Here is a 143,342-nt window from a genome sequence, read left to right as displayed (position 1 = left end):
CTGGGAGGAGCCAGGCTGAGTGCCTAGGGACCAGAGGAGAGCTGGCAACCGATGTGGTTCCAGCAGGTGAACACACTGCTGCTCGCCTGCTGTGCTGAGCCTGCCACTGAGTTTGCAGCCTTCCACAAAACTGAGTTTGAAATCACAGCTCTGACTTAAGAACTTGTGCTGTAAGCTTTCTGAACAAGTGGCTTTCCTCCCCCAAGGCTCAGCCTTCCCTAGTAAGTAAAACAAGCACTAATTTTACCTGCACAGAAGCACCTAAGAATGGACCCTTAGCTATTAGCCAGCCGACTATAGATAAATGGGTTCCCTATTTGTAATATGTGTCCATTTCTATGATTGTAACTATTCCCACCATGGCTGACTTGAAGTTGTCAGCTAAATTTTCAACAATTAATCAGCTCGCAAAAACTTCTGGATGGTTTTACTATTGGCTTTCAACTTGATTGGTTCTAACTAGGAGAATGGTAGGGTAAAATTCCAAGTCCCTCATTAAATAGCAGACTTTACTCAGAAGTTTGAATCCCTTCTGTGACTTAGCTTCAGATTCTGTAAACTTGCTACAATAACCATGGGATGTACCTCAGTGGTTGTGCTGAAGATTGCACGAGATTAAGTACACACTGTATAGACAAGAGCCCTGTTCTTACTGAAGGAACCATTTAGTGTTGCTTGCCACTACTACGTAGCTTAGCTGGGTAGGTGGGAGGCACCACAAGAAGAAGTAGCACCATCAGCATGGGCAGGTGGACAGGGAGGAGCTGTCTGGCTACCTGGATTTACTCAAGTTCATTATGATAGGCAATTATAGCACACCAAGTCAAGTGGCAGGACACAGAGCAAAGAAGTACACATCTGCTGTAATCTGGTGACTTACTTTGTTTCCTTTTTGTTTCTTCATCTCCTCTAAGTCCAAGGGAGAACATGATCATCCAAAACCAGAAACCAAGCTGGAAACTGAAGCGAGAAGAGCCATGAAGAAGGTGCACACAGTGCCTTCCTCCATCTCCCTAAAGCTGAAGAAGAGCCCAGACACGAGGGTAACCTTTCCTCTAACATGTGCATTTGGCAGCCCTTCGTAGATGTCCTTCCTCTATTTTTTTAAAAAAAGATATTTTTGTTTGTTTGTTTTCAGTTGAAAAGCAGAATTACAGAGAGAAGGGGAAAGACAATGAGAGAGAGGTCTTCCATCTGCTGGTTCACTTCCCAGATGGCCGCAATGGCTGCAGCTGAACAGGTCTGAAACTAGGAGCCTGGGGTCCTTTTTGATCCCCCACATGGGTGTAGGGACCCAAGCAACTTAGTTTCTTTGCCAAGCACAGCAGCAGGGAATCGAAAGGGAAGCAGTGCAGCCTGGACTTGAACCAGAGCCTGTATGGGAGGCTGACGTAACAGCTTACCTGCTATTCAACAGTGTTAGCCCCATTTCCTCCATTTTTAAATCAAATTTTCCACATGTCTTATTTATGATCCAACAAAATTCTTACAAATTCAGGGAGAAAAGGTGTCAGAAGAAAAAAACCAAAACAAAACAAAAACCGAGAATCACATTCTATCAGACACCAACAGGAACTAAAAATAATTGAATTATTATATAAATAAATAAAAACAGAAAAACCAAGTAGAGAAATGAGACAGAGATCCTGATAGCTATACTAAGTAAAATACAAATTTTTGCAGCTCTGGTTTGACTTTTTAAAGTAGCTTCATGTAAGCTTCTCAAAAAGGCTGTCAGGGTGGCCGATTTGTGTTGGCGCTTTGACCTGTCAAGCACCCTGCCATCCCCCTCGGCTGGGCCTGCTCAGCAGCTTCCTGCGGAGATGGAGGAAGCCTTTGCTTCCTTGTGTCTTGGGTGGTTGTGGTAAAACTGCTCTAAGTGCGCTTCAAGTACGTGGGGAGTGAGGAATGTCTGACAAGTGTGTGCTAGCACAGAGTAGCTCGCACTGTCTGTGCTAGCTGTGGGCACTGGCTTACTGACATGTAACTTACTGACATGTGCTTTCCATTTTTCTCTCCAGCCTCTTCCATGTGAAACTCAAAGTCAGGCAGGTTTGCCTATAACTTGGTCTTTCCAAGAGGGTGTCCAGTTGCCTGGCACGTACAGTGGACATTTAATAGCTAACACTGCCCAACATACCTCTCTGAATGATTGCTTCCCCTTCATGAGTTATGGTCCAGGGGAACCTACCAACCTGGCAGACCCGGCTTCTATGCTGGACCCCACCATGTTCTATGAAAAATGCAAATTTCCCACCAGTAGGATCTACAACAACGGAGATCTGCTCCAGCCTTCTGTCTCAGGAGTCTACCCGAATTACGACGATCTGCAAACCTGGAGCAAAAATGCAGCTCTAGGGAGAAAGCCTCTTAATGACAACTGCTTTTCCAACTACCCCTTTTCTCTGACCGGCTGGCCTTGTGACTTCTTTCCTTCCCAAACCTCTTCTGAAACCATTTCCCAACAGATTCCACTGGAGCCACCTGTAGCCAAAACTGGCTGCCACCCTTTGTGGCCAAATGCAGGAGGAGATCTGTATGAAGAGAAAGTGTCTATGGAGTTTAACGGCTATGTCCCTCCCTTCATGTACCACTCACCCCAGGAGGATCCTTTTCTCCTCACCTATACTTCTCATCCTCACCAGCAATATTCACTGCCAGGCAAGAGCAACAAGTGGGATTTTGATGAAGATATGATGTGCATGGATTTGGATCACTATAACAGTGAAATGTTTCTAAACCTCTGTTCTCAATTAATACACCCACACACTCACATGTAGGAACATACGCACATCCAAATGTCTGGGGAAATGGTTGGAAGAATTGGCTTAGGAAAAAAGTTTAAAACCTAGCTACAAATCAGTAGAAATCATGGCATGCCGTGGTCCAGGCTTGTTTCCTCTCACAAGCAATCTTGGTGATTCCTCCTCTATGCTAGCATTTCCTTTCTTAAGTAGACTGGAAATTTGTTCAGTCTTGGGGTTGCCTTGGTTCCCTGCCTCCCGCCCCTCACCTAATGAAGATGCCTCTCAGTGCCTCAGTTATCCCTTGAGTTTTCCTTGTCACCGATGCATCTCCATCAGAGTGGAGATGTGAGAAGCTCACCTGCCTTGCATCTTCTCTATGCCTTCTGGGAGACTGATAAGGAAAGAAAAGGAACTGGGTGGAATAGCTGAAGGTTCTGCCCCCGAAGATTCTATACTTTGTCTGATCCTGGGGTTCATTTCTAAGAGAGATGCTTTCCACTTGACTTCTAAGACCGGCCACACAAGAACATAAACTAATGTTATTTCCGAAAGACAAAGAACAGCAACATCAAGTGGTCACATGAAGAGCAAGTCCAGGAGTAGTCGGTGGCTTCATCGTGTCTTCTCTCCTTCTCCGTCCTCGGTGATTCCTTCCACCAGGACTTTGATTTTGTGCTCTTTATCTTTCCTCTCAATGGCACCAAACTCAGTGCCAGGTTTTTAATAGGGGGAAAAGGTGTTTGTTTAGAAAAACATTTGTGTAGTTAGTACGGCCATGTGTATTTAGGTTGGCCAGCATGCATTTGAATACAAGTTCCTGTTCTTTGTTGAAGTACTTTATTATTATAATAAAGATGACTCTAGATATGAAACCTGGAAAGAACCTTACAAATAAAAAAGCTATTTTCAAAAGTAAATTATCTTCTGTTGGATTATTTAGTCTAAAGCCAAATTTATTTATTTATTTATTTATTTATTTATTATTCATTATTTGAAAAGGCAGAGAGAGGGGGAGAATCTTCCATATTCTGATTCCCTCCCAAATGCCCTCAGTACTCAGAACTAAGCCAATTTGAAGCCAGGAGTAGCAGAGACCCAAACACTTAAGCCATCACCTGCTGCTGCCTGGGGTACACACTAGCAGGAAGGCAGAATAAAAAGCAGAACTGGGACACAAACTTAAATTCTACTGAGAGGTGGGTATCCCAAGCACAGTCTTAAGTGCTATGCTAAATGCTTGCCTGGTCTTTTGTTTTGCTTAGATGCTAACAAGTGCACTTAGTACAAAATTCAGAAGGGATGAGCTTCTTGTTTCCTTTTTCAAAGATCGGAGGCATTCTCTGTATAGACAGAGGGCCTTCTGAATTGTCATTGAAACTGCATGATTAAACTGCATATTATGAATGGATTTCAAAAATTTTTGCACTAGAATAAATTTACCTTTTAATTCCATTTCTCATAAGCTTTTTGATGTGCCATTGTATGTTCATAATGGACATAAGATGTATTATATGTAAGATGTATAAAAGTCATAAATATACATATATTTTACATAGACCATTTGCACACACATAAGCCATTGTGCAGATTAATTTCTAGCACAGCTTCTGTCATTGTAGGGTACAATTTGAATGCTTAGTTCTTAAGAGCTTAGAAGACTGCAGCTGCCTCATTTTTTTTGTTTTTGCTTATTTATTATTTTTTTAATTTTGATGATCTTTTACATAGTTGATTAGGGCTCAGAGGGTCAAAGGCTACAGGAAAATGGGTAAGACCACTGTTTCCACATTCTCTTTTTTTCCTTCCTGTATCAGAGGAAAGAAGAGAGACAAAGGGAGAAGTCACACCCACCCTCTCAACCATCCCAAGGTCCCCTACGTGGGGTATGTTCCGAGGGCACTGCTCAAATTCTGAGGTGATCCCAGATCAGATTCTTGTGTGTTTGCCAGTATAGGGTCTGGCTCAGACTGTCACGCCAGTCAGCCTATGCATGTGCTGGTGGTTGCAATTGCTGGGTCAGTTCTGTTTCCAGGCCTGTCTTCCACACAAATCAATGAATGTTGGAGCACAGCCTGATCCTGCCAACCAAATAATCGGCCCTCATGCAAACCATTAGGAGATGCAGCCTAGTCAGAGCGACCCACAATAACCCCCACCAGGCCCTGCCTGTGCCCTAGTTCCTGTGCTTACATGTATGTACAGCAGACTGGTTCAGTCTGTCCCACAACCCATTCAGCTCTCATACATGTCAATGAGCATTGAAGCCTAGTTCAACCCAATCAGCCCCACTATCCAGCCCATACATGTGCCAGTGGGTGCCACTCTCTGTCCAGCCATGCCTACCCCCATCCTGGTTCTCATGCTCACCAGACTGAGTGGCAACCCAAGAGAGAGGTGCCCACTGTTTCCCTACTGGGCCCACTCTCACACCCGGGTCATGCACTCTCCAGGGGGTTCTGCAGTTTGGCTTGACAGAATTAGCTCCCAGTGCCAGCATCTGCCAGCTGATGCTGCTGCAGAGCCTGATCAACCCATACCCACTATGACTTATGCATGCACCAGAAGTAATAGTAAATACATCCTGGCTTTTCCCTGATCCACCTCACATGACTGCCTCATTAAAAGGCAGCGAGGCTATATCCTTGGCTTGGTCAATGAGAGAATGGGAGCAGTACGTCAGGTTAGGGTACTGCCAACCTCGATTCCAGATCACATCTTCCCAGCCACTGCCTGATTCTGTCAACCAGACCATGTGCAGTAGTCTACCAGAAAGGGTCCTAGCCAGACTGGACCTGGCATGGGGGCACGGCTGGAAGGAGGAGAGGCTGTCTTGGAAGTTACTTGTGTTCTCCAAGTTCAAGGTGGAGATGAGAGAAGGAGACTACAAAAAGGGACTATTGGGATGTTTGAGAGAGATAGGATGGAAAATAAAAACTAGCCATTGTAATTGGCAAGAAAAAGATGGGATGAGCATTTGGCCTAAAGATATGATGCCATTTGAGGTATCCACATCCAGTAGTAGAGTGTCTGGGTCAGAGTTCTGGCTCTACTTCTGATTCTGGCTTCCTAATTTAAATAATTTGGCTTGTTTCAATGAACTTCCAAAATGATGGGATACCATTTTCAAGCAGAGCTATCTCACAGGGATTCATTCTGGTGTTCAGAATACCAAGAAGAGCCTCAGCCTCTGCCAAGAATCCCTCGCTTGAGAGTCAGTGTTGTCTGTGAGAAAAGCTAAACTCTCAAGCTCTCAGGTCCTGTAGCGGGTTTTTAATTCACCACGACAAGAGCTCCACAGAGGCCACCCACCCTGTCTCCACCAGGAGGGAAGCACACACACCCCAGGAAGTTTGTTTTCTAGCTCAACTGGGCTGTGCTGACCAGTGGGGGCGGCAGGGGGGAGAGCTATTTTGGAAATCTAAGCATCTAGGGTTAAGTCTGGAGCTGTTTTTGATGTGTCACAGAGAAGCTGTGTTTCCTTTTGGCAGGAAATAAGACACAATAATTGGAGACAACTAGCTCTTTCAGGTGGCAGCAGGGTGAGTTTCAAAGGCCCAGCAGTCCCTGCTCCCTCATGCTCCTTTTGTGTGATGGCAGGTCAACAATTCTCTTCTCATGAGTACAACATAACAGAAGCAGGTCTTGTCCTCAGAGGAGAGGGCAGAGCTCGCATCTTGTTTCCTGGCAATGGGGGCTCTTCATCTGTCTTCAGCAGGTTGTCTACAGACCATGCTTCCCAGCTATCCTGGGGACACGTGGGCACCTGATTTCGTTGTCCGGGTGCTGGAGGAGCTGATGGCCATGAGCTGTGGAAGCTCCTTCTGAGAGGCGGGAGAAGAGATGGACTACTCTGATGTTTTTTCCTGGAAGTATAAACTGCACCAATGATGTGTTAAATGCTTTATGTGCCTTATCTTTCTCAGTCCTGAAAACATTGACATAGAAAGTGTTGCTTTCCTCATTTCACAAACAAGGAAACTGAGCTGTGTGTTATTAAGTGACAAAGACCCAGAGGAGAATGTGGACTGAATGTGGACTGAGTTGAGTCACCCAGGCTTGGACAAGTGCCATTTCTAGGAGGAGTCTTCAAATGTCTTTCTTTTCAATCTTGGTAAAAAATTATCAAGGCAACCTGAGCTCCAAGGGTAACTACAGGGTGTCTGCTGTTACAGGTATGGCTCCTGAGGAAAAGAATGAAGAAACTCCAAATATTCTCACAAAAAGAACCCTGAAACTTTCATTATGAGAATTATCAACTGAGGGGAGAAAAGGGGGAATGTGTGAAAAGTCACATGTGTTGTATGCTACTTATGCAGTTGGTAAAAAGAAATGGGAGTTTATGTCAGATTCTTACAGGCCAGGAGTCTTGCTGAAAGTGTTATTTACCACCATAAGGCTTAGAACAAGGTCTTCCCAAATCATTATCCCTGTTCCGAAACAGGATGTGTGTTCTGATTTGTCTGACACCCTCATGCACTTCTTCGGCCTGTGGGTATATATGCTACCACATGGAAAAGAGTCACCTTAATTCTATGGAAAGTTTATTTTTATTGCATTCTAATGTTTCAAAATGAAGGAGCCATATCTCTTTATTTGTGGATCTGTTTAGTGCAGTAATGCTCATTCCTTTGGTAAGCCAGGCCTCCCTAAAGTCAGCTGTTAAAGCAGTCACTTGTTACACAATGCAGAGCACACAGGGATTCAGAAATCAGGACAATGTCAGTTGGCCAGGGTTTTCAAGGGCTCTCAGGCCTGTGGGTTGCTGCTGGAAGTTCAGTTCCAAATGACGTTGCCTCCCTGAGTATTTCCGGGAGTCCCAAGCACTATGTGACAGGTTGAAGTCAGATATCTCTCAGGGTCAATCACTTAGCTGTTGGGTCAGTTTGTCCTGGGTCTTCTTCCACTGCCATGTCACACTCCAACTGCCTTCTGCTTGCTGGACCCTGGAGCCCTTGAGGCCTTAGAGGGTGTGGCTCACAGGCAATCAGAGCCACTGTTTGCAGCTCCTGGCTTTGTCCTCTGGCTGCAGGGGCTGAGCTTCCTTGTGCCTACTCTGCTCACTTCCACTGATGGTGCCTCCCACCCGTCTGCCTTGACCCGCCAGGGCCCTTGTTCACTCCTCTTCCATCCACTGCTGACTGATGAGTGCTCACAGCAGCATGGGAATGCTAGCCTGGCCCATTTTCTGACTCTGTCAGGGTGTGGAGGGTGGATTAGTACATGGCTATCCCCTGCTCTTATCTGTTGACACTCAGCTGTCTCCACTAGAGTAAACGCAGGCTCTCTCCTTCTCACACATGGCCCTTCCTAAGGCAATCCTACTGCAGAGATGCTCGGTGGCAGCCACTCAGAGCTGGAGGGCCAGACAGGAGGCATGGGTGGTTTTCCTGCCTTCAGTTTTTTTGAGGACCCAGGTCTCAGTGCTAAGCCTGGCTGGTCTTTCGCCTTCTGAGTGGTCATGGGAGCCCATTCTTCTTTCTCACAAAGAAGGATGGATTGCCATGTAGCAGGACAGTCTGGCAAAGTGGCCAAATATACCTGTATTCCAAGCAGATGAGCTGGTTTGTATTTGCCATATGGGGCTTGGAATCCAAGGGCTATGGTCGAGTTCCTACAACATCCAATGACATTTATGAAAGTTCTACCATTATGCTACCAAAGCTGCCTCTGGAATGCATTGAACAATGATTCATTTTTTTCTCAAAGATTTATTTATTTGAAAGAGTGACAGAGAAAGAGAGAGAGAAACCTAGCACCTTTCTGACCAAAGCAAGACCATCCACCAGAGGCCCCCACACAGACCTGTTCTTTCTCTTTCTTTTCCTCCTCCTCTCCCTCCTCCTCCTTCTCCTCTTTTTCTGCCTCCTCCTTCTCATGCTGCTTCTTTGATTGCTAAAGGTGGGCTCCAATCTAAGTGTGGATTGAGTATTTATTGGTTGGATCAGGGCCTGTGACTTCTTGCCTAGCTCTCAGCACAGAGGTTTTGTTAACTACAGGGATAATTCAACCCTTTGTGACTTAGGGTCTCCTCTTTGGCTTTACCCTTTGCCACCCCCTTAACTTAAAACGTGAATCTTCACGGAAGAACTGGGCTAAGGAAGAGATCCTGGAGTCTAATAGGCTACATCAAAAGCTTTGGGGGGACTTGACTTCAGTTGTGGTTTCTCCTGCTGGATTCTATGGTCTTGGTGTTAGCAAGAGCAGCCAGGGCTTAGGGTGGAGATGCAGAAAGAATTCCAGGTTTGGATGTGGAAACATACTTTGGATGCAATAAGTTCCTTAGAAACCATCAAAGCCCAGGATGTTGCTTGCATCACTGTTATTGTTTTGTAAGCACAAAATTCTTGGAATTTCACTCTCTCCATCTCTCTCTCTTCTTCCCTCTGGTTTCTGACTGCCATTGTCTATATTACACCATCACTTTGTGGATGAGCTCTACGCCTGGTAGCTTGTTTTGGACTACCAAGTCTGAAATATACAGCAGAAGCAGCAGTGAAATGCTGGCCACTAAGGTTGAGATCTCTACCCTCGCCTCCCAGCACAAGGCAGCCAGGGGTGCAAGGCAGGTTGGAGCAGAAAAGTTAAGGATTGAGCAACCACTTAGGTGAGGTCACTTGGCGCTGCCTCCAGAGTGTGCTATTAGCAGAGTAAAGCAGCACAACAGGCCTGCGTTAGATGCCACCAGACTTTGTAGAAGAGGAAAGGCTTTTATAGGAGGCAAAAGGGCTATTTCATATGCATTCAGGGTCTTCACAGGTATGACAGGAAAACTCCAAACAGATGGTCAGGCCTGCCCTTCAGGAAGGGCAACAAGTCTCTAGAGAAGTGACAAAGGGGAAGGTTTCTGAGCTTCAAAGGGCAGTAGAGCATGGGCAGGTACCTGCATGGGGAAGCTGATGGAAGAGGAGGATCATATTGGTAAGGTTTGCTATATAGATTTCTCTTTGGGCTGTGTCTCTACTGAAGACTACACAGTCACGTCTGGTAACTAAAAGTCTTCCTGCATTTCCTGGTACAAAGAGAGGAAAAGGACAAAGAGAAATTGATACCCTGTTTTTAAACAAATATGAGAAGGGTAGAATTTCTTTAATATAATATTTACTTTATTTTTAATGCTGTTTTCTTAGTTGAGAAAGATGTACGCCCACGTTGGCCACTGATTAGGGTGGGGAAGGCTGAGCTATGGAGGAAAGAGGGAGGGAAGAATGCTTCCAATTTTTTCCTTTTTCTTCTGTGTCTGCAGGAGGGTCAGAGGGCAAGGCGAAGGGTCTGCTCTTTGCTGCCAAACTACATCAACCCCAGCAATGGCGGCGGGGGGAGGAGGGTGATGGTGCTCATTTGATGATGCCTTAGAGACTCTGATGTGGGGACGAATGTCCCAAGGGTGTTGCTTGAGTGATTTTTCTAGTTCTGAGATGTTTGTATTGGTTTTGTTGCTCCAGAGTTGAGAAAATTTTTCCAAGGTCTATTGGTTAATGAAGTCCTCCTTAGTGCATTCACATGCCCAAATATTTGCTTCCAAAGTTGGGCCTGGATAGTTGTCCATCCTGTTCTGGCTTCCATCCTCTGACAAGGCACTTGACATCCCCTGCTGGCCTAGATGAGCTGGCTGTCATGTCCCCCATGTGCATTTGGATATGCTGTCCACTGCACAGGCATCAGCAACTGAGGAGGCTCAGTCCAAGGTTGGACCACATGTCTGGTGATTTTCCCTGTGGCCAGGATTTGAGTCCAATAGTTCTATTTGGGGAGTCTCCTCAAGAAACCTCTCTTGGGCTCGGCGGTGTGGCCTAGCGGCTAAAGTCCTTACCTTGAATGCGGTGGGATCCCATGTGAGCGCCGGTTCTGGTCCCAGCAGCTCCGCTTCCCGTCCAGCTGCCTGCTTGTGGCCTGGGAAGGCAGTTGAGGACGGCCCAAAGCTTTGGGACCTTGCACCCGTGTGGAAGACCTGGAGGAAGTTCCTGGATCCTGGCTTTGGATCAGCATAGTATCGGCCGTTGCGCTCACTTGGGGAGTGGGTCATCGGATGGAGGATCTTCCCCTTTGTCTCTCCTCCTCGCTGTATATCTGACTTTGTAATAAAAATAAATAAATCTTAAAAAAAAAAAAAAAAAGAAAAAAGAAACCTTTCTTGTAGTGACCCCAGACCTGACCCATGTGCGCCAGCTAGTGTCGGGTCTGGTTCCATTCATCACTTATATCAGCCTATAAACATACTAATGAATGCAGTTGCCTAGTCAGGTCCACCCCCAGCCTCATCTCCCATGCAAATCAACAGGTGTTGTAGCCTGGCCCAGCCTAACCCACCACAAACACAGCCCTAGTACACACCAATGGGAAGTAGAGCCTAGTTGTGGCTACTCCCAGTAACTCCTACCTGGTCCACCCCCAGTCTCAGTTCCTGCATGTGCCAGCATGCGCAGCAGTGTTCTCTGGTCCATCCTGCATCCCATCTGGCATCTGTACATGAATGTCGCAGCTTAGCTCAGCCCAAATCACCTCTAGACCCAGTTCACCCATATGCCAATAGGTGCTGCTGCCACCTTGACCAGGCCAGTCAGCCTCCAGTCCTGGCTCTCATGCTCACCAGCTGGAGCTACAGTCCAGGAGGGGAGTGTTTACACTCCTCCTACTAGACTCATTCTCAACCCCAGTTCTTGTGTTTGTACAGGGTTGCTCCAGTACAGCCTGACATGATTTGCACCCAGTTCTGGCAATTGCCAGTGGATGCTTTGGCAAAACCCACCTGGCTTACACTTATTCTGGCTCAGCCTAGCCCAAATATCCCCCACACCCAGCTCATATATAAGCCAATGGGTATTGCAGTCCTGCCCAGTGTGGTCTGTCCCCAGTCCCAGCTCTCATGCACACCAGTGGGAACAGTGGCCCAGCAGAAGAATCCCTGAAGTTAACCTACAAGGCTCTCCCTCAGCTCTGGGTCTTGCATGTGCCAGTGGGTGCTGTGGCCCAATCTGGCATGGCCTACCTCAATGTTGGAATTTGCCTGTGGGTGTCACAGCCTGGCTCTGCCCAGTCTGCCCCTAGTCCTAGCATATGTTGGTGGGAGCTGTGACCTCGTAGGGGAGTTCCCCAAGTTCCCTCACCAGGGTCACTCTCAAACTTGGATCTCATTCAAGCCTGAGGGTGCTAGGTCCCTGCCTGTCATAGTCTTTCCTCAAGCCCAAGTCTTGGCTTGTGCTGGTGGATGCTGCAGTTAGATCCATCCCTGGACCTGATTCTCCAGTCTACCCATGGCTGCTGCTGTTGTCAACCCTGTCTGCTCCCAACCCCAGTTCACATGAGTATCAGTGAGTTCCATGGTCATGGAACCAGTGGCTACTGTAGACCCACAGGGTGAGTACAAATATCCCTTACAAAGTCTGTCCCCAGACCCAGTTCTCTCATACTGGTTAGTGTTATGGCCCAGCCTTGCACAACCTCTCTCTTGCCCTGACACTCATTGGTGGGTACTGTGGCTTAGCCATGCCAGGCTCCAGCCCATGGTTTGTGTGTGCTGGTGGGTAGCAGGCGATGCCACCAAACCCAGTCCAGGTCTCCTATGTAGGGGGTGCATTGCTCTGATCCAAAGATCCAATTTCCACTCTAAACCACCCAGCCTCGGCTCCCATGTTTACTGAGAGTGCAGAGGCCCAGTCCTTGGAAGTTCGCAGAAATCGTTCTATACTTGTAAAGTACTCCTTTAATGGCTGCCATTCCCATGCATCTCCCAAGTTCTTTCCCTGTAGAATCCACAGCCTCCTGCCACCACAGGTCTTGGGATCATCTTCTGGTGGGGTCCCAAAGCCTCTGGCAATGGTAGTGCCAACTTCCCCACATATCTTATTTTTGTTGTTTGTTTTTTCATGATCTTTACATAGTTGAGAAGGATGTATGCCTTGGTGGGTCACTGATGAGGGAGGGAAGGGTCGAGAAATAGGGGAAAATGGATGAGACAATTGTTTCCAATTCTCTTGTTCTTCTTCCTGTATCTGGGGAATGGAGGAGAAAAGGGGAGAAGCTCCTCCCAACATCCTAATTGCTTCAGAACCGAGGGGTGGGGGACCAGATGTCATCCCAGGGTCCCTTATGTGAAGCATGTTCCAAGGGTACTACTAAGATGGTTTCAGTGCTCCAAGGATGAAGAACTTCTTCCAAGGTCCGTTGATTGACATAATCCACCTTAGAGTCCCCATTCATCCAGATACTTGCTGTCAACGCTTGGCTGGGAGAGTTGTCCAATTTGTTCTGTCCTACCAGGTACTAGACATCCTCTGCAGGCCTCAATGAGCTGGTTGTCATGGTTGTAATGTGCATCTGGGCATGCTGTCCACTGCATCATCTTCAGCAACTAAGGAGGTCCACATTCAGACCATAAATCCTGATTCACCCCGTGGTTGGAATTGTGTCCAACAGTCCAATTAGGGTGTCCACAGAGAAACCCCATCTGAGGTGACGTCAGACATGACTCCTGTGTGTGCCAGCCAGTATGGGATCTGGCTTAATTTGTCACTCACATCAGTCTATACACACACACACTGCTGGTTCTAGTTGCTGGGTCAGTTCTGTTTCCAGCCCCATGTCTTACACAAAGCAGTAGATGCTGGAACCCAGAACAACCATGCTCACCACGCACTCACCCCTCATGTACACCAGTGGGAACTGCAGCCCAGTTAGCCTTAATACCCCACACTAGGCCTGCCCCCAGCCTCAATTTCTGCACATGATGGTGTGTGCAACAGACTGGTCCAGTTTGTCCCATATCCTCTTCAGCCTTTGTCCATACCAATGTATGTTGCAGCCTCACTCAGCCCAACCAAACTCACTATCTCAGCCCATACTTATGCTGATGGGTACTACAACCTGTCCAGCCAGGTCCACACCCAGTCCTGGTTCTCATGCTCACCAGCGGGAGCGATAGCCATTCAGATATGTGTTCAGTTTCCCCACTGGATCCACTCCCTTTCCTGAATTTTGCACTTTCCAGGTGGTTCTGCAGTCTAGCTTGACAGGACTTGCCTGCATTCCCAGCACTTGACAGCTGATACTGCGGCAAAGCCCAACCAGCCTGCACATACTCTGGTTCATGCTTGCATCGGTGAATGCAGTCAGTTAGCCCAGCCTGGCTTTCCCCAAACCCAGTTCACATGAAGGATAATGGGTGTTATACCCCTTCTCAGCCTGGTCTGCCCCCAGTCCCAGCTCTCATGCTAACCAGCTGGAATCCTCACTGGCCCCCTACCAGGCTTGCCATCCCACATCCTTCCCAAACCGGGAGTCTTAAGTATGCCAGTAGATGCTGTAGCCCAATCTGGCATGGCCAGCTTCTCTTTGGCATTTGCTAAAGATTGCTACAGCCTGGCCTGGGCTGGCCTGCCCAAGTTCCAGCTCATGATGCTGGGTGCTACAGCCTAGCTCAGCCCAGCCAGGCCCCAGTCCTGACCCTAATGTAAACTGGCTGGTGTTGCAGTCCAACCCAACCTGTTCTGCACCCTGTCCTGGTTCTCACATCTGCCAGTGGGTGTTATGAACTGGCTCAGCCTGGCCTGCCCCCACACCTGACTCATATGTATGCCGGCAGATACATGGCCTGGTTTGGGTTGCTCTCAGCCTTGGTTTTTGCACTCACCTGCTGCATACCCCAATCTCTTCTATCAGGTCTCCTCCTGGTGGCAGATCTCATATACACTGGTAAGTCTTTGGTCCAGACTGACTCACTCCACCTCCTATCTTGGCAGGAACAGGGACCTTGCCTGACCAGCCCAAGCCCATCCCGGCTCTTATTCTTGGGTGCTACAGCCCTGCCATGCTTGGTCCACCCCCAGACCCAGCTTTCACATGGAATAGTGGGTGCTAAGACCTAGCCCACCCTGTCCTACAACCACACTGGCTCTTGTGAGCATCAGTGAATTCTGGTATCCAGCCCAGTCTGGCACACCCCAAACTCAGTCCACACCCTTGCCAAGGTGTACTGCAGTCATGCCCACACCCTATTCTTAGTGAGCCTACAGTTATTACATCCTGGGCCGCCCAGCCTGCTTCCAACCCCAGTACCTATGAGTATCTTAGCGTTCCATATCATACCTAGCTCAGCCTGTCACCACCCCAGCTCTTGAGGGTGAACCCTGTGGAACTGCAATATACCCCCACAGAATCTGCCCCCTAGACCTGGTTCCTCTCACATGCTAGTTAGTGTCATGGCCAGGCCTAAGATTACCCGTCCCCTGTTCCAGCACACACTGGCAGATACTGTGATCTAGCCCTGCCAAGTAGGCCACGATCCCTAGCTTCAGTGTGCACTAGTGGGTGGTGGTCAGCAGTGGTTGATGCTAACTAGCTCAGCTCTGGTCTTTCACCTGGGCTGGTGCATTGGTCTGACCCAGAAAAGTTCTCCAGCTTCCTTCCTCCAAACTGCCTAGTCCCAGCCCTCTTACTTACCTGCAAATACAGTGGCCTTGTCGATGGAAACCCCCCAAAATCATTCCTCACCTGCAACATAGTCCCTTTGTGGTCCTCTCTCCCACACATTTCCATAGTCCCTTCTCTGAGCTGAGCACTCCACAGTCCCTCTACCTGGGAGTGCATGAGTTCCCCAGTGCAGTCTTTCTAAGCCCAGTCTTCTAGTACAGTGGTGTGATGGCCTGGAGCGCTGCCTGCCCACCAGAGAACCAAGCTCCAAGAACAATGCTGGCCTGAGACTCTACCCTTTCACCCACTCTGGCATGTTCACAGATACCCAAACCACTGTCCACTGTGCCAACATGCTAACCTGGGGCTCTCCCCTCCCTCCTGTCAGCCTGGGCTCAAGCGTGTGCAGAAACCCGCATGATTGCTCCACCTGCCTGAGTGTGACTCCCCAGGTCCCACATCCCTCCTCAACCAGTGCCATCCCCAAGGCCTCCTGCAGGCCCTCATGCCCAACCCCTCATGAGAAGCCAGGTGACCGCCACAAGTCTTAAAAAAAAAAAAAAGTGGAACAGGCAATGATGCTGGCACACTGGTATAATTAACACAAATTCAGCATTAATCAGGTCCAGATTGCCCACCAGCTATTGGCTGCTTTTCTCCCAGCAGTGTAACATTTGCCTAGGTACAAGGCAACATAGACCCTTGCCTACAACTTGGGGAATTTTTTTTTCTGTCTGCTCTTTTACATTTGCCTTCAGCTCAAAACAATACTTATGCCCAAGTGCCATATTTCAAGCCCCTTTATTGTTTGTGTGATCATCCACAGTCTCTAGGCCAGAAGCAATGCGAGGACAGTGTCTGGCCATGTGTGTCCCTTGTTCCCCACTGTGTCTCTGATTGCTAGCACAGCGCCTGGCCCAGGTATTTGATGGTAAATTTCAATGATGCTGAGCAGTGGGCTTCAGTTTGTTCACCTGTGTAGTGAGGATAATGATCTTAACATCTTAATAGAACATTTCTTTCATTGACTTACTCTTCATGAGATGTTCCCATGGTAATCATGAGAGTGAGATTGGGTAGTTCTTTATTTTGGAAAAATGAATAGCGTCAGTGTGCAAGTGTCTTTTGCACAGCATCTTTTTTTTCATTCCCAAAGAACTGTGACTGGCCTATGGCAGAGAGCAGATCACAGCACACCAAGTGCGTTGCCAGGGAGCATTTTCTCATTGTGTCTACTCCTATGGCAAATATTTTCCCAACATTCATCTTCTCCCAAAGAAATTACACTGGGGGCAGGTGAGATGCAGCCACACAGGCTGGAGGAAAAGACAAATCAGGAGCCTGCTTTTGCAAAGCTGCAGAATGATTTAACAACAACGATGACAAAGTATGACCCCCCAAGACATATCCCCGTGTGTTGTAGTTTAGAGATGTATTCTATCTATCTGAAAAACAAGTTACAGAGAGATCATGGGGAAGAAATACAGATAGAGATCTTTCATTCACTGGTTCACTTCCTGATGGCCGCAACAGCCTGGTGTAGGCCAGGCCCAAAAGTACCGTTTGGGTCTCCCACATGACTGCAGGAGCCCAACAACTTGGGCCATCCTCCACTGCTTTCCCAGGAGCATTAGCAGACAGCTGGATCAAAAGCAGAGCAGCCAGGACCTGAATTGGCACCCACATGTACTGCCAGTGTTGCCTAACTTGCTATGCCACAATGCCGGCCCCTCTTCTGTGGTTTTATTGGAACTTCTTAGATGATAGTGGCAAACCTATGACACGCAAGCAACAAGTCCCTGGAATGGGAATTAAATGTCCAGGATCTTATCTAGAGCTTCCCTTGGCCTTGGCATTGGTCAAGCCAGGCATCTCTGGGTCTCAGTTTCCTCCTGCAGTTTAAATCGACTCCTCTTTAGTCTATGTTTGCAGGTGATAACAGCAGCACTGATAATGACAATGGGGACATCACATCCCATAAGGCTGATGCTGCTGTCCACCATTAGCAGAGCAGCTGGATCCCCCTTCCCTGGCAGGCAAGAGCGTGCTTTGTTCATGCAGCTCTCTTGGCCAGAGAACTTGAAACAGCAAAAATACGGCAAGCTGAGCCTGCCATGCGCACACACGGAAGAACAGAGTTTTGAGAGTAGTCTGAAGAAAAGAGAAAAGCTTTGTTCTGCTTGCAGCTGGCCTAAGAACAGCTTCAACCAGACAATTTAATCTGCTGCCACCTTTCAGGTCAGTTCCTTTAAAATGGCTTAACATTCATGTGGCACTGAGGAGGCTCTACCCGGTGGCTCTGCTGGTGGGGAGCAATGGGGACGGCTCCACAGACAAGTGGCTTAGAATTTGGCAGGAGAGGTGAAACCCAAGGCAGCTAGTCATCAGCTTTCCTTTGCAGCCTTCTGACTTGCAGTGCCTGCCAGGAGAAGGCAGAAAGTACGCACAGGTCAACCAACCACTCTGCGTGCCGGGAGGGAGGCACGGGGGAGGAGATTGTAGGCAATCAAACTTTCCATTGGATAAATCCAGGAACATCTTCAGGCAGAAGAGGAAATCTCTCCTGGCAAAGCTGGAAGTTTGGGGAGGTGGGCAGGACCGTGTTCCCAATCCCAGTAGCATGAAGGACAGTGCCCACTGTATAAGGTGTCCTGCACTTGGCTAGCACTTGAACCTGAGGGGAAACAGTGCTGAGATGACAGAGGTAGGTCAGGATCAAGGCTTAGGCTTTGGGTTTGAGCCTGTGAATTGTGGTTCCCAAACACACAGAGCCCTGGAGGTGGTTTGGATTCAGCCTGTTAAGCAATGGGAATTTTGTTTTTCCTTTTTATTTTTAATCAACCTAATATAATATACATATGCATTTCACATGCAACCAAGACAGATGCACCATTTCTCTTTAAGAAACAGGAAGGGGGCCCAGCGTGATGGCCCAGTGGCTAAATCCTCACCTTGCATCCACGAGGATCCTGTATGGGCACCGGTTCATATCCTGGCTGCTCCATTTTCCATACAGATCCCTGGTTTGGCCTGAGAAAGCAGTAGAGGATAACCCAAAGCCTTGGGACCTTGCACCTGTGTGGGAGACCCAGAAGAAGCTGGCTTCAGATCAGATCAGTAACCCTCATTGCAACCACTTGGAGAGTGAATCAGTAGATGGAAGATCTTTCTGTCTCTCCTTCTCTCTGTAATTCTGACTTTCCAATACAAATACATAAATAAAAGGAAAGAAATAGGGAGATTTGGCATCGAGGAACAGGAGCTAAGCAGCAGGCTGGCTCAACTCAACTCAAGAGTCCCAGGCACAACTCAAGAGTCCATGTTACTGTTCATGACCTGGATGCTTGACTCTCAGTGGTCTCCTGCCGTAACTGAATGCAGGACTCCTGCCAGAGGGAGCAGACCCCTAAGAGGTCTTGAGCGAGTCACAGTGTGGGAACAACAGCAAAGAGGAGCCTCAATCAGACTGGCCTGGGGCCGTGTCTGGGCTGTGCAAGGGGACAGCAGAGGCAGGGTGCCTGATAGGAGACTGTCCTAGTGGTCTGAGCAAGAACTGGCAGGCCCTGACCTCAGGCAGTGCAATGGGTGAAGCAGAGGTGGCCTTCTATGGGGAAGGCCTCGGTGTTGTCTAGCTGTGTGGTTTGCAGGACTACCAGGTCTCTGTTGCAAGCTCCTTCTCAACAAGCATGAAACCCATGCTCAAACAGTTACTCCCTAGCTGTGGGGAGTGATGAGCACTGAAGCAGGTCATGTCACACTCCCAATCTCGTCCCAATCCATGACCTGGTTACTGTCAGCCCCATTCTGCTAATGAAAAAAACGGAGCCTCGGGAAACAGTCATTTGCCTACAACCATTCCACGAGTAAAGAACAGAACCGGAAGAAACCCTTACCTTTGCTTTCTTGATCTGAATTTACACCAGTAGATGACACAGTGGATGTCACAGGGCAAATGGATCTAAGTAGGAGAAAGCAACCTTGAGTCCCAGTGATCGTGTGAGCATGAGCATTTGCACAGTGCTGAGTTTAATGTGAGGAGATGACTTGGAGTTGCTCACTTCTACCTTAGCCCAGCATGCAAAGCCCAGGTACCGAGCCAGGCTGCCCAGGTCTGAGTCCCTGTACAATCACCCCCGGGTGAGCTGCTTATCATTTCTGTGCCTCCGTTTCCTCACCTGTATGAAAAGGGTGGCGCTGCTTCTCAGGGTACTTGTGGGAACGGCATGACTGAATGTGGCACAGACTTGGCACACAGGAGGTGCTATTGTGCTTATTGTGACTCACATTTCTCTAAGCCAGTCTGGTGAGTGGAGATGAAGAGGACTGGCATGCACCTGCAAGGAGAGTTGGCACAAGCCACTCCGCACTGTAGCTGCCCCTTGTCCTGTGTTGCCTGGGTTGTTACAGGTGGTGGAAAGAGAAGCGATAAGACACAAATGGACACTGCTGCAGATTTTCCTTCCAAGGGAAACAATTAGGAGCTGGGGGAAATGGCAAAACCCAAAGCTCCGTAGGTGTCTGAAGGAAGACCAGGTGTGTAATGTTAACCAGAATAGTCATAGCCGGTGTTGGCCCAAGGCTGATAAGTATTTGTGATGCTGCCTTCTAGGTGCTAACTCCTATTCCACATTCGGTGCTCTAGGAGTGGGGCCGCAAAGCTCCCCTGTGCTGACACAGCCCAGGCAGGCAGGCAGGCAGGCAGCAGCTGTCACCTGTCCCTTGAACCTGCAGCAAGAGGAATTTCCTGGATAGGATTAAGGACTAAGAATACATGAGGTCAACACTGTGGCATAGTGTGTTTAGTCACTGCCTGAGATGCCAGCATCCAGATGGATGTTGATTCAAGTCCCCGATGTTCTACTTCCAATCCAGCTCCCTGCTAATATGCCTGAGAGAGCGGCAGAGGACAGTCCCAGTGCCGGGACCACTGAAATCAACTGGGAAAGCCAGAAGACGCTCCTGGCTCAGCGCTGGCCATTGCGACCATCTGGGGAATGATCCAGAAGATGATTCTCTCTCTCTCTCTCCCCCCCTCTGTCTCTAATTGTTTCAAATAAGTAGATACATCTTTAAAACAATAACAACTAAGTTCCCAATCAATAGTGCCCAATCTAATCACGCTGTTCTGTTCGTTACTGTTCCTGTTCCCGGTGAGTGATGAGCAGCTCTTTTCTGGTTCTTTATTGTAAAGCAGCCATCCATCAGTTAGTCTTTTGAGTTCTGTGACCCTTGTAGTCAATGCCCAGTACATACGTAGGTCCAACCTCAACTCTAGCATTTGTGAAAAGCAGTAACGAGGTTAAGTAAAAGGAGGTAACTTAAAAAAAAAAACTAACAAATTTTAAAATATTTATTTTAGTTATTTAGTTATTTTAAAAATAGGGTGACTTTGGGAGAGAGAGAGAAAGAGATGAGAATGCATGGTTCAACCCTCAAATAGCCACAAATTGTTACACTGGCCGGTTTAAAGCTAGCATCCAGAAATTCCATCCAAGTCTCCCAAGCAGGTGCCAGGGCACCGAATGCTTCTCCTTCCCTCCCAAGTACGTTAGCAGAAGTGGAGTGACTGGGACCAATGCTCATATGGGATGTTGGTGTCACAAAGGGAGACTTAACCGACTATACTACAACACTGGCCCAAATTTAAAGTGGTTTTTAATTAACATGTACTACTTGTACATTTTTCTGGAGTTCAGTGCACTATTCCAACCATGCATACAGAATAAGCTGATCAAATGAGTCAGTTCTTCCCCCTCTTCCTCCTCTTCCTCTTTAATTAATTCTTTCTCTTTCTTTCTTCCTTCCTTCCTTTCTTTCTTTCTTTCTTTCTTTCTTTCTTTCTTTCTTTCTTTCTTTCTTTCTTTCTTTCTTTCTTTCTTTCTTTCCTTCTTCTTCTTCTTTCTCTCTCTCTCTTTGTCTAACTTGGGGCCTACCAGCCCACCCAGTTCTTTACTGTGCTGTATAACACATTACTGTGATGTGGAGCCTATTGTATCTAATTGTGTTGAGATACAGTTATCCAACCCCACTTTTCCCAACCTATATAATTACAGTTTTAAATGGATTCTTTTTGCTGCAAATATAAGGGCTTTATTCCTTTTTTGCAGTTGAATAATAGTCCATTATGATACATGGTAATCTTTCCTATCTGTTCATTCATCTACAGAGATATAGACTGATATCCTATTTGGGCTGGTATGAATATTGCTGCAATGAACATGGCAGGGTCAGTGCCTTTTTGATAGGCTGACTTCATTGCCTTCTGAGCTATGTTCTTAGAGTCATATGGCAGATCTATTTGCAGTTTTTCAGGAAACTCCATACAGTTCTCCACAATGGTAGCACGAGTTTTCATTCCCACAAACGGCGCACAGGGCTTCCTTTCCTGTGTCCTCTCTAGCATTTGTTACCTTTGATTTTTGTTTGTTCTGATAGCAGCCGTTCTAACTGCAGTGATACGTTTGGTGTGGTTTTCATCTGAATTTCCCAGGTGGCTAGTGATACTCAACATTTCTTTTTGTGTGCGTAGGCCACTTTTGTTTCTTCTTCTGAGAAATACCTATTCAGATGCACTGATTGTTAACTGGCATGTTGGTTTTTTTTTTTTTTTGGTGGTTATCTATATATTCTGAATATTAATCCTTTGTCAGATGCATAAGTTTGTAAATATTTTGGTGTGTGTGTGCATATAAAAATAATTATTCTATCATTTTTAATCGATTGCACGATTTAAGTTTTAAAGTGACTTTGACTTGAAATCTATTTTGTTTGCATCTGTACTGTGCATGACAGCTACTCCTCACGTTGGGTTTCCCTTTTTCTAAAAAAAAAAAATATTTATTTTTTATTGGAAAGGCAGATTTATAGAGAAGAAAAGAGGAGAGGAAGAGAGAAAGATCTTCCATCCACTCTCTAAGTGGCTGCTATAGGGGAACTGAGCTGATCCCAAGCCAGGAGCCAGGAACTTCCTCCAAGTCTCCCACACAGGTGCAGGACCCCAAGGCTTCGGGCTGTCCTCGACTGCTTTCCCAGGTTACAAGCAGAGAGCTGGATGGGAAGTGGAGCAGCCAGGACACGAACTGACACACATATGGTATGCCAGTGCTTGTAGGGATGATTAGCCACTTGAGCCATTGCGCCAGCCCCTTGATTCCTGTGTCTATACCATCATGGCCTGAGAAGACATATGATAGGATCTCTATTTCCTTGAGTTTGTTAAGACCTGTTTTGTGACCTAGCATGTGATCCATTCTGAGAATGCTCCACTTGTACTAGAGGAGAATGTGTGTCCTGTGCCTGTGGAATGGAATGTTGATGCTATTTTTGATGCTATGAAGTTCTTTTCAGCTAAAGTTAAATTCAAAGCTGATATTTTCCTTGTTAACTTCTAGGTAACCTGTGCATTGCTGGAACCTATCATCAGAATAGCTCTATTTTCATTGTTACTGGCTCTCCCTTTAGAGTTGGTATTTGCTCTATGTGGGCACCCATCACCGTGTGTGCTTTCTAAGCTTTTGCTTCTTCATGACACGATGGTCTTCCTTGTCTCTTGACACTATCTGACCGCAAGTCTACTTTATGTTACATATGCTTAGCCACTCCTGTTCTCATTTGCTCTCTGCTTATTTATAATGTCATTTTCTGTCTCTGTTTTCTGCTTTTGTGTGTTCCTCTAGCTGTAGATGTCATATAAACAGCACATATTTGGGTCTTGCTGTTTTTTAAAAATCTATTCCGTCATTTTCTTTTGATTAGACAGTTTAATACACTGTTCTTCAAGGTTTTATGGACAGGTAAGAGCTTCTGCCAATTTGTTAGTTTTCCAGATTGTCCTTTCTTCTTCCTTAGTGACTTGCCTTTGTGTGTGTGTGTGTGCGTGTGTGTGTTTCCTTTAGTGCTAATCTTCATTCCCTTCTTTTATGTCTGCTCTAAGTTTTTCTTTGTATTCACTATGGCCGGTACTCTAACTCAACAGGTTAACCCTGTACCTTCAAGCACTAGTATTCCATATGGACACCAGATTGTGTCCCAGCTGCTCTACTTCACATCCACCTCCCTGCTTATGGCCTGGGAAAGCAGTAGAGGATTGGTCCAAAGCCTTGGGACCCTACACATCCATATGGGAGACCTGCGAGAGGCTCTTGGCTCCTGGCTTTGGCTCAGCTCACCTCTGGCTATTGTGACCATCTGGGAAGTGAACCAACAATTGGAAAATCTTTCTCTTAGTCTTTCCTGTCTGTAAATTTGCCTTTCCAATAAAAAGAAATAATTCTTTAAGAAATAAATAATCTTAAAGTCATAATAGATGCTTTTGCTCTGATACTACTGAACTTTGATTGTATATAAATATTAAAGTCTTTTACACCTCATACAGAATTAATTCTTTTGTTGCTGATTCACATATTCTAATATTGTATGTTTTTTAATAGACACTTGTACCATTTTGGCTGTTTTTGCCTCTAACTTTCATATTAGAGATTGAAATAATCACATGCCACCATTGCAGTAATGGAATATTCTAGATCTAATATGAATTTCCCTGTATCAGTGAGTTGATGCACCTACAGTGTATGTAGCACCTACTGGCCTAGATCATACTGCCATCTGCCACTGGAGGGTGAGTGGGGGATCCTCAGGCCAAGAACTCCTCTTCTAACACACTGTTGATAGAGAAAATCACAGGAGCCTTCCCTCCACCTTAAGGTCAAATATGGAGGTCTGGATGGGAATCAGCTTATCTTTATTGAGCAAATATCAAACAAACAGCATCGTACTCTCTGCTGGAGAGAGGGGCTGGGGTTTTTCCAACATTGACACAAACCAGGTCATTTGCTTATTGCATGGGAACATGGTGATTTTCTCTCTTCTTGTTTTCTTCCAGCTCCCCAGGATCTTTTTCCTGTGTATTCTATTAGATTTCCTCAAATAGCTAAAAGAGGACAGATAAAACTGACCAAGAAGTGACTAGTTGGAAAGTTCACTGTGGCAGGAATTAGAGCACCTCAAGGTGTCATTTCCTTTTGGATATACATTTTAATTTCTCTTTTATCTGGCAGTGTATTCACAGGGTATGCCTGAATGTAAAAACCACTCTCCCCAAAACCGAGAAGCAAAAAGTCAAGTCTGAGATAAGAGTGCCACCTAGTGGCCAAAATGGCTATCGCCTTGAGTAAAAAGCATTGAGAGCTGATGGAACCAGGTCCTAGTCTCTCAAGAAATTCTTTAGTGTTCACAAAATCTCAGTGCTTTGGATTTGAGGGCCCAAAAGAAAACGCACACCTTATTCAGTACATGATGTGTAAAAACAAATTGGAATGTCGATTGCTCAGATGGAAATGATGTGGAGACACTGAAATGTGTACACATACTAGCGACGCCTAATGAAGTCAAAGTGTAGTAGGAGGGGCTGAGCCTTAAAACCACAGGGGAGAAGCTCTGTGCATGGCTTACCCATCATGGTGCCAATTACACAGAGAAAATCATGAGAGTCGGGCAGGTGTCGGGCAGGCATCGGGATGATACTTGGCATGCCCAGTTTGCGTCCCAGCTGCTGCTCTCACAACCCACCATCCTGCACCCTGGAAAGTGGCAGGTGAAGGCACCAGTGCCACACTTACAGGAGACCTGGACTGAGTACTTGGCTCCTGGATTTGTCCCAGGCCAGCTCTAGCTGTTCTAAGCATTTGGGGGGATGAACCAGTAAATCAAAGAGCTCTGCTCTCCTTCTCTTCACATCTGCCTTTCAAATAACACAAATGTAACAAGAACACAACCATGAAGGCTGAACTTGGCACATGTCATCCACTTAACTCTTTCTTGTGATGTACCCCATGGATGAAGACTGCTTGGTATCCACAAGCTAGTGAACACTTAAAGCTAATCTAAATTGAGGTGTACTGGAAATGTAAATTACACTCCAGATTCCAAAGCATTAGCATTTATATATAATTAGAAATTCAGATTTGCAGAGAGGAGCCAGGAGCTTCTTCTGGGTCTCCCACATGGATGCAGGGTCACAAGGACTTGGGCTATCCTTTGCTGCTTTCCCAGGCAACAAGCAGGGAGCTGGAATGGAAGTGGAGCAGCTGGGATATGAACCGCTTTCCATATGGGATCCTGGTGCGTGCAAGGCGAGGACTTTAGTCACTAGGATTCTGTGCCGGGCCACTGTATTTATTTTCTAATTGGCAAATACTTGTATGCTTGTATATGTTTATGGTATGCAACGTTATGTTTGATGTACACAGTACATGATGGAATGATGGATTTATGATGCTTTTAGTTCTTTAAAGCTGTGTGTTTACTTGGAAGGTGGATTTAGAGAGGAGAGAAAATAGGGACCTTACCTTCTGTAGTTTAATCTCCAAATGGCCACAATGGCTGGAGCTGGGCCAATATGAAGCCGGGAGCCTTTTCTGGGTCTCCCACAGGGGTGCAGGGCCCCAAGGTTTTGGATCATCTTCTACTGCTTTTCCAGGCCACAAGCAAGGTGCCAGATGGGAAGTGGAGCAGCTGGGACATGAACTGGAACCCATGAGATTTTAGTACCAAAGGCAGTATAGCCTGTTAAGTCCTCTGGCAGGACCTTTTTAAAATTTTTTTTAAAGACTTGTTTTAATCTAAAGGCATATATACAGAGAAGAGAGTATCTTCCACTTGTTGGTTCTCTCCCCAAATGACCACAACTGCTGGAGCTGGGTGCGTCTGAAGGCAGGAGTTTCTTCCCGTTACCATATACGGACACAGGCACCCAACAACTTATGCCATCCTCCAGTGATATCCCAGGCCATTAGCTGGGAACTGGATCAGAAGTGGAGCAGTCATGACTGACTGGTGCCAATATGTGATGCTGGCACCACAGGCAGAGGCTTAACATACTGTGTCATGACGCCATTTCCTCCCACCTGCCTTTGTTTTTCTCCTAGACAGTTTTCACCTCCACAAGGGACAGTGGGTCAGTAAGTAAAGGTAAGTTCCAGATGAACATGCTAGGCCTCATTTGAAATAAAATGACATTTAAAATACCCAAAGGATCTAATTATGTTTTCTTCTTTATTCTACCCTCTCATTTCATGGATGCATGGCATCTTTCATCTCTGAAGGTGTAGAATTTTTTTTTTTTTGACATTTATTTTATTGGGGAGGCAGATTTAAACTTTTTTTTTTTAAATTGGAAAGGCAGACGTACAGAAAGGAGACACAGACAGATCTTCTGTCTGCTGGTTCACTCCCCAAGTGGCCACCATGGCTGGAGCTGAGCCAATCCAAAGCCAGGAGCCAGGAGCCTCTTCTGTATCTCCCATGTGTGTGCAGGGTCCAAAGTCTTGGGCCATCCCTGGCTAATTTCCCAGGCCACAGGAAGGGAGCTGGATGGGAAGTAGAGCAGCCAGGATATGAACCATTGCTCATATGGAATCCAGTCCTTACGATGTGAGGATTAACCAACTGAGCCATTGCACCAGGCCCACAGATGTGCAAATTCTACTCACTGTATGTCACTAGAGATTGTATTAGGTGTCTGCACGACACAGGTCCCAATGAATGATCCATGGTCACCATGTGGCTGGCACCCCAATGTACTGCTGTTTATGTTGTTTAGCTTGATTCCAATTAGATTGTCTGTATTCAAACTCCAGCCCCTGGTCATGGTTGTCAAGTTACCTAAAGCTGCTGTTGATGCTTAGGGACCATCTCTGGATATATGACTGACTGGCCACGTTTTAAGAGCGAGGAGAGTGAAACCATCAGCAACAGAACCAAGTGCTTCACTGAGTGAGTGAGAAATCTCACGGAGGCCTGCAAGAGCAGGGCAGTTCCCACCAGCCGTGGTGCCGGGCGAGATGAATATTTCTGCCACCTACTTTCAATTTTTCCACTGTGTTTGTTATTTACCAACCAGTTTCATTTAAAAAGAAATCCACCTTTGAATTTGGCACTTTGACTTCGTGGGTACATCCTAAGGAAACAAAGAACTGTAGCAGAATCTAACCCAGGAATGTTCACCCCAAACATGTCAGTGTACTTGGAAGTGCCCGGGTGCCAATGCTGTGGATTCTCCCAGTGTTAACTTTAGGATACGTGCAGACGCTGTCCAGCTGAGCAGCCACCATGTGAAATGCTCCAAGACTGGGAACTTTTCATCACCAGTATTCAAAAGCATTTCTTTTAAGATTTGGGATGTTCAAACCAAACTAGCATTAAACAGAAAAAGCAAAATATCTGAAGAGCTGCAGTTCAGCTATGAAGTCATTAAAAATATTTAATTCATATATGCAGCAATATTGTGTGACGGGAAAGAAAGCCTACAAAGCATTACGTGCCAAACAACTTCACTTTTCACAGAGTCAGAAAGCAGACTTTTGGTTTACTGCAGAGCCAGGAGGAACGGTTTAAGGCTCACGCTCACGTCCTGGATGTGGGATTAGTTCACATCCCGGTACTTCATCTAGAAAGGGGACTGGATAGAAAATTCGAGAGGAGGGATGAGCTGATGCTTGGGACAGCTTTGCTAGGAGGATATCTGAACATGGGCAGTGCAAAAAAAAAGGCATAGTATGCGATTTCTGGAATATCTTATGTTCTTTGACGATCTGTGTACTGCTGTAGCTTCCCATGGTATTGGCCTTTATGTCCAAACAGGGTGAAAGGAGGCTCTAATAGAAGTCAGAAAGCATCAATGGCAGGCTTTGCCTGGAACACGGCCCAACGGGCCACTCAGCAAGAACTCCTGGCTGCTTATCTCTGGGTGCCACTACTTTTTATTCTCTGTGAATTCTAATCTTCTCACAACATACACTACTTTTGTATTTTTTAAAACAACAATTTAAATACACAGAAAATACAGTCTGGACAAAAAATCACTTTCTAGCTGCAAGTTTTATGAAAACTACTTTAGTGACTGCAAAGGGAATTCTCAAATTTGAACTTAGTTTCCACTTACTGGTTATAGCAGATAATTTAGTCCAGTGATAGTAGAAAACTTCAAGATGTCCTCAAATTTCTCTTACTTTGGAATATACAGGTACTGTTCCACTTGTCCTATGTCCTAGTGATGTACTTAATCAAATTACCAGAGCCTTTACCACTGCCTCACAGGTCCTGGCTCCAGTGGGAATAATAATCAGTAATAATTGTTGATTAACACTATTATTAATACCATTACTTCCATAAGTATTTAAAAACATTTGAGAGAACAAGTGCACTCATCTGCTGGTTTATTCCTCAAACACCCACTATGGCTGAGGCTAGCCCAGAGATGTGGATACTCTGTCTGGGTCTCCAGACGGGAGGTAGATAGATACCAAGACTGGAGGCAACACCTGCCTCCTAAGAGAGTCATTAGCCGGTAGCCAGAATGGAAATTTAGACAAGAGACAGGATGAGGGGAGGGGTGAGAGATACAGAGAGGATGACAGACACAGAGGATGAGACGGAGGAAGAGAAAAAGAATGACAGAGAGGATGAGAGACAAAGACTGACACAGAGAGGATGGGACCTAGGACAGCGAGAGAGTGAGGGGGAGAGACAGAGGGTGAGAATTAGAACGAGAGTGAGACAGCCAGAGAAAGAGGCAGTGAGAGACAGTGGACGCATGAGAGGTGAAGAAAGCAGCAAGAAGGCGAGAGGGAGCATCAGCAGGGAGAGCAGAGGAAGAAAGCAGATGAAAGAAGAGGGAAGGAGAGGAGAAGAAGTGAGAGTGACAAGATGAGAGAGGAAGAGAGGAAGGAGAGAAGGAGATGAACAGGGAGTGAGGGACCAAGAGGGAGTGATAGGGTTAGGATGAGGCAGGGAGAGGATGGGCGGCGAGGGGAGTGGATAAGAGACAGAGATGATGAGAGTGAGGGAAGATGATGATGAAAGGCAGGATGTAGAGGATGGCAGGGAGGGAGAAGGAGGATGTGAGAAAGGGAGAGGATGAGAAGGAATGAGAGAGAGGAGAGCTGGAGGGGAAGGGAGGACAGAGGCAGAGGATGGGAAACACAGGGAGGGCGAGGATAGGACCACACGGAGACAACCCGCTTAGGTTTTTTTATGGAAGCAGCAGCCGATGGGCTGAACTTGTTGAGGGATTCTCTTCCCGCCTTACACCTCTGTAAAGGGCTTGGCTAAGGCCAAGCTATCGATGGGCTGTGCCCAAGCATGAAGATCAATGAGGAAACATGGAAATGATTGGTAAGCCTCTTGACTTTTATTAAATATTCTGAAATTTTTAACAGGCCATCCAAATTTATTTTTCTTGAAAGAAACTTTTTTTTTTAAATGATCTTTATTGGTCAAACAGTTTCAAACAAATCCAGAACAGGTTTTCACATTTTGGGCCTTTAGTTGTTTAGACACTATGTCATGCAGGAAGTAAAATAATGACTCATGGGCGCTCTCCCTGCCACCTTTTAACACTAGGATGACCAGGCAGAAGACGACGACTTATGGGACAGGAATCTGCTTGGAGAAGGACATGATTCAAACTGCATTAAGGTTTTTCTTACAACATAAATGAGCTTTGAAAAACTTAAGATTTCAACTTCTTAATTCCAAAACAACCCAAGAATCAGCTATCCCCTTAAATAAAAATAATAACAATAATAATCAATTTATACTCTTCTTCAAAGAACAGTTTAAAATAAGTTCCAATCCCATATATATATATATGTGGGATAAATATATGTATATATATATACATTTATAACTTAGGTGCTTCTGCGCTATGGACGCTCACTCATGTGACAGGGAGCGAGGCCTGGGCCCGGGGCCCTACAGGGGCCTTTCTGAGAAGGCGGTGTAGCTCCTCACCCTGGCGAAGAACAAGGGCGTGTACATTTTGTCAATCTCGAAAGCGCTGACCGCAGTCTCCCCGGTGGACCTGCAGAGCAAGCACACGGTCACCGGGAGGAATGGCTCCTTCCAAATGCTGCCAAGCTTGTAGGCGGAAGCTTAGGTTGGCCTTGATTTATGACTTACCTCAGTAAATCCTAAATGACACAAGCACATTGCAGAAAACTTGAGTTTTAGAAGATATAAAGATCTTCAATCCACTCATCAGACCCACTACCAGACTCATCAATCCACTACCAGACCCAGTCCTAGAAATATTTTTTCTAGTGTTTCTTGCCCACGCCTCAGGCTCTTTGGAGCTTTCTGATTGACCAGAGTGCAGCAGGACTTCCTCCTGCAGCTTAAATGATGGGATGTGTGCATTTCCCTTTGCAAAGCTTAGGCTCTTGGTGGTGCTTCTCAGCTCAAAGTTATGTTGTGGCATTTTTAACTGATTCTTGAAAGCAGAATTTCTAATGAAAGGCAAGAGACACTTTAAGGCTCTTAAGATATTTTAGGAAGAATTATTTTCCTGGATTAGAATTTGATATTTGCATGATCAGCAGTGACACTATAGGCAGAAAATCAGGGAACCAAGTTTTGCTCCCCCAATCATTTATATCCTTGCCTACCATGACAGAAAACAAATGAAAGCAGAAATCCAAGTGACTTTTTATAAATATTGCAAGGAAGTTGTGTCTTATAATAAGATGCTAACTCTGTGGAGTTCAAAACATCTATTTTTCCCTGCATTCACCTACTTGTAAGTAATGTGACAAGAATGATGTATCCAGATGAGCTTGTTGAACCTCTGGTGGCCGCTGGAGCACAGCTGTAGCCCCACATGGAAAGTCTGTTCTGCTTCTTGTACAGGGACACGACGGAAATATCTGTATTTGTAGTCAAGTGGCTTCTGTTTAAAAAAAAATGACATTTAGCTTACAAATTTGTAGTAAGCATTACATGCTACGCAAGTTATATGCTATGCAAGAATGACACTAAAGTAATATATTGAATCATCAGAGTGCCTTAAAAACTGTTACATACTTTAAAAATAAATGATTTTCTTGTTCAGTTAAATTCACATATAAAATGAGGGAGCTTCAAAATATTCAAGGAAAAGGGATTTAAAAAGATACTTTGATACAGAAAATTTTGAGATTGATAGTTTGAATATTCCATGAACTTTTTCTTTTAAAGATTTAGCCATATTTTGTTCAAAAGGCAGACAGAAGGAGAGAGGGAATCTGGCAAACTCCCCAGGTGGCTGCAATGGCTGGGCTGAACTGAACCAAAGCCAGGAAGTTAAGGACTTGGGCCATCTTCCATAGCTTTCCTAGGCCACAAACACATAGCTGGACGGGAAGCAGAGCAGCCAGGACACAAGCTGGCAACTGCATGAGATGCCAGGGATTGAAGGGAGAAGATTGCTTGTTGAGCCATGGTGCTGGCCCCAAACTTTTTTTTAAAGAGATTCCATACTTCCCCTAGTTACTAATATTTACAACTAATGACATATTTGTGTTAAGATTTAATTTATTTGAAAGGCTGAGTTAGTGGGGGAGAGAGAGATCTTCCAACCACTGACTCACTCCCTAACTTGCCTCAATAGCCAGAACCTGGAGCTTCTTTCCAGTCTCCCACGTGGGTTCAGGGACTCAAGCACCTGCACCATCTCCTGCTGCATTCCCAGGCCACAAGGAGGGAGCCACATTGGACTGGAACAGCTGTGACTTGAACCTGTACCCTTCAAGGTGCTGATGTTGCAGATGGTGGCTTAACCCAGTACAACACCATTTTCCAAAGCTCACTGGTATGCATGGATTTGAAAAAAAGTCTATACCCACAGTAAATCCTAAATTTCATGTCCATGAATTTTTTGACATACTCATATACTTTCATTATTTCTATTTAATCAAGAACCAATTTCAGATACTGGAAATCCAGCTTTTATCTTATACCCTAAATCAACTATTTTTTCTTTATTTATTTTAAAGATTTATTCATTTTCTTGGAAAGGCAGATTCACTGAGAGCCAGAGAAAAAGATCCTGCATCCTCTGGTTCACTCTCCAAGTGGCCTCAATGGCCAGAACTGAACTGATTTAAAGCCAAGAGCCAGGGGTCTCATTCAGGTCCCCCACAGGGGAACAGAGTTCCAAGGCTTTGGGCCATCCTCTGCTGTCTTTCCAGGCTGCAAGCAGAGAGCTGGAATGGGAAGTGGAGCAGCCAGGACACAAAACTTATTCTAAAAATTCTAAGGACAACAAATGCTTATCCCAATTATCTCCCAAAGATAAACCATCCTGGGTCTATATTCTGTCTCTTAAAAAGAACCAGAAAAGTGCAAATGGACAAAGGCTATGAAAAAACAACAACAACAAAAAAACAGATCCCCAATTTGAGAACTTGAAGCATTCTAGCATAACATCAGTAATTAAATTTGTATGGCACACTGTTCCTTTAAAAGAACGGAAAGCAGAAAATTTGCTATAGTGTATTTCCAGTAGGAATTACGTTAGCTGGATGGAAGTGGAGCAGCGGGAGCATGAACCAGGGCTCATATGGGATCCTGGCATTTGCAAGGTGAAGATTGAACCATTTAGCCATTGTGCCAGACCTATCCCTACATTTGCATGTGTAACAACATTGAACCAGAAAGAAATCCATGCTGAGAAAAGGAAGCTGATTCAATTAAAGATAACCACCTGTTAGAAAACTCTCTGGTTCTCTTCAGAGAAGTGTTACACAGTCTTTGTGAAAAGACACAGTAGTTTTTATTCTAATTGAGAATGCTTGAATGAAGAGATGACTGAACTACAAAAGCAAAATAAAGCAAAAAGACAAAACGCAATTCCACCTCACATACTCACTTCTTCTTTTTTCTTAGTTATTACAGCAAACACTTTTGTCTGATTGTCTATGTCTTGTGCTACACGATAATGACCCAGTAGAATTGCATCGGTTCTAAAAAACAAAACAAAATCTTATGATATATATAATAACAGATTTAAGACATAGAGAAAGTAATGAATAATAAGAGTGTTTCCTCAACCTGCCTGAAAAGAATGAGCTGGAATGTAAGATTTCATTTCATAGAACTGGAAGATGTGCAGAAGTAGACCTTCTAGGGCAAGGCCCAAGAGCCCCACCCTTCCACCCTTCCACCCCCTGCAAGGACTAGATATAAATAAAATATGGACTAGATAGGTCTAGAAAAATATTACCTGGTATTTCGAGTTCTTAAGCGGGGAACAATGGACTGAGGTTCCTCAGGGGTCGTCAGCATCATCACATGGCCGTCAGGAAAGAATCTTAAATACCTGTGTAAAAGGAAAACACACCAGAGCAGTGGTCATGGCACCAACCTATTCACAGGTGTGAAACCACAGCTGAAATGGCATGTGCCAAAGACCTGATAAAACATAAAAGTGAACATGGCTGACAATGTGTTAGTTCAGTAACATGGAACTAAAGACATTTCATTATCTTCCTTGGTTGCAACTGTCCATGTTTTAGTTTTATTAAATAAAAATTGGGTTAAATACTGCTCTAGTTGAAGTTGCACACTAGAGCCAGTGCCATGGTGTAGTATATTAAACCTCAGCCTACAGTGCAATCACCTCATATGGGTGCTGTTTTGAGTCCTGAATGCTCCACATCCATACAGCTCCCTGCTAACACTACTCTTGGAAAAACAGCGGAAGATGATGCAACTTGCACCCATGTGGGAGACCTGAAAGAAGCTCCAGGAACCTGGCTTTGGACTGGCTCCTCTCTGGCCATTTGGGGAGTGCACCAGCAGATCAAAGATCTCTCTCTGTAAATATGCATTTCAAATAAAAATAATTTTTTTCAAAAATGTTATGTGTGGGACCCAGCACAATGGCTCAACGGGGCTAATCCTCTCCTTGTGAACACTGGAATCCCATTTGGAAGCTGGTTTGTGTTCCAGCTGCCCCTCTTCCCATCCAGTTCCCTGCTTGTGACCAGGGAAAGCAGTCGAGGATGGTCCAAGGCTTTCGGACCCTACACTCACGTGCAGAAGTTGCGAGCTTCAGATCAGCTCTGCTTGGCCACTGTGGCCCCCTGGGGAGTGAACCAGTGGATGTAGGATCTTTCTCACCTTCTCTTTACTGATGTGCCTGTCCGATAAAAATAAACAAATCTTACAAGTTATACCTTTCTTGAAAGAGTGAGAGCCAGCAATACTCAATAGTTAATACACTTATTTCTCAAGTACAGTAATGTTTAGTAAACTAGAAGGCAAAAGACAAGGAGCATGCTGAAGGAACTGTGTGAGTCTAACCAGTTGGTTTTTTGGACAGCAGTTTATGTTAAATACTAGGTGAAGAGACTGCAGGCCACTGTGTCAATGAGTCAAAATCAATAGACAGCAGATGTCTGAATAACTAATAAACCAGTACTTGGAGAGAATTTTCCACTCACTCATTTTAGTACAGTTGTACCTGTAATATTCCACTTGGTGCCAGGCTCTATAGAAACCATCAAGAGACTGTTCCCCCTGACGAATGTATGTGGTCTTACTGATATACACACCTACAAAGAGAAATTTTTTTTATAAAAAGCATAATAATTTTTAAAAATTAGCATCATATTTTTATTGCAGTTGCTATTAAATATAGTACTTAGGTCCAACAGAGAAAATCAAAGCTAAGAGTTTGTTTAAATCAGTTTGAAAGATGATTTCTCCTGAATTCTACTGAGTCCAGCTTACCATCAAATCGAACACGAGGCCGCTCTAAAAACATCTCCCTCCAGGATGTGTACGGAACAAGTTTAATACTGCTTCTGCCCCAAACTCTCAAGCAAGCCAGACGCCAAATTTCAGGGTCTCTAAATAATATAAACACAAAATCAATACATTTAAGAGGCAAATCCTTAACATATGCAGACATATAGTTCTGCTATCACTCAAATTTATTCACTAAGTGTTTGATGAGCACCTATGACATACTCTTCCAAGGGCTGAGAGACAGAATTATTGCACCTCAGCACAAAAATCAATCAGCACCCCAGGGGTGGGGGTCCTTGACCATTCTGTGTGGTGGTTGCTGGGTCTGTGGGCCCTGCCCCCAGCTGACGCAGGCCCCATTGGACCTACACCCACAGGGTTCACAGGCCCAGCACCCACAGTGCAGTGGGCCCAAGGACCCAGGCCAGGCTTGGTACCATAGCAGAGGAAGAACAGAACAAATGGGACAACTACCCTAGCCAAATGATGATGGCAAATATCTAGGTCCATAGAGACTCTAAGGTTGACCATGTCAGCTAATGGACATTAAAAGAGTTCCCTCAACCTTGGATCAGTGAGATCAACAACATTTCAAAACTACTGAAACCACCTGGGCAGAACCTTCAGTGTATGCATCACATCGGGACCTTGGCTTGATTATCGGGTGGCCATTCCCCATCCCTGGGTACTGGGACAGTTGGGAGGCTGGGTGTGGCTTCTCCCCTTGGCCCCCCTACTTTCCCCTAACCCTTGATCTCACCCTGATCATCTATGTAAGCATCATCTAAAACTTTTAAAAAGTTAAAAAAAATACTGCAATTAATTTTAAATGTATCTACCCTCACTAAATAGGATCTATCCCAGAGAAGTAATGATGGCTCAACATATACAAACCAATCAATTATATTTCACAGAATGTAACAGAAAAATCAAATGATCATTTCAATAAATGTAGAAAAAGCATTCAATAAAATTCAACACCCCTTCATGATTTAAGAACACAAAGTACACCAAGTCATGAATGTAGGCAATGTTTTTTAACGCAACTAGGCCATATAGCATAAAGCAACAACTAACATCAGACTGAACTAGAACAAGCTAGAAGCTTTTCTTCTAAGATTTGCAACAAGACAAAGACAACCGCTCTCAACAATTCTATTCAACTAGTACTTAAGTCCTAGTCAAGGCCACTGGTCAGCACAAAGAAACAAAAAGCATTAAATTAACAAGGAAGAAGTTGAACTATCCTCATTTAAAGATTTCATTTATAGGAAATCCTAAATAAGAGGGCCCAACATAGCACTGGACTATCTCTTAGAACTTCCTTCCCAAGATGACAAAAAAGGAACAGCAATGAAGCAGTAATAAAAAACGGGGGCACAGCCACGTACAGTCTGTGTCCATGTATGCCCAAGAATAAGGCCATTAAGAAGTTCATCATTAGAAACATAGTGGAGGCCTGGCACTAGAAGCATCTTCCACGCTACATGTGAAACTGCATTACTATCTGAATTGTGCCATTTACATTAGAAATGAAAGCAAAGAAAGCCAGGAAGGACTGAACACTACTCCAATTTAGACCTGCCAGAGCCGTCCCATTGCCTCCACCAAAGCCCAGGTAAAGAGCTTCACCTGTAAAGGCTGAAGAAAAACTCTCAAAAGTTATGTGGAAGGCCAGAACTGTGGTGGACCGGGTAAAGCTACTTACTGCCTGTGACCTGGCATCCCACACAGGCTCTAGTTCATGTCCCAGCTGTTCTGCTTTCAGTTTGGCTTCCCTGCTAATGGCCTGGGAAAAGCAGTGAAATATGGCCCAAGTGTGTGGGACCCTGCCACCTATTTGAAAGACCCAGATGAGGTTCCTGATTTCTGGTTTCAGCCTGGCCCACTGGTAGCCATTGCAGCCATGTGGGAAGTGAATCAGTGGTTGGAAGATTTGACTTTCAAAATGAGTAAACAAATCTTTTTTAAAAAAAAAAAGTGTATCCAAAATATATAAAGAATTCAACTGCAGGAAAACAGTGATGAAAAATGGGCAAAAGGCATGAGCAAACATTACTCAAAAGACAAATGATGTATGAAAACTCAGCATAACTAGTCATCATGAAAATGCAAATTAAAAACACAATGAGATATTACTCCTTTCCTGTTTAAAATGGCTATTACCAGACAAAAAACATCAAGCTTTGGCATTGATGTAGAAAAAGGGAATCCTTATATATGGTTGATGGGAATGTAAATTAATAGTCATCGTGGAAAATAGTATTGCATTTCCACAAAAGGAAACAAAGGACTATCATATTGCATATTTAAACAGTGACTGTAGAGGCCTCAGTCTATCTAGATGTTCTCTGTGTTCTGTGCAGATGCCCTTGCAGCTAGCCACTAGATAAAATAACCTTTCAAGGTACCCTAAGAAGAGTGAAGTTTAAGCCTGAGGGCCACTGCACGAAGACTGATTCATGACCTACCTCATCACTAGCTTTTCCCAGTATACACATCATGAAACACAGCTCCCTTAGGTTATATGTCTTGGAATCAATAAGCAAGTCTGTTTACAGTTACCAGGAGTCCCTCACGTGGTTTTTATGATTTATTTGTAAGGCAAAGAGAAAAAGAGAGAGAGAGAGAGAAAATCTTCCATCACTAGTTTACTCCCCAAATAGCTACAACAGCTAGGCCAGACAAGGCCAGGAGACAAACTCCATCCAGGTCTCCATCCAGGGGCCCAAGTCTTGGGTTGTCGTCTGCTGCCTTGCCCAGGTGCATCAGTAAGGAGCTGGATGGGAAGTGGAGCAGGACTCAAAGCAGCACTCCTATGCGAGATGCCAGTATCTCAGGCAGTGGCTGCGGCCCCATGTTCTTCAATTTTTCATTCATATATGATTGATAACCCATAAACCTGTATTGTCTTAAACCTGATTCAATGCATGCACTTAGCCTTTTGCAAAAGTACAAAGTCTTTAACTGAATTTAGTCTTGCCAAACAGTCACTTCAGGCAACAGGACTGATTGTTCCCAAATTTTAGTAATTGATTTGACTAGCAGAATAAACTTTGATTTTTCAATGAGACTCTGATTATTTCAGAAAACAATATGATGTAGCCATCGCACTGCTGCGTATCTATCCAAAGGAAAGGAAATCAGCATAATGAAGAGTAATTTGTACTCCCATGTTTAGTATCATAAAAAACAATATACGAAATCAACATATGTGTCTTTTAGTGGGTGAAAGGAGTAAACAAAATGTGGTATACAATCTTATACACAATTAAACACTGTTTAGTCTTAAAAAGTAACAAAATTCTGGGGCCAATGTTGTGGCATAGCAACTTAAGCCTCTATCTGTGACACAAGCATCTGGTTCACGTCCCAACTGCTCCACTTTCCATCCAGATCCCTGTTAATGAGCCTGGGAAAGCAGTGAAAGATACTCCAAGTGCCTAAGCACCCACATAGGAAACCCAAAGTCAGCTCCAGGCTCTTGGCTTCAGCTTGGTCCAGGCCCTGCCATTGCAGTCATTTGAGCAGTGAACCAACGGATGAAAGAGTTCTCCCTATCTCTCTTCTTCCTCCTTCTCATAACTCTGCCTTTTATAAAGCTGAAACGCAAACTGTATGGAAGCAGTACATATGACATTCTACTATTACTCTATACCCTGGAAACCAAGCATGTAACCTTTAAATCACATTAAGTACAGCTTAGCAAAATATCTCTTCATTTTAAGCTTTTACCTAGAACACCAATCACATACTTTTGTGAAAATTTGCAAAAGACCCAAAAAAAAAGGAACAAAAAAAGAACATCTGTCCCACCTACCTTCCTCTATAACTCGACCCTCCCCACCTTGATCAGAGGTCCACATGGACATGCACCTCTCTCAACCATGTAAACAACATTAAAAATAAAATTCTTTAAAATTTGCAAAAGACCATACTCTTTTTTCCCCATTGCTTCAGTTGTTTTCAAAGCAAGCAAGTACCTGGCACAGATATAGAATCCTCTGCATACCAGGGACAACTGCTCCAACGATCGGAGGTCCAAGTCGCTAGAAACCACCCATCGGAAGATGTACATCAGGACCTCCATCGGCAGCACTGCAGAAGAAAACCACCCTTCTTGAGTCTTCCTTAGTCATCCCATCGTCACAGCCACTCTCCCAGTGCACTGTGCATCCCCAGGATTTTAGAAGCTAATACCTCATACCTTCAGAATTGCTCAGTGCCAACAGGAATTAACAGTTCCTAACCTAAGACTCAGATCCTCACCTTTTTCAGTATAGATCCGAAGCTTCTTTTCTAAAGCACCTTTTCCTTTGCAACACTTTTTTTTCACTGAGACATGTTAAAATATGTAAGAAAAATATTTCACTGTATACTTGTGAAATTCACATCATTAATACTTGAAAGCTATTATTAGTCTCCTTAAAATTTTTAAGTTCCCTTTCTCTGAGAAATTCCAATTAGACAATATTCAACACATAAAACAACACGTTCATGTCTGAAGACTCAGGCTGATTCGGGACTACTGCTTAACTGAAATGCTTCACCATAATAGTATCCCTCCAACCTTAGGGTTACCCCAACAATTCATGCTCCCTGCAAGGCCTTTTTTGAAATACGACATGCTTGAAGCACAGAAGTACTAATTCCACAAGGCTTCAGATTTCCCAAAGCTTTTCAGTTCAATCAGCAATTATAACTTCTTCGTCCACCCATGTTTTGAATGAAGACATCAGCTACTTACCCACATAAGCCTAGAAAAATTCAATCTAATGTCAAGTATCCTGAGATGTGGACTGCACATGCATACCTGATATGTGAGTCTGACTGCTCTCCAACTCCGGCTGACACAGTTTGAGCACCGACTCCTGAAACGTGAGTTGCTGCTGGAAGTAGGACAAGAGATCCTCCATCTTGCCATCATCATCATTATCTTCTATGCTGAAATGTGGAGAGCAGTGAAAACACGAAGTGCTTTTTCCATTCAGAAACTCATTTTTCATAACATTGTCAAATCTGCTTTAGAAAACTCACTTAAAAACAGTCTTGTTATTTAACAACAACAAAAAAGTGATAACTGTTTATCCTGCCTTGAAAAGGAGTACTGTATCACGTTTTTCAAACAAAAATCTTTACTAATTAACACGCAGAAAGACTTAGGATCTTGGGATACAAGTGTTGAGATTTAAATGCTCAGCTTTTGTGCAGAGATTTCATCAGCTATCACAAAAATGTCAAATTATGTCAAAAGCTTTTGCCAGTAAGTGATCTTAAGCCACTCCAAAATTTTTTTGAATAAAAATCAAATACGGACATGTCATCTTAAGTACTTACCAAGATTTTTCTAATAGATGTGCCTTCTTAACTAAATATCTAATTTGAAAAACTTCTTAGGGTTCACAAGTCATCTACTAACACATTTAAGTGTGTAGTTAATAGTTCTTAACAACAACAACAAAAAAGAGCTAACTTCCCATTTTTTGCTTACACTAACCAGTAAAGATGATCAGACTTAGCAAAAGGCTTCGGTTTGGATAAAATTAGAAACTAGGAAGTAAAACACATTTTACTGGCACAGGAAAACCCAAAAAACAAAACAAAACAGAAAAATTCTAAGTTAATCATGAGATTTGGTAAGGAAAAAAATGTTTACATCTTACAGGTTATGAATTTGTTTAAATGGCTGGGAGAGAAAGAAATGCTTTCTTGAGTGCTTTAATGCAATCTTCCTTAACAGCACTCGAGACTATTTATAAAACTGGGTAAAAGCTAGATGTAACAAATTTAAAGAACATTTAGAAAAAGTTCAATTTTAACTACAAACTGCTTTATATTACTAACTCTAATTTGGTGAATACCATCATTAACCAAAAAAGTTCAGATAATTAAAACTGACTTTATTGGGATGACTTTGATATGGCTAATCCAAAAGGTTAAGTATTAATACCAAATGCAGTTACACACACTTCCAAATAAGCATATTAGGCACAAAGGCAACAACTTGCAAAATTTTGAAAGGTAACAGCTTTTTGCCAAAATTATTTTTCTTATATTATGGTTATTAAATCCGGAATTTTTTTAGAGATACAAACTCCCTTCCCTGCTAACATCAACACATAACACTTTTCAGGAACAAGGGATTAATGTAAATTTTCTAGTTCTCTTACAAACCGTTTCTTTTTTTTTTTTTTTAAGATTTATTTATTTATTAGAAAGTCAGATATACAGAGAGGAGGAGAGACAGAGAGGAAGATCTTCTGTTTGATGATTCACTCCCCAAGTGAGCTCTACGGCTTTAGCTGCTAGGCCACGCCGCTGGGCGTGTAGTTTTAAAAATACTTCTCGCACATGGCACGATAGCGTAATGGTTAAAGTCCTCGTCTTGAACATGCCGGGATCCCATATGGGCTACGGTTCTAATCCCGGCAGCCCCGCTTCCCATCTAGCTCCCTGCTTGTGGCCTGGGAAAGGAGTCAAGGACAGCCCAAAGCCTTGGGACCAGGAAATAAGTTCCTGGCTCCTGGCTTAGAATCAGCTCAGCACCGGCCGTTGCGCTCACTTGGGGAGTGAATCATTGGACAGAAAATCTTCCTCTCTGTCTCTCCTCCTCGCTGTACATCTGCCTTTCCAATAAAATTAGCCAGGCAATGAAATATGATTCCTTTTAAGAACGCTTAAAGCCTATACTGGTACATTCAAAATATTATTTTAGAACTTTAATGTTTTGCCCACACATATTAAGAGAACAAAGTCTTGCTATAGTTAAGCATCAATCTAATAAAATTAAAAACAATTTTAAAATATAAACCTTAAAAATATATGAAAAGGGCCCGCCCGGCGCAGTGGCGCAGTGGTTAAAGGTCCTCGCCTTGCACGCCCGGGATCCCATATGGGCGCCGGTTCTAATCCCGGCGGCCCCACTTCCCATCCTGCTCCCTGCCTGTGGCCCGGGGAGGCAGTCGAAGACGGCCCAAAGCTTTGGGACCCTGCACCCACGTGGGAGACCCGGAAGAGGCTCCTGGCTTCAGATCAGCATAGCATCGGCCCGTTGTGCTCACTTGGGGAGTGAATCATTGGACGGAAGATCTTCCTCTCTGTCTCTCCTCTCTGTATATCTGCCTTTCCAATAAAAATAAAATAAATCTTTAAAAAAAAAATATGAAAAGACTAGTCTAATGAAATTCCACATACTCATCATACAAGTTCAACTATTAACATTTTTTTTTAAATTTAACCTAATTACATGTGAATATTTTTTATATTAGCTGGGTCTCAGAAAGTTTAAACATGGCTAATTTATTTCCAATAGTGACTCTTGTATTAAAAATAACATTTTATCTCAATTTTGCTATTTCTATTTTAAAATGTGCATTAATATTTTAGTCTTCAAATTTCCCCATTTACAATTTTTCTACAGCTTTTATGAACAAGGATATACTACAGACTATGCAGGTTAACAGAATTAGCACCATCTTCTATCACATTAAGGGTCAACAGGGCAAAGATTCTTAATGTTAACAAACTCTATGCATTACTGTCTATCAAATTATATACGCACTAGCTGTTTCCAACGCCATCACCATCTGGAGACCGGGAATAAGTAATCTTGAACTCTATATCAGGAACAAGTTGCATAGCCCTACGATAAAACTTGATGGCTAAAAGAAGAAATAAAACTAAATTAGTTATGACCACACACTTCAGCAATTTACCTTTAACTGTGGTTTAATTTGGTAACTTTTTAACAACCAAATTATCTTTTTATACATGCAACTCAGTAATTCAATGAATCAACTTGCTTCCACATTTTTTACTACTCAGAAAGAAAAAATTTTAAAGGGTAACGTGGTATTAAAACTGATGATGCTATATTTTACTCTTTTATTATAGCCCTTCCCCCCTCATTTTCCTTACCCACTCACACACAAACAGAATTGATTTTACATGGTTGCTTTTCTTCAGTGTCTGAAAATGCAATGGCAATCACCCCAACAGAAATACTTGTACACAAACCACAAACTTCAAGGACAGAGTTGGACATAAATACTTCCCTGAGGGAGAGTTTTCTGGAATTTACCCTACAAATCTAACTTTCTTTAGCCAGACTGTCGCTCATTCAGTTAAGCTATAATATTCAGTAATAAGCTCTCCTCATGAAGATATCTCTCTACAACCTACAGCTGTCATACCTAACTCCTTTTCAATACAGTCTACTCAGTTCCATATACAAGCATTCTATCTATATTCTATTATTCTGGGTGAGTTACTGTATGCCAAGTGCAGATGGGAATCTGCACAGACACTCAACCACCCGGACACTTTTAAAATCTTCCAAGAAATATCCGTACAACAATCTTGCAAATAAATGCGGTAATTCAGGGAGTATTTTCAAACGATTCAAACACAGGTGTTTCTCCCAAGCCTCGATGTGTTTGCTATCGTAAAATAAAAGTGTAATTCCAAACCTACCACTATAAATAGGTCTATAGTTTTGATTACTAACACATTTCTATTGGATTATTAAAACAGACAAAAAGCCAAAGCATATTGCTTTAGTAAAATACAAACTAATCAGAAAACAAATATATGCTCATCTGATCAATTAGATTCCCCTGTATGAAGTAATTTTCACCTATAAATGGAAGCTATCCTATTTTAAAATGAATACAATTCATTCATGAGAAATACTAAAAGTACAGAAAACATTATTTTTTATCTGTCAACATATTCCCCAATAATATATTTTAAAGATAGGTTATGCAAATACACAATTTTTTATTCAAAAAAATTTCAAAATTATGACACTATGACAAATATGTTCTAGTGAAAAAAGAAAAAATATAGTAAAGCTGTTACTCATAAATCCCACTACAACCAGACCCTCAGCAATGGGGTTTTACCTTCGTAAAGAGCTCCATTCCGTTCTTCCTCTACTGCTTTTAGAAAGAGTTCTCGAGCCTATAAAAATTGAAAAACAATTTTTGAAAATGTGTATTAACAAGGAGTATGGGGACCCATACTGAGGTTCAGGCGGTTAAGCAGCTATCTGCGATGCCAGCATCCCTTCCCCTCCAGCACCTGCTAACACCTATGGGAAAACACTGAAAGATGGTCTGAACACTTGAGTGCCTGCCACCCATGTGGCATTCCAAGCACTTAGAAAGGCCTGGCCCAGCTGGTCATAGGAGAAGTGGTCAGCATAAAAGCTAAGTAAATCAATATTTTTGTTTTACTTTAAGGTGTGTCAGTGGCATAAGCAGCCTTTCTAACAAACGATACTTAGAGCAAGTAAATATCAGTAGGCAAAATAATTCACCCCGGAGGTTGGCTGTTTGGCACAATTCTTAATATGCTGCTTGGGATTCCTCATTTCACATTACAGTGTCAAAGTTCAAGGTGTGGCTGTGATTCCAAGTTCAGTTTCCTGCTAACATGCACCCTCGTAGGAAGTGGCTGATATCTTGGGTAGTTGGCTCCATGTCACTTACATGAGAGGCAAGGGTTGAATTCTGAATCCCTGGTGTCTACCTGTTTCAGCCCCAGTAATTGCAAGTGTTTGATTGGTAGTTAACTCATGCATGGGAGCTCTCTCTCTCCCTGCTCTTCAAAAAAACACCCCCATACCAACAAAAGAAAATAGTCATTTTGACCCTCATATAAAAATGGAAATGGATCATGAACTTAAATGCTAAATCTGCCTACAAAACTTAAAAAAAAAAAAAAAACAAAGAAAATCTTATAAGACACAGGATTAGGCAAAATTCTGACACGTGACACCAAAATCACGATTCACAAAAGGAAATGTAGATAAACTGAACCTCATCAATACTGAAAATGTGAAATTCCCCATTAAGAGGATAAAACAAGCCACACACTGGGAGAAAATATTGACAAGTCACATATTCAACACAAGACTTGCATTTAGAATACATGAATTCTCAAACCTCAACAGCAAAAACATAATTAGAATAGCACAGATATTTCAGAGAAAATATGCATAGGGGAAATAAGTATAGGAGGAAGATATTTAAGTTCATTCGACAGTAAGGAAGTACAAATTAAAATCACAATGATCTATCATTACACAGAGATCAAGTCACTAAAATTAAAATCAAGTCACCAAATGCTGATGAGACGCTGGCACACACTGATGGTGGGAAAATGGCACATCTGGAAAACAGTTTGGCAATTTCCTTCAAAACAAATGTGCACTTGCCATAGAGCCCAGCAACTACACACTTGGGTATTTATCCCAGAAAAAATGAGAGTTTATTTTTGCCCAAAAGACAGCACCAAAGATTTATAATAACTTTAATCATAATAGTCCCAAATTGGAAGCAACTCAAATGTCCTCTAAGCAAGTAATGTGGTTTCAACAAGCAAGGTGCATCTTTATTACAGAGTATACCACCTGCTACATACAGATACATACATAACCTAGATGGGTCTCAACAGCTTTAGGTCAAGTGGAGAAGGTTTATCTCTAAAGGTTGCATACTGTACGACTCTAGTGATAAAATACTCTTGGACTGTTGCAACTATAAAATGGAGAACATATCAGTGGCTACCAATAGGAAACAGGGAAAAGGAGAGTAAAACAGTCCTTGAAAGATGTCTTAATCAAAATGGAGTCACAGGGTCAGTACTGTGACATAGCGGGTTAAGTGCCATCTGCAATGCCAGAATCCCATACGGGCTGGGCATGAGCTTGCGTCCTAGTTGCTCCACTTCCGATCCAGTTCCCTGCTAATGGCATAGGAAAAGCAGGGGAAGGTGGCCTGTGTTTGGGCTGCTACCACCCACACTGGAGGTCTGGAAGAAGCTTCTGGCTCTGGCCTGGCTGTTGGATGTTGCCATCATCTAAAGAGTAAACCAGTAGATGGAAAATCTCTTTCAAATAAATACATTTTTTTAAAAAGTAGAAACAAAACTGAGTCACCTCTGGAAAATCAAGCTGGAAATTAATGAAGGGATGAATTCACGCATGGTTTATTTGTCAGATGAGAAGATCTACCATAAGAGACTGCCAGAGCTACAACCTTGCAGAGACCATCCAAATATGACACAAGGGATACTTCTGTAAGGGCAGCTGCCCAGCAGTCCTTGGTCAACACTGAGCTGATGCTACCCTCCCCTTCCTTTAATAAAGATTTCTTTTATTTTTATTGGAAAGGCAGCTCAGATTTATGGATAGGAGGAGAAACAGAGAGAAAGATCTTTTGTCTGCTGATTTAACTCCCCAACTGGCTATAGCTGAGCCAATCTGAAGCCAAGAGCCAGGAGCCAGGAGCTTCTTTCTGGTCTCCCTCATGGGTGCAGGGTCCCAAGGCTTTGGGCCATCCTTTACTGCTTCCCCAGGCCACAAGCAGGGAGCTAGATGGGAAGTGGAACATTCGGAACATGCACCAGACCAGTATAAGATCATGGCTCTTGCAGGGAGAGGATTTACCCAACTGAGGCATTGCACCTGTTTCAAAATAACTTATGTAATCTTTTTCAGTTTACCTTTGACAACCTTTGCCTTCGTCTCTGAACGGACTTAAAATTTATCATGACATGAATATTACAGCTTGCAATCTTCTGCTTATTTCTGAATATTACCACTGCAGAAGATTGGGTGAAGAGTGCAAGGGACTAATCTGTACCTGTGAATCTGCTAATATGTTGAAATAAAAATTAAAATTGAAAAGCCTGAAAAATTTTAGTCATTATAGTAATGTCAATTCTTTGGTGACTAACTGCAAATGAATATTGGATTTGATGATGTAAAGATGACAGCTTCCATCAGAAAACAATGAAATGTGAAAAGGCGTGCTATGACTACAAGAACCAGGAAAGGGATGAACTGGCAGGCAGCATTCAAGCACATTTTCAGAATGCACACTTGCAAGATTTTTCCAAAATAAAGAATATCATTGTAATATGTTCAATAAAAGGCATAAAATTAAACCGCTTGGAAAGGTTTCTGTTGATTCAGAGACATCAATCAAGTAAATCTCAGAGGTATGTAAATGAACAAAAGACATATCCATGAAGAACGCACAGAAGCAACACTATCCAAATATGTAGAAAAAGTAGCAAAGCACGTACAAACATGATATCAACATTCTTCCATATGAAGAAAAACTACATGTCATGTACACGTCACTACACGATGACAATATGATGATGTCTTTAATACTTAACTCTTCTTCTTTTGCCAGTTCCTGTTTTCCTTTGGTATCTGCTGCTGCTTTCAGTTGAGAACCTCTTGCTGTTCTGCAAGGTCGTGTTTCTAAGCTGCTAGTGCCCACACCTGGGGCAAGTTCAAACATCCACTGAGCTCGGAACATTTGGAGTTGCGCCTAAAAGGAGACATGTGTTTCAGGCTTCACTGGAGCAGGGTGGCATAGCTCTGGAACTTACCAATGTGCCCAACATCTACTCTCAGGCACAGAGTTATCATTTCAAGATCAGAAAACAGTCTCTTAAATTACCCTTAGCCACTAAACTTCTGTTATCTCTCAAACTAACCCTCTGCTTAAGACATTCAAGACCCATGAAAATTGGTTTGAAGTTAGTCTTTCTATACAGCAAAAGTCTAATGGTATTGGGAGAATTAAACTTCAGTTAGAAATGCATGTGAGTCATCACTTAAACCTGTATTTGCTAGCTTCAAATAATTAAGGAAAGCATCATTGGGAAGACATTAACAGTACTGCCAAAAACAAAAGATTCTACAGGTGAGTCCAAAGTCTTTCCTTTCATAATCATGGTTTCAGAAAGGGAGTTATTTTTTCCCCCCAACTAGTTATTTAAAAAATGTTACAAGAGAAAGGGAAGGGCCTCTGGGTGGCAGGCTGGTTTGCTGGTCAGATTCCCCCATGAGCAACAAAGAACCTGTGGCCCACCTTCCTGGAGTTCTGCCTACAAACATCCTGGACTGGTCAGCCCTGCTGAGAACTGCCTCTGCAGGACCACAGTCTTCCCAGGCCCCACCTTTTATCATTGATGGCAGATAAAGGCCTGGCACACTCTGCTCTCACTCTCTCACTGCAATTCCGGCCAGCTCTAAAAGGCTTCAGAACTCCCACGGGGCAGGCACAGGCAGCCCTGAAGGCTGCTTTGCAGCTAGCTGGCCTTCTCCCCCTGACCACCGCTGCCCTCCTCTCTCCTCGCACAGCTTTGATTCCAAGAGTGCTCCCTTCTCAGTCTTCCACACAGCAATCGACTTGGTCAACCAAGCTGAGGCACGTCTCCTCTCAGACAGGGCTGTAGCCAACAGGATCAGGTTTATTACTCTCAGCTTTATGCTTTTTTAGAGGCACATATCGATGTTTTAAAAATATTCTGCTCTCCATTCTGTGCACTGCTTTGGTTCCCAATCCTCTTCCAAACAAGTTTCACAAGCACAGAGACTCAGGTTGTCTAACATGATAAACATTTTTGCACATGCATCCTTACTTTCCCCATTTCCTCAGAATTAATCCGGAAGCACAACTGCTGTGTTTTTCACTGCAATCCACATTGCCAGCCTGCCCTTTGGAAAGCTGTGGTAATTTACCCTCATGTACAATGTATGAGTGTTTTCATCATCAGACATTATCCATCAAACTGATTACATTATTGATGAGACTATCTCTCCAAATGCTTAAAGGCCACTCACATGACTTCATCCATTAACTGTCATTCAGTTTTCTGTGTTGCTCTTATTAATTTATAAGAGTACTCTACACGGGCAGAATGTCAATCTAGAAATCCCTATGTTGTAAGTAGCTTCTTCCAGGACCATTCTTCAACTGGATTAACGTCTTTTGTTACATATAGCTTTTAAATGTTTACATAGCCAAACCTATCAAACTTTTCTTTAAGGTTTTGAGTTGTGCTTAAGCCTCAATCTGAATACTTTAAACCCATACATTAAATTACATGGTAGCAATTATTTATATTCCCTTTTCTAGAAAACAATGCAAATTAAGAACTTACATAATTATTCCGTAATTACAACCAATTACTGCAAATGGATGAGAACTGATAGAATGAGAAATAAATATGTAATTGAAGAAACATGCCTGCAGGTCTGTTTCAGCAGGACTCTCATTTTCGTCAGCGTTGCCTGCTCTGTCGGTATCAGAATGACAATCTTCCTCAGCTTCTGCCTGCCAGGGAAGAACCCACATGGTATCAGCAGCAGGTACACAGCAGTCTCCTTTCTCTCGGGGGCTTGCTGCTGGGGCAATGGCTTGCAGAACTCGGTACAGCAGGGATATAGGATGCATTTGGGAAAATAAGCATACAATACATATTTTCTGCTCCAAACCATTTTTAACATCACCACCAACCTTAACATTTGCTCCCAAACAGAAAATTTCAGATTTCTCTTCATCCAAAAAATTACATGTAAAACAATTCAGATTCATTACTATTCTTAAGTGATGCAACTCAGTATAAAATAAATTCCATTATTAACATATCAATGAGTGTTAAGTATCATAATCTATACTAATAATTTTCATTTCAAAAGTTCAGTAACAAAACAAGTGGCTTGTTAAAGACTTTTTTAGAAGAAAAATATTTAAATAAATTAACCCCATGGTCCAATTACAATAATTATTGATGATGCATTTCACGATTTGTGAGATCAAGACCTTAATAAGGTCTACATAATGCAATTGGTTGTTAGGATTTCAAGGATTAGGTTATAATTCTTTGTTTCATATTATTTATTTGTTTACTTATTTATTCATATTGGAAAGATGGATTTACAGAGAGAAGGAGATACAGAAAGATCTTCCACCTCCTGGTTACTCCCCAGGTGGCCACAATGCCCAGAGCTGAGCCAATCTGAAGCCAGCAGCCAGGAGCCTCTTCCAGGTCTCCCACACAGAGGTAGGGTCCCAAGTCTTTGGGTCCTCTTCTACTGCTTTCCCAGGCCAAAAACAGGGAGCAGGATGGAAGTGGAGCAGTGGGGACACAAACCCACCACCCAGTGGAGGAAAGGCGAGGATTTAATCACTAGGCTATTGCACCAGGCCCTGTTTCATACCATTATTTGTGATAAAACCAGGTGATTTTTCTGCAAGGTTGAGATTTTGCTGAGTAATAAGTAAATATTTTCCTTTGTCATCTTACTCTCCATAAACTGTGGCTGGATCTGTAGATAGGTGATGTTGTTTCTTATCAGGAAGTGTTCTGAAATGTGGTAGAGGTTGAGCAAGTACCTTGGCAGATGTCCCAAACACAACTGGGTCCCCTTGAGGACAAATAAACCCTAGCAATTTTCATGTCCATAAAGGGTCAGCAGTTCCAAAACTGAATATGCTATGTTTCCTGTTAAGCAGATACAAAGTTGCTTCTCTCCAGCTAAAGTGAATTACACCAAGCAGATAAATTCATACTGCTTTTTTTTTTAATCCCCGTAAAATTAAACAATTTGGGTGGGCTCTAATTTAAATGCTTTGCCAGGTGGTTAAAAATAAAACCTTTGCTTCAGAAAATAGTTAACAGTTCAGCATACAGCTTTGTTATAGGAAATATTATTAAACATTTCTATACATGACTGTTACCTGTTCATTAACATATTCAAATGTACTAGGAAGATTTGGCACTAAGAGGATTACAACAGTGAATGCTTTCACAAGAAATTTTTTTTTTAATCCAAAAAATACAATTTTTGGATATGGGATAGACCTAAGGTGGAATAAAGCTGGACTGGAATTTGTGCGGCCTGGGGCTTCACAGAGATCCCACACCAGATTCTCTGGTCCTTTTTATTCTTAGTGTTTAATAAACCGAATCCCACCTTGCAATGACAATGAGATGTTGCTTCAGTGCAGTCTGTTGGATAATAGCCTTACTGGCACACGGAACTTGTGCAATCCTAAATGTGCTCAGGACTATACAGGAATGTGATAATCAGAAAAAAAAAAAAAAAAAAAAACTTGCAAGCCAGCTAGAAATAAGAACAGGAAAACCTGCTCAGTTTTACTAGTTCCCAAGATGTTAAGCTTTCCAGTGATAAATTTTAGCTGTAAGTTGTTGTTGGGAAAAACATGTCTGTCTGAACACAGATCACCAAACTTGGCAGCCAGACATGCTCACATCACAGAGCAGCATAAGTAAGCTTTGCTCTCTGTTTTATCTCACGCAACCAGATTCAAAGCCGAGCTGCCTTGAGAACATCATAAAAGATAAATCAGTAAAGAAACCCCTGAGAGACCAAGAACTTGTGTGAATTTCCAGAAAACTGCAAAGTGTAAGTATTAATGTACTGCCAATACATTTCCCCCAACCCCCAAAAAAGCTCTTAACGAGCTTTCCCTACCAAGACCTCCACAGGCAGAAAAATACATAATGAAGGAAGCCATATGTGTACAGCACATGACCGCTTGGCAAGCAGGTATCTGTTCTGTCAGGTAAACACCAAGCTACTGAGCCTTGCAGGGGCTGCCCTCAGCCTTCTAACTCCGGCCTGGCAGTCCTAGGGAATGGCCTTCTAGAACTTTCCCTTCTCTCCTCAGTCTGTCCTCTGACATATGCTGCTCACACTCCTCCCTCTGTAATGCCCCCTCTCTCTCCTTCGCTCATCCCTCAAGACAGCCCAGGGGTCACCTTAGATGAGTTTTCAGTTGCCTACAAACTGCCCCTTTGTCTTCTGACATCTGCATCCATGTTGTATCTACATATGCCTACTTCCTTCAGAGTTTCATGCAGTGAAGGCACACATCACATCTTAGTCATCTCTGTAACCTTATGGTCAACACATTTTTGCTTGATTCACAGTAGCAGCCTGGCCAAGCCTCACGTGTCTCATTTGCAAAGAGAGATATCTGTGAAAAGGTTTTATGATTCCCAAGGTTCCTTTCTGCAGGTGACATTTCACATTTGAAAGTTTCTAGGCGCAGGCGTTTAGCCAATGGTTAAGATGTCTGTGTTCCATCCTGGGGCACCTGGGTCCCCACCCTGTTCCAGTTCCTGATCCGACTTCCGGTTAGTGCAGTCACTAGCAGGCAGTGGTGATAGCCCAAGTAACCGGGTGGGCTGTTACTATCCAATCCAGGGATACCTGGATTGAGCCCCAGCTCCCACCATTTGGGAAGTGAACCAATGGCTGGAAGTTCTCATTCTCTCTTAAATAAGTAAAAATTGAGGGGGGGAGGGTGGAGGCAAAGTTTATCCTAAATCATTTTACAGGTTTGGCTATACTGAAGGTCTAATAGGTACTAGAGTCTACAGTATGCCATAAGAAGACAAGTAATCAGAAAAAAATTGGCTGAATGAGGAAAATGCCATACAGGTATTTAATGCACACCCAAGGACGATAAAACAGGAAACCTGTAACACAAACAGCATCTTTTCTTCTCCCTTGAACTCCCATTTAACACTTTGCTTTTTGGCAGTAGGACCACAAGAACATCACATTTGTGATAAACAGGTCTTTGGCTACCACTCAGGTCTTTTCATCTTTCACATTTGAGTTTGACCTAAATATCACCTTTCAATAGCTCAAGTCGTCAGCATTTCACAGGGTGGGATTAAAGAGACATAAAGGTTCAGGGTTTTACTCTGGTGAGAGAAGGCCTCCTGAGAGCTTAGGATCAGAATCAATGGGTGTTTCTCCTATACGCCAGATTAAAACCAGAAGCAAAGTTCAGCCATTTATTTGATGACTATTTGAGCAAATAAGTTTGCAATCATTTCGTACTTGATTCATTCGGCGTTCAGTTTCTCAAACGCACAAGGTACCCCTAGCCCAAGAAAGAGAGGGCCGAGACTGCATATTCCAGTATTACTTGCACTGTCCCAACTGGCGGTTGCCTAGCTCAGCCTCTCCATTTGCACTGCACAGACGCTCCTCAGGCGCTCTGCGTCTTGCAGCAAGATCCTCGCCAACTCATCGGGCCAGGACAGCCTGCCTGCCAATATCCTAGCTAGGGCACTGCCGCCTCACAGGCAGCAGGTGCGACTCACACCCAGGACTCCTGGGGTGGGTTCCTGGAATGGACATTGTGGAGACCCGGCTATGCAGAAAAGGAGCAATCAACAAGTGTCTCTCGCTTGCCGGGGCTCCCTCCCCAGTTCAGGTGCTGTTTTTGATGTAAAAGTGAGACAGCTTTAACATCCCCGGGGAGCAAAAGGGGCCCTTTGCTCCGCCGTCCCGTAAACCCTTGCTTCCACAGCGAGAGCTCGGCTGGGAGGGTGTCCAGCAGGACGAATCGGAGGAGCGGTCAGGGCCGGCACCCCCCTCCGAGGCCAGGGCCCTTTTAGGGGGTGCTGGACGCGCGGCTCCCTCTCCTCCCTCTGACCACCTCCCGGGACCCAGGCCCTGCCCCTCCGGTCCCCTGACCCTCCCCGGGTTACCATGCTGGCGGGGCCGCAGTCCAGGGGCCCTCCGCACCGTCCCCTCGGAGGTGGGTGCTGGGTGTCCGGGTGTCTACTCCTGCCTGCCTGCTTGCAGCGGGGCTTAGCAGAGTTCTCGGTCGGAGAAGCGCACCAGGCAGCGGCAGTAACTACGGGCCCGGCGTACGGCAGCCATCTTCGCGGGGCAGGGGGCCAGATCGGGGCGCGCTGGAGCCGCCGGGGCCTCGGGGAGCGGAAGAGCGCCCGCGGACAGCCGAGAAGGACGACTGCGAGGAGCAGCGGCGCCGACCCTGCTGCAGACCCCGAACGCCGCGGCGGAGCAGCCCTCTCCTCTGCCAAGAGCTGCGCGCCGCACGGAGCATGCGCGAGGCGGTGTCCGTCCGTGCGCCCCGCCAGGCTCCTCGGCCGGCCCGCGGCCCCGCGGTGCACGAGGCGTGTGGGGTCGGGGTGAGGCTGCTACGCCCCCAAACTGCGGAGTCGACGGCTGCGGCTCGGGGACTGTTGAGGCCAGCCTGAACACGAGGTAGCTCGAGAGGGTTGAGCCCTTAAGGCGCGGCGGACTGGACGCTTGGGATGGTGGCTGCACGGCCCTTGGCAGGCGCCTTGCGGCAGTAATGTGGAAAACTGTGGAACTCCGCAACAGTCCCGGGAAGTCATAAAGGTGAAGCTTTCCAAAAGCACCAGTCTTTAGGAATTGAGGCCAGAATGCGTTCAGGTGCGTAACAGGCGGGAGAGCAAAACTACAGCCAAAACGGGGCAAGTAACACTACAGATCCCATAGAGCAATGCGGGGAGGACGTGTGGCTCCAAGACTCTGAAACCCAAGAGGGGGCGGAGACTGCTTCCGCAATGCATTCTAGGGTTTGTAGTTCGCTGTTGCGGGTTGAGTGCCGGAACTTACACAGGGGCCTATTTCCACCTCTTAAAGCTGAAACACCTGATTGCACTTCAAGTGAAGATCCCGTCTATCAGGCTGTGTTTTATTTCCCCGAACTTTGAATCCTTTTCACTAGGCAAGTTTGCATATTCAATGAATACCTACCTTTATTCACTTTCACTTGCAAACATTGAATTTCTGAAGTTTAATACCCACTGTTAAGGATGCCAAGATCTTAGCTTCAACAAACTCATGCTATCTAAGTTTAGGTTTTCTTATTTTGTTCTGGAAACCTTGGAAAGCCTACACACTCTTTGGCTGTGAAATAAGGAGATAAAGAAAAAAAGGAGCGAGAATAGTGAAGTAGAAACATCTAAGTGCCATATCAGCTCCCCATAAAAAGTAGCTACATAATTAATAAAGGCCAAAAAAAATGTATTAGGTTTTAAGTTTTAAAGGAGGCTCTGAGGGCTTGGGTCTTGTATAATTAGGTTTTGAAATTTAATTTGAGAGAGTTAAGTCTAAGGATTTGTAATAGAAAAAAATAAATGAGGCTTTTGAATGCTAAAGATGAGTTTTGCGAATGAAGGTTGAGGGTACTGGAATTGTTTCAGAACTAGTTTTGTTTCATTAAGTTTCTGGAATGCTAGCTTAAGATGTTCTAGTCAATTGGCATAAATGTTTATTACTCATGCAAGTGATCAATAACATTTGATCATTAATATTTGTAAAGAGAAAGGTCTGAATCTATCTAATTAAAATATTATTATGCTTCACAATGTTAGCAAAATAAAATTAGGCCGGGGTTGTTCAACACTGGACTGTCCTGTGTCAAACCAGGAAGAGTGTTCATCGGAGAGGCTGCCAGGGGCCTGTGGTCCCAGCATGTCTCCCCACTGTCCCCCACCCCACACGTTACCCACAGGGCCTGTTTTAAAGGGAAGGTGGTTAAACAGGTTACTGAGGACAGCAGAGACTTCGTGGGTCTGAAGTCTGGCAGAGTGCTGGTATCTGTTGTCCATCATCTCCCCCCTTTTACCCAGCCCCTCCAGCTCAGCTTTTAATTAGGAACTGAGGAGTATTTTTTTTTAACAATTGCAAATGTGCAGTGCCTCTCAAGCTTAGAATGTAAAACGGAAAGCAAAGTGTGGTGGAGTTATGACTGCTAATAGTTTTTGATTTTAGGTCTGTCTTACTATGTCCACTAGACCTTTCAAGGTTAATTATTTCATCGCATTATTTTTACAAGACTGTATGTTTTCTGGGGCCAGAACTACTGAGTAGCTAACTAACTACTGAGTAGCTAACTACTACTTCACTGCTGAGTAGCCCAGGAGATTCCTGTTGGAGACTGAAGTGTTACGTGGTGCACTTGCTTGGACAGTTGGAGGTGCCTGAAACTGATGATTTTGGTTAATTTCAAAATTACTTTTCGGGGTGTTTGGCACAAGGATTAAGATGTCATTTGGGACACCCACACTCCCTATAGAGTGTCTGGGTTTGTGTCCTGGCTCCGCTGCTAAATCTAGTTTCTTGCTAATGTACAGGTGTTTGTCCCCCACTGTGGGAGAATTGAATTAAATTCTGGATGACTGGCTTTGGCCTGACCCTGGCTACTACAGCCATCTGGGAAAGTGAATTCACAGAAGAGCATTCTCTGCCACTCTTTCAGTTAATAGTAAAAAATGAATTTTAAAAAATTTGAATTTAAAATACTGCTTTTCATGATAATTTCTGATTTACTACTGTCTGATCTTCCCTGACCTGCATTTTCAATATTCATTTGCCAGGTGGCTTCGTTGCATTATATGAAAATATAAAAGTAGAGCTCTGTAATAAATGTTACTTCCCAAGTGGCCAAATGGGCTTTTCCCACTTAGGAGCGGACTGTTCTGCCTGTGGCGGGTTTCTTCAGAGGAAGGAGAGAGGGATGCAGGCTTGTCCTGTGGGTTCCTTCCAGGAGGCAGGTAGGGGTGGGCAGATGGGTAGGGGTGTGTGGGGAGGAGCACTCTTCTTAGGTCTCAGAGTTCCAAATAAATGGAGTGAGAGAAAACAGAAAAGGTGGGTAGAGAGGAAGTTCAGAAAAGGTGCCACAGTGTGTTAAGGGATTACTTATTACCTAAAATCATGTTACTCCCCTGACCCAAGGCATCAGTACCAGAAATTGGGGGTGTAATCCAGGTGAGTGATGCCTCCCACTAGCCTTCAAGCCCCAATGGCTTAGGAAAAATAAGTATGTTGATTTAAATCTGGGGGTTCTTTATTAAGTGCTTCACAATCAGTATTTAATGGATGCTTTACAGTGATGCAATGGAATGTGTTGGGTTTCTTTTTTTTTTATTTATTTAAGATTTATTTATTTTCATTGCAAAGTCAGATATACAGAGAGGAGGAGAGACAGTGAGGAAGATCTTTCATCCAATGATTCTCTCCCCAAGTGAGCACAGCAGCCGTGCTACCAAAGCCAGAAGCCAGGAGCCAGGAACCTCCTCTAGGTCTCCCACACAGGTGCAGGGTCCCAAGTCTCTGGGCCGTCCTCCACTGCTTTCCCAGGCCACAAGGAGGAAGCTGGATGGGAAGAGGAGCTGCCAGGACCAGAACCGGCATCCATATGGGATCCCAGCATGTTCAAGGGGAAGACTTTAGCTGCTAGGCCACCGCACCAGATCCAGGGAATGTGTTTATAGTATGCATGACATGTTAAATTTTATGTAAGTAGTGCCTTAGGGCAATTAGCTGTCTACTTGGTTAAGAACCCCTGCTTTGAAACTTAGCAATTCAGTAAAAACGTAAAAAGTTCAAATGAATGCTAACAGGCCATTCATTGCTTTTGTGTCTTAAACTTATTTTCCAACCTTAATAAAAAGGTAGCAGGAAATTTGCTGCTTCAACCATTTTGCGTGTCCTCCTTGGGGACAGCGGATTCCCCTTACAATATTGTCAACCTTGGCCACTGTTTTTTAATGAGCTAAGTGGTTTTTCATCATGATTACAGTTAATTAAGTGGACTCAGAATGTGCACCGACAGCTGCCATCTGTAAATCGTGACAGTTGAAGGGCTGAGCCGTAAATCCAACGTGCTTTGGGAGAAAAGGGGTCGCAGTCGGGGTCAGTGGGTTGCTGGGAGCTCCCCTACCCCCACCCCAAACCCTTCCAGTTACTCCCACTTTGGGGCGACCCTGGCCCACGGGGCGCCCGCGGTGCAGGGCCGCGCGAGGCCAGCGAGGGGAGCTGCAGGGTAACTTTTCCCAGGGAAAGCGGCCGGTCGTCCCCACTAGCAGCCACCCTGCCTTTTGTTTGTTTTCCTGCCGGAGGCTGGAAAGCGTCCGGGTTCCTGCTGCTGTAGCATGCGCCGCGCGGCCCGGGCCACTCGCCGGTGCTCCCCGGCGTCCCCGCACCGAGCCCTCGGCCTGTCCTAGCAGGGCTCGCCGGTGCCAGGTCCCGCGCGGGCGGCTGCGCCCCTCTCGCCGCCGAGCTGCGCTCACCGCACGGACGGGCCCCCGCCTGTGTTCGCGGCGCCAGTAAGTGGGGTTCAGGGGAGTTGGGGGGCTGCTGCCGGGTACCTGTCACTGGGGTCGGGGGCGGCCCCGGGCCGTGGGACGGTCTGAGGGCCAGGAAGAGGCTGCTGGGCTGTAGTTTCTCGCCTGCTGGCGTGAAAACTCGGCGCTGGTCGGAGTCTGGAGGATTCTGACGGTGTTAACCTCTTCGTTTTCAGGAGGGGCGAGAGCCTAGGCTGTGCGAAGCCCCTTTTAGGGGGCGTTCTGGGAACTTGCTTATGGAATTTCCTGACTAGGCCCGGGATGTCCCGAAAAGAAAAGGGGTCTGAGCTAGAATCTTCACATACTTCTTTGGAACCATTTTCCACTGATTTTTTTTTTTTTTCTGTTGTGTGCTTTTTTTTTCTCCTTCTCCTTCCTGGTCTGAGTAGATGTTATGAGAAAGATGTGGAAGGGATTTCCGGAACAGTCATTTCTTTTGTCAGGTCAACCTTTGGAAGTTTGTCTTTGGCACTCAGCATTAGGGCTGGTAGGTCAGGTAGCTGGACCGCATCCTCCTGCGGCGAGGAGGGTTCCTTTTCCCTTCCAACTCAATCAAGACTTCTTTTTTGCTACAGCCCAGCTAAGCCAGTGGGTTGCCACGCGGAACTCGGCTCGTGGAGCCGGATTTCACTAAGGTGTTGGCACCTGGAGCACTCTTGTTAGTACTGGAAGTTTGATAGAGTTTCAACATTCTAGTATTTCCCAGTGATTGGGGTTACAGAGAGCGCCCCACCGGTGAATGGTACCATTGCCCATTGTAAAATGTGAATGAGCTTTAAATGTGTGTAGTCAGTGTATAAATTATTAAGAAGAATTTGTGTCCTAGCCATATGCTCGACTGTGCTGGCAGCTAATATATGCGTAAATATGCACATTTGAAATAGTTTCTGAACAAAGCGCTACAATTTAGTGAATCTTTAAGGCCTTCATGTCTGAGAACCAGGAATTGTTAAAACATGAGGAGGCAGTGGGTGTAGAAAGGACAGCAGTTTGGAAATTTTTTTATACCATAATCCACACCCTGTCCACTTTGGTTTTCCTTTTCTATGTAGCTCTGTCCCTTTCCCCAAAGTCAAAACTGGTAGCTGGGCAGGAAGGGGGGCAGCCAGGTTTCTTGGTGAGGGGATTTAGTTTTCAGGGGATACAAGTGTGTATTGGAGAATTGATAGAACTCATGTAGGCAGAACTCTGTCACCCTTGCCAGAGGAGTCAGGATTTGCTGTAGCCTGGACTTTATCCATAATTTCCGGTTACTGTGGCTTCAGTTACTTGCCATCAACTGTGGGTTGAAAATAGTAACTGAAAAATTCTAGGAGTATGCAATTCACTATACTATACGATTACAATTGGTCTATTTTGTTGTTGTTACTCTCTGAATTATGCCTGATTTAGAAGTCAGTCTTCATCACGAGTGTGTATGTGTCGGGAAACACATAGCATAGGTATGGTTTGGTAATGCCAGCGGTCAGGCCAACGTGTGCCCTGGATAAGGCTGGGACAACTGTCGTCACAAGGAAATGATGTTTCTCACTGAAGCTTCTTCCCTGCTATGTATAAACCAGCTACCAGGATAGCGAACAGGCCATTTGGGGTTTTATTTATTGAAAGCTCAGCGTCATCACATCCCTTTTTATACTCTGTGTTGTATTATCATTTCTTTGTGAAGTTTCTAGTGAAGGTGGAAGTTATGTCAATCTTGAAACTCTGGAATGATCTTTAGCCATCTGTTCCTTCATTTCCTTCATCCTTTAAATCAATGAGTCATAAAGACCTTTGATATGTGTTTTTTTCTTTCTTTTCTATATAAAGCTTTCCCTCTGTACTCTAACCCAGGACTCAAACCCTTCCTCTGTTGGAATACCAGAACAGCCTTTGTAAGCCGGGTTCTTGGAAGGTTCTCACTGACGGTTTGTCCAGCGAATGAATGAATCAATAATTGAGAAATTTGCCTCTCTTTTTAAAATAATTGCTTCCTTTTATCTCTCAACTGGTCTTGCAACCTGCAGTTCCTTTCCATGACCTGTTATCTCAAATCTAAACTAGTGTGCATGGTTTTCTAAAGCCCTTCTTAATAAGCCTCACCCTCCCTATCTGAAATTCTATTTTTCGATCTTCCTATCTCTTTGCTGCCCAGTGCATTTTGCTCTTCCTGAAGGGGCCAGCCTAGTGCCCCTGGAACATCACTGTTCCCTAGTGCTGTCCCAAGAAGCCCTCCCAATCTCCTGGTGCAACTTGTACCCATCCTGGGAGGAGGAACTGAAGCCCTAGTTCTTTCATAGCGCCTTTCCCAATCACGTGTTCTCACCTCTTTCTTTAAAGGCTTGAGATACTTGTTTGTTTTTGGTTGGTTTCTAGTTGGCTTATGTTATTTTTATTTAAAGATTTATTTTATTCTTATTGGAAAGGCAGATTTACAGAGAGGAAAGATAGGGATAAAGATCTTCCAAAGACTGGTTCACTTTGCTGATGGCCAAAATCAGGAGTCAGGAGTCCCCTTGGGGTCTCCCACATTGATACAGGGTCCCAAAGACTTGAATCATGCTCTACGGCTTTCCCGGGCACAAGCAAGGAGCTGGATGAGAAGTAAAGCAGCCAGGACATTAGCCACCACCCATAGTGGATGCCAGCTTTTACAGTTGGAGGATTGGCCAATTGAGCCATTGCATCATTCCCCTTCCCTGACCCAGCTTGCCCTATTTTAAGCCTTTTTAGAACAGAATGCTTGGACCTGGCACAATGGCTTAATCAGCTAATCCTCAGCCTGCAAGCACCAGGATCCCATACAGTACCAGTTTGTGTCTGGGCTGCTCTACTTCCTATCCAGCTTCCAACTTATGGCCTGGGAAAACAGTGGAGAACGGGCCAAAGCCTTAGGATCCTGCTTGATAGAACTGGAAGAAGCTCTTGGCTCCAGTTGCTGTGGCCACTTGGGGAGTGAACCAGCAGATGAAGATATTCTCTCAGTCTCTCTTTTTCTCTGTAAATCCACCTTTTCAATAAAGATAAACAAATGTTTAAGAGGAAAAGAAGAGGCCATAGTTTATGCATGGTAATTTGGTATTGGAGTTTTGGAGTCAGGCAAATTTGTGCACAGAGCCTGTTCCTCATCAGTCACATGGTAGTGTAATCTCCTGTGTAAGACGGGGAAATGCTTGCCCAGCTGGATGTGGGGAGGAGATGGGCTGAGGAACCAAGTCAGGACTCGGGAGCTGTTGTGCTTGACCACGTCCTGCTCTCCCACCGACTGTGACTAGGGCAGTCCTGAGCAGTTGTTGCCTGGCCTTTTGTAAGTAGGCCACTAGTCATGGTTCAGCCTGGCAGCCCAGAGGCCTGGGGGTAACCAGGCACTAGAGCCTTCCGAAGTATTATCCTGGCTGTACTCAAAATGGCTTGAGCTTAGGTTATTCCTGGCTACAGCTCTGCTTCTGGGATCTGTTGCTGTTTTTCCATCCGAACCTTGCCAGGAACATAACTACCTTAAATTTTTTTTTTCTTTTTTTTTTTAACTGAGGCTCTTGTGGCAAGCTCCTTCATTTCATTCTGTAGGATCTGGCTGATACTCAGCCCATCTGTTTGTCCTGTCCCTTGTAAGAAGCTTTTCTCTGATTGTGGGGTATGTGTGAGTGCATGTTCTTGTGGAGCACTACTTACCTCTTCACTTCCTGGGGCATAATTCTGTGTAGAATGGCCTTTTTGTGTGTGTGCACACAGCAGAAAGCCTGTCATGAGCATGTCACTTCACTGTCGGCCCCTTCAGCAGTCCTCAGTGGTCACAGCGTTCTGAGAAAGGTCTGTGACTGAAGTATCAGCAAACTGTCCATCTGTGGGCCTTAGTGTCTGTGGTTAATTGAGAGACTGTGTCCCGCACAACCTAAACACATACTGTTCCAAGGTCATAACGTAATTGTGTCCTGGTATGTGGTTCTGTTGGCCTTTGAAATACAGCTCTAGCTTTCTTATCAAAACATATGCATTCCAAAAAATTCCCTCCTAAAAAGGATTTCGAGAAACCAATCATTTCTGGGGCAAACTACATAAAAATGCCAAGGAAGGAGTGTGGCTGGAAGAAAATCAGAGGTGACTTGACTAGCAGCCGGGGAAGGAGTAAAAGAAGCAGTTCACCTTGGGGTGGTAACTGAGGTTGAGGTGGGCATTCACACTCAGTCTGTCCGATGTCAGGAAATTGCTCCTCAGGAGAGAACTGTTGTGCTTAAGCAGAAAGCTTCCATTTTTGCCTTGATTCCAGGGAAGCTGCACGTGGCTCCCAGGGTTTGGAAAGTTGATATCTTCATAGGAAATGTTCTGTTGACACCTCTCACCAGGGCAGGCTGCAGCCGTACCCTGTGCATGTTGATTTGCGAAACTGTGGCCAAGACTGAAGAAAGCTCATCTTCATAGACCTACATTTTTATGTTTTTAACATATATGGAGTCAGGATTAGTAAAATATTGATGTCTCTTGCAAAGGAGGAAATAAGAAGCACTTGATACAATTTTTGCAGATCATAAAACATGTAATACTCATGCATTAAAAAACATACACTCCTCTGTAGATAGCAGATATTCTGTTCTGATTGGTCCGGAGTTCTTCTGTGAAGTGAAGCTGTTGAATAATCATTAAATTCCCTTATAGAGGAAAAAGTGTTCTAATTCTATAAAATTAAGTAAAACTCCCTCAATGAGTCCTAATGAATTAACTTTCACTTAACTATTATTTTTAATGTTTACCCTATATATTTTTAAAGATACATTTTTCTTTGAGCAACAGATTTCATAGAAAGGGAAAGAGAAAGAGAGAGAGAGGTCTTCTGTCTGCTGTTTCACTCCCCAAATGGTCATAATGGCCAGGGTGGAAACAATCCAAAGCCGGGAGCCAGGAGCTTCTTTCCAGGTTCCCACATGGTATAGGGGCCCAAGGACTTGAGCTATCCTTCACTGCATGCAGTATGCAAATGCTGCAGGCAGAGCATTAGCCAATTGTGCCACTGTGCCGGCCCCTCCCAGAGATTTTAATAACTTTTGTGGTTACTATGAAAGGTAAAGCCCAAGAATCAGAAACTGAGGCATTATGGTATAATATTCAGCTACATTTTTGACAATGCCATGAAAGTTATTTTTCCAGGTTCCCAAAAGTAATCATCCTAACCCAGTTTTTTAAAATGGAAGACCCAAGGTGGTGCACTCATTCACACTTCATTTGATACATTTTCCACTACATTGAAGTGCCTTGGTAGCCCTTGTAAATGTGCAGTGATGGCCCAGAGAATTGCACATGTTTCAGGAAATACCAGTGTGAGTCATTTTTTGCCTTTGTATGTATGCTGTGACCTGTGTCTAGGTGCTGATAACATGTGACTGCCCTCTTGGCCATTCTGGAAGATGACACGTCAGCCAGGATGACCAAGTATCATGGTGAATGTTCAACTGTGTGCAGCCATCTTAGTACTGGGGACAGAGGATTGGCTCCAGGGCTCCCCATGTGGATGCCCAAGGCCCTTGTATAATACTTTTGTATACCTTGTATAGCCCTCTCCTGCTTCCCTACCCAAGTATCTTTGGTTGTTAGTTGGTTTAAGCCCATTGATTTTTTTTTTTCATTTTTTTTTAAATTTTGACAATCTTTACATAGTTAATTAGGGTAAAAAGGTTCAAGGGCTATAGGGAAATGGGTAAGACTATTATTTCCATATTGTTTATTTCATGCATCTGAGGTAAAGGGGGATATTGAGGAAGAAGCCCCACCCATTTTCCCACCTACCCCAAGTCCTGCATGTGGAACATGCTCTGAGATACTTGCAAGTGGTTTTGATAGTTCACCAGTTATGAATCGCTGCTAATCTCGCCACTCCAAGCACTATGAGGTTGTTGAGGAATCCAGTGATTGAAACAGTCCATCATAGAGTCTCCATTTGCCCAGTATTTCGCTGCCGACAAATAGCTGAGGTGGTTGATTGACTTGCTCTGTCTTCTGTCTTTTCTTGGTTAGGGTTCTGAATCTAGCAGTTCGATTGGGGAGATCCCCAAAGAAACTCTGTCTGAGGTGTTCCCAGACCAGATTCTTGTGTGTTCTAGGAAGCACAGGGCCCAGCACAGTCCATCACCCTGATCAGCTGGTGGTTGCGATCACTGTTTTCAGCCCCGACTTCCACTGGAACCAATGGGTGTTGCAGTCCAGCCTGGTTCTGCCCAGCACATACTCGGCTCTCAAATAAACCAGTGGGAGCTGCAGCCTAGTCAGAGCGACCCGCAATAACCCCCACCAGGCCCGCCCCCTACCCTGGTTTGCCAGTATGTGTAGCAGACAAGTCCAGTCTGTCCCACATCCCCTTTGGCTCTTATACATGTCGATGGGTATTGTCCATCTAACCAGCTCAACTAAGCAGCTCAACTATCCAGCCCTCACAGATGTTGTTGAGTGCCTCTCTGTCTAGGCATCCCAGCCCTTGTCCTAGTTTTCGTGCCCTCCCATGGGAGTGGTAACCCAAGAGGGAGGAGCCCACTATTTCCCTCCCAGGTTTCTCTCACTCCAGGATTATGCATTCTTCATATGGTTCTGTGGTTTGACTTGACAGAATTAGTCCCCAGTGCCAGCTTCTGCCAGCTGATGCTGCGGATAAGCCCAGACAACCCTCACCCACTCTAATTTATGCTTGCACCAGTAAGACTAATCAGCTCAGCCTGGCTTTTCCCTGATCTAGTCCACATGAGGCGCACAGGTGTTGTAGCCCTGTTCAGTCTGGTCTGCCCCCATCCCAGCCCACGCTCTCCAGTGGTAGTAGCTGTCCAGCAACGGGACCCCCTTTTATTACCCCTGCTGGCTCTGCCCCCTCCCTGGTTCTCACGCGTGCTGGTTGGGTGCTGCGGTCACATGCAATACAGGCAACCTCGCCTTGACATTCCGTATTGTGCACTGGTTTTTGTTGCGACTGAACCTGGCTCGACCCACACTCTGTTCTGGTGTTCGGATTTGCCAGTGGGTGACGTGAACTTATTCAGCCTGGTCTTCCCCCTACCCATGCCAAATGTATGCCAGTGGGAAACTTTCCATGGGCTGTTCTGGGCTGTTTCCTATCATGCTTCTTGCGCTTATCTGCAGGGACTGTGTGCTGCCAGAGGAGTTGCCCAGGCTCCTCCATCAGAACCCTTCCCAATGCCAGATTTTGCGCATACCAGGGGGTCCATGAGCCAACCCTACTCAGTTCACCTCCTGTCCTAGCAGGAACAGTAAGCCCATTGACTTGTAACCCACAGATGGGGCAGCCACCCATATTTGACCGCATCATAGAAGTGAGTATCTGCACAAACTTGTCTTTCCCAGAAAATACTTACTAATAATTTTGTTCTGTTATATATATATATACCACCTTTGCCTTCAAAGTGAATTTATTAGAAAATAGTTTATGATGAAGATGAAAAAGAGATAAAAGCTTTCATGTTGTCTCAGCTGTTGAAAAACAAATATCTTACTTAATTAGTATAAAACGTTTTAGAAGGACACATGCTTTTTGAACCATAATCCAGAAATTGTTGTTCGGTTTTGCAAAGAAGGGGAGGGATGGAATGGCAATGGAGGTAGACTTGGTTGTGTAGGAAAGCCACCTCTAGTCAAAATTACACACAAATCCATAAGCTGCTCATTTACTTCATTGCCTCCTTGTTTTGAGTGCCTGTTTATGCCAGTTGAATGCCAGGCATTCTTCTAGTTACTGGGAAAGCAGTTGTGACAAAACAAACTTTTCATCCTCACCGTGTTTGTATTCTAGAAGTGAATAGTTTTGGGTATATATTCCTGTAATGGGGATAAATGAGAGTGGCAAGAAGATTGCTGACATATTTCTGCCTAACTTTGGGGTTTCCTCTGCTCTCAGGGGATGAAACTGTGGTCCAGGGGTCAATTCCTGCTTGCTGCCTGCTTTTGTAAATGAATTGTGTTGGAATTCAACTGTAGCCACTTGTGCAACAACGCTAGACTTGAGAGATGTTACCAAGGCTGCACAGCCCTCAAGGCCCTTCCCAGTGTGCTGCCCATGGCTTTGTTTTATTTGTATATGAAGCTTTTTTTTTTCTTTAATGCACTGTGTTGATTTAGGTCAGCTCCTTAGGTAAATGTGCTATAAAATTTGCATGGATCCTGACTATAAGAGTGTTTGTCAGAAAGTTGTGGATAAGAGGGAATTGAACATTGGTATACAACATTTTAGAAATCCATGCATAGGTTGTTAGTAATATACATTTCTCATGAAATTTTTCAACACTCTGTTCTAGATGCAATTTTAAAATTGTTTTGTACCTGAAGGAACAGCCAAAACCAGGAACCAAGAACTCTCACATAGGTTGGCAGGGGCCATGCCTTTGGGTCGTCCTCCACTGCCTTCTCAGGTGCATTAGAGGGCAGTTGGATTGGAAGCAACTAGCCTTAATTCTACCAGCACTCTGTTAGGGGTACCAGTGTTACAAGACAGAAACTTAACCCATTGTGCCACATTGCTGGCCCTCGAAGTGGGTACCTTAACTGGTGTGTATAACTGCTGGGCCAAGTGGTTGCCCCTGAAGACTTTCTCAAGTTTAAAGCACCAGCACCTTTGGTATTGCAGCCAGCCTTGTGCATTCTTCTTATGGGATTCAGGAGCTAGCTAGTACATGAGGTGTTCTTGTCTCAGAGCCTAGACTGAAGGAGGAGAGAGAGGGGAAGGCATGAAGCCAGTTTGGGCACGTGGATGCCTGATTGTCTCGTCCTGCTCTCATCAAGTTGATGCAATAGCTGAAAATTTTACTAATGCACTCATCTGTCAAGGTCAGCACAGAGCCAAGGTCTGAATGAAGATTTCTTGTTGTTGTTGTTGTTGTTGTTTGGCCTAATAGCTGCTATTCCCAATGCAGAAAAAAGCAGTAGTCCAAGATTTATTTCATTGTGTAAGGACTTCAGAACTAGAGTCTATAAAACCAAGATATACTATTTTTACTACTTATTTAAGAGAAATAGCAGTATTCACGTTGGGAAAGTGATGACACATTCAAACCTTGATAGGAAGTGTAATTATGAGCCTGAAAAAGGAAAATGGAACTCAGAGGTACCATAGGAAGGGACATTTAATAATTTGACACAGAATCCAGTTTTCCTATGAGGATGGTTTGAGGTAATAGAACCTTTTCTGTGTAAAGCAGTTAAGACCAAGAAAGACAGGCTCTTCCTGAGGGTCTGGAGGGTGCCAGAAGCCCTTGTAAATATCAGTTACCAAGAATTAAGTTTGTATATCATTTTGTCTCCAATTGTAAGATATGGGCACTTGTGGCATTTACCCAGTTGGTCACCTAGGTTTCGAACTAAAGAACAAGTGGGCTGCAGTTGTTCCTGGCGCAAGCCTTTGTGGTCTGTAAAAGAGCAGGATGTACCAGGAGTGATGCGCAGTGCATGCTACTAGCCATGAATAGCTGTTCTTAGCACCTACCCTACCCCCTCCTGGAGGATTGGAGGTGAGAGAGAAAATTGGGACAGATCACAGGGAGGTTTTCTGCAAAGTCACCAACTGAGTGACTTCAAAGATTGGCTGGAACTCTTTGATAGAGGGCCAACACTCTCCGTTCATTTATGGGTACAGCCTTGTCCAAAGGTCAAAGACCTGACCTGATGCCACAGTGGGGTGCTCCAGCGTCACTGTGGGAGGGCCCAGGCAGACTGCCTGTTCTAGCCCTTCCGTGGTATTTAGTGTTCCTCCATGAGAACTTCAGAACACTGATCAGATCAAACAAACTGGTGATCTTTGTATGTAAAGAATCAGTAATCCTGAGATTTTTGAGGTTCTTACCGCAGGTGGTACAGAAAAGAAATAGCACAGACCAAAATTCAAACTGGGCCATTCAAACTCAGGACTTGCTGCATGCAAGTGCAGGCCGGATGTGAGGTGTGAGGGCACAAAAAATGACAGAACAGCCCTGTGAATGCAGAGGGTGAGGTTGTGTGCCAGTGACCCCAGGGAAGTGACTGGCTGAAGACAGGGTACTAGTGGCCTCATGGGTAGTCACCTGTAACTGTGTGGATTGAGAGAGGGGCTCTGCAGAGAGCCTGGACTGGACTGAAAGGGACGAGAAGGCCGTGTTTCTTAACTTTGAGAGCTGGTTGAGGTTCCCAAGTGTTCATTTGAACATTGCCCATGCATCTGCCATAGAAACTCATACATTGAATGGTGAGAGACGTGACTTAAATGGTTGAACACGTGTGCTCTCATTCACTCCTCAAATGCCTATAATAGTTGAAGTTGAGAACTCAATCCCCAGTCTCTCATGTGGATGGCAGGAAATGAACTCTTTCAGCCATTACCACTGCCTACCAGGGTCCCTGTCAGCAGGCAGCTGGAATCAGTAGCCCAAACTGGAAACTGAACCCGGGTACTCTGATGTAAGCTACCAGGCATCTTTATCACTAGGCAGGATTTCTGCCCTCATATTTTTAAATAAAGGCTGAAAGTATACCTCTGTGCTCAACCCCTTTCCACTTTTTTGGATTCTGTTCCACCCACACGGTATGGAATTGTCATTTGCTAGTATCAGCTACTCAGGTTTCTGGATAGAATTGTCAAGTCTTGTCCACTGTGGAAAAGTTAAAAAGAAAGTCCTCTGTTGCAAAAAGAAAGGTCCCTTGTTAATGTTGTAAGTAAGCATAGATTTCTGATTTCACCTTTTTTTTTTCTTACCAATTTCACTCTTAAAAATTTAGAATGAGTGGAAATCATTGCTGCCTTAATTTATATTATCTGAAGGTCTTTAGCACATTTTGTTGGGGAAAGGTAGGACAAATTAGAGCCTACAAGGATACCAGATCCTACTTCCCAGAGCCTGTCAATGTTATTTTTCATGGAGAAATAATCTTGGCAAGTGTGGTTAAAAAGTTTATGGTGAGAGTGTTACGAATTGCCTGGGCACAAATACAAACAGCACTCTGTGAGAAAGAGGCAAGGAGAGATTTGAAAACAGAGAGAAGGCAAAGTGACCCAGGAGCAGGAATTGGAGTGATGTGGCCCCGGGCCAGGGAGTGCTGGCTGGCACGCACCAGAAGCCAAGAGGCAAGGGATGGACTCCCTCAGAGCCTTGTGACAAAGTGGTAACACCTGTATTTCCACCTTGGGATACTGATTTTGACATCCAGCTCCAGAAATGTGCAAGAATTTAACTTTATTGCTTTTAGCCATGGATAGGAAACATCCAGCCGATGGACTGTATACAGTCCCATGAAACCATTTGGCCTGGCCCTACCAAGCCAACTATAGACAGAACTTGAAATTCATTAACTATATGTGCAAACTGACTTTTTAAAAAATTTATTTATTTATTTATTTATTTATTTATTTTCACTGGAAAGATTTACAGAGAGAAGGAGAGACAGAAAGATCTTCTGTCCTCTGGTTTTATCCCCAAGTGACTGCAGCATCCAGAGCTGAGCTGACCCAAAGGCAGGAGCCAGGAGCTTCTTCCAGGTCTCCTGTAGGGGTGCAGGGTTCCAAGGCTTTGGGCCATCCTCTACTGCTTTCCCAGGCCACAAGCAGGGAGCTAGATGGGAAGTAGAGTAGCTGGAATATGAACGGATGCCCATATGGGATCCTAGGGCATGCAAGACAAGAATTTTAGCCACTGGGCTACTGTGCTGGGCCCAGCAAACTAACTTTTAAGGTTAGTTTCTGAATGGCCCACAAATGATGTTATAAATGGGTTTCATGCCCCTGAAAAAACCGTAAGTTTGTGGGAATTGGTTACAGCATCCAAAGGAAGCTAATAGAACAGGTCAGGAAGACATTTTTTTTTTTTTATTGTTGCTTACACTGTATTATGTAGTACAGTTTTATAGGCGCTGGGGATTCCCCCCACCCCTCCCCATATCCCTCCTCCCATGGTGGATTCCTCCACCTTGCTGCATAACCATAGTTCAAGTTCAGTTGAGATTCATTGCTTGCAAACACATGCCTAGCATAAAGTTCAGCGTCTTATTGTCCAGATAAGTTCAGTGGCCTCCTGGGGAGACCTTCTATGGTCTGAAGATAGGTCTAACAGAGTAAAGATCCGGTCGGTTAAAAGCCCCAACAAGGCCTCAGTATCAATATACAACATTATGGAATTAATTGACATAGTATTGGGTAAACAATATGTTAAAAATAATGCAAGTTCCATTCTTCGAAACATCTGGGTTGAGACAGCATCAATGACACGTTCAAAAAATAACAAACAACCAAACAATAAATTACAGGTTAAATCAAGGCAAACATGTGGTATCTAATCTTTTGGGATTCGCTCATTTCCCTTAGCATTATAGTTTCCAGTTGTGCCCATTTAGCCACAAAGAACTGCATTTTGTTTTTTTTTTTAGCTTAGTAGTATTCCATGGAGTAGATGAACCAAAGCTTTCTTATCCAATCTTCTATTGATGGGCATTTCGGTTGCTTCCATGTTTTTGCAATTACTGATTGTGCTGCAATTTTGATTAATTTTTTTTTTCTGAGTAATACAGAGATTGCAGAATATGGGTAACTGACAAATCCATAACACATAGGCATTGTTTAGGTAGCAGTGGCTCCACAGTTCTTGGAGATTACAAGCCATTGATCTGCACCGTGGCTTTTCTTCCTTGTCGACTGTTAGCACTTTCTCCTACTGCGTCTAGTGTTGAGCCAGGGCAACAAGCACCAGGCTTTTGCCTGCTTGTGTTCTACTCACCTGGAGTAGTTGCACTGTTTTCTCTCTCTTTAATTCCTTTCTCTGCTTTTCTGTATAAACAAACCTTGCTCATTCTTCCATGCCTCGGTTTTATTTCTTTTTGAGGGTTGTCATAGCTCTCCCTTTTCTCCCAAGAACTGATTGCTCTCTTCTGTTCTTGTTCTTGTAGCACTTTCTGTATACTTTTGTGTACATGACAATTGTGAGTTATTTAAAGGAAAAACTCTCACCTTATATGTAGTAGGTCCCCAGAGCCTTGCACAGAGCTTAGTATCTCAGTAAAGATTTAGCAGAATTATGTACTATCAACCTGACATCAGTGCTTGGAGACATGTTGTACAGTTGATAGCAGTTACTCAAAATAACATACTGGAAAGTAGCTGTTAGGGATGGTTTAGTGGCACATGGGTTAAGAAGCGCTTTGAGGGACCTGGTAGCCTAGTGGCTAAATCTTCGCCTTACGTATGCCAGGATAGACACAGGCTATCCCATATAGACACTGGTTCATGTCCCAGCTATTCCACTTCTCATCCAGCTCATTTCTTGTGGCCTGGGAAAGCAGTAGAGGATGGCCCAAAACCTTAGGACCCTACGCCTGCATGGGAGACCTATAAGAAGCTGATCAGCTCAGCTCCTGCTGCTGTGGCCACTTGAGGAGTGAACCAGTGGACAGAAGATCTTTCTCTGTGTCTTCTCTCTGTAAATCTGCCATTCCAATAAAAATAAATAAATCTTTAAAAAGAAGAAAAAGCTGTTTGTGATGCCTGCATCCCAAGTTCTTGCCATTCTACTTCCAATCCAGCTCCCCAGGAATGTACTTAGGAAGGCAATAGAAAATGGCCCAACTACTTAGGAAACCAGGTTGGAGTTCTTGGCTCCTCTTGGCTTTGGCCTCACTCAGCACTGGCTGTTGGAGGCCATTTGGGGAATCAATCAGTGCATGGAAGATTCTTTGTTTCCCTACTTGTCTGTCTCTTTGCCTTTCAGATAAATAAATCTTTGGAGAATAAGTACAACTACTGCAGTATGAGAGTCAAATCTTGCCAGAGTAATTGCATTTTGTTTGACAAAGTGTAACAATGAGGAATTGTCAAGGTAACTTTGTTGAATGATTGACCCAGTCTATCTCAAGGTTTCTCAAAGATCTATTTATTTATTTATTTGCTTACAAATCAAAGTTAGAACTGTAGAGAAAGAGAGAAATCCATCCGCTGGTTCACTTCCCAAATGTAACAACTAGGGCTGGACCAGACCAAACCCAGCATCTAGGAGCGTCATCCAGGTCTCTCACATGGAAAGCAGGTGCCCCACTTGGGCCATCCTACTGTTTTCCCAGGCACATTAGCAGGGAGCTAGATGGACAGTAGAGCAGCCTCGGCTCAGACCAGCACCCGTGTGGGATGTAGCTTAACCTACTGTGCCACAATGCTGGTCACCATTCTATCTCAACCTGAACCTCTTAATTCCTTCGTAAGTAACTTTTTCAGTGATAATCTAGGAAAGCATTGTTCCAATTATACAACTTACGAAAAATAAGTGGGATATTAATTATCAAAGGACTCTGCAACTAATAGGAATAGTATACTATTATCCCTTAAAAATGATGGAAATCCACCTGTTACTGTAATATAGATGGTTATTAAGGTTTGGCCACCACAGTTTATTAAGGACATGGAGAAATATGTGAGGATTCAGAATGAATGCCAAAGATAATTAAAGGAGTGGAAAGTGAATCCCATGAGGAAAGGTTGTACGATTCAGGCAGCAGGCCAAAGCACACACCTGATAACTGGTTTCATGTGTATATAAAATTGTTATGACATGATTTCTTTATATCCTGCAAGCACTAAGCATGGAGAAATTAACTTAAATCAGTACCTGAAAATGTTAAATAGTCATGAGGAAAATTGTTGTAAGTTGATTTAAAAATGCAAATCTGAGCATTTTGTCCCCTAGTTAAGAACAAAACAAAAACCCCTTAGTTGATTTTTCATTATGTCTTTGGGTAAAGACATACATGTTCTTAAGTAAAGGAAGTCATTTATTAGTTACTTGATTTTCCCAAAGGTTTCACTGATTTTTTTAGGAAGATGACATAAAGCAATGGTTATTAGAAAATGAAGTTATGCGTGATGTAGTAATCATATAGGCCGTATCAAAAGTAGATGACAATAAACATGAAGAAAAGTAGACGGCAAATTCATAGACAGATTTGCTTTTGCTGTGGAGCAGATGCTCTCCTTATGTTATATTGAGGCATTGCCTGAGTCCCAAACAGCCCACAATGCAGTCATCATCATGTGGCAAACCATATTGTACAGTAGTAATTTGTCTTCTGAACCAGTTAGTAATAACTAAACCTCCATTTGAGCATGTTAAGCTAAAATAAATCTTCCTAACTGAACCGTCACTGTTGCTTTTCAAGGTGGGCATTGGCAGGAAGCTGGAGCTGAGTATTGAGCTCAGACACTCTGGTATGGGATGTGCGTGGGCCTCTAGCTAGTGTCAGCAGCCGGGTCGGTCATCTGCCTCCAATGCCTGAGTTCTCACACCTCGCTCTCCAGCCCCTCTGCTTTTGTTTCTGCTCCTGGCAGGGATAGAGTCTTGTTTAGGTTGCAGAAAATCTGCTCTTCTTTTTCTTTCAGCACTCAATGTTTTCTGAAGGCTTTTTGTTTTGCCCTCCTGAGCCCAGATGGAATTGACCCAACTGGAAACCTAGTGTGCTTTCCTTTTATCCCTTCCCCTACATCCCGTAAGCTTGAAATGCATTGTTATTATTCACCAGTACATAACTACATACTCACCCCCAATAAACCCCCAAACCCTCCCATAAGATTGGTATTTTTTAGGCCCAGCGCAGTGGCGCAGTGGATAAGGTCCTCGCCTTGCACGCCCGGGATCCCATATGGGTGCCAGTTCTATCCTGGCAGCCCCGCTTCCCTTCCAGCTCACTGCCTGTGGCCCAGGAAGGCAGTCGAGGACGAGGACAGCTGAAAGCTTTGGGACCCTGCACCCGTGTGGGAGACCCAAAAGAGGCTCCTGGCTTTGGACCGGCATAGCATCAGCCATTGCACTCACTTGGGGAGTGAATCATCGGACAGAAGATCTTCCTTTCTGTCTCTCCTCTCTGTATATCTGACGTTCCAATAAGAAAAAACCTTAAAAAAAATACCAATCTTTTTTTTTTAAGATTTATTTTTATTATTTTCCTTATTGGAAAGGCGGATATACAGAGAGGAGAGACCAAGAGGAAGATCCTCCATCCGCTGACCCACTGCCCAAGCAGCCGCAACGGCCAGAGCTGAGTCAGTCCAAAGCCAGGAGCCTGGAACCTCCTCTAGGTCTCCCATGCGGTGCAGGGTCCCAAGGCTTTGGGCCGTCCTCAACTGCCCTCCCAGGCCGCAAACAGGGAGCTGGATGGGAAGCAGAGCTGCTGGGACCAGAACCAGCGCCCATATGGGATCCTGGCACATACAAGGACTTTAGCCACTATGCTATGGTGCTGGGCACCCATGAGATTGTTTTTGAAAAAAAAAAAAAGACCCTTTTTATTATACTTGTATCCTCAGAGCTAAACCTCAGCTTTGTTACTTAGGAAGTAGTTTTTAAATATTTATTAGTCGTCAGTGAAATACATTACTGTAAAGAGCTGCCAAGGAGGGCATAGGGAGTCTGATCCTGAAGAGTTTCAAGAGGAAGGGAGATGCCCCTCTGATCAGGGGTCTTCCCTTCCCTGGGGAAAGGGAAATGAATGGGTTGGTGGGTAGAACTTGCTCTCTAAAGCATTCAGTTGTGTAATAGAGTGTGGTGAAATCAGGGATGGCTTTTATAGCAAGGTTTTCCAAGCTCACACACAACCTTCAGAAGAACACAGCCCAGCTGTATTTTTGTTGTTATTGTTCATTTAAAGGTTTATCTACTTTTGTTTTTTTTTTTTTTGAAAGGCAGAGAGATTCAGACATAGCTATCTTCTTTCCATTCACTGGCTCACTCTGCGAATGCCCCCATTAGTCAGGACTAGACCAAGCTGAATCCAGGTATCTGCAACTCCATCTGGGTGAGTGGGAGGGACCCTAGCATTCACCATCACCTTCCGTCTTCCAGAATGTGTATTAGCAGGCCACTGGAATCAGAAGCAGAACTAGGACTCGGAACCAGACACTCTAATATGGGATGCAGGGTCCCAAGCTACATCTTAACCACTGTACCAAATGCTTGCCCCTCTTTTTTAATTCTGAAATAATTTTAGACTTACAGGAAAGTTGCAAAAATACAGAGAGTTCCTGGAAACTCTTACTCAGCTTCCCCTAATATTAACATCTTATATAGCATACAGCAATGATCAAGCCTAGAAATCAGCATTGGTACAATATTGTTAACTGAACGACAGTGTTCATGTTTCATCAGTATTTCTACTCATGTCTTCCTCTGTTCCAGGATCCTGCCTAGGATCCCACAGTGCATTTAACTATCCTGTCTCCTTAATTGCTTCTGTGTGTGATAGTTTCTCAGTCTGTCCTTCTGTGATTTCGACACTTTTGAAGCACACTAGCCGGTTGTTTGCAGGGTGCTGCATCCCCCCCTTTGGTGTCTGTCTGATGTTTTCTCATGATTTACGTTTTTGACAAGAACATCATAGAAGCAATGCTGTGCCCTTCTCAGCATATCATGTCCACAGTACATGAGATCATGTTTATTTTTGGTCATGTTGAATTTGATCACTTGGATAAGGAGTTTTCTCCCTGCTAAATTGGTATCTTTCTTCTTAATGTTAACAAATATCTAAGTTATTTTAAGTTATACAAATATCCTGTTTCTTCCATATATTCATTTCACATACATTAGTGGATCTTGCCACCCAGAGCATTATTGAGGTGTTTACTTAATGTAAATTTCTTTATATATATATATATATATATATATATATATTTATTTATTTATTTATTTCAAAGGCAAAGTTACAGAGAAAAGGGGAGAGACAGATCTTTCATCCATCCATTGGTTCATTCCCTAAATGGCCATAATAACTAGAACTGGGAAGACCTAAAGCCAATAGCCAGCAGCTTTATCCAGGTCCCCCACATGGGTACAGGGACCCAAGAATTTGGGCCATCTTCTGCTTTCCCAGGTCATCTGCTAGGAGCTGGATCAGAACTGCAGTAGCCAGATCTCAAACTGATGCCTAAATGGAATGCCAGCATCACAAGCAGCAGTTTTACCTTATCTGCCACAGCACCGGCCCCAGTGAATCTCTTATTTCTTCCCATCAGTACTTAATGATTGGAATTACTCTGGAAAGGGAAACTGAATAAACTAAATTCAAATACTAAATATCATATCCTTCTATTCATTAATTTCTAATATTTTAATTCTCCAGATTGTTTAACAAGCATAATTTTAGATAGTATAGTTTTATTCTTATTTAAGAAATTTTATTAGGGGCTAGCATGGCAGGCTAATCCTCAGTCCTGCAGCACTGGCATCCCAGATGGGCACCCAAGTCCTGTGCTTGCTGCTCTACTTCCCATGCAGCTCTCTGTTATGGCCTGGGAAAGAAGCAGAGGATGGCCCAGGTCTTTGGACCCTCCTGCACCCATGCAGGAGACCCAGAAGCTCTTGGAGCCCAGCTTTGCATCAGTTCAGCTGATCACTGTGGCCATTTAGGGAGTGCATGAGCGCATGAAAGACCTCTCACTCTGTTGCCTCTTTCTATCAAGCCTGCCTTTCAAAGAAAAATAAATCTTTCCAATAAATAAAAAGAAATTTTACTGATGTTTGCTCAAGGGCATTGTGATTACTTACCATCATATTTTATTTATAGTGGGAAGACTGGCTGCTCCTCACTTATTTAAAGAAAAACAATAACTTATGTCAGACCCACACAACTGAATGACTTTAAGAAGGACAATCCCTACACAAGGCCTTGAGTTGTTTGTTCCTGTTTAGCATAGTAAACATAATAATCTTGATGCTTACTCATAAACCGTTCATGGAATACATAGTAACTTATCTATTAGAGGAACTTTAATGTTAACGTTTCTTGATATTTTTTGTTGTTGCATGTTCACATTGTTAATCATAACCCAGGTGCCCAGGACACAGTATATTTAGTGCATGGTTCATAGGATATTTAGTACAGATCCTGATAACTCAGCATTTTTAATCTATCCCAGCTCTATGATGCCTAGAACAGTTAGTCAGCAGGAGAGCATTGAATTGAACTGATTGTTTCTGAGTCAGTGACAAATTTACTTTCCAAACACATTGTGTCTAATTTTATTTTTAAAAAGAGTAAGAAGAGAGCATTAAAATTTTTTGAAGGCAGAGTGACAGAGAGAGGAGAAATAATGAGTGAGCTTCCTCCACTAGTTCACTGCCTAAAAAGCCACACAACATCCAGGATGGGGAGATCAGAGCCAAGAGCCTGGACCTCCATCCAAGCCTCTTGTTTTCTGTTGTTTTTCCAGGCCTGATGGTGAGGGAACTGAATCAGAAGTGGAGCAGCTAAGACAAACCAGTGTTCACGAGGGATGCTGGTGTGGCAGGTGGCAGCTAACCCACTACACCACAGTGCTGACCCTGGAAAGAACATTATTTAGACCAAGGGTTGACAGAATTTCTGTAAAGGGCTGAATAGTATATCCTTTAGATTTTTCAAGCCATATAGTATTATAAATACTCAACTCTACTATCAGACATAGTACAAGTACATGCATAAACCTCTCTTGCAATAAAACTTTCTTTACAAGAACAAGTGGTAGACTGGGCCATCTGATGCAGTTTATCAAAACATGCAAGTTCTAAATGCACATTGACATAATATTGTTGTCTCATGTTTCTCTACAGGCAGAAGACTAATCTTTGAAAATATGTATTTGGGAGATAGTCACGTTCTATTGAATACATTGTGCTGGTGCTGCCATCGAAAAATCTGGTTACACTCTGGGGAGGCCTTCTACCGCTGCAGGACTGAACCTCCGCGGCTCTGAGATGAGCGTCTGGCCCAAGTGCACACACCATGAATAGATACACAACGATCAAGCAGCTTGGGGATGGGACCTACGGTTCCGTCCTGTTGGGAAGAAGCATTGAGTCTGGGGAACTGATTGCTATCAAAAAGTGAGTTTTATCTCCTGAATCCATCTTCCACTACACATTGTCAAGATAATTTTTAACTCTGTCTTTTTCATTCCCCATCTTTCAAATATCTTTCAAAGGGGAGTGATTAGGAAGCAGGGAGAAAATAGTATCCGTAGGTTCAGTGATTATTAACAGTGTAACGCCATGGTAGAGGTTTCTAACATTCCCACATTAAACTTATTACTGTGCATGTAGCCCTAGTGTGTTTTCAGAATGTTTTCTCATTTGTGAAGTGAACATGAACAGGTTAAACATGATTTTACATGAGAGGAAACTGAAAGGAAGTGGCTTAATTGGGGGTCATTTATACATGTGGTGGCCATGTGACTGCTATCCTGTCCACCTGCCCCACTTTTTCATAGCTGCCTGAGTCCAGATCCAAAAGAATTTACTCCCAAACTTAATTGTTCAAAACAACACACATTTCTTCTCTCAGTTTTCTATGGGTCAGGAGTCTGGGCACAGCTTAGCCAAGAAGAATGGATCTCCTATAAAGCTGCAGTCCATGTGGTAGCCAGAGCAGGGGGCCCATCTAAAGGCTGGACTGGGGAAAGGTCTACTTGGGAACTCACACACCTGATTGTGGGTGGCATTCAGTACTTGAGGACTGTTGGACTGTGGGTCTCAGTTACCCCCTGGCTGCTGGCCGAAAGTTGCCCTCAATTCCTTCTCGCATGTTCCTCTCCAGAGAGCAGCTCAATTATATAGCAGCTATCCTTATCAAGATGTGAGTCAAGAACACATAAAGAAAATCTTCCATAAAGATGGAAATCATATTTTTGCTTCTGTAAACTAGTAACAGTAATGATGGCCTCTAAAATATCTCATCCTGTTGGTTAGAAGCGAATCACTGAAGGAGATGGGATTATTCAAGGTAGTGAATACCAGGTGATGGATGCATATGGAAACCGTATTAGTCTGCTTACTGGGTTAGCACCATAGCCTAGTGGCTATAGTCTTCATCTTGAACACACCAGGATCCCATATGGGCACTAGTTCTAATCCCGGTGGCCCCGCTTATCATCCAGCTCCCTGCTTGTGGCCTAGGAAAGCAGTAGAGGACAGCCTAAAACCTTAGGACCCTACAACTGTATGGGAGACCTGGAAAATGCTCTTGGCTCCTACGTTCAGATTGGCTCAGCTCCAGCTATTGCAGCTGCTTGGGATCAACGGATGGAGGATCTTCCGTTTTGTTTCTCCTCCTCTCTGTTTATCTGACTTTCCAATAAAAACAAACAAATAAATAAATCTTTAAAAAAAAAAAAGTCTGCTTACTGTACCCATCTATGTCCAGTTGCCTCCTCAGTCTCTCCATTTGGATGTCCCGCCAGTATTTTTAAGCTCATCACATCTGCAACTAAGATTCAGCAAATTCTCTTGTGCCAGACTTAATTCTCCTTCAGTTTTCCCTATGTTGATAAATGATACTACTAACCCTTCAAAACCTCGGAGACTTCCTTGCTTCCCCTGTCCCACATTTGGTCATAAAGTTCTGTTAATTCTACTGCTTTTTTTTTTTTTCTGATACACTTACCATTTCACATTCTCATTGCTAACATCTCATTCAGCCCATTCAACGCCTTACCACCTCAGTCAGTAGTTCTCCCGAGGATGCTTAGCTTCCATTCTTTCCTCGTTGATGCCAGACTAAAGGAATTATTTTAAACATGCATTTGATTAATTGAAGCCAATAGCGTCAGATGGTCTGGGTGTCCTGTTGGTCTATCACATCACCTTGTCCCCTCTAGTGCCTAGCACAGTGCTTGCAGCCAGTATCCCACCTCAGGTATACCTGGAAGGCCGATGATAGGGTGTCCTGGCCAGCTCCCTGACAGTTCCCTACAAGGCCTGAGCCTCATTTACTCACCTTGGTGTCAACTCTGCCAAGTACCCTTTGCTGAGCTAACCATCTCTCTTCTTTCCCCATTCTTCAACTCCTTGACCTGATTTCCTGGAATCACCTCCCAAACAGTCTACCCATACCCTGGTCCTTGCATCAGGTTCAGCTTTTGGCAGACTCCAAGCTAAGGTAGCTTATTGTCATCCTGTCATTTTTCAGTGTGACCTCCAAATAGCTGAATCATTTGGCCTCTGCTTGTTTTCTTCAGCCCCGACTCCTAGGGCTACCTCCGTGCTTCCCACCTAGTTCAAGTCTATTCATCCTCTGTAGCTCAAAGATCGCTTCAGTAGAGGAGTAGTCTCTACATCTAGAACAATAGGGTTCCCTCTCTCCTCTCAGCTATAGGCAAGGGGTTGTCAAATTTTTCATGTAAAAGGCCAGACAGTAAATATTTTAGGCTTTTGAAGCCATATGGTTTCTGTTATAACAATTTAATTCTGCTTTATAATATGAAAGCAGCCACAGACAACATGTAAATGAATGAGTGAGTGTGGTGGTTTTCCAATGAAATGACAGCTATGAAAATTGAAATTTGAATTTCATATCATTTTTGCCCATTGCAAAATATTCTTCATTTGTTTTTCCTAACCATTTAAAAGCATACATGCCCTTCGCTCATAGGCTGTATAAAAACACATGCTGGGGAGGATTTGACCTGTGAGCCATAATTTGCTGACCCCTGTATCAGAGAGTCTATCACTGTGCTATCCAAAATATGTGAAAACTGCGTGTGCTATTTAAACTGAAAATTCAGTTTCTGTGTTGCACTTCAAGTACGTTATATTTTAAGTGCTCAGTGGCCACATGCATCTTGTGGCTACCATATTAGACAACATAGGATGCTTCTACCAGCACAGAAATTATGTTGGACAGCTTAGGCCTAGATGGAGCCAGCCTGAGGAACTGCCTTCCCAGGCAAGGCAGCTAATTAGTGGTAGAGAAAAGCAGCAGTGATCTCTTGTACTGTACCAGGCCACTGCTGCTGGAAAATGTTATGACTTCATTGCTTTTTTAAATAAATATTTATTTATTTTTATTGAAAAGGTAGGTTACAGAGAGAAGGAGAAATAAAGACAAAGCTCTTCTGTCTGCTGGTTCTCTTCCCAAGTGGCTGCAACAGTTGGGGCTGAGCTAATCCAAAGCCTGGAGCTTCGTCTGGGTCTCCCATGCGGGTGCAGGGTCCCAAGGCTTTGGGCCTCCTCGACTGCTTTCCCAGGTCACAAGCAGGGAGCTGGATGGGAAGAAGGGCAGCTGGGAAACAAACTGGCACCCATATAGGGATCTCAGAGTGTACAAGTGAAAATTTAGCCACTGGGCTATTGTGCTGGGCCCATGACTTAGGATTGTACTGCCAGACTTTAAAATAATGCAGTTTTGGGTAGTTCAGATTGAGCATCTCTAATCCAAAAATTTGACATTAAAATGTTTTCAGGGTCCAGCATGATGGCTTAGCGGTTAAAGTCCTCGCCTTGCATGTGTCGGGATCCCATATGGGCGCTGGTCTAATCCTGGCAGCCCTGCTTCCCATCCACCTCCCTGCTTGTGGCCTGGGAAAGCAGTTGAAGAAGGACCAAAGCCTTGAGACCCTGCACCCGTGTGGGAGACCTGGAAGAATATCTGGGCTTTTGCACAGCTCCAGCTGTTACAGCTGCTTGGGGAGTAACTAAGCTGATGGAAGATCCTCCTCTTTGTTTCCTCCTCTCTGTATGTCTATTTTCAATTAAAATAGATAAATCTTAAAAAACAAAATGTTTCCCAATCAGACTTTTTGAGCTCCTGCATGGCACCAGAATTGGAAAATTCCAAACTTGTATCACGTGACAGGTCAAAAAGCAGGTGCACTAAAAATAGGTAAAATTTACCTTCAGGACATGTATGTAAAGTATATACGTAGCATAAATGATTTCATGTTTTGACTTGGATCCCATCACCAAGATATCTGATGATATCCGTTGCAAATATTTCAAAATCTGGGAAAAAATTATGAAATACTTCTGGTCCCAAACCTCTCATACAAGCCCATCTTGCATATCAATTATACCCAACCTGTAATATTTGATAAAATTGAAGCAAACTGTAAGCACTTGCAATTAAATTGTGAATTTTAGAGAAATAAAGTTAAGCTTATTATTATTGAGGATAAACAGTCTTATTTGTTTCTTTCTTCTCTCTTTCAGAATGAAAAGAAAGTTTTATTCCTGGGAAGAATGTATGAACCTTCGGGAGGTTAAGGTATTTATTGCTATACCAAGAAGTAATTTATGTATAAGTAATTAAAATATATTAAATGGTTAGATATCTAATTCATATGATCCTTCCACTTGAGTTTTTAAATTAAAACCATTGAAAACGAGGGCAAATGACAACATTATATGGCTTATGGCTTAAAGTAGGCGATTACTATGTCATTACATAATGAATATATTGGTATTTGAAAACTCTTTAGTGGATCTCTTATATTGACTTAACGAACTATTGCTACCTCTAGAGATAGCCTAGTGATTAATACAAAGGAGTTTCCATTTGTTGAGTGTTTTTCCTAGATACTACAGCAGTACTTGTTTCAGTTTCTTGCTCTAATAATATGCAATATGCTGTTGGTGATAAAATTGTTTAAAAGATTTATTTCTTTGAAAGGTAGAGTTACAGAGAGATTTTCCATCTTCTGTTTCATTCCCCAGAAGGCTGCAAAGGCCAGGGCTGGGCCAAGCTGAAGCAGGGGCCAGAAGCTTCTTCTAGGTCTCCCGTATGTATGTATGTCAGGCGCCCAAACCCTTGAGCCATCTTCTGCTGCTTTTGCTAGATCATTATCAAGGAGCCAGATCAGAAGTGGAGGAGCTGAAACAAGTGCCTGTATAGGATGCTGACATTGCAGGCCTTGGTTTAAGGTGCTCTGCCACAACACTAGCCCCAGTCATGGAATTTTTTTAATCAGAGTAGAGTTCGCTCAGTAGTCACCTAGCACATAGCTTCATTTCTATTCACCTCATAGCTACAGCATTCCCTTTTTTGTCCCCCTCTGTTCTCTTTTCCAAATTCTGTCTCAGTTCTGCTTCTGTCTCCATCAGAGTAGACTGACCACTTCAGCTTGTGTGTCATCCTGTTCCTTGTGCATCACAGGAACGCCTCAGGGTCCTACAGTCTCTGAGAGCCCTGCTTGAGACACCTACTAGGATTCTGAAACTCAACCATTTGTCTTCTTCTAGGGTGCCCTGGACATAGATGAAAGGTTAAAAGTTGAAAGCAGGAATTACAAACTTTCTGTGAAGAGCCAAGTTGTAAATCTTTATGCTTCATGGGCCAGTAGAACACATTGAGAAGAGCTAAAAAAATTTTCATAAAATTTTATTTACAAAGTGGAAAATATACTAACAACCACTAAGTATAATTTGTGTGTGTGTGTGTCATAGGTCTTTTAATGAGAAGAATAGCATTCTTTGCGGGGGCATTTAACTTAATTTGGATATAGGATATCTCCTGTCATCACACTGATTACAAATAGTCATCTCTAGAAGCCGTTCTTTGTTTAGGGATAATCTGAAGCAGGTGATGGGCTGGCTGTATTTCACCCAAGAGTTAGTTGTGCTGATCTGTGATCTAGAGAATGAAAGCTCTGGATGATCCCAAAACACCAGAGATGAAAACAAAGTGTTATCATGGTCTTTGTCTCTGTGACTTTACGTTCTGATTGGTATCCCTGACTTGGATGTTAAACTTTTGCTTTTCTGTACATCCAGCTGCATTCATTCTAATGAAAGGAACATTAGTCATAAGCACAGCTGAGAAAAACTATAGGCCCATGGTGTCTTAGGAAATAAATGGCTGCCTCGGCAAGACCTCAGAAGGAACTGCTCCTCTAGCTAATGACCATGACACTTCCCACTCTTTTTTCTTACCTACATGGATGCTGCATCTGCTGCCTTCTGGGTTCTTCCATCCCTGCCTGTCTTTTTCGATCCTCTGACAAATGTACCCAGCCCCGGGCCACAGCCAACCAGTGAATTCAGAGAGGAGGGAAAGGAGTGGGCAGAAAGGAGGACTCTTGTCCTTCCTTGTTGCCTGCTGGCTCAGAAGGGGAAGGAAAAGGACCACTGTCATTGTTGCATCTCTATTCCTGATACACTGCCCAGTGCTGAATCTCAGCAGTGAGAGGAAATTTGGAGTTGATTATACCACTATCTCCTCACCCCCTGCGGCTGCCTGCCATCTGTATATCGGCATGCTTTTCTTTGAAGAGCCTGTGGACTATAGGCAAATGCTGTAAGGAAGGGCATCCTTACTCTTGTGATGTCACAGGCTGAATGGACCTGGTGACAGTTTGCTTTGACACACTATTTTATGTGACTTCTGTTCTAGACACCATCTTGAAATACTTGGTTGCCTGTGTCCTGCCTGCTCCCTTCACTGCTTTTTTGTTTTTAAGGCAATCTTAACTTCTGGTATCTTTTATGTCTTGCTCCAACAATTCCTCTCCCCTCCATATCTTTAAAACCTTCTTTTCCTTTGGCTCCTTTTTTTTTTTCAGCCTATAAATGTGCCTGCCATTCTCTCTCATCCAAAACTGTCTCAAACCTCTCTCTTACCAAGCTCTTCTTTTTCCTTACCCCACCTTCCAGATATCCTCCTTCAGTAGCATTTGTTTTAACCCAATCACATCAGACACCTCTGTCTGTAACTATAGTGAAGCTGGCAGATTTGCTAGAGGAATTCTGAGGGTCTACAGCTGGCATCCACACATGTTGCCTCCTGGCAGCTCTTCCTGCCACGTCTTTCAGACAAGCCTCCTTCAGAACCAGACTGGGGTGGTTCACCTCCTGCCTCTCTCAGACGGAGTCTGCCGCTGCATTTCCATGCCTCACCTTGGATGGGCTTCCCTCCTGCTGAAGCTTTTCCCTTCCAGTAAGCTTGTCTAGATGTTACTCCTCCTTGAAGTCACATCTCATGAGCTGCCCTCCCTCACCACTCAGTGTTTACTGGTACCCCTTGAAAAGTTTCTGGTGTTCCTTTTTTCTGTCTTTCCTTTGACAGTTGCCATAATATGATCTTTCTTGTTCTTTTATTTGCATATTATATTCAATTACTGTCTATGGTAAGTGCAGGCATGGTGTCTTATATTCCAGGGTATCCTTGTGGCCCAGTAAGTTATAGTTTTAATAAAGACATGGGTCACATAGTGACATTGGTCAGTAAGGGTTCACATTTACAATGGTCCCATAACGTTACCATGGAGCTGAGAAATTCCTGTTGCCTATTTTTCCTGTACTTTCTCTATGTATCATTGCTATGATGCTGATAGTATTCACACAGTGACAGGCTTACAGGTGTGTGGTCTAGGAGCAATAGACTTACCCATGTGGCTCAGGTGTGTAATGGACCTAGGATTGTATAAAGTAAACTCTAATGTTCTCAGGGCCATGAAATCTCAAACAGTGTATTTCTCAGATCTTATTCCATGATTAAGTTATTTCTCATTAGGGAACTTGACCAGTCCCCAGGAGGGCAGAATTGATAATATCCCACTTCCACTTTCATCCCTGGTTTTAAGAAGTTGCCACTCAGACTTTTGCTTCTCTGCTCCAGCACAACAACTGACCTGGCTCTCCCATTCCTGAGACCTTTCCAGAGCTAAGACAAGATACTTTTCTAGAAATACATCTCTGTAGAGTGAGTCATACTGAATTTCCCACACAAAATTCTTTTTGTATTAAATGAATACAGTTGTTAACTTGCTCATAAGCTTCATTTAGAAACAGGAACTGTGACCCACTCTTAAATTTGGGCTTCAGTACTTGCAACTCACACCAGCAAAGAACTGCAGGTACCCTACTTGGTGCTTGGAGTCCTCCTGCCCCAAGGCTTTTTATTGAAGGTTATCTCAGCTGTTGCTTTTGATGGATTTTTTCAGTAACAGAAAAGAAGGCTGAAGTGAAAATCCAGTGAATACTGACACATTAGGTAACATTTGTGTTTGTTACTCATGGAGAACAGAACTCCAAGCAACCAAAAGAAATCATGAGCCCAGCTGTGTCATTCTAGAAGACTCTGGCCAAGGCTGCTGAGCATTCCCTGCCAGAAAAGTGTCCTAGCAGGAACTTGGTGTTTGGGGAGAAGGTTCCAGAACAGCCTCGTTTTCTTCTCAGTCGTTGGCTGTATTTTTTTTTTTTCTTTCTCTAGTTGCTTAGAGTCATTTCCATGCGATCCAACATGATCATATTACACATTCCCAAATTCCAGTTCTTGATGTCTTATTACTGAATGTTCTTCCAGATTTCAATGCCCGTTTTTAACACTTTCATTTTCAAATGTTTTGTTTCTTTTATAGAAAGGTTATTCTTTTTCATGAAATTTAAAGATGAAGAGGCTTTGTAACTTATGTTAGATTCATTTCTCTGTGAGGAGAAAGCTTTTGGGTTAAAGGGCCTCATGTGGATGTTGTGAGGTAGTGGGCTGAGCTGCTGCTCAACACACCTTTATTCCAGACTGCTTAGAATTGAGCCACACCTCCACTAATGATCCAGTTTCCTGTTAATTGCACACATTGACAGATAAGGAAACAACAGAAAAGGGCTGATCTATTTAGGTCTCCACCATGCAGGTGAGAAACTTGGGTGAAGTTTCTGGTTCCTGGCTTCTGCCTGGCCCAGCCCTGGTTATTTTGGACATTTGAGGAGTGAACCAGTGGATGAAAGATCTCCATCTCTCTCTTTCAAATAAATAAAAATATAACGAATTAAAGGACTCATCTCACTGGCTAAAGGGATTGTTGAGCACTTTCTTGAAGGATACAATTCATTAAATTCTGATCATCCGGTGAATACACCAACAGTTGAGTATCTTTGGTTGTTGACTGTAAGCAGGATTGTGGTTCACTAACACAAAAGTGTGTTTGTTCCGCATTTAGAGAACTGATGATGCAAACAGAAAATAGTGCATGAGTGAGTACTTAGTGTTCCAGGAAGAGCAAACTTCCATAGCATGAGGGATCAGAAAACTAGGCACTGGATTCTTGTCCACCTTCTGCCTTTGTTGACTTGGAGGCAGTGGGTATTTCTGATACAAATCTCTCTGTTTTGTAGCAAAAACTTATATTGTACACACAAGCATTCTGTCTCATGAACACACAGGAATCAGACAAAAGCCCTGAGAATCAACTATAATGGCTCAATTTCTGTAAACAATTTCCCAAAGTGTGTGCAAGCCAGTGATCCCAGCCCAAAGCAGCTGCGTTCTCCATTGCTTGGAAAATCAGTGTTGTAACTCCCTTTATTGGCTTCTCCCTGGCCACTTTCACAGCCTGAATTACCTCATCTGGAGAGAGTGGGCTTAAAATAGCCCTGGCATATTGCTTGGTGCTGGGGATGGCCAGAAATACCAGATAATGGTAAAATGCTTATTTTCTAGATAGTTCATTAAAGTAGTCTTTAAAGGTAAAGTTACTGTAGATTTCAGAGAAATACTATTTTAGTCATCATTCAGATATAATTTACAGCATTCCTGTGAGCCTAAAATTGGGTGTTTCTTCCTAAATACACATAGGGTTATTTCTCTTTTTCAGCAGCAGATTTGCACTAATTATTTTGTGTTTTTTTCTTCTGTGTCTTACAGTCATTAAAGAAGCTCAACCATGCCAATGTAGTAAAATTAAAGGAAGTTATCAGGGAAAATGATAATCTTTATTTTATCTTCGAGTACATGAAGGAAAATCTTTACCAGCTTATTAAAGAAAGGTACAGCTTGCTCATGATGATCTTGTGGGCTTATAATTTCTCTCTGCTTTTGTTCAGTGTTTTTTTTCCAGTCATTTCATAGCTGTGTTTCTGGGCTTCCTTGTCATAAGCTGCAGGATGGAAGAGGATGCCACCCACTGGCCTGCTTAGCCACGGTGCAGCCGTTTCCATGTTTGAAAGGATTGCTCGCCCAAGAAGTTCAAGGCTGTCACAGTGGAGAGCTGTAGTTCTCCACTCCCGTGTGTGGCACGGCAGCTATAGGCTAGGTGCCCACATGCCTTGTGTATTTTGTGACTTCTGTTGAAAAGTCCTAGACTTGCTTTCAGCTCCCGCTCCACCACAGAGTCAAGTATTTGCACACTGGGAGGAGGAGACTGACGAGGGAACTTAGCCTGCTGTGATAATTTTGAACTTTATAAGTGACCCACAGAGGCCTCCTGGGCATATTTTTGTGGTGGCAGAATGAATACCATTCACAGCAGCTGTCAGATGAACTTGAATGAACAGGTACCATCTTCAGTGTCAAGAACTGCAGTGAAGCTGTGTGGTTTGCCCAACTGGGGGAAAATGTTAGCATCCTCTGTGTCTCATAAACTCTCATCTGGATGACCTTACATTTCCCCCACTAACAGTTTTTTGAAGTTTTAGTCCATATCATGAAGAAAGGAGACCTTCAGGTTTTTATATGCTATGTTGAAGGGAATGATTTTGTATTGCTTACTATAAAATGTTAATATTTTTGTCTTTGTAACATATTTGGTGGTTATAAAATAGCTTCCCTATATAAGTGAATGATTGCTTTTCATGTGTCAACCCAAACTGATGACTTTGTTTTATTGTGTCCCTGATAGGAATAAGTTGTTTCCTGAGTCATCTATAAGGAATATCATGTATCAGATCCTGCAGGGACTTGCATTTATTCACAAGCATGGTAGGTAATCAGCAGATTGTGTGTTTGCACAACAGTGAAATGTTCTCATCAAGTAGGAAGCTTTCAAGTTTTCAGAAGCTGACTCCTGGGAAAGGCTAGAGAATTAAGAGATTGAAGCTGTTTTTGGAATATTTTGTATTTTGGAGTTATTTTGTAACTTGATTTCTGAATTTCCCTCACTATTCATCATGCCCTGTGTGTTTATGCTCTTTAGCCTTTAACATTAAACTTGTTATTTACAGATCTGATTCCTGACAATTATCTGGTATATTAATAATAAATCTAAGGTCAGAATCCTGAGTAGTTTCCTGCATTATTTTTTATCCATCAACTGGTAACCTCTTATTCATGGTTTGGCTCTCTGTGGTTTCATTTACCCACAGTCAACCATGGTTCATGAGATATTGTAAGAGGTAAAGAGAGACTACATTAATGTAATTTTTGTTACAGCATATTGTTGTAATTGTTTGGTTGCTGTTGTTAATCTTTTAATGGGCCTAATTTATAAATTAAACTTTATCATAGATATTTTTATATAGGAAAAAATGACTTATATAGAGTTTAGTATGATCTGTTTCAGGCATCCACTGGGGCTCTTGGAACTGTCTCCTGTGGATTAAGAGGTAACTATAATGTATTCCAGCTACAAAGGAAATTAAATGTGGTTTGAAAAGATTTATGCAATATGGCAAAAATTAGCAAACTTAAAGAAAAAAAGAAAATAGCAAAAACCAGATATGGAGTTAGTGAGGGGGAAAGATTAATCCTCAAAATGCTTGTCAGAAAATTTTGTTTTAGTAGTAGAAGCGATAAATTTGATTTTGCACTTGTCAGACTATGCAGCATCATAGGTGGTTTCTTTGAGGTAAAAAACAAAACCAGGTCAGTTGCCCAAGAATAACAGAGCTAAGGTAGATACTGAGATTGAATAGAAGTTTTTGTCATGGATCTTTAGTGGGGGCAGATGTAACATGACATCTTCCCAAACACAGAACCAGGTTACACAGGGCAGTTCCCTGCCATGTCCCTCAAGGTGGCCAGTTATATAACCTTGTCAGAGAAAATAGCACTACTGGGGCCCAGTATAGTTCACTGTAGGCATGGCCTGATGAGTGTGGAGAGAGATGTGTATCCCAAGAAACAGATGGCCGTGTGCCCACAGGCAGTGCTTCCTCACCATTGTTTTCTTAGCTGAGCTTTTCGAAGGTTTTAAGCAACCACAAGTTTGAAGTTACATTTATTCTCCAGCAGCTAGCTGGAGCATTGCTAATCTTTGTTACCAACTGGATGCGGATCGAGCTGGGAACTGATCGATAGATAGCTTCTTGTAAACACAGAGTTGCCAGGTACTTGAAGCCCTGGGTGGAGCCAAAAGTCCCTTCAAAGGGACACTTGAGTCATTTTAACATACAGACAGAAGAGCCAAATGGCTGCCTCTGCACATGCAGAAAGCCCTTGTCAGTCTAAGGATGTTGTTGGTATTGTAAATGTTGCACCAACAAGTGGGTTTCATTACTTAATAAGGAGATTTATTGGTTCAAATCCAGTTCTGATTTGGCATGAATTGCCAATTAGGATAAAAGACTTAATGTCGTACCAGGTGGCATGAAGCACCTGGATTCTTGTCCACCTGCTCTTTATCCTTAAGATGTCCCTCACAGTTTGAGACCAAATGAAACACAAACAGGCATCAAGTATCTGTGTGAATCTCTCTCAGTCTAAGATTGTGAACCAATTCTAGAAAAACTTTCCTGATTACTTCTGATTGCAGTGACATTTCGCTTGCATTCACAATTCAAAAGGGATGTTATGAAGTTACAAAACACAAAACTCCTGGGGTGATATGTGAGAATTTAAGATTTAAGAGCTGGATTTAAGAGCTCAAGTAAGAGAAATAATAAAAAATTCAAGGCATTCTCAAAAGAGATGCGTCAACTTGTATGTCTGCAGAAGGGACAATCATGTCTCAGTTTTAGGGTGATTTGTTTGGTACTAGAAACCAAGTAGACTAAAAGATGGTAGTCTTTAACTTTATCTTCTTTTCCTTTTTGCACCTTTTCCAAACTCAAAGATTTGTTGCCAGAAAGAATTTTCAGGTATTTTCCAGTTTTCTGCCTAATGAGATGAACACACGCACATGGCATGTGCACCCTCATATCTGTGCATGAATGTGGACACATCTATATGGACACACACCCATATGTATATGTACTTTTACACATACTGTCCTGACCTAAACTTAGAAATACTTACTTAAGACATACTTAGAAATGCATGAGCATATGCACACACATAGGTATTTTATAGGCAATGATTTTTTTTAATTAAAGATTTGTTTCTTTATTTGAAATGCAGAATTACAAAGAGAAAGGGAGAGACAGAGAGATCTTCCCTATGCTGATTCACTCCCCATGTGGCCTTAAGGACCAGGGCTGGCTCAGGCCAAAGCCAGACATCCGTACCTTTATCTGAGTCTCCCATGTGGGTGGTAGGAACTCAAGCCCTTGGACCATCTTCATCTGCTTTCCCAGGCACAAGAGAGCTGAATTGGAAGTGGAGTTTTGGGAACACAAGCCAGCACCCTATGGGGTGTTGCATTGCAGGAAGCGGCTTAACCTGATATACCACATTACCATCCTATACATCTGTGTACTGCTGTGTCAAACAGTCTTTTGGAATTCTGTTCTGTGATTTTTCTTGCATGAGTAGATGTGTAGATCATGTATAAAATTCATGCAGGGAAAAGCTCAACTTATGGAAAAGGTAAAATTCTCACTTTTAGAACCCAGGACTCTGCCCCTGTCAGAGATCTGTTGTTGACACATTTCCTGAGAAGTTAAGTTGGTCTTACTTTGGGCTTAGCAACATCTCCTTACTTACTGCTTTTTCAGCCTCTTAGGAGGTAAAATAGTTGGTATCTGTTCCTTCAAAAGAGGAAAACAGGGTTCAGAGAGGCTTAAAACCTGCCAGAGATCCCACTATAGTTAAGTGACAGAGTGGAGAGCAGTTCATATGCCCATTCGCTTTCCCAGAAAATCCTGTGTGTTCTCAAAAAGATTAAGAGATGAAGAAAGTCACAATTGTAAACAGGATGAGTACTATTATTTTGCTTTCACAATTGATTGTGTGGAATTTTTTACACTCTTAATATGGAATGGACTTGGCTTTAAATGCAGTGGTGTGTTCATATCATTCCTTCTCTCCAGTAGTGGGGTAAAATATCTTTTCTCAAGTAGCTTGTTCTCCCTGTGGCAAGGTGCACTCTGTCCCCAGAGGAGCAGCTCCTTTGAGAAGGAAGAACAGCACTGCAGGTGGTTGCTATGGCCATCCTTCATGTCACTGAGTAATTTCCCCATAGGGAGTGGAAATGTAGATCCACTTGGAGCTGATTAAGCAATGTCAAAACTTGTATGTCTCAGGAATTAAAAAATTCATGCAGACTGTCAGTTTCATCTTTGACCTGCCCTTAAAAATGCCCAGATGCTCATGCAAGTTATAGAAATGCAGTGAATGGCTTGAAGAACAGGACAGTGTTTTGCCCCAGAAGGTGGTTCTCTGCTCCTGTGTTTCACCACTGTCTAACTGTGTGTCACCTTGAGACAATCCTTTACTTTTGTGCCTTGCTGTCCTCTTAGTCATCTTGGTAAAACTTTGTGGGTTTAACTTCAGGACTCTCTGTGCAAGTACAACTTCCAAAGCAGGAAGGTGTGTTCTGTAAATTCTTACAGAGATTCTTGTTTTTACTCCATGTGCTCATATCCGGTTGACCCATAATAGAATGTGGGTTATTAATGATAAAGTATGCACAATACTTTTTTTTTTGCCAGAGTGAAAAGGGAAAACTCTGTTCCTTGACTGGCATATGGAACCCTGCAATTAACTTGATGGTTTGGTCCTGCCACCTTACTCCAATAATTTAAGCAGAAAGGTTAAATTATGCAACTGGGTTGTTGCATAATTGCAGATGAACAGGCTACAAGGGGATCCATTGTAACTGAGAACTCAGAGGAAGAAGCATGCCCATGGTTAGAGGCCACTATACACATGTTATCAGAACATACACCCAGTGAGGTGTCATGTTAGTGCTTCAGCGCCACCTCATAGAGCCCTCGTTCTTACCTTCAGTAAGCCAAGCCATGTCTACCTAACTTAACAGGTTGTTAAGAGTGGTCAGCTAATGGGCCCAGTGTTATAGTCTAGTGGCTGAAGTCCCAGCCTTGCATGCACAGGGATCCCATACTGGTGGCAATTCATGTCCTAGCTGCTCTATTTCCATTCCAGCTCCCTGTTTGTGGCCTGGGAAAGAAGTGAAGGACAGCCTAAAGCCTTGGGATGCTGTACCAATGTGGGAGACCTGGAAGAAGCTCCTGGCTTCTGGCTTCATATTGGCGCAACTCCAGCTGTTGCGGCCACTTGGGGAGTGAACCAGCAGATGGGCGATCTGCTAGTATCTCCTCCTCTCTGTAGGTGTGCCTTTCCAGTAAAAATAAATCCTAAAAAGAAAAAGTAGTCAACTGAAACAGTTTTGCAGTACTAATACTTGTGCTCAAGTATTATTCAAAAGCTTTGTACATCAAGTAGATGCTATTATTTCTACATTGTATAGCAAGAAATTGTGATACAGAGAGGTGAAGTGAATTTCCAGCCAGTGAGTAGCAGAGTTGGGATTTGAAATCAGCTACATATGAATACTGTGTTGCATTTCCTCTCATATGGACATAGTTGTGTTTTGTTAAAATAGAAGTGAAAAGTAATCATACGTGATATCAGAGCCCTAGGCTTTTAATTTCTAAGAAGTAGAACTCAATAATCATTGCTATATTATTCAGCAGTTAATAGAAGGATAAATATTTAGATTTATTCATGAATTTGTTGTATAAAGGCATATACTTGATAGTATGACTGACTGACAGCTGCACATGTCAACTTACATGTGTTTTCATAAGTTATTTTTCAGAATCTGTTTACAATCATTGTTTTTGCCTAGCTGATGTGGGCAATGATTATATTGGTTTCTGAGCCAGATTCTTGCAGAAATGGAAACACTGGTCTGGCATGGTGTGCATATAGAAACAGTTTATTTGGTAGTGAGGAAATAAATGTACATTCATGCGTGAGTGTGGGTCACCCCACACTTAGAAGACCCAACCTGAGGGAGCCAAAAAATTGTCCATAAACTAGCGAAAAAAGAAGACCTGAAAATGGTCCTTATAGTCGGGAAGGTTCATTCGAGACTGGATAGTAGGAATGTGGGCACATGAGAGCCATGTGGGTCAAAGTGTTCCATGGTGGAAAGAAAAAATGAGAGTTGTACCTGTCAGCCAGGACCATGGCAGAAAGAGAGCTCATTCCTGCCTTCTACCTGTTTTTATAAGAAAGGAAGTATACCCCAATTGGTTATGCAAATGAGGTGGGGTTTCAGCATGTGAGACAGATGCATACTGGGAAGGTGGAGGTATCAAATCGACAGTTAACGAGACAGCAGTGATCATGAGTTCCAGGTCATCATACCTGATTAGCTTCCTGCCTCATATCACAGCCGTTTCCCTCATGGTTGTTTTGGACCTGAAGTATGACTGACAGAAAGGAAAGCTGCTTTGAAAGAAGATGGGGAATGAAAGTGTTTGCTGTCCTCACTTCATTCGTGCCCAGGGTCTCTGTGGAGGGGACTTGGCAGTGATGGGAAGAGGTGGTTGGTGTTTGCAGCAGCGTGACTCTGGGACTGCGCAAAGGAGAAGGCCTGCAGTACAGGACTAGTGATGGGATCTAGGTACACATCAGTGCAGTGGGGTGGACTAAACAGGCCAAGATGCGAGTTGGATGAGGTGGGTGCTGTAGATGGAAGCAGAGAGAGTTGCCATGGGGTGTGTCCCGGGAAACGGATGGCTCATTATGAGGGGTATGCTGTGTTTGAAAATAATCATTAGCCCAGCTGGAAGAGAAAAAGGGAGTCCACAAGAAACAGCAGCTGTGATCTGGGTTTAAGAGGCCCAGGCCCACAGATGAAGATTTAGCTCTGTAAATCAAGAGAAGAGTAGAGGCTGACTCCGCAGCAGCTGTGACACTTCTCTGCCACCTCTCCTGGGACTCAGTCTTCCGTTCTGTAAAAAGATGACATCTGCCACTTTTCTTTTCGCTGGAGTATGCTGATACCCTGAGCTTTTAAGGAATCATGGTCACACAATTCATTTATTTTCAGGGGCCACAGAAGTCATCCTTAAAGCACTGACAAAAGATGACTCTAATATCTCTGCTCATGTTTTTACACATTCTGAAGCCGCATCCAAGAAGGGAACATACAGCCCCAGGCTTCTAGGTCCAAACATAGTGACTCAGTTCTACCAAGTCTTAGAACAGGCTTCGCCCACTCTGGTTGTGTGAGTAATCTCTATTTAATTAGGCTGATAATTTGCCACCTAAATTTGTCTGTATCAGAAACCATGTCATTTCTTTGTAAAGGCTCTTCTTGACTGACACTGAGTTCACCTTTGCCTACATTGAGTTGACAACCTCAAGTTGTGTTTCTACTAATAATCCAAGTTTCACTTACTCTTGCTTCAAGAATTTGATCTAAGGAAAGCCAGTAGGTGTGTCAGTACAGTGGCAGGATAAAGAATGAAGTAATGGGATATATTTGTGTGTGTGTTTGCACAGAATACACGAAAATACACTTATACACACATATACATACATATACTGAGATGCTATAAAAATACCCAGTTTGCAGTGCCTCTTATCTGACCTGCTTCTGTCAGTCATTGGTCCTGTCAGTGACTTGGATTATAGGAAATAGGGGCAGTCCTGTAGTAGGAACTACTTTCTGCTCCCATTTGTGACCTCTTGAATGAATCAGATCTCTTCCGTACCTTCATCCTCTTCTGAGGCCACTGGATAGTGTTGTCCAAAAAGGCCAGCTACTTCCCCTGCAAATCCATCATTAGGCCATAGTACTGGCTGTGTATGGACCTTGTACTAGCCTTGTTATCCTCAGAGTGAGGGGAGGAGAAAGCCCTTTTATTAAAACACTGCTGTTTTCAACAATTAGTGTTATTTGTTGCATTGCCACATGTAACCTCACCACAGTCACCTTTTCTTTCCTCTAGAGCAGAGGCAGTCTTTGGGAAATAACTTTGCCTAATAGATTCAGTCTTGCTGGACTGTAATCTCTAATGATGATTTTCAGCTTTGAGCCTGGTTTGTCCCTCATACTACATCAGGGTCATCACTCTTCTCTATTCTTAGTGGCCCTCCCTAAAGGTTTGGTCGGCTGTTTGTTGACGCTGCCTGCCAGGATCCGGTTGTCACCATGAAGCATCTCCCTGCTCCCTACTCAAGTCTTTGGTTCAACCAACTAACATATATTATGAGACCACTATGCTTTTGCCACTGGGCAAAAATTATTATTTTTATTTAGGAGAAGCATAAATGTGGCAGATGCCCTCAGAGTGTTTCCTAGTAGTTAGTGAAAAATGGTTAACATACTTGAAAATGATGGAGCTGTACTCAAGCTCAGAGAGAAGGACCTGTAGTACCTTTGCCCCTTACAATGTGACTTGCAAATGTCCCTTTACTTCTTCATTAGGCAAAGCAGTAAGTGGTTAGCATTTAAACTCGTGTAACAGCACATACTGAATCTCAAATGTGAGTAGGTCGTATTTGTAAACCCTTTGTGTCTAAACCAGTAATTGTATTTTACTGTGTTGTATGTTTTCAATATAAAACTGTTGACTTTTGAAATGGTTTTATTATGGATTCTATCTGACTGATTTGGGCAGGATAGAAAGCTTATTTTTCTACTGGAAATATAATTTTTTACAAAGTTGTATAAACATTGATTTTTAAGATATTTTAATTATTTGTGTATTTATTTTATCTGGAAGACAGTGAAAGGAGAGACAGGCAGAGAGAGAGAAAGGGAGGAACATAGTAAAACACCGAGAGAGTCTTCCATCTGCTAGTTTGCTCACTCTCCAGATACCTGCGACAGTTGAAACTGAGCCAAGCCAGAGTCAGCCTTCTGGAGCTGCTTCTGGGTCTCCCATGAGAGTACAGATGCCCAAGAACTTGGATTGTCCTCTCTTGCTTCCCCAGATGTATTAGCAGAGAGCTAGTTGGGAACTAGAGCAACCAGGACTCGCCATGTGGGATTCTACTGTCATTGGCAGCAGTTTTACCTACTGAGCCAAAACATCAGCTCTGGGTTTTCATATTTTAAAAGGAAGTTTTTTTTTTTCTCATAAAAAAATTGTAAAAAAAAAAAAAAAATTTGAATGCTTTTGCAAAGGGAAGCAGATGAAGTCCAAAATATTCTTTTACCTGCAGGAGGAAGACAGAGTCCTTGGTGTCGTGCCAGATTACTTTCAAACTATGAATGTTTGCATAAGAGCAGTACAGCTTCAGAGAGCAAGGCGGAAAGCAGCATGCATTTGCATTCCCTCTCTGCTGTCTCCACAGGCTTCTTCCACCGGGACTTAAAGCCCGAGAATCTTCTCTGCATGGGACCAGAACTCGTGAAAATTGCAGACTTTGGGCTGGCCCGAGAAATCCGATCGAGACCTCCATACACGGACTATGTATCTACCAGATGGTGAATATTGTTTTTCTCCCAACTGTTTAATTGTACTTGTCTGAAAAGATAGCATTATGCATTATGTCGAAGTCACAACTGCTAACTTTTCACTCAAAATGGAGCAGTCTGAAACATATATTTGTAGGTATGTCAACAATGTATAAGGTTCAAAGCTTGTGTTCTAAACAAAAGATTTTAAAAAGGGGAGAAAAAAGGCTTGTTTCCTAAGTAATTTTAAATCATAATAAATTACAAAGAAGATTATGTATATAGGTCTTCCAGGGAACAATTTTCTAAAAGAGTTATGTAAAAAATTTTTCCAAAAATCCATTTGAAAAGACTGCTAATTGCTATTGTTTTTTTTTTTAAAAAACATTTTATCTCAGAATAGTTTTTCAATTTGCAGAAGACAAATTATGAGATGGTAATAAACAGTTCTGACATATCCCTCACCTCATTTCTCCTTGACATTTCGTATTAGTATGTTTGTCACAATTAACAGACCACACTCAACCAATTGCTATGGCTAAAACATTCAGATCGTAGAAATTTGAATTAAACAATTTTCCAAAACATGGAAGTATTTTACACACATTTTACATCTCTTGCCCTTCCCTATCCCTTCTCCCTCTACTACATTTGATCTTAGCCAAAAGGCCAAGAAGTGATGTCTCCCTCTACTTAACTGCTACTCTCTATTACTCAAAGATTCTCTAGATGAGACTCCTGTAGGGAAATATTCATTAGGAAATACTGGGAGAGGCAGACATTTGGCACAGCTGCATTCCATATTGCAGTGCCAGGGTTCAGGTTCCAGCTCTCTTCCCAATTCTGGCTTCCTTCTAGTGAGGCAGCACCTGATGGCTCATAAACTTGGGTCCTTGACTCTCTTGTGAGATACTCAGATTGAGTCCCAGGCTGCATCTGGCCTAGGCCCAGCTATTGCAGGCATCTGGGAAGTGAACCTGTGTGTGTGTGTCCATCCATCTGTTTAAAGATGTACTTTTTAATTTAATTGAAAATCAGAATGATATAGAGAGAAAGAAATGTCCTGTCTGCTGGCTTACCACCCAGGGTGGTAGGGCTGGGCTGTACCAAAGCCAGGAACATGCAACTTAATCTGGGTCCGTCACATGGGAAGCAGAAGACAACTATCCTTTGTTACTTCCCAGACACATCAGCAGAGTGCTGGGTTGGAAGCAAAGCAGCCAGAAAAGAAACAGCTACCCTGATGTGGGGTTCTGATGTTCCCCACATAAGTTAAGTGGTGGCTTAACTTACTGTGCCACAATCCAGCCCCTTTTTATTTTGATGTTTTTCTACCTTTCAAATAAATAAAAATAATTTTTAAAAGTATACACCAAGTTCTTTAAAAAAAAAAAAGGAAAAATAATTGAAATAGAGACATGCTACTTTCTTTTTTTATTTTTTGGAAAGTCAGAGATTGACAGAGAGTTCTTCCATCTACTGGTTCATTCTCCAAGTGCCCGTAACAGCTAGGGCTGGGCTAGGCTGAAACCAGGAAGTTAGAACTACGTTCAAGTCTCCCATATGAGTGGCAGAGACCCAAGTAGTTCAGCCATCTACCTTCTGCCTTCCAGGGTGCATACTAGGTAGAAGCTGGGTTGGAAGCAGACAAGCTGGAATGCCAACCCAGGCACTCCAATGAGGGATGCAGATGTCCCAAGTTGTGACCTAAGCCTTGCACCCAACACCTATCTGTAGAAGACCATTGCTTTTCAACAGATCACAACAGCTTCAAAGTCCTTGCAAGTCCATATAACACAGGAAATTGGAGACAATGCAGAAAAATAGGAACTCTGAGACTTGGTTATTGCTTAATTTGGTGTCTGACCAATGGAATCAACAGCTTGTGGTAAACCTCTGTCCCTCCAGGTACAGGGCCCCAGAAGTCCTCCTGAGATCCACCAACTACAGCTCCCCCATTGACGTCTGGGCCGTGGGCTGCATCATGGCAGAGGTGTACACCCTCAGACCGCTCTTTCCTGGTGCCAGTGAGATTGATACGATATTCAAAATTTGCCAAGTCCTGGGGACACCAAAAAAGGTAATGATGTGGAACACAGGCCTATGAACCAATGCCAGCAGCTTCTCATGCTCCCTGTCCTCCAGCCCTGTGCAACACTGCCACTAGTGGGCCTCATTCTAGAATCTTCTCTTTGGCCTTGTACAGGTTGTCCTCTTCAGGGTGTTGTCTGCCATGGCTCCCTCTGTCTTTCTCTGTTCATCATCTCATTGCCCTGCAAAGTATATCTGTTTTCCTGACCTCAACTCATATCTCAAGTCTCCTAAACACAATGTTTACCTCCACCTCTCTGCTTTTAATACCACCAGCCCCATATTTACAACCATGTACTGGATTTATTACAAACTCTCTGCCACCTCTACTAGAATGCACCAGAAGCAGATGGCATTGTGTTTTGGGCCCACAGTGCTTCCTTCTTTAATCCCTGATTCTGATGTTGGCCTCATAATCTCAGAACCCCAGGCTTGGGGCTGGGTTTCTTCTTTTCCTTCTCTTTTTTTCCTCAGTCTTCCTTTGCTTTATCCAACCACATGATCAGGAAATGCTAATGAATGTCACATGGTATTCATTCTGTGAAGTTAAATGCTGCCATTACCGTTGGGGCCATGACCAGCCTGCCTGTGTTGAGTATCTTCATCTTCTTGCCTTCTACTCTTTACTCCTTACAGCTTATCTTACAACCTGCAGCCAGAGTCATCCTCCCAAAAAAATAGCTCTGCAACTACATATAATGTATGTAGGCTGATTTGGATGACAGATTGAGCCAGACCCCACAGTGACTGGCACACACAGGAGTCAGTTTTGGAATCTACCTCTGGTAAGGTTTCTTTGGGAATGCCCCCAAACTGGATCACTGGTCTCAAAACTCTCAAACACAGGGAAAATCACAGCGTCTGTGGTCTGGCCATGGAGTGCATGTGGCAGAATTGGGTCTCCATGGTAGCTGAGGTCTATGTAGTAGATAGCAATGCTCAGATGCTCATGGGGGACATGACAACCAGTTATTGAGGCAGAACAAAATGGACAGCTCTCCTGGACAAATATGTGAGCAAATGGAGACTATAAGGTAGACTCTGTCAGCCAATGGACCTTGGAAGGATTTCCTCAAACTTGGAGCAATGAACACCCCTGAGGTGGGTGTCCTCTGCCTGCTATCTCTATACCACTGCTACATAAAAGGTTCCAAGCTGGCAGCTTCCTTCTTTCTTCCCTCCTTCCTTTGTTCCTTCCTTCCTTTCTTTTCCTTTCCTTTGCTTTGCTGCTTCTTCCCCTTCTTCTCCTCTCCTTTCCTCTCCTTTCCTTTCCTTTTTCCTTCATTCCATCTACTTCCTTCCTTTTTTAGATACCCTTATTTGCGTGAAACACAGAGTTAGAAAGGGATGGGCGGGATGGGGGTGCAGTAGGGATCACCCTTCCATCTTCTAGCTCACTCCCCAAGTGGCTGCAACTGCCATAGCTGAGTGAATCTGAATCCAGGAACCAAGAGCTTCCTCCAGCTCTCCCACATGGATATGTAGGAGCCCAGTGATAGAAGCCACATTCCACTGCTTTCCCAGACACAGGGTCAGAAGTGGGGCAGCTGGAACCCAAACTGGTACCCATATGGAACACAGCACTATCCACTCACCAGCCCCAGTCCTTTCTTTTTCTCAGTGTTTGCAATTAGCCATTCTTGTCTGCTGCCTCACAGTCTTAGATAAAGGAGACAGAGATGCAGAAAAAGTAAGAAGCTATGAAAGAGCTTTAGAATTTGCTTTTCTCAGCCTCCCTAGTTAATTTTTATCTATCTCTTGTCCCATTTTGAATCTTCAGATTAAGCATAAAGCAATGTAAATAATGTAAATAAAGTATGTAGGGCCAGAGCCTCACAGCTTTTATTTGACTCAGGAATAAAATATTGTATTTAGTCTTCTTCCTCCTTCCTCCCAAAAATTTTCCAAAACTTTGCCTCATGAAATACATATAGTTGGGGAAGTACTGATTTGGTTCAGAGTCAAAATAGACTGTCTTAGGCAAGATAGACTGTCTTAGGCAACGATGACGAACCAAGCTGGCTAAGAATCTGATCCTTTTGACTATTGGCCAGATTTCATGTTCTTTGCAGTCTTTATGTCAATGCATCCCTGCGACTCATCACCCACACTGCCACACTGATTATAAGCAGGTTTGGGTGCGGCTGCCTTTCCTTTAGGAGCACACCTGCTAGAACACAAACTCATGTCAAAGCAGTTAACTAAGCAAGATTTTCTGTTTTGCTTTTTTCAGACCGACTGGCCTGAAGGCTACCAACTTTCAAGCGCTATGAACTTCCGCTGGCCTCAGTGTGTCCCCAATAACCTAAAGACCTTGATTCCAAATGCTAGCAGCGAAGCAATTCAACTCCTGAGAGACATGCTCCAGTGGGATCCTAAGAAACGACCAACAGCTAGTCAGGTTTTCCTCCATTTTCTTCTTCTGTTTGATGCATGTCATAGGAAGTCCATGTCTAACTCAAGTAATTACTAGAAATCACGTAGAAGAAAGTTTAGTTAGTGTTATAAGTGAAAAACAGTATTGATATCACTAACAGTATGCCATATAAATGTAAGAACTTAAAATACCTGGAACTTTGTTGCGTTAAAGGTCGTGAAGGCCGAAATGATACCAGTGCTTTGAAAATCTACATACAGTTCACATGATCATCACCACATTTGTGGAAAAGAAAATAAACAGATATAGTTATCTATGTTTGAAGAATGTTGTCGTGTACTCATGAGTATGGATTGAGATTACATTGGGGGCCTGGTGCAGTAGCCTAATCTCACTTTGCATTCACTGGGATCCCATATGGATGCTGATTCTAGTCCTGGCAGCCCCACTTCCCATCTGATCCCTACTTGTGGCCTGGGAAAGCAGTTGAGGACAGCCCAAAAACTTGGGATCCTGCACCTGTGTGGGAGACCCAGAAGAAGCTCCTTGCTTCTGGCTTTGGATCAACTCAGCTCTAGCCATTGTAGCTACTTGGGAAGTGAACGATCAGATGGAAGATCTTCCTGTCTGTCTCTGCTCCTCTCTGTATATCTGACTTTCCAATAAAAATAAATAAATCTTTAAAATCTTTAAAAAGATATATTACATGGGTTAATAAGCCAATGCTTGTTGTTGAAAAATAGCTTCTTGTAAAGTCCAATTTTTACAGATAACAGACATGAGATAACCGCAATTAACATTTCATCACACTTTACAGTTTTCAAATGCTTTTGTATATTTTATGTGATCTTAACCTAATAAGACTCGATGAAGTAAATATTGTTATTTTGATTCTGTAAGTGAGAAAACTGAATCTAAGGCAGTTGAAGTGATTGGCCCTAACTGCTTATCCCATAAACAGGGCAGACAGAGCAGGTGACAGATGTCTGATCACACAGGTTCTTCCAACTTGGAACTCCTGCTTTCTCATCCTCCTTATCCCAGGTCATTTTGGCTTGTACTATGGATTGCATCCCAAGGGGTACTCCCCTGCTTCCTGTAAAACCCCTGGTGTTAGTGGTGCCTGGTCCCACTTCAGCTTGTCTCATAAACATTTGCCTCGAAAGAGCAAATGAGTAACCAGTTCTAACCAGGAAACAAATGTGGCTAAAAGAAAGTGTTGAGGGTATTTCAACAAAGTGTCAGTGTGATGTTGGGATTTGCCAGAATTGGTGGACTAACGAAGGGGTGTAGAAAAGCAGTCTGGCAAAGGCTAAGAAGAAAAAGCTGGGAATCTGAATGTTTCAAGAGGGTTAGGGAGCTTCAAAACGCACCTTTGCAGATAAAATCCACAAGTGATTTCAGGCCTAAGAGTAAGTTTTCTGATGAAGCCAGTTCTTTCTTTGTTTTTTAAAGATTAATTTTATTTCTTTGAAGAGTTAGAGAGAGGAAGAGACAGTAAAAGAGAGAGAGAGAATTTTCTGTCCACTGATTCACACTCCAGATGTGAATCACTCATGTGAGCCAGGGCCAGGCTAGGCTAAAACCAGGAGTCAGGAGCTTCTTCCAGGTTTCCCATATGGGTACAGATGGCATTTTGGCCATCCCTCACTGCTCTCCCAGGTGCATCAGCCAGGAAATGGGTCAGGAGTGTAGCACCTGGGGCTGGCATGGTGGTACAGCAGGCTAATACTCAGCCCTCTAGCCCCAGCATCCCATGTGGGCACCAGTCCGAGTTCCCTCTGCTCTGCTTCCAGCTCAGCTGTCTGCTTATGACCTGGGAAAGCAGCAGAGAATTGCCCACATGGGAATCTATACTCACGTGAGAGACCCGAAAGAAACCCTGGCTCCCTACTTTGGATCAATTCAGCTCTGGATGTTGCAGTCATTTGGGAAGGGAGCAAGTGGGTAGAAGACCTGTTCTGTCTCCTCTTCTCTCTCTGTAAAATCTGCCTTTCAAATGAAAATAAATAAATCTTTTAAAAAGGAAGGCAGGAAGAGGAGCAGCTGAAACTAATATTGGCTGTGCTATTGGATGTTGATACCGTGGGCAGTGATTTCACCGCTGTGTCACAGTTCCCGCCCCTGGACCCAGCTCCTTAAAGGTTGCACACAGAGATGAAAAAGATTGTGTTACAAAGAATCCAGAGAAATGTGTGCTTTTAAGCACAACGGAATCCAGAGAAATGTGTGTTTGCTTTTAAGCACAGCGCCGGAAAACAAAAATACCCCCAAATAATTTGAGATTTTTGAAAGTGCCTCATAGAAAAGACTCTACAAGCCAGATGCCAGAATCTGGGGTTTTTACCAGAGTCTCCAGATTTTGCTTCTGAGTCTTAATGGAAGGTCATGTTACATTCAGAGTTTTCCACTTGAAAAGAAAACAAAGTCCAAGGCATATTATCAGGAAGAATTGTGAACTCCGGCACTTGTAAGATTCATCCTCTGGCTATCCAGAAAACCCAACTGTCTAGAACAACAGGTATCATTTCCTTGTTAGTTGTTCCCGAAAGGAGAGATTTAACCGCATCCGATGTTACACTTTGGGCTCTTGTGCAAAAACATGTGTACCTGCTTGTTTTGTCCTCTCTTTTTCTGAGTCCTCCAGGACTTTCTAGTTCACTCTTTTGTTCTGCGTTATTTCCTTCTCTCTTTATGGAATTAGGAAATGGGATCAGAAGGGTAAAATATCATGTTTATGACATGTAACGAATCAGTCCCAAAATCTAGATTGACATTGATCCAGAATGCTTTTCAGAAGTAGCAAAGGTAACAGCCGGTGTCACTGGCTACATCAGCCAAGTAGCTCTGAGTGCCCCATCCAGTATATAACTCTCACAGTATCCTAGGGCATTACCAGGCGTGTTACAGTGTAGGATGCTAGGCTTAAGAACTGTAAGAAGCTAGTCACGGGAAGTGTAACACAGGAAGTGTAACACAGTGATCATAATGGTGTTTACTGTCCTGGCTGACTTTTCTCCCATGGCCTAATTTGTCATTCCAGGCACTTCGATACCCTTACTTCCTTATTGGGCACCCACGAGGCAGCACCATGCCGAGTATTCAGGATCCAGGAAAACCACAGAAAGACCTCCCGGAAAAGGCAGGTCCCGCTCCTCACAGAAAGCCAGTCCCTCCTGCTCAGCCCTTAACCAAGCCACATCCACGGATTTCTTCACGACCTCATCAAGCCAGCCAGGTCCCTCAGCATTTCACTTACCCCTACAAAGCAGAGGCCTCCAGGAAAGACCACCCGAACCATCTTCAGGAGGACAAACCCAGCCCCTTGCATTTCCCATCCGTGCACAACAAGAATCTGCCTTCGGTAAGCAGCAAGTGTTCACCAGGGAGCCTCGTGTTTGGCTTCTTCTTTTGACCCTACTTGCCATGTGTATTTTCTTTCCCAGTCTAACTATAGTAGGTGTATCTTTGCAAGAGTGTGGGATTGTGAAGGCACCCTTGGCTCTGCAGTTAAAGATCCAAATTCAAGGTCACAGTGCTGCTCCTGAAGGCAGCTGTCAGGTGATGAGAGCCCTCCAGGGTCTGACATCTCAGCTCTGCTGTGTTTTGGCTCCAAGACCCTGAGCAGGTTGCCTGGCTTCCTCTGCTCCTCACATTCTATTCTGCAAAATAGAGCTAATCCTAAAATCCACTGGATGTCATGGCTTTTGAGGAGCTAATACTTGCAAAGAATTTGGAATTGGACCAGGTACCTGGTTAGACCCTTAGTAAGAGTTAGTCACTGTTACCATTAAGCCCTGCTGATTAAGTTCCCTCATCTGTCAGAGGCTGATCTCAGTGCAGTGGCTTGCCTGCCAGGCAGGGTTGATCATGATGCTCATTAAGATATTTGGAAAATCATAAATACCACTTTAATATGAGTGGCCTGTCACTCACATTAACCCTATTAGTGCTCCGTGAGCCACATCTTTCCTCTCCTTTTGGGCTGGTTTTGAAAGGGGGACAGTCAATGTGAAATTCAGTAAACTGATACCCTGCTAAGAAATTCTTAGTGATCCGTAGCTTTGGGAGGCTGATTGTCTGGCTTTTTGAGCAAAAAGAGCTCTTTTTCTGTGAACCAGTATTTATAGAGGCCTGGCTACCAGCTAGCACAAGGTAAGCCCCTACAAAGGTAGTTTTCTAGACTTCAACTCAAATGCATGATTTGGATCTTTGTCATGTCGCAGAAGAATGTTGTAATTACGAGACAGTGCAGGTCTACTGAGAAGGCAAAGAAGATACTTGAATTCTCTGAAACAGAGAAAGGTGACTGACACCTTGGCCATACCATCTTGGATCTCCATGCATAGCAGGTCAGGTGTAATGAGAATCCAGCCATCTTCCTAAAACAGGAGAAAGATGTTAAGTTCCTATGTTCACATCCTTGTTGTATACAACCTGGTAGCCTTCCTGGATGGCTTTCACCACAGTGCTCTTGGGACACGTCAGGGAGTCACAGCAGTGTGAAAACACGATTTTGAGGATTAGGCACACACTAGGCCTCAGGATTCTGCTGTCCATGACAGAGGATGTTGGAGATTGCTTGCAGATGGGTTCCATTAATGCCAAGTATTTTGCTGCCCTTCCCCCTCTTGTTTATACAGAAAGTCCTAGCTGGCCTGGAGCTCAAAAATGGAGAGGTGAAGCCAAAGAGTAGGAGAAGGTGGGGTCTTATTTCCAGATCAACGAAGGATTCCGATGACTGGGCTGACTTGGATGATTTGGACTTCAGTCCCTCTTTCACCAGGATTGATGTGAAAAACAAGAAAAGACAGAGCGACGACACACTCTGCAGGCAAGTGGGCGCTAGTCCCTGTTAATGGACGGGGGCGGGGAGTTGGTGCACAGCAGGATGTAGTCTCCTGTGTGCACACACTGACCTATGTCACTTCCTTTTGATTCAGATTTGAGAGTGTTTTAGACCTGAAGCCGTCTGAGCCCGTGAGTACCGGAAGCAGCGCCCCTACCCAGACTTCGTGTCAGCAGCGAGACACGCCAGCCCTGAGGTCCACCGCCAAGCAGCACTACTTGAAGCATTCCCGATACTTGCCTGGTAATGAGTAGCACTGGCCTTTGCTTTGATCACGGATGAGCAGTCTTGTCCTTGGAGGCATGATTCCATTTTGGAACATGTTATCTGGGGGCTTCCCTTTATAATTGGTGAGACCATCATAGAGATACTTGCTAAAAAGCCAGCCAGGACATCCCCACCTACCACCACCAACACCACCAATTTTTATCATTTTTTTCAAGTCTTTGAAAGGCAGAATGACGCAGAGAGCCATGGAAATGTTGAACTAATTTGGTTCTGCACTTAATTTTTTTTTAATCTCTAAAGTCTGATACAAGATTAAATGTGCATTTTATATCCTAAGTACATTTTAAATAACCTGCAAATGCATTTTAAATCATTTTTGTGTATACTTGAGGTATGTAGCATGATACCTTATGCTTGTGGATACATGTAGATAGTAAAATGAGTGCTATAGTGAAGCAAATTAATATAACCATCATCTCATATAATAATTTTTTGCTTTTTGTGACAAGAGCAACTGAAATCTACTCATTAAATGAGTCCCATATACAGTACAATTTTGTTGCCTGTTGTGTTCATATTGTATGCTAGATATCATAACTTGAATTTCTTATCTATATCTCTTCTTTCTGCCTTCCTTCCCCACTCAACTCGCTCTGGGAACCACTGTTTTGTTCCCTATCTCTATATATAAAAAATAAATGAATAAAATAAGATTCCACAGGAAAGTGAAATCATATAGTTTATCTGGTTTATTTCACTTAGCATAATGTCATCTGGACTCATCCCGTTTTTGTGTGTACACATTGAATAATATCCCACTGTGTATATGTATCACGGTCTCTTTATTCATCCATTATGATTTGCATTTTAAAACCCCTTCTTCTTGACAGGAATCAATATAAGAAATGGCATCTTGCCAAACCCGAGCAAGGACTTCATTCCATCAAATCCATGGTCTAGTTCTGGTTTGTCTGGAAAGTCTTCAGGGACAGTATCAGTCATCAGCAAAATAAATTCAGGTGAGTAATGGGCTCTTAGCTCCCATGACAAAAAGTCAGTCCTCTGGCTGCAGCAAGGCGGAGATGGACAGATGTGAGATGGGCTGTGGGACCAGGAGGACCTCTCTGTTTTCCTGCTTTGTTCTCTCTCTTTCTTGGCAGCAAGCTCTGCCGTACCAGCCCATTCCCATGGGGGCCTGCCCTCAGGAGCCATTGAAGAATGAGGCACGTTCTCAGGTGGCTCATGGGAAAAACAAAAATAACTTCACAGACTCTCTTCAAGCCTGACTTTTGATCTATAAGCCACCTCCTCTATGGTGGACATAGAGACAGTCCCCATGTGCCCCACTGCAGCTCATCCAGTCCATCTGGAGACCTGGCCTTAAGCCTGGGCCTCCAAAATCCCTCCGCCTGGCAGGTGCCTTCCCACTCTCTTTAAGTAGATGAAGATACTGCATACCTCCTGCATGCTGACCAGCTGCCCCCTGCAGAGTTTGCTCCCACAGGAACCCAGGCTGTGTGCTGCTTCAGCTCCACATCGTCTGGCTTTGCTTCCCCCTGCCTTTATCCTTCAGTTATTTGCATATTTTAAGGAAATACAAAGAAATAGATAATACCACCTCCCAGTTTAAGAAGTTAAACCTTGCAAACACACAGAAAGCCAGTGTCTAGGCCCTTGCCTTCTTCATTTCCTCTCCCTTTTCTCTGACCTGACGTGATTTGGGTGTTATTCTGTAATTATCATGCATTCTCTGTAAATAGGTGTGAAATTCCCAGTGCAGCTTTGCATGATTTAAAATTTATACAAGAGTACTAAAAAAGTTTACAGAAGATGGGATTAAAGACGAAGATTATTTTGATGCTAAAATATTTGAGATCCTCATATAGATTTTTTTTATAAGATAAAATTTTCATCAACTTTTTTAGAGACTGTTTGTGTGCATGGATTTCCAAATTTTCTGCACAAAAATGAACTTCTCTTTCAGTTCTATATTTCTACAAACTTCTGAAACACCTTCAGATAACATAATTGTGGGTCACCACTCCTTTTATGTATTTACTTTTAGATCTACTTTATTTGTTTGAAAGGTGGAATGACAGAGTTAGGGAGAGACAATGAGAGATCTTCATTTACTATTCACTTTAAAATGGGCCAGGTCAAAATCATGAGCCCGGAGCTTCATCCAGCTCTGCCAATTGATGGGTGAAGGGGCTGAAGCCCTTGGAGCATCTCCTGATGTTTTTCCAGGCATGTTAAGAGAGAGTTGGATCAGAAGTGGTGCAGCCAGTCTTTGATCCTTGCTTAGTTCCAACTTTGGATCCCCACCCTCTCCTGCAGTGACTATCAGGGTCACCCTGGAGGCCCCCCTAAAAAACAAAACAAAAAAACAATAACAAAAAAATGTAGAATAGATAGACAGAGAACAACATGGAAAGCTTAGAACCAGACAGGAAATGGTCAGCGGGGACTCACATACACCTTACTAGGTAGGACACGAAAATACCCCACTCCTGACTGGGGTGTTGAAGATTTCCCTTCACACCCATCCTAAAACTATTCTGTGCCTCAACTGTTGATATATGCCTTGTTAAAGTTGTAAGCCAGTTTAGAGTATCCTAAAATCTGCTAAGTTCAGTAAAAATTATGCTTCAATACAATAAACTGCTAAATACAAAAATGAAAATAGACTCGAGACAGCTGGATAGTATCCTATAACCATTTTAAGGTGGATAGAAGCTGGTTGTATATAAACTAAAATTTAAATGTCAATGAAGTAGTCACAGGATGTGGTTAAGAACTTGCATTTTCTAACATATCAGTCACTCATTACCATTTCAATTAACCCCTTAATGTTGTAAACTGTTGTTGATGTTATGTTATGGCTTTTAATTGGTCAGAACAATATTCTGCCAGCTCTGCTTTTAGACCAGAGATGGACTCTATGCATGGTACATGCTTGCAATGAAAAAAGCATGACTGGATTTGAACTGTAATAATACTACAATAAGGTGGAGTAGTCCACCATGGGGGGAGGGTACGGAGACGGGTTGGGGGAACCTCAGAGCCTATGAAACGATGTCATAAAATGAAATGCAATTTAAAAAAAAAGTGGTGCAGCCAAGACTTGATTTGGTGTCCAAATGAGATACCAGCAATGCAGCTTTAACCCACAGTACTCTAATATCAACCTCCAAGCATTATCACTCATTTTAATAAATATGTATGTAGTAGTTATACACACACATATATAGCTATATAATACCATAATTCCTTATTTATCCCACTTCATAATTCTCTATTGCTTGTCTTCTTGATGAACACATACATTGTTTACAAATTTTGCTATTACAAGGAGTGCTGAAGAGAATGTTGTTTCAATCTGGTCGTTGTGACCACCTATTAAGGTTTCTGTGGTGCAACTGATAATACAACTGCTAGTTAAAGGGGGTGCACATGTCTGACTTCAGAGATGCTGCTCAACTGCTGTCCAGCAGGTTACCCCTGATGCTACTTGGTAGCGACAAAACTAAAATGGTGTTAATGTGATGGATGTGCAATGGTTTCTTATTCTGAATTAAGTTTGTTTATCCTGTTTTCGAATGAGAGTCCTGATCTTTTGTTTATTGTCTATAATGAGTTTTTCCATCCTTTTGTGACTTACCTAGTCAAATGATGTTTTTTCTTTCTGTGTCTTTATCTTGAAAAAATACCAAGTTCCTCTAGCTGAAAGACATGACTCCTCCCTCACACTTGCATTCCAGACCATTCATCCCACACTGCCTTAAGTAGTTGCCAAGAACATTCTGTATTATGGAAACAGAACAACTGTACTTATTCACTCTTTTCCCAATGGATAGAACTTCTGTTTGTACAAGAGCCTATCACAACATTCTTCATTATGTCATGTGTACTTTTAAGCTTAAATAATAAGCATTATAGGTAGTCACTGAACTCATACCTCACTGTGTGCAAGGTATTGCAAACATGAGTAGCAGACAGTTGTGCCCTTCGTAAAGCACTCTGAAATGTGACATACAAAGCAAATGTATCTAAGATTTTTCATTAAGGGTTAATTTTTCTGATTATGGACAGGAATATTTAGCATGTACTTATTTTAATAACTAAACAGTTGGGACTGTCATTGTAGTGAAGCAGGTTAAGAAGATGCAGAGAACACCAGCATCAGTAGGAGTGTTGGTTGCAGCCTCAGCTTCTCCACTTCCAATCCAGTTCCTCCCAATATACATGGGAAGACAGCAGAAGATGGCCCAACAGCCCACTGATATGGAGGACTGGATGGAGTCCCCAGCTTGTTGATTTGGCCTGGCCCATGCCTACTTGCTGCAGCCATCTGGGAAAGGAACCAGCAAATGAAATATCTCTCTCTCTTCCTCTCTCTCTCTCTCTCTTTCTCTCTCTCTCACCCTTACCTCTGTAACTCTGCCTTTCAAATAAATAAACAGGTTTTTTTTAAAAAGATTTATTTTATTTATTGCTAAGTCAGATATACAGAGAGGAGGAGAGATAGAAAGGAAGATCTTCAGTCTGATGATTCACTCCCCAAGTGAGCACAACGGCCAATGCTATGCCAGTCCGAAGCCAGGATCCAGGAACTTCTTCCGGATCTCCCACACAGGTGCAGGGTCCCAAGGCTTTGGGCCATCCTCAACTGCTTTCCCAGGCTACAAGCAGGGAGCTGGATGGGAAGTGGAGCTGCCAGGATTAGAACCGGTGCCCATATGGGATCCTGGCGCGTTCAAGGCAAGAACTTTAGCCGCTAGGCCACACTACTGGGCCCAATAAGTAGTTTTTTAAAAATACCTACATAAGCAAGAGAATCTATGTGTTGTCAGTAGAAGAGTTTTGAAATGAAATGTGTTTTAGCATTATTGACAGGGAAGGATAACAATTCTGGATTAATGGAATGCAGAAAGTAATTGCAGAGTAGGCTAAGTCTATTTTTAAAACAAATACAAATGTGCAGTTCTCCTTTCTGAAGTGCACTGCACAGCATTGCTTGGTTGTGTCTGCTGCAGTATACTGTCCTTGCCCTCCTGGGCTTCCTGACTGGGGGTGGGTAGAATCCTGGGCTCAAAATTCGCTCTTTCATTGTAACCTGTTTTGTAACCCTTACTCACTTTTTTATTATTCTTCATAGATGCCCTTTAACAGTCTGTGGGCTCTATATATTGTCACCTCTGGTGTCACATGTACTTGTCTTTGTAATGAGTTTTTGCTTTTGCCAATCAGTTGGTTCCGGCTCTACAAACTCTAGTGGAATGACTGGAAACTACATTCCTTCCTTTTTGAAAAAAGAAATCGGTTCTGCTGTGCAGAGGGTACACCTGGCACCTGTCCCAGACCCTGCCCCTGGTAAGTTCTGTTGTAGATGATTCATGAATTGATTCCACAATTAGTTACGGAACAGCTGCTGGGTGCCAGACATGGTATAGAGCTGGGATCCACAAATGAAGGAGGCCGACAGAACTGCCTGCTCTTGGCGCACTTGCACCCCACAGCGGCTCGATTCCTCAGCGCCGAGGAAGGAAACCAAGCAGGCAGGAAGCAGGTAGTGTGGGAACAAACCGCAGTTCTGTGCAGTGTGGGGGAGACTGTTCCAGTCATAGGAGTTCTTCTGCCTGAGACAGGGATTGAGACAGGACAGGCCTGGAAAATCCAAGCAGTAGCCAGGGGGCCAGAGTGCAAGAGTGTCGTTTGTGAGACGGAGATGTGGCCTCAGGGGTCAGAGGGTGACTGGAGGTCACAGTACTGGGAGGTCCTGCCACAGGCCCTGGGAGGCACTGCAGAGTTCTGAGGAGGGCTGAGGTTCTGACATCTGTCCTCACCGGCTCACTCATCACTCTGCTGCTGCTGCTGCTGCTGCTGCTGCTGCTGCTGCTTGTCATTGCACAAAAGTAAAAGCCAGGTCAGGGGCAAGGAAACCCAGTGAGGAACTTGATGCAGTGATTTGGGCAGAAAATGATGCTAGCTTGGGAATAGTTGAATTGGCAAAGAAAAAAAAAATGCCAGCTCCTGAGTATATTTAAAAGCCTGAGCCAGCAAGATTTGCCAGCAAATGAGAAAGCTAGAGGGGCCAGAGATGACACCAGTATTTTTGACTGAATGAGCTATAACTCTAAGATTGTCCTGAACTGAGGGAGAGAGTACTGTGAGTCTTCAAATTCAAACTGCACCTCTTCAAATTCTCATTTTCTGACACTTTTGGCACCAATATGTGTTTGTCTGCCCTTTGCTCACTTGGTATCCTAACAGCCTGACTTTTTCTATTGCACTGCAGGTTATTCTTCTCTGAAGGCAGTGAGACCTCATCCTGGGCGACCTTTCTTCCACACGCAGCCCAGAAGTACCCCTGGTTTGATACCACGGCCTCCAGCTGCCCAGCCAGTGCACGGCCGGACGGACTGGGCTTCCAAGTACGCATCTCGGCGATGACCATCTCAGCCACGAAGCCCTTCAAAAAGGGAAAGCACGACATTCCCCCTTAGTTAACCGGTGTTGCACCTGCCAGAGACACAGCTGGCGTTAGAGTAAAACAACTCTTTGTAGCTACCGTTCTGAACTGAGACATTTCAATATTCTTTTTAAAAGTTTTTTTTTTAAATATTGATTTGGATGCAATACCCTTTTTTGTACGAAATTATTTTATTCTAAAACTGGGTCCCATTATTTTCTTAAACCAGCAGCATTTTGTATATATGGGTTATGTTTTAGCATTTTATACAGCCAACTTTGTAATGAACTTTTTTAAAGATTTAGTGACTTTCTTTTGTGGTTCCAGATAATATTTTATACAGATTTTGAAAAATGTAATAATATTGACACAGTATTGCAACAGGAGTGCAGTTTAAGACTATGTGATAAGAGTTATTTATTTGGTGTCTGCCAATATTTGGAAAGTAGTTAAATTTTAAATGTGGCTCATTAGGTACTTCAGACTCTTGGATTGGTGTTAGAAGAGCATTCCTCTGCTATTAACATTACCATTACCTTGAGTTTTTGATTCCACTGTGCAGTTCGAAAGGTACTATTATGTAAGTCACTTTAACTTTATGCCCCAGATGAAAGAACTCCAAGTAAAAATTTGCACAACAATTTTTCATGTAGCTACAGATACCCCCCTCCAAAAATCAACCTTTATGATGATATTCCTTCATATTATATTTTCTTCCATTTTTGAAATCATGCAAGTACTAATGAAAGGGATACTTTTCATGACAAAATATTCTCCACAAAAAGGTTAACACAGTCAGTTAAAATTATGTCCCTGCCAAGATATACGACCAAAAGGAAAAACAGGTTTGAAAGGCCGTGGAAAATTTTTGGTTATTATAACTGCTGAAATTTTGCATTTCTCTTTAAGCCTGGCTGGAAGCAGCCGGTGAGTAATCTTGTGTCCTAGCTGAATTCTCAGGACATTCTTGGGAGGGGTAAAGATTTATGGTGGGGGTTGTATTCATTTGCAAAGTGACAAGGATCAAGATGTTAGTGACCCTAACGTGCCACATCTGAATTCCTAACCACCTTGTGTAGTTCCTTTCAAGAGTTAAGAGCTCTCTTAGGCAGAGGCTGTTCCACTAAGAGCAATGTTTACAGTGATTTTTGAAACTGACAAAGCTAGTTTGGAGACAACGAAACAGGAAAGGTCCACTCTCAGCCATGTCTGTGTGACCTCTGGTTACCATGCAGGCAAGAAGGAAGGTCACCAGCAGGAAGTGTGACATCATCTTAGCAGTATGTTGTCTCGTGGTGCCCCCAGGGATCAAACTGCTCTTTTGGGTCCAGGTTCTGGAACCTAGCAAGTTGAACCACAGGAAATGTGCACTTTTTAAAGGTTGAAATGTATCAATAAGGCACTTACCCATGGTTCAACCTAATAGGTTGGCAAATGATTACTTTGCTATGTTAAGAATCCTTAACAAGTTACCATGCCTTCCAAAGGGCTCTAATCTAAAATCAGGAAGTAATTTATACTTTAGAGAGTCTGGCTCAAAAACATACTTGACCAAGCACTATGACCTCGGGCATGAGAAAGGCACATAATGGGTGTGGATTTGATAGGTGATTTTGTCCTGTCGACAAGCTGGCAGCGAAGCTTCAGAAAATGTAAATACAAGCACAACTTGAAGCTCAACTCATTTCTGCATTCTATTTTCAACTCGTTATCTAAAGCAGCAGAAAATGTTCTCAGAGATGAGTCCTCTACAATGAGGTTAATATTTATTTTCTCTTTCTGTATTATATATAAAAAGTAAATTAATCTGAAACCTTGCTCAGCTTTCTGGAAAGCTGATCCGAGATTGTATATATACCCCTTAGCGAAGCAGATAGGTTGTCAATACTCTTTATACTCTAGTTTGTGTTAAGCTCATTCCTTTGTTTTTTTAATTGAAAAAAATCTAGTTACCTGATTATTGTACATAATAAAATGGTTTTTGTAATCCTTTTGTAGAGCTCAGTTTTTAGAAAATACTACCCATTTTTTCCTTTTTATTCTTTCCTTTGTTTACTAACTTCCCTTGGGAAGCCAAATGTGTTCATGTGAAAGCCATGGAGCTGATGTACAGTTGAGAACACCAGAAGACCGTAAGAATTGTGTAAATTCTAAAAGACCAGTGACGTTCTATAAATGACGCGCCCCCCCCCCCCCGGATGGGTGAAGATTAGTTGTGTGTGCAAACTTTGTGCTAAAGAAGGGAAGAGTGACCATTTGTTAAGTGAAAATAAAATGCTTTTTCATTTATTTCTTGTTACTGTAGAACCAATAAAATATCATGCAAGATACCAGTGGGAATGAAGAGTTTCTCTGTACCTAACCATGATTATACCTCATTTACAGTGAGAAAGCTTTCTGAGTTATAAGGAAATGGTACAGAACTGGCTCTCATGCTGTAACCGGAGATTCAGAATCCAGTGTGCTCAGGGGGCAGGTGTGCCTCCCTTAGAGAAAGTTGCTTGCATTTGCATTGGAGCTATTAGCATAATTGTTCATTTTACAGGACAGTTCCATGCATTACCAAATCTTCACCTGCTTCATGCATTTTAGCAGGAAGAACCTTGATTTCCCAGTAATGTGTCCACACATCTCTTGCCTGAAGAACTATAGACATCTAATAAGATAATATATGGTTTTCTGAAGTTATCAAAGACTGAGCACAATCGAGGCAAACCATGGCAGACACAGCCAGGATTGTTACCTTTTTCGACACCGCTATAGGCACTGTCTCAGGTCATTGGGCGCCATGATTTCTTGTGGAGTAGCCTTTCCCTGGCCTCTTTTGTGTATGTGTGTGCACCATTTAGGATAGGAGAAGAACACAGGCTGTATGTTTCAGCTCCGTATATGACCAAAAGCAATATGTTTTTAAGAAAATGTTTTACATACTGATTATTTTATATCATTTTAAGCATATATAGCAACCTTTTTGTTCAATGTTTGTGGTTAATTTTTAGAGTTATTTTTACAATTTCCAACCAGATGTACTGTACTTTTCTATTTATTGTGAATAGCTTCTCATGAGAACCATTAAGAAGACAAACTGGAGGTATTACCGGTATTATTGGTTTCTTATAGACATTGTATTAATGTGAATTTACAATGATCTGAAAAGTCCTCTGATCTCAAATATCTCAGAATGGATAGTAGCTTAGTCACCCAGATTTCAGTACAATGAAGTAACTGAGAATGCTTTTATTTTATTTATAAAGTAAATATTCATAATAATGAGAAGATATGACAGAAAACCACTTAAGCAAGACTTCAGAAATTAATGCTTTTTGATCGAATAGCTTGTCCTAAGATGTTTAAAAATGTTAACTCAATGCAAGAAAAATTCTCTTCCAAATAAAGTTACACTTTAAGAACAATTTAAGTGTTATGTTTTCCTTTGCTTTCATGCTTTTTCATCAAACATTAATATTAGTGATTCCTAATGTTCATGCATTAGTTCTTTGGAACTTCACTGCATGTAACTGGAACAGTACTAAGAGTGTTGCATCCACTCGACCACTAAAACAGAATGTTATATTCACCAGTAACAGTCACAACAAAGTTTTTTTTATAAATAAGAGGCAAGGCAGCTGACTGACTGGCTAACCGACCAGCAGGGACCAACTCCCCTTACCAGAGTGCAGCCCAAACGGCACATTCGCAGGGTTTTTATAGGGGCAGTTTACAATAGCTTGTAGGGTGAGGAAGGCAAGACCGCACATTCCTTGTTTATCTTGGCTGGGCAGCCACTGTCTTCCTCTTCTCAGGTCCGGGCTCCGACCTTAGCATCACCTGTGACAAACAGATTCCGATCTTGGAGTTAATCTATGGGTTAATTAGGCTGGGGTCTTGATTTATGAGGACTGGAGGGCCATTGGCACTAAAGGTCACGTACCATTAGGCCTGCAAGCTCACAAAGTTTCTTCACCAAGCAAGAAAGCAGAAGTTACAAAAGCGAAAAGTATTGCAGTTAGCAATAAGCCATATTTACTCCATTTTGATTTCAGCTCTACAAGAGAGGTTTGTGAAATTCAGCATTTTTTAAAGATTTTTTTTTCTTTTCTTCTTTTTATTTTTTTAATTTTGACAATCCTTACAAATTTAATTGGGGTAAAAAAGGTTCAAGGCCTAAAGGGGGATATAGAGGAAGAAGCCCCACCCAGTTTCCCACCCATCCTAAGTCCCGGATGTGGGGCATGCTCTGAGATACTCGATCAAGTGGTTCCAATAGTTCACCATTCATGGGTCGCTGCCAGTCTCGCCACTCCAAGCACGATGTGGTCGTTGAAGAGTTCATTGATTGACACAGTCCCTTCTAGAGTCTCTATTTGCCCAGTATTTTGCTGCCAACAGATAGCTGAGGTTGTTGCTTGACTTGTTCTGTCTTTCCTTGGTTAGGACTCTGAGTCCGGTATCTCGAATGGGGAGATCCTCGAAGAAATTTTGAGGTATTCCCAGTCCAAATTCCTGCATGTTCTAGTAGCATAGGGCCCGGCACAGTCCATTGCCCCGATCAGCTGGTGGTTGCAGTTGCTGGGTCGGTCTGTCTCCACCCGTGTCCTCTTGCAGTCCCGCCTGGTTCCGCCCTGGACGCACTTGTCCCTCGCACGTACCAGTAGGAGTTGCAGCCCAGTCAGGGCAGCCCACAGTAACCCCAACCAGGCCCACCCCCTACCCTGGCTTGCCAGTATGTATGGCATACTAACCCAGTCTGTCCCAAATGCCCTTCTGTTCATATACTTGCCAACAGGTGTTGCAACCTACTTCCATCCAACCATCGCCTCCTACCGTCCCTAACGGATATTGTTGGGTGTCTGTCTAGCCACCCCAGCCCCTGTCCTAGTTCCCATGCCCTCCCGTGGAAGGTGATGACCCACGAGGGAGGAGCACACTATTTCCCTCCCAGGTCACTCCCATTCCAGTTGTGCCCTCTCCAGTTGGCCCTGTGGTTCAACTCAACGTGTCTAACCCTTTGTACCAGCTTCCGCCAGCTGGTGCTACAACTAAGCCCCAACAACCCTCACCAACTCTGATTGTAGCTTGCACCAGTGGGAATAGTCAGCCCAGCCTGGTTTTCACCCAATCTGGTCCACATGAGGTGCACAGGTGCTGTGTCCCTGCCTGGTCTGGTCTACCCCCTACCCAGCTCACGCTCCTCAGTGTAAGTTGCTGTTCAGCTAGGGAACCTCCCCTTATTCCCCTGTCAGCTCTGCCTCCTCCTTTCCTGGTTCTCACGTGTGTTGGTTGGGTGCTGCGGCTGCATCCGGCTCAGGCTACCTCACCTTGGCATTCCAACTTGTGTGTTGCTTTTGTCACGACCGGACCTGGTTCGACCCACACTCTGTTCTGGCGATCAGATTTACCAGTGGATGACATGAACAGATTCAGCCTGGTCTGCCCCCGACCCATGCCAAATGCATGCCAGTGGGACACTTTCTATGACCTCTTGGCTGTTACCTTCCATGTTCCTTGCGCTGACCTGCAGGGTCTGTGTCCTGCCAGAGGAGTTGCCTGAGCTCCTCCATCAGAACCCCTCCATGTGCCAGGTTTCGCGCATATCAGTGGGTCCATGTGCCAGTTCGCCTCTTGTCCTAGCAGGAACAGTGGCCTTTCTTAACTGGCCATCATCCCGTTCTGGTTCTTGCTGTAGAGTGTTTCAGCCCAGCCACGGTCGTCCATGCCCCCATATAGCTCGTATATGGCTCAGTTGAGGTTGGGACCTAGCCTAGTCCGTCCCACATCCACCCTGGTACTCCAAAGCACCAGAAGGTGTTACGGTCTGGCCTGGCCCGGTACGTCTTTTTCCAATCCACATTTGTGCCAAGGGAGATGACAACTGTATCCAGACCCTGCCGCAGCCCCATCCACCTGTCATGACCCCTGCCTTAGACACCGTGGCTCAACTCTGTGCTTAATGTGGACCAGTTGGAGCCAAAACCAAGCTGGGCATGTCCTGTGTTCCAGTCATGTTTGTGGACTAAGATTTGCTTAGTCCGAACATTCAGCTCTCAGTCCCACACTTACATTAAGGTTTCATGTCCCGGTTCCTGGGAATCACCAGAAATTAGTGTCTCACCTACGCTAACGCTGGTCTTACTTTTGGGTGTCCCAACGCAGCTATTTCATATCATCAAAACCCCAGAGCTCGCCGCTGGGCGGCCAGCAAGCAGAGCCTGGCACCACTTGGTGCACTGGACCCCGGCAGGGTTCCGTCCGGCAGAGGCACCCCCAACAAGTGCCACCTTGATGGGGGGTTAAACCCGCCCCTTATCCTGAGACTGGACCCGCCCACCTGTCCTGCGGGTCAGGACAGGTAGCTGGCGGGGACGGGGGAGAGCCAGGAATTTCCCCCCACCTCCCAGCCCTCCCCCACAGGTACTTACCCACGAGGGGGCTTTAGGTGCTCCTGGGCCAGGAGAAGGCAGACTTTTTCAGAGAGAACATCTTCCTTCCACTGATTACTCCTGAAATGGCTGCAGGGCCAGAGCTGAACTGATCCGAAGCTGAGAGCTCCCGGGTCTCCCACATGGGTACAGGGTCCCAAGGCTTAGAGCCATCCTCCCCGGCTTCCCCAGGTCAGAAGCAGAGAGCTGGATGAGGAAGTGGAGCGCCCAGGACTAGAATCAGCGCCTATATAGGATGCTGGCACCAGAGTGGATTAGCCTGTGTGCTCCTGCACTGGCTCCTGAAATTCACCTTTCTGCAAGTTATGTGAGTGGAATGTTTAAAAAATGAAGACCATATTGCAGCAACTTCTTGTGACTAATTCCATCCCACTTAGTATCTGTTATGTGTGTGTTTGGAGCTTTATTTATATGTTTATACCCTTTCACAACACATTTACCTGTGCAATTACTTCCTTCATAAGAAACTTACAACTCCATGAACTACAAGCAAGATGCCACAGAAAATGCACTTGCTCAACATGATGTGACTGGAGCTGGCACTGTGTAGCAGATAAAGCTACCACTTGGGGCACTTGCAATAGGGCAGTGATTTCTGTCCTGACTGTTCCACTTCCAATCCAGTACCCTGCTAATAACCTGGAAAGGGTGACAGAGGATGGTCCAAGTGCTTGGACACCTGCCACCCTGTGGGAGATTCAGATGAGATTCCTTGCTCCTGGCTTGTGACTCTGCCCTGGGCATTGCTGCCACTTGGTGGGGGAACCAAGCAATGGTTCATGTACTCTTTTCTCTGTACTTCTAAATAAATGTATTTTAATGTATTTAAATAAATTAATAAAATTATTTAAATTTAAATCTAAAATGTGTAAATTATAAATAAAATAAATATGCTTGAAAGGATTTTGTGTCAACATGATGTATCAGTCACATGTGTTGTGTAGGCAGATCCGTAAATGTGCCCCTCACTGACCTTCATGTGGCATCGTGGGGATTTGTCTAGCTTTTTGTCTTTACATTCAGCCTATCCTGTCTGTCCAGTAGCCCCACACTATCCAACTTCCAGCCATCTGACCTGATGTGGAAATACACTGTTAGAACAGGGTCTGATATCAGGCCTTTGTAACTAAGGCTGGATTCTATGAAAGTGGATTCCCTCTTCCTGGAGTATTTACTTAGATGGAAACTTTGTGTTAAAATTGGGTTTTGTTAAATCAGTTTTACATTATTCTGAATGGGTAAGGGAAGGGTTACGGCTGAGAGGAAGATGTTCAGGGATACCTTTAGACTATGAGTGAAATGGTCCTCAATTGAGGGCAACCCTGCCAGGGCCTTTCGGGAGTTTCCAGAGAATGAATTGACTGCACTGTGCCCTCATAGAATAATCGTGTTATCATTAGAGAATGTTTCATTTCTCTGCAGGCCTATATCATCATGGAAAATTAAGCTACCTTGGTTACTCTTTCAGGTAAACAAAACTGCTACATGGTTTATGTTAACAAGGTTGACCATTAAACACTATCACTTTTGAAGGGTAAAGAATGTAGGACAACATCACCAGTTCGGGATCATGCAGCAGATCAATTAGAAGTGGACAAAAGGAAAGCAGTGCTCAACCTATCAGCAACACATTATTACAAGGATTATAATGCTTGTTCTACCTAGTTAGTGAAAGTGAATTTCTGTACAAAGATGTGTTGCAAAAAGTGAATAAAGAATGGTCACTGATCACTTTCAATAGTCAGAAAACACAGCTTCAATCAGTGTTCACTGAAATAACGTCTGTGTTAGGCTAGAAATAGAAATATTTTTTTAATTTATTTTTTTATTATATGACACAGTTTTATAGGTACTGGGATTCCCACCACCCCTTCCAAAACCCTCCCCCCCCATGGTAGATTCCTCCACCGTGTTGCGTGACACAGTTCAAGTTCAGTTCAGATTCCTTCATTGCTAGCATATACCAAGCACTGTGATCCTCATATTATTGCCCAGATAAGTTCAACGGCTTTTTGGAGAGACCTTCTCTGGTCTGAAGGTAGAAAAAATATGGAACGCTTCCTGAATTTGTGTGTCATATATTGGAGGAGTACTGTTACCCTACTTGAAAGTGACCTTTCTGTGCCCAGCTGTGCTTGACTTGCTTTTGTTCTTACTCTACCTGCTTTCCTCGGTGACCTTCTTTTGGCCACAGATCTAAGCCAGCCCTCTCTCGGATCTCGGATCACTAAGGAAGGAGAAAAGTGTTGCCGATCCCCACCCGCCCTGATTCCCCCGCCTTTGTGGTCCAGGAGACCAAAGTCCAGTCCACTGAGTCATTGACTCAGCAAGTGTTTTCTGAATGCTTATTCCACAGAAGAGAGAAGAAAAGGCAAATCTCTTATGATAACATTGATAATTCTGCAATTAAATGTAAAAATCATGTTGCTTCTTCACATTGACATCTTAGCAGATAACTGCACAGTTGAAAATAAAGCTGTTAGAAAATAGTCGTTGGATTAATCGATCTCTATATGCTCCAATAGTATGAAATTGCATGTGGAGGCGTGTTATACACAATTTAAAATGCTACGAAGCAAACAATACATATTACATAAAATTTAAGTGGGGGGGGGTCAAAAGAAAGGCAGACTGCCACATGCAGCGCCTCATTTGGATGTGTCTGGAGTCTTGGAAGCTTGACTACCCTACGTTCTCCTACAAATGGACCTTGAGAGCTTGTTTGGAGGTTCTAGCAGGGGAGCGCAGCTACTCGTATACCCTTGACCGAAGACCGGTCCTCCTCTAGCGGGGATGGTCGTCCTCTTCGACCGAGCGCGCAGCTTCGGGAGGGACGCACATGGAGCGGTGAGGGAGGAAGGGGACACCCGCCTAGCCAGCCAGATCAGCCGAATCAACCCTGGCGATCAATGGGGTGACAGATGTCGCAGCCAGATCGCCCTCACATCCGAGAGGAGATGCTGGGGCGCCTGGTATTTAAACCACAGAAACATTTGTGACCTTTCACGTAGGTCAAGTTTTTTATCGGCTCTTTGAGACAAACTTCCTAATAAAATAAAAGTTGTCTGACATAGTAAATGTCACTTTATGCTTCAATTCGCAAAAAATTAAAGTGAAAGTAAAGAAATTGAGACTATTTTTTACATTATCCAGAACGCCTTGCAGGTGGGCGGGACATGCTAAATACTGCCGTCTCTATTGGTGAACTCCTCCCGGAGCCTCGCCCACCTCCGACCTCCCGCGGCCAGCTGATCGCGCCCGGCTGCAGCCTGCTGTCCCCGCGCATTGTGCAGCTCCGGTGCTCCGAGTGGACTCCAGGTCTGTCACCCACCCGCCCCTTCCCCTCTTGCCCTCTTCCCCATTTCCTACTCTCCCATCCCCCCCCCACCACCCCGCCGCGTTCCTCCCTAACGTTCCCCGTCTTGTCCTTGGACAGACTTGGGGGCCCCAGGCTGGGATTGGGGATCGTTCCTGAAGCAGTGCGAATGTTTCAGGAACCCACTCTGCAGAGTGCACTGGAGCCTGGCCGGGTGTTTCCTCTGGCCCTGCGTGGACCATCGTGCACGTGGAATGCCCACGAGCGAGCATCGGCAGGGGGATGTTGCTCGCAGCTGGGCACGTGCGCGAGCTCAGGCGGCGGCCGCGGGCCTGCGAGGGGAAGCATCCTTTGCAGACAATAGGAAGGTCTTGCCTGTCGGGCCTGGCGGTTAGGGCGACTAAAGACCTAGTACTAAACCTGTGCAAATGTGCATGGCTGGAGGGTCCCAGGGGCCCAGATCACCCCCACCCCCCGCCCCGCGACTTGCCTTTAGAAGCTAAATTTGGAAAATTTCAGATTTTCAAGATAAAAGTGCATTCTAAACAATGTGTGGGATCTGTGAAATCCCAAACTGCCAGCATAAAATGTCTTCCAAAGATTCCACGATCCAGGATAACAACACAAATAGAAACGAGATGGGAGCCATGCCCTTTTGTGGATCCCCCCCCCCCCCGCCCCGTTTTTTGTTTTTTGGTTTTTTTCCTTCGGGTATGAAAGTGGTGATTGGTTCACTGTATGAAGGAAAGCTCATAAAAGGAGGGTTGGGAGAAAGTAACAACTCGTGTCTGTGCTCAAATACTGAGTATTCATGCAGCCCTGGAAGCCGAGATGCAGACGGTGGGTGCACCAAGCGCTGCTGTATTTGTTTTCCAGAAAGTCTGGAAAGCCATCATGGCAGCCAGGCCTAAGCTGCACTACCCCAACGGAAGAGGCCGCATGGAATCCGTCCGATGGGTGCTGGCCGCAGCCGGAGTCGAGGTACCCGATGGGCGCTGCCTCTTGGAGACCATGAGGGGAACGTGTGTTTCCCAGCCCCGCCGAGCCCTGCCTGGTCCAGTCACCAACACCCGGAAGGCCCGCCTGCCTTCCAAGGCTCTTTCCTTTGAAATGTGGTGTAGTTGACCAAAATTCTGTTCTTGCCAGAGTCTTTGGCTTCCAATTCACTACGGGTGAATATTTATGAGTAAGACCAAAAGGGAGTTAACCCAAAATGTGCCAATTTCTGCTGGGAATTCTGTCGCTTCTGCTCTCTCTGGAGTACATTTTCAGTTTCCTTGAATGCCTTTGGTCGGGCCTGCTGTGGTGTCTTGGCTGCGTTCACCCATGCAGTACTTTTTTTTTTTTTGTCTTTGTTGTGCTCTTTCTGCTTCTTATTACGGAAATCCTCAAATACAAATGAGACCAGCCGGGTCAGTTCTAGCCTTCTGCCTCAGCAGCTGTCTGTGCTCCTTTGAGTCTTTGTCTTCCACCTGTCTTATTGAACATTTTAAAGCAAACTCCAGACCACTGATTCCTCTGGGAGTATTGTGTTTCCGCATTTATCCTTAGCAGATGGGGATTTTAAAATCTCACAATGCCAGTATTATTTCCAGCCAAATGATCCGTTCTTTTCTCATCTTCTCCCATACAAGTCCGCTTGTCTCCCTCAGGTTTGTTCATGGTTTACTCCAGCCTGGATCTAAACAAGGTCTTCCATGGCTTTCCATCAGCAACTAGAAATTTTTTTTAAAATCCATAACAGCTTCCTCTGAATTTTTTTTAAATTAGACTATATCTGGAAACCATTTTTGATTTCTAGAAAAGTTGTAAAATCATGCAGAGGGTTCCCGTATAACCTTCAGTCTCCACTCGGCATCTGAACATAACCATGTCAAGCTAGGATACCAAATGCTGGTGTGTGACCAGCTAACCTACCAATTCCTCTCAAATGTCTATTTGCTGCTCTCGTCCATCCAGTCTCCTCGGCTGCCTCACTCTGTGATGGTCGCCTCACTTATCCCTGTTGATAGTAACCTTGCTCATTGGATCCACTTGTCAATTTCTGCCTCTGTTCTTTGGAAGTGAATCATGAAGGCCAGTTTACCTAGAAAGTGGTGAGAATGGAGCTCCCTCTTCTGGAGAAGGGAGTCTCTACATTTGGAATTCTGAAGGAATTTCCCTTGACTGTGTCCCCACCCCCATTTATACATGGCTTCCCGTCCTTGCTTATTCTTTATTATTATTCATTAAAGTCAGATATATAGAGAGAAGAAGAGACAGAGGAAGATCTTCCATCCACTGATTCACTCCCCCAGCAGCCACAACGACCTATGCTGACCTGATCCAAAGCCAGGAGCTGGGAGCCTCACCCCGGTCTCCCACGTGAGTGCAGGGTCCCAAGGTCTTGGGCCATCCTCAACTGCTTTCCCAGGCCACTAGCAGGGAGCTGGATGGGAAGTGGGGCCACCGGGATTGGATCCAGCACCTATATGGGACCCCGGCGTGTACAAGGCAAGGATTTCAGCGGCAGGACTTTGCATCTCTGTATCACCGTGAACCTCAGTGTATTCACTTTATTCTTTGACTTGCAATCCAATAAAACTTTGCTTTATTGCTCACATATCCCAGCTTTGGCCATTGACACTCTTTTCCAGATTAGGACATTTCCATCTTCTCAGAACCTCCAAGATGCTCCAGATTCCTCTTGCCTTTCTACTGTGTCACCTCTAGCCTTGCTGTAGTTTGTTCCCCAAGGAGCCCTCATCCTGTTTAACAGCAGCCAAGACCTGGGCATCTTTGCATTTGTTTCTAACTTGGTGACAGACATAACTACCCTTTAGTATTTCCCCCATTCTGAATTTGGCTTCTTTGAGGCAACATGATGGAATGGGGCTCCTCTATTTACCTATTTTCTGTAAACTTATTTACATAGGAGTAATCCGAGCTTTTTTTTCTTCTCTCTCTTCTGCCTGTCCATGTCAGAGGAGACACAGTGAGTACACTTCCATTGCACTGCCTCGGGGCTACGTAATGTCTGAAGCTGAGCTTGGTCAGTGTGTCCCCTTGGTGCCAGCCTGACTCTGGGGTTATCCTTTGCCCCATCCCTCTTTTCAGCTAGTGGGTTCAACAGCTTTCAGTTGCCATTGTTGGTGGGCCTTACAAAATGGAGATTTTGCTATCTCTGTCATCTTCACATTTATTAATGATGATTGTCTTACCACTGTAACATTCATTCTTGAATTGTTTATTTGCTTGAGATGCAATTCATATAGGGAAGGCCAGCATGTGATTCCGTTGATTCATTTTCAGAATAATGAATTGCTACCCTAGCAACATCCAAGCATAATGTGTGTGTCTTTTGTTCCTGTGTGTTGCATGCCATTATCAACTGCCCCCTAGTGTGACAGAATTTTCTCAATTAGTTAACACTATGTTTTACATACAAATCCTGGATTCTGATTCTCTTGAGGTGGTGGATCTGATGAAGTGGGCAGTGCTGCTAACCAATCCCTGTATCTGCAGCTGAATTTTCTACTTGTGTTGAAGGGCAGCGCATACATCTGCTGTCCCAGGATCTGAAGTTGGACCCCTTCCCTTATGTATGTCACTTGTCTAGCCTTGTAGACGTGACAAAGTAAAGACACGTGGTTATGTGGATACATGCCAGGATGTCGGTTCCTTTCTCTGACTCTAATTCTGGAATCGGGTTTGAGTGTCTGATCTATGTATGCAGTGAAGTCCTTTGCCAGATCCTCTCTCTTCCTGTTTATCCCTCACTATCTGTCCTAGGCTCCTATGAATCAAGATTCTTGGTTTCAGTCATACAAACCCAGCTCTACTGAAGTAAAAGGAAAGAGAAACCCACCTACTCCAGAGAGTGGGCAGGCAGGTGGGGTAGAACAATGAGCCCAGTTGGATCTCAAACCCATTAGGGCTGCCCACGTGGTTGATAGGTATTCTCAAAAGGGGGGGTGTCAAGGGACATCACTCTCCACCTGTTTACCATAAACCTAAAACACACATGAGTAATAGACCGGCAGACTGGATGTGTTCATGATTTCCTGTGGCCCAGGCTTGAGTGGAGCCTGACAGGGAGTAACTAGGGCACTGAAGTCCACCGAGGTAGCCCGTCCGGATGCGGGAGCCAGCGTCCCCTGTGAGTGGATCACTGGCGCTGCTCTGTGCTGAGTGCTGGTCTTCGTCGTGCTGGTCTTTGATGCGCTAGTGCTTGTGATTTTGTTTGCCTTCAGTCCTCCAGGAGACGCAGGCATATCTCTTTTGTTAAGAGGGAGATGGACAGGGCCCCAGCGCGGTGGCGCAGTGGTTAAGGTCCTCGCCTTGCACGCCCGGGATCCCATATGGGCGCCAGTTCTAATCCCGGCAGCCCTGCTTCCCTTCCAGCTCCCTGCCTGTGGCTCGGGAAAGCAGTCGAGGACGGCCCAAAGCTTTAGGACCCCGCATCCGTGTGGGAGACCCGGAAGAGGCTCCTGGCTTCGGACTGGCATAGCATCGGCCATTGCGCTCACTTGGGGAGTGAATCATCGGACGGAAGATCTTCCTCTCTGTCTCTCCTCTCTGTATATCCGCCTTTCCAATAAATTTAATAAAAATAAATCTTTTAAAAAAAGAGGGAGATGGACAGGACTTAAAGGCCATGCCTGATCTCCTAGTTTGGAACTTCTGAGTTCTTCCCTTAGAAGAAAAAGTGTGGAGAAAGGGGATGATTTGGCGTAGAAGGGGGCAATTCTCTGCAGCATCCTAGGTGAGTGCCCTGCTTGCTTTAGAGGGTAAAGACAGATGGTTGCATGGATGCCAGGCTGTTAACTCACTCCATGCCAGCTTGCAGTCTCTGCCAACATTGGAGCAGCCAGCCTCTCTTCAAGTTTTGACTTAGGGATTTCTTTTCCACTTACCTTCTCAACCCGTACCCCCGTTCCAGTTTTGTCTTACCAGTGGTTTCTCTGGCATAGACTTAGGCTTATATGTCCCGGCTAGGCTCTTGCACGTGTTGGCTGTCAGTCTGGAAGGGGTACTTGTTAGCTCTTTCCCAGGTATTCTGAATTGGATTTCTTTTCCAAAAAGGCTTGAAGAACACAGTGTGGTGTAGGGAATGCTGCTGTACTGCATCTGACCCAGGGATCTTTGGACAGATGTCCTGAGCACTGGTGACGTCTGGCTACTACTTGCTGGGCACCAGGGCTACTGAGGCCCCTCTCCTTGTGCTGTGAGGTCAGCTGGTCCCCAGAGGGGGAGAAGTTGATGATATCAGCAATGCAGCTGCGCCCTTCCTCAGATCATCTGGGAGAGAAGAGCAGGACAGGGCACAGCCCAGGTAGGGACTAATTCTAGGATGTAGGCAGGAGGAAGGCGCCTCCACCTGATGTGAAATGCTTCTGTGTGGAACATCCGCTTTAATGCTTACTTTTTGCTTTAATATTTTTGTTTCAATGCTTAATTTGATGTTTAATGAATCCTCAGGAGAGCTTGCTTTCATCGTTTGTTTCCTCTCACACCTCCTATGACGTAGGAATTGGAAAAGTTAAATCTACGGAAAAGTTGTCAGAGCACACCATGGATGTCTTTCAACTTAATCTAGCGGTGGTGAACACTGCCACTTTTGCTTTCTCTCTCTGCTCTTTTTTTTCTCAGTCACTTGCCAAGCAGTTGCAGCCATCAGTGTGAGTTCCCTTCTAAGAAAGAATGAATCATTGTCTTAATAACTAAAGTAATACCATTTCATCTCTCAGGAAATTAATACGAAGTTTACAACATCTAACACTCAGCCAGTGCTCGGATGTCCCGGATGTTTAGCAGCCACAATGATTTCCCCTCTTCCAGGACCCAGTCAAGACTCAGCCTTGGTCTCCTCTGTTGCTTTTCCTAGGAAGAAATAGCAGTAACGGTTTGTCTTTGTGTGTGCTTTTTAAGTTGATGCCCTTGAACACTGAGGAATCCAGGCTATTGTGGCACAGAGTGGGTTGTCTGATTTCTGTCTCATCAGCGATTCAGCTCAAGGTTTCAGGTTGTGTTTATAGGTGTTTTTATGTCATTCTGTCTGTGTCTCATGAGAGATCTGGGGTGTTTGGGTGTTCCCTCTTAGGCATCTCAGCTTAACTGCTTGTTTAGGTGGATGGTGAGGTCTTCAAATTGCTTTATTATAAAGATATACATTTTTTTCTTTCTCATAATAAACTCATTTAAGAGGAGTACTTGCGGACTGTGTGAAGATTTTGTATTCCAAGTGTTTTAGTCTATTTTCTGTTGCTATCACAGAGTAGCTGGACCTGGGTAATAGGTAAAGGAAAGAGATTAGCTCTTGGTTCTGAGCCTGGGCCACACAAGCTCCTGGTCCTGGCATCTGCTGGCCTTGGAGTGAGGGAGGGCCTCATGCTGTGTCACAGCCTGGCAGAAAAGCAAAGGGCATCAGTCAGGTGCATGTGCATCAGAAAGAGGCTGAGCTCGCTCTGTGGCAAGCCCCTCCACAGAATGAACCCACTCGTCTGAGGAAGATGTTAATGACTCCAAATGACCTTGTACCTCTTAAGGGCTCCACTTCCCAGCTCCGGCACAACAGCAGTCCAGTTTCATCATAGATCACAGTTCCACTAACTTTGACATTCGTTAGCATCCTTTAATACTTTGGAGATTACCAATTGAGAATTTTTTTTTATTTTATTGTTAATTATCACTAATTCCATATTCATTTGCACCGAGTCTTCTGTAATAAGAGATTTCTCTTCCCCCTTCCTTTTTGTACTATTGTTTATGAGCATAGCGATTCATGTTGTGTGTTAGAACCTGTGTGTGATGTCATTGCGGTGAATGCATAGGGTGCTTCCCCCACATGCTTTTGCCCTTGCCAAGTCTCCCTTGCCTCTGGGTCCTATGTGGTAAAGCAGGGTAGCTCTCAGTGTAAGCTGCCTATTTCCTTTTAGTGGACAGAGACAAGGAGACGCTGATCTTTGATCAGTGATGAGGATGCATTTTCTGCCTGCCTCTTGAGATAATTTAGCTTGATATTTTCAATCCTAAACTTACAATGACATTTACCTTCTTGGGGGGGGGGGGTACTTTTTTTTTTTAATAATTTAGTTTGATGAAGAATTTCTGGAAACAAAAGAACAGTTGCAAAAGCTGCAAGATGGTGAGTATGACAATGAAACAACTTTCTTTCAAATTTTTATTTCTTTTTTGGTGTGTGTGTGTGTTGTGTGTATGAAAAACTAATATGGATGGGCCAAGTTGCTGAAGACTAAGTATCTAGTGCAGTGACCTAAAAGCGAAAAAGCAGGAGGGACTTTATCTGTGAAACTGCCAGGAGTCACTTCCAGTTGAAGGGTTCTATAACAGCTGGCTGAAGGTGGGGAGCAGTTCCTTCCCCCTACGCTCAAAAAAGCCCTCCTTCATCCCTCGCTTCTTCCCTTTCTCTCTTCCTTGTCTCTTCCCTTCTTCATGCTACCTCAGGCATCATAGCCTGCAGGAAGTGTGCAGGAAATTGTCCCATTTACACAGGGCCATGTTTCTATGATAATTAATAAAATTAATTAAAATCCCCTCCACTTAACGCCACATGTTGCCTCCATGCCCACCCTTTGGAGGGAAGACTTTTGGCAGAAACCATAAGGATTCAGCCAACCCTGTGAGCAGCCTCCCTCCCAGCCATCAGCAAGGACTCCAGGCTCCTTTGAGGGTTAGCAGGTACACAGAGGTGGAACCTCTTTCCTGTGTGAGACTGACCTAAAGTCACTGGCCTTGTACCCCTTACCCTTACTTGCCCTTGATATGTGGGCCTCTCGAGTTCTGGGCTATAGCAAATTGTTCCTCCTGGCTGATTGGTAGAAAGGATGCACGTTTATGGAAGAAAGTAATGGGTTGTGTTGTGTTGTGACCGGTGACAGCAAACTTGGTGATAAGGGGGCTTTAGCCATGAGACAGAGAGAAACCAATGAAAACATATGGGCAAGCATCAGGTGATAACTTTGACTGCTAAATGCAAGCATCACTGTCTGTTAGAACATTCTACACTGTCCATTGCAGTCCCTGGTAGCCACATATGACTAGTGAGCTCTTGAGAAGTGTCCACTGCAGCTGCATTTTGAATTTCTAATTTTTTTTCATATTCATTGATTTCCATCTGAACAGCAGATTTATAAAGAGAGAAGAGAACACAAACATACACACACCACACCATACTGCAGCACACATGCACACACACACAGAATCCTCTTTTTACTGCTACTTTCCCTAGATGGCTGGAATGGCCAGAGCTAGGCATGTCCAAAGTCAAGAGCCCGGAGCTTCCTCTGGGTATCCCTTGCGAATATAGGGGCCCAAGACATCCACTCTCCTCCCAGGATGTAAGCAAGGAACTGGATCAGAAGTGGAGCATGATTTAGTTATTTAACCTGAAAGTCAGAATTGCAGCAGGAAGGGAGGGGGCAGGAGACAGAGTAATCTTCTATCTGCTGGTTCACTTCTGCTATGGCGAGAGCTGAGCTGATCCAAAGCTGGGAGCTAGGAGCTTCTTCTGGGTCTCTCATGTAGGTGGAGAGGCCCAAGGAGGTAGGCCTTCCTCCACTGTTTTCCCAGGCCATGAACAGGTGATAGATCAGAAATGGTATACAGCCAGGACACGAACCGGTACCCATATGGGATGCCAGCACTTGCAGGTGGAGGATTAGCTTATTGAACCACCAAACTGCCCCCTCCTCCATTCCTAGCACAGTAGTTGTAGAGATCTCCACCTTCCCCCCTGACCCCTCGCCACTCTGCCTTTCAAATAAGTTAGAGATATTTACTCCATTCCAGGGCCTGTGGCTTCTCCCTTTTCATACTATAGAGCATTTTTAGGTTTAGAGGACAAAAGAAGAGATCTCTTCTAACTGTTCTTCCATTCCCAGGCAATCACCTGCTGTTCCAGCAAGTGCCCATGGTTGAAATTGATGGGATGAAGTTGGTACAGACACGCAGCATCCTCCATTACATAGCGGAAAAGCACCAGCTTTTCGGCAAGGACCTCAAGGAGAAAACCCTGTACTGTGTCCCCTCTGTGTGTTCTCACTTGTCAGCTTTCTGTCGCTTTAGCTCAGTAGCAATCCTCTGCCGCATGCCTGTCTCAGCAGTGTTAACAAGGGGAAATAAGAGAAGGGCCATGAAGGCCAGCAGGAGATTGAGCTTAGAGGGTGTGAATGAAATAGTAGAGAAGAATTAAATTCAGGTACTGAACAATCTTATCTGGGAAACATTTCTTCAGCTCTTCTGACTTTTAAGTGCTTTGCTATTGCTTCTACCTTTCTTGCCTATTTAGGATCTTGGAGTATCAGGAACAGGAAGCTATTGTGACAGTAAGGTCTAGGAGAGTGCAATATGTTGTAAATTGAACTCAAAACCTGATCCAGCTGCATGATCCTGGGCAAGGTGTTAAGTTCGTTTCCTGATAAGATTTCTGTACAATGGGTATAATTGTAGTCTGTTCCTTATAAGGTTGTGGGATTCAATGAGGTAATGAAAACTGAAAGCTTAACACCATGCCTAGGGTGTTCCAAGCATGGAATAAACAATAAATCACTATTTTTATGAATGTAAAATTCAGCCCATCCTGGGACATGAGATGGAGGGTGCCTGGGGGATGGGAGGGCTAGGAGAGAGGCTGGTAGTGACTGTCACCCTTTGTATGTATTAGATTCCCCTGAAGGATTTTTCTGAGTTCCAAGTAGACTTGATTTTATCTTTGACAGACAGGTGTAGGTAAATGCCAGTTGTGACAAAAGGCACTTTGAGCTCTTTGCAGTAGAGCCGGGTGAGTTCAAAGAGAAGAGAAACTCAAAGACGCACCTGTTGTGTGTTCAGGATTGACATGTACGTGGAGGGAACGCTGGATCTGCTGGAGCTGATCATCATGCATCCTTTCTTGAAACCACAGGACCAGCAAAAGGAAGTGATGAACATGGCTCAGAAAGCCATCCTCAGGTACTTTCCTGTGTTTGAAAAGGTAGGTGGCATAGAAGCCCAGGACCACAGGCATAAATAACCAAAGCACAAAGGAGTTGCCCCAAGTGCCCTTTGCTGCCCGGAACATAGCAAGCTGCACCCAGTTTGATTAACCTGGGAGCTAATGGTAGCCATGAGCACAGAGTTCCTAGCCTGAAGCTTCCCAGCCACTGGGAGGACTCAGCACATTGGCACATTACTGCTTTCTGTATTCACTCCGTGCCTGCCTCACATAAGGTGCAGAAAGGTAGGAATCACAATGTCCATTCATTTCACAAATGCTTATGGAACAACTCTGGGGCTTCCTGCTTGATATTAGTAATAAGGAGAAGAACCATGCATCCCTTTTCTCTTCCCTTTGCTTTTTGTATTCTGCCTTTTTGCTGTGTTTTTGTTTTGTTTTGTTTTTTAATGACTAAATTGAGCTTCCAATTTCTCTTTTTTTGACCTGGGAGGGTTTTTGTTTTGTTTTGTTTTATGTTTTAATTCTGTAACACAAGGTTGCAAAAATATGGAAAGATCCATTGGACCCACTTGCTTGGACCACTTCATGCCATCAGGTTGAAGACCAGGGTTGTTTTTGAGTTGTTCAGTAGCATGGTCTCAAGGTATCTTCCCATAGGCACACTGCGAGGTATGTATGGTCACCAGTGGCCCAGGGATGTCAGGACTCCTCACACTTGCAGGGTAAAACTTGGGACCCCTTTGCTTGTACACGGGCACTTCACAAAGTTCCTGGAAAAATGAAAATGATGAAGTGAGTCTGTTTCAGCAGAAAAAAAGTTGAGACCCAGACATAGTTTTTTTTTTTTTTTTTCAAAATACACATTTTCCATGTACGCTTTTTAAGTATTCTCATAATGAAATAGCACCATAGAGTGAGCCGTCTAAGCTGATACATCCAAAACATGAAGAGCCGGGATTGGAATTCAGGCCTTTGACTGCAGATGCTTGGAGTCACTGCACACTCCCAGTCTGCTTCCGAAAGCTGTATCTGATTTGGAATTGTACTCGGTGTCCCTGCCACACATAGATACACCCCTGGGTGTCATACATACGGGAGTTCCCTATAAGATAGGTCTCCCCTTTGCTACTATTGTTCTTGACTCCTGGATCATAGTCTGGTCCTAAAAGCCCCACACCTGTATGTTACCTTCTGAGTGAGAGGTGGTACTCTGGCTTCTGTTGTTCTGTTTTGGGAGAAGTTGAGAGGAAGGTGACCTGTAGTCAGTTGTAGTTATAATTGGTCTGGCGCATGATGACAAATCCTGAGGTTTGTAGAAGCAGAGCTAGGAGATGGCATGGAAAACCTTGGGCTACATCTTTGTCCAGTGCTACCTCCTTTCTCTGAGCCCCGAGATTCATCAGGCCCTATCCATCTCTAGTTGAGTTTACGGAACAGAGTATATCCTCTTACAACACCTAAAGCAGAGTCCAGAAGTAAAGAATGTTCCCTTTGCCTTTCCAGGGTCTTCATTCTGATCAACAGCAGATATTTTTTACAGATGCTTTCATCTCCACAGCTTTTTGTTCTGCCTGCATGGAGTGCATCCTCCTAGCTGATATTGTTTATAAAATAATGAAAGGACAAGGTCCTAGTTTTACCCCCTGCTCGGATTGGGCACTGGTTTGATGGCCTCGGCAATTCCTCTATGGGTTGTAACCAATGCTAACCATTTCTACTCTGCAGGTTTTAAGGGACCACGGACAAAAGTTTCTTGTTGGCAACCAGCTGAGCCTTGCAGATGTGATTCTACTCCAGACCATTTTGGCTCTAGAAGAGAAAATTCCCAATATTCTATCTACATTTCCTTTCCTCCAGGTAAATAACACCATGAACTAGAAGACTGGCCCTGAACTCTAAGGCTTTCCTTCAGTGCTTGTTGATTTCCACAGTGGATTGTGGGTTGTATGTCTATGATTTCTTCTAGGTTCTAGTTTGTGAAGTGCAATGACCGTATACACCCTAAGTTGTTTCTCTGGCTCTCAGATCCTTAGAGTTAAAAGATCGTGGACAGATGAAAGAAGCCTTCATCTTGGTTTGCTCTATGACTATCCTTTTGGAACAGGCTTCTTCCATAACAGTTTGCCATTGGAAAGTTAACATAGAGATAGACACAGGAATGGGGTGTTTGTTGTCTGCTGCCGAGAAAGCAAAGTCAGCATCTAAAAGCATGTGAGGGCGTGGCTGCTTCTGTCAGAAGTGCCCTGGGGTCATTTGGAAACTGGCCAGGCTGAGTTCCAAGGGCAAACAAGAGAAAAGCTTGACATTACCCCCAAAAGCATTTCCATCCTTCTCCTTTCCAGAAATACAGTGTGGCTCAGTTTTTCCCTGGTTTTATTCTGGCAGGACTGGTCACAGAATTTTAAGGCAGAAAAGACCCTTTTTTCTTAAATTAAAAAAAAAATTAACACTTATTTAATTTATTTTTATTGGAAAGGCAGATATACAGAAAGCAGGAAAGAGAAAGATCTTCCAATCCACTAATTCTTATTTACTTTCCAAATGGCCGTAACAGCCAGAGCTGAGCCCATTGGAAGCCAGGAGCCAGGAACTTCTTCTGGGTATCTCATGAAGGTGTGGGGTCCCAAGGCTTTGGGCTGTCCTTGACTACTTTCCCAGGCGACAAACGGGAGCTGGTTGAAAAGTGGAGCCACAGGATCTGAACTGACACCCATATTGGATCCTGGCATGGGCAAGGCATGGGGCCCAAGGCAGGAAAGACCTTTAAAAAGTGGCTAATGTCCTCGCCTTGCACATGCTGGGAACTCATATGGGCGCCAGTTCTAATCCCAGCAGCCCCACTTTCCATCCAGCTCCCTAGGAGACTTGGAAGAGGTTCTAGGCTCCTGGCTTTTTCAGCACAGCTCCGGCCATTGTAGCCACTTGGGGAGTGAATTAGCTGATGGAAGATCTTCCTTTGTCTCCTCTTCTCTGTATATCTGACTTTCCAATGAAAATAAATAAATCTTAAAAAAAAAAAAAAAGAAGCAATCTTACCTAATGTCTTCAATCCACATTTGAGAAAGGAGAAACCCATGATAAAGAAGCCAGAAGCCAGGATGGTGTAGCTAAATGGCTACCTGAGGCCCTGTGCTTTTAGCTGATTGTTAGAAGGACTTTCCTCTAGACGGGGGCAGTCTGCTAACCATAACCTCTGAACTAACCTTGGTCTGCTACTGATTTTTGTGTAGCTTCTAAGGTAAACATGTATTGCATCTTTAAAGGTTTGAAAGAACAACAATTCATGACACATGAAATGAGATGAATTTCAAGTTTTCATGTCCACCGGCAAGTCTCATGGGAACCCAGCCATGCCCATTGATTTCCTGTGCTCCTACAACACAGCAGAGAAAATCTTATAGACACTATGTGATTTATAAAACTTAAAAAACATTGACTAGGAAAAAAAAAAAATTGACTCACTAGACCTCTAGGAAAAAAGGTTGCCAATTCTCATAAAGACAACACTAAATCAGCCTATATCCATGGACAAGTTAAGCCAAAATAGGCAGGTTACATCCCCAAAGAGTAACACAATACACTTTTTTTAAAAAAAATGATTTTTTACAATCTAGTCAACATCATTTTGATATACTACTAGGAACAACCAATATCAGTTAAATATACCTGAAAAGTGAAAATTGCGGGCCCAATGCAATGGCTCAATTGGCTAATCCTCTCCCTTCAAGCACTGGGATCCCGTATGCACGTGAGTTTGGGTCCTGGCTGTTCTACTTCTCATCCAGATCTCTGCTTGTGGCCTGGGAAAGCAGTTGAAGATGGACCAAGATGGACCAAAGCCTTGGCACCCTGTACCTGTGTGGAAGACCCAGGAGAAGCGCCTGGCTCCTGGTTTCGGATCAGTCAGCTCTGGCTGTTGCAGCCACTTGGAGAGTGAAGCAATGGATAGAAGATGATCTTTATGTCTCTCTTTTCCTCTGTGAATCTGCCTTTCAATTAAAAGAAAGTAAGAACAGAAACTTTCAACAAGGCAGATAAGTCAGTAGGTTGTTAAAAATGCTACATTTATATAGATAGATAATGTTTCTTTTTTTTTTTTAAAGATTTATTTTTATTATTATTTTTTAATTGGAAAGGCGGATATATAGAGAGGAGAGACAGAGAGGAAGATCTTCCGTCCGATGATTCACTCCCCAAGTGAGCGCAACGGGCTGATACTATGCCAATCCGAAGCCAGGAGCCTCTTCCGGGTCTCCCACGCGGGTGCAGGTTCCCAAAGCCTTGGGCCGTCCTCGACTGCTCTCCCAGACCACAGGCAGGGAGCTGGAAGGGAAGCAGGGCTGCCGGGATTAGAACCGGCGCCCATATGGGATCCCAGGCGTGCAAGGCGAGGACCTTAACCACTGCGCCACCGTGCCGGGCCCGATAGATAATGTTTCTTATAAACATAGAGGTAAACTCACTTCAGTTTTATTTATTTGGAAGATGGGATAAATATGCTTAGCAGACAAGAGCTCTGCTTCATGGGTTCCCTCATCTGCTTGCCCCTCCCCAGTCACCTTAGGAGATAGGCTTTGCTATCACCATTTTACTGTTTAAAACCTGAAGGCCTGGAAATGTGATATCACCTACACCAAGTTCCTTGACCATAGACAACTAAGTTGGGGATCATGAATGAGACTCCAGTATAAGTCTGTGCCGCTTCCTGTCATTTTCTGGTAATACATGGCATAGAAGTACACAGCTCCCTTACTTTGGTCTATCCTGGGTAGGAGGGTGACCCCAAAAAGGAGGAAGAATGAAGGGGTACTAAAGGTTTATTTGCTAAACTTGTGAAATCTAAAACCTTCCCAGACATGTTTGTGTTCACATCCACACATGCCTCAACAGGCAGCAAAGGGCCTTGCACTGAGGACACAAAACAGTTCAACCACTCAGTGTGAAAGATAAAGATCAGCACTTTTTGGAAAGGTAACACCAGAACCCCCTGAGGTTTTCTGTCTAGAATGCTAACCTTAATCGATATATTTTTTTAAGTCCTAAGGTACATCTTTGTAAACCCAAAGGTAATTCAAAAAGCTTGTGACAGAATGGCATTCAAACATAAGTTTATCTTGGTACAAAACATTTTGAAATCTTTGCATTTTTTTTTCTTAAATATATGTAAAGTTTTTGGAAAGGCAGAGTGACACAGAGAGAAAAAGAGAGATTTTTCCATCCACTGACTCACTCCTCAAATGCCTACACCATTTTCTCTGAATGAATCTGCTCTTTGAGGCACTTCCTATGTTTCCTTTCTTGTGTCGCAATCCAGACCTAAGAATGATTTCTGCTGCTGCCTCTGAGACGAGCCCGCACCTTGTGCTGCCTGTGAGATCTGGACTGTAATCTCAGTTGACGGCAGCTGCTGCTGGCAGAGTCTGGATAGTCACAGAGTGAGATCAGACCTCAGACACGTGCTGCATCGTAGTCCTCCTTGGGCCCTGCCAGCTAAGACTTGCTGGACAGCCGTATTTTCATTAGTAATGAACAGCCGAGTTGTTGACCTAAAACATTGCTTTTTCCCTTCTTTAGGAGTTCAGTGTGAAAATCAGTAACATCCCTACAATTAAGAAATTCCTTGAACCTGGCAGCAAGAAGAAGCCTCCCCCTGATGAAATCTACGTGAGAACGGTGTACAATATCTTCACGCCCTAAACCAGCACACGTGTCTGTGGCTGAGAGCTTGTCCCTAGCCGTGAACTGTGTTCATGATACCTTAACTCATCCCACCTCTTTCCTGGTGCTGTGTATTGTTTGGTCTCTCATATCAAAGGAGATCTTCTTTTCTAGAAATACCTGCCTTGGTTCTTGCCCAGTGAGTAATTGTTACAAGACTTCTGTTGGGAGCCCTTCCTCAGGGAGGCTGGTACGGGAGTTAGAACTGACTGTGCTGCTCATCTCCTGACTCCTCCCTCCTGTGAGCGAGGATGGCGAGATCCTGTCCTCCCTGTACTCTTCGGTCTTCACCTTGTTCTAGGCTCCTTCCGGTCTCTCCTGCTCTCGGTGTTGTATAACAGAGTGTCTCACCAGTGCCTCTCCTCTGAGCTATCGCGAGTCCAATGGTGCTAATAAATGTGATCAATAGTTGCCCAAATAAACTGCTTGCCAATCATAACCTTGTTGCTAGGGCTTTGTAATTATACTTTTTGGTGTTGCATTTGCATGGTTTGAAAATCACAGAAGCTTTTATAAAGGGGGAATGTCTAGTCTTGGGAATTTTCAACTCTGCCTCCCAGCCACCTGGTTCTATTTCTCACAGGCAAACAAGTTAGCATTTACACAGACTAACACAAAAATCTAAAATCTTGAAATTCTCTAAAACCTAAAAGCTTTTGAGTGCCACAACTGAGAAATTTAACACCTGATTCATGTGGCAGGTTGTAGTCAAAGTGTGGGTGTACTGAAAATACTGTATAAAATTAGTTTCAGGGGCTGACACGGTAGCGTACTAGGTTAAGGCTCTGCGTGTGGTGCCAGCATCCCATGTGAGTGGCACTATTTTGTTCCACTTCCAGTTTAGCTCCTTGCTTGTGGCCTGGGAAAACAAAAGGGTGGTTCAAGTCCCTGGAACCCTGCACCTACATGGGAGACCCAGAAAGTTCTTGGCTCCTGGTTTCAGATCAGCTCAGCTCCAGCCATTGTGGCCATTTGGGGAGTGAGCCGGCAGATGAAAAATTTCTCTGTCTCTCCTCTTTGTAAGTCTGCCTTCCAAATAATAATAATAATAACAAGTTTTTTTTTAAAGTTAGTTTCAGTTTATGTGTATAAAGATGTGTATGAAATGAAGTTGATATTTAAATTTCAGTCCCATCCCTGAAATATCTCATCTGAATGCAAATATTCCCAAACTCCCGAATCTGAATTTCAACACACTTCTGATCCCAAAATTTCAGATAAGAGGTACTCAACTTGTATATCCTGCCATTTATATTTGACACATGCATAAGAAAATGCAAATGTATGTTATTTTTATCCTCTTACTACCCAAATGAATATTTCTAAGCTTCTAGTTGTTTTTATTTCAGCACCAAATGTTAGTTATTTAGCACACTTTTAAAGTTCTTATGCTATTACGCTCAGCTAATTCTAGTAGCCTGGTTCTTTTACTGTGAGCTGAAAACACCAGACACAACGAGGTACTTCAGGAAGTTTTATTCCCGCGGGGCAGGTGCCTGGAATTGTCACAGATGATTGCCTAAGGATGATTGGTAAGAGGGTGGGTTGGGGAAGGGGCCTGGAAGAGACTGAGGGTGGGATTCTCAGATGAAATTCAGGGCTACATCTGATTGGTGTGCAGATGGACCGGCGCGAATTTCATGTGAGGAGGAAATGGCGCTGGGTCCGGGGTGGGATGTTCGAATAACTCCTTACACTAAGAGTATGGTCTGTTAATATTGCTTTTAAACACATATTGATTTACATCTGAAGGCTTGATCAAACACCTGCTACAAGCCAGGCAGCGTCGCAGAGACAGCCCCTATTGAAGAAAAGTCACGGGGAAGATATATGTTCAAACATGTGTGTCCCTTGGTGAAGAAATGTTGGAAAAGGTTAAAAAGTGCTACTTTTGGATACCTACTATGCAGCAATTGTAGAAACAAAGTCAAGCTTGCATAAGAGCCTCAGAGAGATGGTAATTTCTCATTACAGGAAGGATCTTTGGCTCAAAAGTAAAAGATAGTTGGTGCGAGTGTCCCTCCTCTGCCCTTCTTACGGGGAAAGTCCAGCACACACATCAAAGTTGTATTCCTCTTTATACTGATGCAGTGTGGCACTGTGTCATCATGCTGGCATTAACATTCCCAGAAGAGCAAAGCCAGTGTGGCAGGTGCAGCACTGGGCAGCCTGAGGAGCAATGGGGCCCCAGGCAGCTGAGTCAGGGGAAATGGCCTAGCTCTAGCCAGGCCCCTGAGCACAGGAGTCCACCTAAGAATGGAAATGAGGGAATGTGGAGAAAATAATTTTGCTGTGTGCCTGAAAACATTTGGTCTTTGCCCCTGGGAGGCACTCTAGAAGCCTGTGGAATATCTTATCTTTGTTTACCCCGAGGCCTTGGTCACTTGGTAACCTGGTGATTTAAGGTGAACCCTTTACAACAGACCAGGAATGTGATGGAGGGTAGAAGCTCTGGGTCACGTGGGATCTGCTCAGTTCTAGACGGGGTTAAAAACGGATCAGGCACTTGGATGACAACCATGTCTATGTGCCGGACCTCTAATAAGAATCGTAGGAACCAAGGCAGAGGAATGGACCTGCCTGACTGGCAATGCTCCATGCCCATTGTCATGCATCGTTGCCAGGAGGCATAAACAGAGCCCAGGACTCCATGGAAGGAGGATGCCAGGAGTGCCCCTTTAGATCAGCCTCACACATCTACCCGGGCTGAAACTCCTGTAGCCTTTCTCTGTAATAAACCACAGCTGTGAATATATAGCTTACAGGGACTGTGCACGTCCTTTAAATGCCTGGAATGTGCATAGTTTAGGGAATGCTCCCAACTTGCACCTAACAGTGTCAGAAAGAGGGTAGCCTTGGGTCTGGCTGCCTCCAAGCTCTTTAGGGAGGAGAAACATTTTCCACTCATTTGGAGACTGATGGACTTTTACCAGGCAGCTGTTGGCATGACAACATGTTAGGGTTGATGTTACTGAGTTTTGTGGGAGGGCAGTGAATCTGAGCTGTTTTGCATTGATTTTATCATCCAGTGCTATTGCCAGATAAAACCTGAAGCCTTTGAGCAAGTACTGCTCCCTTGGCTTTAATTAGGTGCAAGGAACTCTTACACACTCTTTGAGAAAAGAGAGGCAGGAAGGTTGGTTTCTACGCTGAGTTAAGGGGTTAGAGAAACAGACAAGGCCAGGCTCCAGTGATGAGAACTTCCCACATCACTGTTCACCATTTCGTGACCTTGATCAATAGGAAACCAGTCCCCTTCACCCTCACCTTGCCTTAGGTGGCATTACCCTGTTTTACCACATTTTCTTTCCTTCTTTTTCTTTTTAAGATTTGTTTTTCTCAGGAAGTCAGATATACAGAGAAGAGGAAAGACAGAGAACAAGATCTTCCATCGCCTGATTCATTCCCCAGGTGGCTGCAATGGCCAGAGCTCAGGCAATCCAAAGCCAGGAGCTTCTTCTAGGTTTCCCACACAGGTGCAAGGTCCCAAAGTTTGAGTGGTCCTTGACTGCTTTCCCAGGCTACAGGCAGGGAGCTGGATTGGGGAGTGGGGCTGCAAGGATATGAACCAGCACCCTTATGAAATCCCTGTAGTGCATGCAAAGGGAAGACTTTAGCCACTAGGCCATCACACCAGGCCCTATCACGTTTCCTTCTGGGAGAAGGCTTCAGCACCACTACCCTCCCATGTTCACAGGTAGCCAAAATTAGCAGGGGAGTAGGATGTCAGAGACCAAATCCTCTAGCCTAAAATAGTATTAGCTTGTTTTCATGCTCAGGGCTGAACCCAAATTCAGGACTGCTTCTTACATGGGACAGGAAGCAAGAAGCAGCAGAAGGAACGCATTAGGAGCACTGACAAAAAACCAAGATGAATGAACCAGGTGGTAGAGAGCACAGCCATGTATAAACAGAGCAGTAGGGCCCTGGCGTGGCAGCCTAGTGGCTGAAATCCTTGCCTTGCACACCTGGGATCCCATATGGACGTCAGTTTATATCCCGGCTGCTCCACTTCCCTTCCAGCACCTTGCTTGTGTCCTGGAAAAGCAGTAGAAGATGTCCTAAACCTTGGGACCCTGCACCCATGCAGGAGACCTGGAAGAGTCTCCTGGCTTTGGATTGGCTCAGCACAGACCGTTGCAGCTACTTGGGGCGTGAACCAACGAATGGAGAATCTTTGTCTCTCTTTCACTCTGTAAATCTGACTTTCCAATAAAAATAAATAAATATTTAAAAAAATAAACAGGGCAGTAGCAGAGATTGCAGTGTCTGGGACTTAAAAGGGCTAGGAGCTTGCGTTGTGGTGTGATGGCTCAATGCCATTATCTCATATCACAACCCCATTTGAAGTCCTGTTGCTCAGGTTCTGATCCCGCTCCCTGCTAATGCATCTAGAAAAGCACCAGTACAGGGCTCCCTCCCCACAGAATCAATCCTTTATTGCCCTTTTGTTGGAACAGCAAACAGTCTCCGGCCAGGAAATCCAGAAGAGGAGAATTAGGAGCCAATCGTCCTCAGTATGACTGAGGAAGCCATCTCCCACAAGGTGCTGAGCACAGAAATGGCTCCTGGCCAATCAGTCTTTGTTTAAAACAACTTGATCCCTGCCTTGGCTCATGCCCAGGGCTCTTCTGTTGGTCGCCATCTTGTGACTTAGTGACCTATTTGCCCTTGTGCCCCACACAGCAAAAAATGGTCCAAGTGCTTGAGCTTCTGCTACCTAGCAGGGAAACTAGAATGGAGTTCCAAGCTCCTAGTCTCCTCCTGACCCAGACCTAGCTGTTGCAACTATTTGGGAACTAAACTAGAAGATAGATCTTTCTCTCTGGTTGTCCTCTTTCTCATGCTGCCTTTGAAATAAATGAATACATTTACTTTTTAATAAAAATGCATCCAACTCCTGACTTCTACTCTAGGGCCTAAATTCATGCTGTCACTCCTTCCTTTCTGCCTTCTGGCTGAGGGTGAAGCAGTAAGAAGACCCTTGCTGGTTCCTGACCCTAGACTTCTCAGCTTCCAAAATGGTTTAGCAATGAATTCATGTACTTCATGCATTGCCCAGTGTCAGGTGTTTGGCTAACTTTAGCACAGAATGAACTATTACACACAGTGTTCCCCAATTCCTTCCTCCTATACCTTTGGATTTTGTTAACACGCAGTCCTCTTATCCACAGCTTACAATCACTTCGTATTTTGCTTCTGTTGTTAAGTTGAAGGAACTGTCTACTTGTGTACTTACACTGCCTGTCTTCCACAACTGGAATGGAAACTCAGGTGCAGAAATTGGGTCTGTCAGGGTTACCTCTGCAGACGCCAGACCTAGAACTCTGCCTGGTACAAAGGAGTTCCGGGTAAAAGTCTACTTAATATACCAGTTTTCCCTTTGGTAACTTGATGCATTAGCAAATATTCAGGTAGTGGAATAAAATGAAGCCTCACAGGTGTGTATGAACCAGCATGCACATTGACTAATCCTTTGAGT

General features: G+C 43.8%; 4 protein-coding genes and 1 long non-coding RNA gene across 10 annotated transcripts in view; 4 read left to right on the top strand and 1 right to left on the bottom strand.

Moving 5' to 3' along the window:
- GCM1 (glial cells missing transcription factor 1) overlaps positions 1–2,780 on the top strand; it is a 15,540-nt gene extending 12,760 nt beyond the window's left edge. The window contains exons 4-5 of the mRNA XM_040983138.1: positions 915–1,043; positions 2,022–2,780. Coding sequence (XP_040839072.1) covers positions 915–1,043; positions 2,022–2,780 — 888 coding nt within the window. The remainder of the gene's footprint in view (positions 1–914; positions 1,044–2,021) is intronic.
- A 26,619-nt stretch (positions 2,781–29,399) lies between these two features.
- On the bottom strand, positions 29,400–53,344 carry FBXO9 (F-box protein 9). Of its 4 annotated transcripts, XM_040983555.1 has the most exons (13): positions 53,061–53,340; positions 48,773–48,859; positions 46,907–47,065; positions 43,622–43,679; positions 42,280–42,379; positions 39,532–39,662; positions 38,702–38,816; positions 34,701–34,819; positions 34,432–34,522; positions 33,190–33,285; positions 32,836–32,929; positions 30,725–30,876; positions 29,400–30,012 (listed from the first exon to the last, which is right to left on the bottom strand). In XM_040983555.1, the coding sequence occupies exons 1-13, from the start codon at positions 53,061–53,063 to the stop codon at positions 29,904–29,906; spliced, it is 1,314 nt and encodes a 437-aa protein (XP_040839489.1). In that variant the 5' UTR covers positions 53,064–53,340; the 3' UTR covers positions 29,400–29,903. The 4 variants fall into 4 exon arrangements, with proteins under 4 accessions (XP_040839489.1, XP_040839488.1, XP_040839490.1 ...); XM_040983554.1 differs by lacking the exon at positions 53,061–53,340 and having other exon boundaries at positions 48,773–49,204; XM_040983556.1 differs by lacking the exons at positions 46,907–47,065; positions 48,773–48,859 and having other exon boundaries at positions 53,061–53,344.
- On the top strand, positions 50,831–51,960 carry LOC121158677. The gene is made up of 3 exons (XR_005884209.1): positions 50,831–50,955; positions 51,483–51,539; positions 51,894–51,960. It is a non-coding gene; the product is annotated as an uncharacterized LOC121158677 (long non-coding RNA).
- A 3,907-nt stretch (positions 53,345–57,251) lies between the features above and the next one.
- CILK1 (ciliogenesis associated kinase 1) lies at positions 57,252–114,779 on the top strand. 3 transcript variants are annotated; one of them, XM_040983551.1, is made up of 14 exons: positions 57,252–57,458; positions 77,024–77,296; positions 81,395–81,449; positions 86,823–86,944; positions 87,796–87,875; positions 96,330–96,462; positions 98,341–98,512; positions 100,757–100,924; positions 103,944–104,264; positions 105,544–105,734; positions 105,844–105,992; positions 106,868–106,996; positions 111,228–111,350; positions 112,276–114,779. In XM_040983551.1, exons 2-14 carry the CDS (start codon positions 77,196–77,198, stop codon positions 112,428–112,430), a joined length of 1,899 nt encoding a protein of 632 aa, XP_040839485.1. In that variant the 5' UTR covers positions 57,252–57,458; positions 77,024–77,195; the 3' UTR covers positions 112,431–114,779. The 3 variants fall into 3 exon arrangements, with proteins under 3 accessions (XP_040839485.1, XP_040839487.1, XP_040839486.1); XM_040983553.1 differs by lacking the exons at positions 111,228–111,350; positions 112,276–114,779 and adding an exon at positions 110,125–110,349; XM_040983552.1 differs by lacking the exon at positions 57,252–57,458 and having other exon boundaries at positions 77,013–77,296.
- Positions 114,780–122,164: 7,385 nt separating this feature from the next.
- LOC121158319 (glutathione S-transferase A4) lies at positions 122,165–138,293 on the top strand. The gene is made up of 7 exons (XM_040983014.1): positions 122,165–122,207; positions 123,082–123,186; positions 129,280–129,331; positions 131,088–131,220; positions 132,037–132,178; positions 133,868–133,999; positions 137,717–138,293. Exons 2-7 carry the CDS (start codon positions 123,100–123,102, stop codon positions 137,837–137,839), a joined length of 669 nt encoding a protein of 222 aa, XP_040838948.1. The 5' UTR covers positions 122,165–122,207; positions 123,082–123,099; the 3' UTR covers positions 137,840–138,293.
- Positions 138,294–143,342: the final 5,049 nt, after the last annotated feature.

Source organism: Ochotona curzoniae, unplaced genomic scaffold, assembly GCF_017591425.1.
Source record: "Ochotona curzoniae isolate NIBS_2020 unplaced genomic scaffold, NIBS_Ocur_1.0 contig_3819, whole genome shotgun sequence".
Taxonomy (NCBI): Eukaryota; Metazoa; Chordata; class Mammalia; order Lagomorpha; family Ochotonidae; genus Ochotona; species Ochotona curzoniae.
Note: the sequence above shows the minus strand (reverse complement) of the source record. Positions and strands in the feature narration are given on the sequence as shown.

Coding starts and splice junctions, on each gene's coding strand:
- CILK1 (XM_040983551.1), top strand. CDS start 77,196: ATGAATAGATACACAACGATCAAGCAGCTTGGGGATGGGACCTACGGT. Junction 77,297..81,394: donor GAACTGATTGCTATCAAAAA/GTGAGTTTTATC, acceptor TCTCTCTTTCAG/AATGAAAAGAAAGTTTTATT. Junction 98,513..100,756: donor TCCTGGGGACACCAAAAAAG/GTAATGATGTGG, acceptor TGCTTTTTTCAG/ACCGACTGGCCTGAAGGCTA.
- LOC121158319 (XM_040983014.1), top strand. CDS start 123,100: ATGGCAGCCAGGCCTAAGCTGCACTACCCCAACGGAAGAGGCCGCATG. Junction 129,332..131,087: donor GTTGCAAAAGCTGCAAGATG/GTGAGTATGACA, acceptor TTCCATTCCCAG/GCAATCACCTGCTGTTCCAG. Junction 132,179..133,867: donor ACTTTCCTGTGTTTGAAAAG/GTAGGTGGCATA, acceptor TCTACTCTGCAG/GTTTTAAGGGACCACGGACA.
- FBXO9 (XM_040983554.1), bottom strand. CDS start 49,120: ATGAATCTGAATTGTTTTACATGTAATTTTTTGGATGAAGAGAAATCT. Junction 43,680..46,906: donor AACTGGCAAAAGAAGAAGAG/TTAAGTATTAAA, acceptor CAATTTTTATAG/GCTCGAGAACTCTTTCTAAA. Junction 30,877..32,835: donor TAACTAAGAAAAAAGAAGAA/GTGAGTATGTGA, acceptor TTTTTTAAACAG/AAGCCACTTGACTACAAATA.